Source organism: Pogona vitticeps, chromosome 2 (genome assembly GCF_051106095.1).
Source record: "Pogona vitticeps strain Pit_001003342236 chromosome 2, PviZW2.1, whole genome shotgun sequence".
In the NCBI taxonomy this organism is placed as follows: Eukaryota; Metazoa; Chordata; class Lepidosauria; order Squamata; family Agamidae; genus Pogona; species Pogona vitticeps.
The window spans coordinates 147391400-147535578 of record NC_135784.1 but is presented as its reverse complement, the minus strand read 5'-3'; the positions used below and the strand labels follow the sequence as shown (position 1 = coordinate 147535578).

At 40.5% G+C, this 144179-nt stretch overlaps 1 protein-coding gene across 5 annotated transcripts; it reads left to right on the top strand.

The window, feature by feature from the left end:
- Positions 1-47815: 47815 nt before the first annotated feature.
- Positions 47816-122327, top strand: KCNJ16 (potassium inwardly rectifying channel subfamily J member 16). 5 transcript variants are annotated; one of them, XM_020791313.3, is made up of 3 exons: positions 47816-47926; positions 84014-84126; positions 119685-122327. In XM_020791313.3, exon 3 carries the CDS (start codon positions 119768-119770, stop codon positions 121040-121042), a length of 1275 nt encoding a protein of 424 aa, XP_020646972.2. In that variant the 5' UTR covers positions 47816-47926; positions 84014-84126; positions 119685-119767; the 3' UTR covers positions 121043-122327. The 5 variants fall into 5 exon arrangements, 4 of the variants coding, with proteins under 4 accessions (XP_020646972.2, XP_072846869.1, XP_020646971.2 ...); XM_072990768.2 differs by lacking the exon at positions 84014-84126 and having other exon boundaries at positions 47825-47926; XR_012083891.2 differs by lacking the exons at positions 47816-47926; positions 84014-84126; positions 119685-122327 and adding exons at positions 90412-96481; positions 97741-99918.
- The last annotated feature ends 21852 nt before the right edge of the window (positions 122328-144179 follow it).

Below are 144179 nucleotides of genomic sequence, written 5' to 3'. Positions count from 1 at the left end.
CTTCTGGCCCCCTCAAACATGGAAGCAAAATCATTGTAGCTATCATGGCTATAGCGATTCTTTTGGTTCCTCCAAAACAGGAGGAACTCTAACCTGCCTGTTGATGTTGGGGATGGATGGAGATTCTGTTTTAGTTCTTTAACAATACAAGCTTACCAAAATTTACAAATTTCATGTTTTGGATGGAAAGGCCTTGGCAGTAATATTAGTGACAACTCCAGCTACCATATAAGTGAAAACAAAATAAAACTAAGAAGTAAAAAAAGACAAAATGTGGTGCCACCTTAAAGATTAACCTAAATATTTTTAATATGAGCTTTCATGGACAAGTCCACCTCATCAGACACCAGCAGCTATTTATTCTTACTGTTTTTAAAACTCCCACAACTATAGAAGAAGACACTTGCTATGAAAGTAGGTTAAGAAGTATGGGCACATCCTACAGTATCCAGAATTAGATAATACGTTTGGTAGGTATGACTGCATGATATCTTAAAAAAACAAAAAAACAAAAGCACACTTGAATATCTATTAAAATCACTATATTTCATTTCTTTATGGAGCTTCAGTTGAAGCTTCCTGTGATCTCTGGAGTGCGGTGACATTTTCCGAACTGTGATTATGTAAATTCTGCCATATTGTTATTGACTAGCCATCATTCATTTCCTCGCATCATGTGTCAGACCAGCTCAATAGGCAAGGGACAAAGTGCTAATTAATGGATTCTTTTGATGTTATGCCTCATCTTGTCCCAGTAACCTAGATAAAACTTATTATTGGTATTATGCTTTCACCGCACATAAATTACTGATTCACCATAAGCTCTATATGAGCCAAATATACTGAATGTAATTAAAAATTGGAGGAGTAGAACTAAAACAAATTAAAAGAAAACAAAACATCAGCACAAACTTTTCTGAGCAATGATTTCAAAGTTCTGGGTTAGGTAATCTCTTTGTGAGGATATTAAAAGTTACAAGTATGGCAAGCTCTGAAGCTCTTAAGAAATCTTCACCAGGCAAAATTTGTTAGAAAACATGGGACTCAAGCAGGGGCTGCCTAATCCAGAAGTTTACGGTTATGGATTAGGCAGCAAAAATGGATCACATGGCTATTTTTTGTATCTGCTTTGATAAAAACATCTACAATTTTTTTTCTCTCTCTCAGAAAAGGAAAAAAGGTTTTGCAGATTGTTTTTTGTACATTCACCACAATTTTTGTCTGAGTAAATGACCCTAAGTCAGAATGATCCTTAGTGCAGTGTTGGGCACCTTTGGTGGGGTCAAGAGCTGATTTTCAAAGTCTTGGAACCTGTACTCTGAGGGCATGTAGCCAAAGTAAAAGGGACGTAGCCAGAAGCGAAGCACCTGTTGTTTTTTTCTAACAGATCACAATATTTCAACACTTTAAAGACATCTAAAAATATGTAAAGGTTGCTATATTCTTGGAAAGCCACTGGAAAGAAGGCGGTAATGGAAAATTTCCTGCTTACATTAACATTCACAAAAATGATTGCTCACTGTCTTATTGAAGTTCCTATTTACATTTCATTTGCCATTGAATTTCTGTGGCAAAATATGACAATCATTACTTCAAAACCATTTTATACTTCTGGGAAGCCCTGGGAGCTCCTGGAAGAGATGAGGGGGGAGGCTTGTGGCTGCCTGCAGTCCAGGGGCTCTCCTTTGCCTACCCCTGCCCTAGTAAGGGAACCATATGGTTAATCATACCCAGGACTAGAGACGAGCACGAACCACAAAAATGGTGGTTCGTGGCTACCCACGAACCATAAACCAAGAACCATCCAAACTTTTTTAAAAACATGAACCATGAACCAGCCGCCTAGAGTGGTCTTTTAGGCCAGATGGGCGGGGTATAGATAAATAAATAAATAAATAAATAAATAAATAAATAAATAAATAAATAAATAAATAAATAAATAAATAAATAAATAAATAAATAAATAAATAAATAAATAAATAGTCATTTTTTAAAAACAAATGTTTGTGCCTGTGAGAAAGGGAAACTAACTCCCCAACCCTGCAACCTGCTCCTTTCCACTGCCCCCCATCACCACCTCACTTGGTCCTGCCACTCCCTTCTTCTACTCCATCATTGCAAATGATACAATTGCAATTTGGATGGTCTGGCACTGTAGTGGCCCAATATAGCATTGCATGGCCCTGGATTGCCCATTTGGAACCCCACAGTATCTTCACTGCCCCATCATCTCCCTACTTAGTTCTGTCACTTCCTCCTCCTCCTCTTCTACCACTGCCATCTTGAAAGGCAGCAGCCAAGCTTCCCTTCCAGAAGCTAAGCCTGCTGTCTCTGAGCATGTTCCCACCTATCAGTTGATAGGCAGGGGCACACACAGAGACAGGAAGCCAGCCTGCTGTGTCTCAAGATGGTGGTGGAGGGGAGGAGATGAAGAGGAAGAAGCAACAGGGCCAGGTAGGGAGGTTATGTAGACAGTGTGAATGGGGTGGGGTGAGGCCAGGCTGTGGGGTGGGGTGGGATAACAAAGCTCATTAAATGGTTTAAAAAGTTTGTGGTTCAGGCTGGTTCATGTTGGTTGGTTTTGATGAACCTGAACCCACTTGACCCAAGGAACTAGTGATTTTTAATGAACCCTTGGTTCATTTTTTAGTTTGTGCCCATCTCTACCGAGGACCAGGGTGGTGCCATGTTCCTTTATTGACACCATAAATGAGATCTTAGGCCTTTACCACATCATCCTGCTGGTCATCTTTGTTGGCAATAGTTCTTACCCGTCCAGAAGTCAAGGGCTATTTTTCCAGTGAAGCCTCAGTGTGGCTACAGTGGCAAATAGACTGCTCAGCTATTAGCCAAAGTAGGTTTGGGGGTTGGGGAAGCTGTAGTGTAAAAGCTTAACATTTGCAAACTGTGGCAAAAGTGAAAGCCCATTGTGCCTCATTGTGTATTGTCAACCCACAGTAGTCAGATCATGAGGGCATAGAGGTGAGCCTTTTGGAAAAAGGGTTGTTTGGAATTGTGGTGGTCTTCTGTTGTTACGCTTGGATCAGCTTCTTCTAGGCATAGCTTATGTGTGGTGTGCTTCAGTGCTGGCAGTACCCTCACATCATCACTTATTGTATTTGTTGATTATGAGTGCATAAGATCCTGATTATACCAAGGGGCCTCCAGCACTAGTGGGAACAAGAGCATTTCTCTGTCCAACAGATGAGCAATATCTTCTACACTGTTTTAGTATTTTGATCCATCCCTACGTCTAGTAAATCTTTTCAAAATCAAGCATTTATTAGAATGGGAATAAATAGGATGAAAATGAACTGCTGGGTAGCTCAGTGGCTTAGGTCTCTGGCTGCAGACCCAGAGGATGGAAGTTCAATTCCCCCACTGGGCCTCCTTGACAGGGAGGCTGGACTTGATGGTCCATAGGGTGCCTTCCAGCTTTGTAGTTCCAAGACTATTATTATTATTATTATTATTTCAAATGTAAGACTATCTGTATCAGCTATAATTTGCATTCCTATGTTCAATTTTGATTTGGTACAAAAGCTGCTTTATTTGAAAATATGGCAGTTTTCTCATTATGTATCTCTTGTCCACAAAATGCAATAAAAATGAAATTTCACAAAAAAGAAAAGAAATGTTGACTCAGTAACTGGTGACATGATACAGAAACAAGTCAAGACGCATTACTTATTCATCTGTTAAACATCAGACAGCTTTTATATTGCTCCTTATTTTTTTTTAAAAAAACTTGCTTTCCTTCTGTGATCTAGTTACCACTGAGTAAAACCTAAAATGTCCAAGGAATGAGTAGTTTACTGTCAATAGTGTCAAGTAAATCCTCACTGTGACAGGATGAGAACCAACTTCCTTTAGAGCTCAAAACTGTGGTCTTAGCTGGGCAGCCTAGAAGATGGAGGACTGGACTTGGCCCATTTTAATTCTGTTTTCTTTCCCTAGACATCTCTAGGGATTTTTTTGGGGGGGGCTTAGGTGTTTTTAAAATAACTCTTTATGGGACAGAGCTCACGGTGATGCAGTTCCCTTTCTCCACCCTAATTTTGAAATACTATTTTTAGGCTGTAAAATGGGAAAGTTCAGTGATTTGGGGCTGGAGTGAGAGCAGTGGTAGTGTTTTTGAGGTTCTGTTCAAGAATACTAGTCAAGGTAGGGAAATGTCTGAGGAACGGAATGAGGATCCCGAGTTGGCCACCATTGTAAGGCATTGCCCTGCTGATTTCAGAGATGGTACTGGTAAATATATGGGGGTTGGGGGGAAACAGAACAAGAAGTGGGGGAGAAGAGACTGAAAGGTGATGTATCAGAGGAGGAAGAGAAAGTAAAATGTTGTGTGTTGAGACCTACAACTAATCAAAATATCCAGGTGATTTCACAATTAAGCCCCTTCTCCCTTATTGAAAGCCCCCTATCTATTCCCCCCATCATTTGAATGTCTCTTTTTTACCCTCTGAATTTCAGAAGGAGATGTCAATAATCTGATTTTTTTTTGTGTGTAATGGTCTTACACCTCTTTCTCTTCAAAATCCTAATTGTGGACATGGATAATTAAAGAAAATACTTCTAGAGCAAAATTTTGTTTTGGTTTTTTTTTAAGATGGGGGAAAGTAATTTATCTTATTGTGGTTATGCAGGTGCTGTCTGGGGCAAGATCTATATACTGCCCCATTAGAACAGGCACTACTCTGAGCAGGTTACAGGTTAGACATTCAAATCCTACATTTAAAATACAGTGGTGCCTCGCTTAACGAGCGCACCGCATAACGACGAAATCGCATAGCGATCCGTTTTTTCGGATCGCTAATGCGATCGCTTAATGTTTTTTAAATAGGGCTAAAGTCGCTTTGCGAAGACCGGTAAGCGTTTCGCTTACCAATCTTCACAAAACGAAGCCCGACGATCAGCTGTTCGGCGGCCAAAATGGCCGCCGGAAGCCCGGAAATGGCCCAAAATGGCCGCGCGCAGCGTTTTCGTGCCCTCATTAAGCGAGGCGAGGGCGCGAAAATGGCTGCCGGCCATTACGAAGCTTCGCTGAATGGTGAGTATTTGGCCCATTTGGAACACATTAAACCATGTTTAATGCGTTCCAATGGAAATCCCTGCCCCGTTCAACGATGCTTCAGCATAGCGAAGGTTAATCCGGAACGGATTAACCTCGCTATGCGAGGCACCACTGTAAATGCATTCAACAATATGGCATACACAAGTGAGATTCATGGAAAAAGAAGAAAACACAACATTAAAGGAGTTTCCTAAGCCTCCGAGGAGGAGGAAGAGGGGTGCACGAGCCCTCTTTGCCAACCATGACCCTTTCCGGCTCCTGCTTCACTACTACCACCACCATCAACAGCAGGAGGATGAAGAAGTGGGGAAGGGAGGGAGCCCCTGCGACTGCCTAGCCAGGTGGAGGAGGGCACGACATAATTTTTTTTAAACCCTCACAGAATTCGCCTTGCCAAAGGAGAAAAGCCCTCATCGGTAGCTGCGAAATTAAACAGAATGGGGTGCCCCCCACAGGTGCACGCACACATGCACACACACAAACACACACACACACACGGAGGTCTGGCGACCTTCCTCTGAGGGCCCCCCTCAAAAAAAGGCACACTCAGCAGCAGCAGCTACCCCCCACCACTACAGAGGAGCAAACTTTGCGAGGCGAGCCCAGGCAGCCTCCAGAGCCGAGGTGGCTGAAGCAGGATGGAGACGAGGAGGAGGAAGCACTGCCAGGCGCTGAGGCAGCCGCTGGCCGGGCTGGTTCTGGGGGTGCTGAGAGAGAAAGAGAGCTAGAGAGCCACCTCCCTGGAAGAGGCGGTGGCGGCAGCAGCTGCTGTTGGCGGCTTGGAGACACTCTTCGAGGATGGGCTGGGAGCAAGCTCTGCTGTCAGGCATTGCTCAGCAGCAGCTTGGGCGCTCGGGGAAAAGGGCCAGCAGCGCGCCTCGCTCACCGGCTCTCCCCCAAGCCAGTGCCTCTTTCACCCTCCAGCGCCTCTTGCACCGGCCGGTAGACAAACAAGCTAGCTGGCATGCAGCAGTTCCAGATGAAGGGTGCAAGAGGCGCTGTCTTGGGAGACAGCCAGCAAGCGAGGCAAGGCTTTTTTTGACTCTTGACAGCAGAGGACATGTGGGTGCTTCAGGGGGTAGGCAAGGCGGGGGCCACAAACTATTGTCCGACGGGCCACAAATGGCCCCAGGGCCACATGTTTGAGACCCCTGTACTAATGTTTTCATACTATTTTCAAGCCCTACATATAGAGCATTATATTAATCTATTTCTGAAATTACCAATGCATGAACCACTGTTACTAAGCATTTCTTATCAAAGTAGGGACACAACTGGGCAGTCAACCGGAGTTGATAAAGGTACTGTTGGCCATGGCCAATCCTTGAGCATCCATAGAGATTGCCAGGTCCAAGAATACCACCAAGCTGCACACTGATCCTTCAGGTGTGTGTAACACCATCAAGGCCAGTTAGGTTTATCTCTAACCAGTTTGACAATCTTACCTGCATCTTATCTGCCTTTGTCCAGTTCATTTTCCATTCTAGGCAGTACTCGAGGGCAGCATCACTTGCAGATGAAGCAAAGGAGAGACAGAGCTGTGTATCATCAACATAGTGGTGACAGTGAACCCCAAATTTCTGTATCACTACTCCTAGCAGCTTCATGTAAATGTTAAAAAGCATATGGGGAAAAAACCGCATAGAAGATGTCCCAAGGGGTGGAGATAACATCCCCAAGCTGTATTGGAAATCACTGTCTGATCCACTAGAATAAATAAGGAAACAAGGTCTCACCAGATGCATTCAATTTGGTAGCTGAAATGGGCTGCCAGTCAGTTGCAATTCTCTATACTTGGCTGTAATGTTTGCTTCTGTCTGGAATATATGAGACTATGACCAACTCAGAAGAGTTCTGCCTGATTATGAGAGAGGCTGCATTCATTAGTTTGGTATTACAGCCTCTTTTTACCTCCTAAAATAAATTACAATATTTGACAGACATCTCCCTGACTAAAGTCTAGTTGCATTCCAAGGTAGCTTTCCTCCATCTGCTCTCTAGTTCAGTGGTTCTTAACCTTGGGTTACTCAGGCGTTTTTGGACTGCAACTCCCAGAAGCCTTCACCACTAGCTGTGCTGGCTGGGGTTTCTGGGAGTTGCAGTTCAAAAACACCCGAGTAACCCAAGGTTAAGAACCACTGCTCTAGTTGTCTTCTTAATTGCTTCATCGCTGTCAGCTCATTTGTACAACCATGGTGAGAGTCAGGCTCTGCAATGAAGAGGGCATTTAGGAATTATCGTGTCTATTGCCCAGGTCACCTCTGAATACCAGTGGGTGACCAAGGCTTCAACAGGACAGCCAAACAGATCAGTTGCAAACCCCCCAGGGACATTCTGAAAACCAATTTGATCCATCAGTTTTTGTGGACTGGCCATTCTACAGGGCACCTTCTTCTGAATTTGTTGATGGGTGTACTTAGATCTTGGCCACTGTCATGGACAGACTGTAAGGAACTGTGACCACTGTTAGCTTTGAATTGATTCCGAGTCTCAATGATCCACTGCCTAGAGTGGCTGGAAGAAAGGAAAGGAAGAGGTGAAGTAATCAGGCATTGTAGCTATGATCTTGTGAGGTAGGTAATACATCACTTGGAAGACACCAAAGCCAACCTCAACTCTAATGATTCAGGAACACAGAGCGTTCTAAGAAATAAATTTACAGCACTGTTTTGTTTTTCACTAATTCCTTTTGAAATGAATTGGGAGCTAGCACTGAACATTTACTTTTGAAAATAAATTAGTTACAATTATTGTCTCAAGTCTCCAAAAACAGTTTGGTAGAGTTGTAGCCATGATTAGAAGAGATCTCTGGTATTTCCCCAAAATAATTAAAATTGTTACTTTTAGGGTTTGTTTTTTTTAAAGATCTGATTGGTATAAACTACTGGCATATGGTACAAAAGACACTCTCCTCCTGCCTAACTTTCTTTCTTTCTTTCTTTCTTTCTTTCTTTCTTTCTTTCTTTCTTTCTTTCTTTCTTTCTTTCTTTCTTTCTTTCTTTCTTTCTTTAACTCAACCAAATTGTGTAAATAGTATAGAAAAAGACATATATTTTTTTTGACATATAAAGCCCTAAACGGCTTCGGCTCTGGATAACTGAAGGACCGCCTCCTTCCATATGAGCCTGCCCGGTAGTTAAGATCTAGCCAGAGGCCCTTTTGAAAAAACCGTCCCTTAAGGAGGTAAGAGGGACGGCTTGCAGACAAAGGGCCTTTTCGGCAGCTGCCCCCAGACTATGGAATGCCCTTCCGACTGAAATTCGTCTGGTGCCAACGTTGATAACATTTTGGCGCCAGGTCAAAACCTTCCTGTTCCAGAAGGCTTTTAATTGAAGTAACATCAACTGTGGGTCCTGATGGCAATTTTAATTGTATTTTAATCATTTTTTCTTTTATTGCATTTTAATTGTATTTTGATTGTTGTAAACCGCCCAGAGACCTTTGGGTAGAGTGGGCGGCATATAAGTTAAATAAATAAATAAATGAATAAATGAATGAATGAATGAATGAATGAATGAATGAATGAATGAATAAATAAATAAATAAATAAATTCCACACATATTATTCAAACGTAATCATGGCTGCAACCTTCGTGCATGAACATTTAGGGTTTAGAAGGGGCTGTTTGCATCTTTCTAAGCAGTCAGCCAGTCATACTGTGCAGACGTGGTCCTGCTCCCATCTGGAGGTGAGGAATCTTGCAGCCCCTGATAATTCCTCATTCAGGTGCCTCATCAATTAAGGAAACCCCAAATCAATGAAAATATAGGATTTAATAAGCATCCGCTGCATTGTTAACAACCAATTGGCTACTGGGTTCCATTTTTTCCTTCAGTAATAAAGCTGACTGGGTTATTTTGGATCAGTTACCTGCTTAATCCACCTCACGGAAATTTTTGTGAGGATAAGCCCTACATATAGCGCCTTGGGGTGCTAGGGGCAAGGCTGGGAGACAACTGTAATTTGGAGCATAAGAACATGATCACAGAACCTGATTTCTTCACTATCCATGTGCAACTCTTTCCTCTGCAACTTCTTTTTTAAAGCCTTCAGGAAATCTTTAGTCCTGTGTTCCTGAGAAAATGCAATTTCAATCATGTCTTTTTAATCAGGTCCCTCTGCACCAGGACAAGGGTAGATTGTGATTAAGGCACACAGCTGAAGGTCACTTCCCTTGCCTTGGTCTTCTCTGTTTAGAACCTACACACTGAAACATTTTTTAAATTTCAGTCTCTTTACTGTACCAACCAGTTGATAAAGCAGCTTTTTGGACATGACGCAAAACAGCAGTTCTAAAGCCATAGATCCTCCTAGTAAATCTGTAAGATTAAGCACCTCACACCCACAGGAGTGTGTTCCTTGGCATGCCAGAATGATGGACCCTGAATAAATCTGATTTTATAATCCTGCTTAGCCTACATTGATCTGGATAAACAGAGACCCATCAGCTGAGAGGCTAGCATGACTTAGGAAAAAGGGAGTTAACAGTAAATAAATTTTCACAGCAAGGGTGGAGCAGTAGCAAAGGATATGCACCGAAATGTTAATTACCCACAAATAATCCACATTTGTCCTTTATAGGGACACTGACAATGGAGTCTTCTTGTTATTAGAAAGAATTTTACCCAATGGCATTGAATGTGCACCTTTTCTCTCTTCAGCAGAGAGAGCCACTGAAGATGAAAATCTGTGCCAGAGAAACTGGAGGAAGACAACTGAATTGAACTGACACAGCTGTACCCTGGTGGAGAGGGACCTGATTAAATTCTAGCTGGCTATCCATCAAGAATTACTTATAATGGCAAGAAGATGTAACTTCACTTCTCTGCATTGCATAACAGAACTCACTGACTAAAATCCAGTGGTAAATTGCAACAAGAGTAGGTTGTTGAATCAGTGGAACCTACAGAGGAGTTGACTCACCAAATCCCCACTGGTTCAGAGAGCCTAACTTTGTAATTTATTACTGGATTTCAACCATTCCAATATGGCATTCCATACTTCTGCATAAGTACCTGGCTAAGTTGTACTTTGGCAAAATAACCACCACTACCACCAAATGCTGAAAACAAAACTGAACCAGGGACCAATAGAAGGAGGTATAGCAGCAGCACTATTATAAACTTAGGTATCTATTTGCGAGACGGTTCTTGTGAGACGGCTTTTGTGTCTGCCTGAACATTTCACAGAAAGTAGTCTCGCACACACACATTGAACTGGGATTCTTATTATTTAACACTCTTAACCACTGCACATGAAGGAGATGTGCCATTTTTCATTATACTATGCTGGTGTATTTTGTCGCTTTCATCCCACAGAAGTTTGCAGGTTTGCTTCAGAGAGGATCTAGTTATGTCTATTGCACAGATACATAGCAATGTGTGGTTTACTTGTACCCCACAGGAAGGGAAATGGGGGTGTCAAGCTTCATATCTATGTTTTAATGCTTCAACTCCCATTATTTCCCAGGTCCATATGTCCAATCCATATTTTGTAGTAGATTATTCATTCTACTTTGCCTTTTGGGGGAGAATACAGAAATCATTCTTTGCGTCATATATGTAGAGTTAGGTAGCTGGTCTTGGTGTTCAGCTTGTTCCATGTCTTTAGAACAAATACAGAACATTAAAAAGCCCCAGCCATTTAGGGATTCTTTGTGGCCTACATTTGTTCCCTAAGTCCTCTGAACAGACATATAATGTGCCTAACAGGCAGAGAAGAGAATAGAAAGCTCAGGAAGGAAAGAAGGAAGCAAGCATGGAAGGAAGGAAGCAAGGAAGGGGGAATGTGAGTGTTAGGGCAGCAGACCTTAGATGGAAAACAGAAGTCCTGAAAACAGAGTGGTCCTGTTTTTTTATGTGAAATAGATGATCTCCCCACACTTGGTGCATAGAAAGTGGCCTAGGGGAGCAATAAATGGCACCCCAGACCATGAAGTCAATGTGTAGCATGACCAAGCCCAGCTACGGCTCCTCTGTTTTCTGTTCAAGTTGAATAAAATTATTTTGGCACATGTGGTAGAAAAGCCCTCAGGTACCTAGTTCAATGAGTCAGATAATCTAGCTTCAAAGCCTGAGGTTCGGAGTTCAGTTTCTCACTATGCACCCAGAGTCAGCCTGGGTTGTCTTGGCCAAGCTGCACAGTCCCAGGGTGTCCTGGAAGAAGGGAATCGTGAATCGCTTCTGAGTATTTGCTACCTAGAAAACTCTGAAAAAGGTCACCGTAAGTCAGCAGAGCACAGGTACTTGTACTCTGTTTTACCCTTATCCTGGAAATGAAAATATATATCAATGATAAATCAATGAATTACTGCCTTTTCATGACACTAAAAATTTACTCTCTGAGGCAGCCCCTTTGTTGAAGCAAATGTTGTGGCTCGTTCTAAATCCAGATGTGAGCGGTGAGAGAAAGGAATGTGTAACTAGTATATTCTGGGATTCAGTGCTAGCTAAAATAAAAGGTTGCTAATTTTGGAAAGGGGTGGGCAACTGCTGGCCCTCCAGATATGTTGGGTTGCAACTTCCTCTCGCCCTAGCCAGGAGAACTGGTTGTGGAGGATTATGGGATTTGCAGTCCAATCACACTGGGCGCTGAGGAGGTCAGAGGTTGACCACTCTTGATTTACAAGGATCCAATGAAACCGCATCTGAAATCTCAGGATATAAAGTCAGACAGCAGATGTTCTGTGATTTGGACCAAAAGTAAGAAAACAGTGGCAGACTCAACATTTATAAATAACATTATTACATAACAGTAAAAGTGTTAAACTTAATTCAATTGAACTTAATATACATTTAGTTCTTTCTCTCCCTCAGGATCTTACAGAGGAAATACAGCACATCTGCTCCTACAAGGCCTGGCTTATTGCTCTATTTCTTCTTTATATCACAAGCTCCCTTTTGTTTCTATTTCAGTGGCTTCTTTGACTTGCTTGGTGGTGAAAGTACTGGAAAATGATTCTCCGCCAACAGATTCCACCCACCTTTACTCCCACAAACAGATCTTAGTAGATGAAACACATGTTTCATGCTAATATGTGGAACAACAATGAAAAAGAGGCAGAAGCCAGTGAGTAGAGAAGAACAGAACAGCAAAAGCTGAAAAAGGAGCTGAAATATGGAATATTGTCAAAAGCAATTATTTTGCTGTAGATACTTTGAAAGCATGTTTTTCATAATCTTTTCAGATTTCAGAAATTAATTTTATACATATATGCTGCAAGTGTACATGTGTTATATTTATTGGTCCCAACATATTTTAAAATCCAGTCATACATTATCACTGTGTCTGTATGTGTGTGTACACATCCACTTACACATAAATGCATCCATGACTTCCCAGGGCTATAGAAACTCAGTGCTCATGCAATAAAAATGTGATTATGACACAGAAGGAGACTGCATGAGATTCTCAAGCTTTTTCGGACAGAGCTGTATACTGCAGGAACAGTGTGATATTTCAAGTATTCACTCATTTGCAACACACAGTGTCCCGTACAAACTTTGAACGTAAGAATTAGGAGATACAGGGGTTCCCCCTTACTCCTTTATTAGATTTGGCATGATTCAAAGCTTTGTATGTATTAATGATGGAAAGTCCACCCATTTTCCATTCTCCCATATATGTGTTGTTTAAATCTCATGTTCTTTCTCTCTTGAAGTTTTTAAAATCTATGCACTTTCTAATTCTCCTAAATCGAAATGATATTCTCCTCCCTCTATATTGGTCACATTTAATAGATATAGCTATTTCCAGCATAGGGACGACTGTGTTTCACCTGCCTATAATGTAGCTGTTAAAAATTTATCGGAGGGAAAAAAAGACCATAGTTGGCAAATCTAATGCAATAATATAATGATGTAAATAGGTGAATAGATAGACATCCAAGACCAGATTTTAAAGAGTGAAGCATTCAAAACTCTTGGCCCAAAGGGATGGATTTGTCAGTGTTGATTTTCCGCACATTTGAATTCTTTTGATCTCAAGATCTTTCCATAGCAGATGGGAAGTTATTTGGTGATTTGGTAAGTTCCATGAGACAGACAAACAAATACAAAGTCGGATCAGCTGAGTAGCTGCAAAACAGGTCACTCCTGCTACCCTGGTATTTGCAAAATTTGTAACAATGGGATTAAGTGTCCACCTGAACCATGCATTTTGCTGGGTTCATGGATTACTTTGGCACACAGTTAGGTCTTTTGCTTGTGAATCCTTAATTCAAAACACTAAGAATTGATGTTTGGAATATCGTGCTTGTAATGCTAGCAGGAAAAAGGATGTTGAACTTTACATAGCATAACAACACCAATGGCAGCAGTCAAGATGGTCTATAGGATACTCTCTTCTACTCAGTACTATTCACAAAGTGATGCCACACAATGGGAAATCCCAGAAGCTGATTCCTTTTTCTTCATCAGTTAACCCCTTTCCACCCACACACAAAGCAGCCGCCAGTGCTATTTTTCACCATGTGTGAATGGTATTGAGCAGAAGAGGATGTCTTGTAGACTATTTTAACTGCTGTCTGTTGACTTTCAGGCTGCCCTTTGCTATGTAAAGCTTGGCATCCTTTTTCCTGCTGGCAATTCGGGCACTATGTTGTGCATCAACATTGGGCCACTTCCTGGCTTTTTGAATCTTGGTTACAGAAGCACAATATCCCACATTCATAAACCAGAGGTCTTGTAAAACTGGGCTAATGCTTGGGTTCAAAGAGCTGACATCAGTCCTTCAAAGGTGAATATGGAGTAGAAACAAACAAGCAAGAGCAGCTCTTTCGAAGGGGGCAGGAGTGATGTGCATGCGTAAAAGGAAAATCCACCCAAAGGGGTACAGAAGTAACTAAGGACTCTAGGTTGCCTGCAATTCTGGATCAAAACAAAATTATCTATCTGTGGGCTAAGAGAATTATATTAAAAAAAGCATTGTGTGTACTATATTCAATATAATAAATATAAAAGTAATTGCAACTAAAAAGAACCATGGCGACCTTCCAGAAAACACCTCACAACCCCCTTGGGGGTTGCAACTGTCAAGTTTGGGACCTGTGCTCTATGTGAAGGAAAGAAAATTGCTTTCAGGGCTGACCTTGACACAGCAGAGTTTAGCTGTGGCTTCAATTCTAGGCCCCCAAAAGGGGTTAGCTACCATCTTAAGTCCTGTTTTTCTAAGTAAATATTTTTAAGTATTCAAAGGTAACTAAAATACTGTTTCCTTTAAAGATCTAGAATCCCATGAAACACTGGAAACTGGCACAAAACATACCTAAGCAGTGAGAGAAGAGTCCTTGTAACTAGAAAAGACAAACGTGCTCACACCACAAAAGGAGTGAAGTTACTACTAATTTTATTACAACCATGATGTGACAAAATTGTCTCTTGTTGCAAAAAAAAAAAAACCTACCAAAAAAAGTTATTTCCAAGGTGTGTTGAGATGAATTGAACTGTTTTAGATGGCTTCCTTGGAGATGGGATGGATTCTGGTGGAAATGGTTCTATATAGTGAAAAAAAATTCATTTAAATAGTTTCCTTTGGACGATGACTGAGCTGTGCTTCAGACAACAAAATATCTTAAGCTGATATTGGCTATGTTCCAGGGCTGGGTCCTTGTAGTGAAAATGCACCAGACAGCTAACTTCCATTCCTGGAAACTCACAGATTGAAATTTTGAGCTATGTGGAACCATCTTGAGAAGGATATTGAAGAAAAATCTCTTTTTTTTCCCCCTGTCAGCATTTGGCAATCCAACAGAGGACAGGTTGGGCTCATTGTTTTTTATCTGGATGAACCTACCTGTGCCAGACTCCCTTATTGCAGGATTTTGTTATAAAGGATGATGAAAAACGATTCCTGTCATCTAAAAACGTGTTCTTTTTCCTGTTTGGCTGAAGAAGAAAAATGTATTCCATTAAAATGGAAAGTTCTGTACAAGTACTATGCAGCCTCTCACTTGATCAAGATTTCATTTTTGGAAAAACCTTTCATAGACGAGACATTTTTCCTGACACACAGACATCTTGAGGTGAGAGGAGATTGTGATTAAGAAATTCCAGTCTGTTCCTTCTAAACTTTGAAACTAAACTCAAATTAAAGGTTTCATGCTAAACACTGAAGTAAACTGTAGCAAGTGAGTTTATAGAAGTGAAAGAGAATTGCCACACGGATTCTGCACATTCACCTGAAGTGGCAGATGTGGGGAGACAGGATCAAAAGCCACTCACCCCAGCTCCATTTTACCATGAGTCCTGAAGATGCTTCTAATACAGACCCTTCCTTGTAAGCCCTGCAGCAGGTGTGAAGGAGGGCAGTCACACCTGTAATTTGTCTTTAGATTTCAGAGAAGACTACCTGTGAAAGAGGCTTTGACCTCATCGCGTCATTCTCATGGCCCTTTATTTGAGCTTATAACATGGCAGCTGGGGGTGCTTCAGTTGTATCTCTCTATTTCTCTGTTACATCTTCATCACTCTGCAGCTTCTCTCGCTGGGACTCTTCTTGATTTGAAAAAGTTCTGTTTTAGGAGTTACTTTATGTGGCATCTGACCCTGGGCTTTTAAATGAATGTGGGAAACTGAAGAAAATGGCTGGCCATCACAGGAGCAATTGTATAGTATAAGAGAAAATGTTTAGATATCTTTCTCAGTTATGTCAAAAGTAAGGTTAAGCACAAGATTCTTGAACCCCACACGTATGGGGTTTGTATTAGGTCAAATAATATGACTATGGCAAAGGCTTGAGCTCTCACTTTTTGTTCTGAAGTAAAGCCACAATAGAAAGCAGATTACTTGCAGGTAACATCATGGCTTGGCTTTTCCTTTATGTCTTCCATAAGAAGATGCTCCTGTTAAGAAACATTACTGTTCATTAGTATTTTATCATGGCTGTTCACTTCAGGCAAAAGTTCATAGGGACAACAGAAATGCATCAGGTCTGCATGCCATCTTTATTCTACGAAAACAACTTGTAAATTATTTTGCAGAAGATCAAGAGGGAATTTACTAATAACCATTTCCTAAATGCATTGTTTCTGAAACAGAAGGGAATAAAACGTTTGTGAGGGGATGAAGCTGCCTTGGGTACTAGTTTTAATCAAATCAAGTGACATTCTTCAAGGTGGGAGATAACATAACTCCAAATTAGATTATTAATGTGCATCACTGCTGAAACGTAATGTAGCAAGATGCCACCCTATCAATACTAAAAGCTCTCTGTGCATGCTAGATTTAGAGCCTGTCCACGTGGTTTTCTTGCACCCATATAATTACTGCATCTTTGCATCCACACCACACCGGGTTGAAAATAGTGCCAACACTCAAAGTGGGACAAAAACCATACTTTCCAGGTTTGTTTGTTTTTCACACCATGCTTGGGGGGCGGTGGTGTATTTTTGTTCTGCTCTGCTTCAATTTGTTCCTGCTACTGCCAATCCATGGTGGTCAATACATTTTGTAAGTGTGTGTAATTTGATTATATTTCCATATTCTACTGGTCAGTCTCCACCTCGTCATGCTTGATGGATGCATAAAACAAGAAGGCAAGGGAGGGGAGAGTGAAGTGAGTGGAGGGAAGGCAGAGAGAGAAAGGCAAAAGGAGAGGGCTATCTGTACTAGAAATGAGACACCAGGATATATTTCTGGATAAGTGGATAGGTTGTAGTAAAACAACCCAATGCATCCCAGAAAAATCTAGCAACAAATGTACAGATTCACATCCCCATATGTGGATGCAAATGCTTTGGTTATCTGTTCAAATCTGTGAACAAAAAGAAAGAAAAAGAAAGAAAGAAAGAAAGAAAGAAAGAAAGAAAGAAAGAAAGAAAGAAAGAAAGAAAGAAAGAAAGAAAGAAAGAAAGAAAGAAAGAAAGAAAGAAAGAAAGAAAGAAAGAAAGAAATCCAGACCAACCCAGGGGAACCTTAGGACGACTAGGGAGAACATTACTTTGTGGACATACTCTTAGATACAGATGAGGTAGTAAAATATATGACAGTGTCTATGTTCTTCCAAAATGCTAGAAAAGATGTACAAGGATTTTGGTTTATTGGCTCTCACAAAGCTTCTTGGGACAATAAATAAGGAAACCTAGCTTCTACAGTACACAAGTGTGAGTCCCAAGCACACCCAGCCTTTGCATGTTGGAAAGAGATTTCTGAAAAAAGACTCTTTAGTTGTACTGCAAGCTGAACTCTTGGATAGGAATTAGTGAGAATTTTTTCTCAATTTCCTTTTTATAAGAATTTACCAAAATAATTATAGATATCTTTGTGTTTGGGATGGAAAGAACTTGAGACTTTTTTTTTTTTAAAAAAAATTCTAATCTGGGAAAAATCAAAGCTGACAGATTCATTTGTCGAAGTAAGAACAGTTTGATTTTTGCTTAATTTTGTAAAGTCCGAGTTTTGTCTCTTTCTGTTCAACCTCACTAGCAGTAAATTCCACCTTTTTTTATTTTAATGGAAACTTAAAATTCCATAGAATAGAACAAAGAAAGTTAAAGTGGCATCCGATTGCCATAACTCAGGAGGGCAGAGATAACTAGTGAAGACAAGTGAAGATGAATTATTATATTATTCTGCGATTGGCTTTCTGCCACATGGTTGCTTGCTGTAATTGTTCTCTATCTCACATTCTTATGCATGATTTAAAAATGGTGTGAAGCTTCCCATCATTTCTCTTAGGTAGTAGTAACCTGTGGCTGACAATATCAATAGGGAAAAGATTTCCCAAGTTACAGAGTTTCATGGATAAAGTTTTCTTTGAATGAATGCCCTGCTGTGTCCTCTGTTTTTCCCCCCTCTACATGATTTTTCCAGTGTCACAATACTTCAGACATTTGAAATGGTTGCAGCATTTTTGATATTTTTTCTTTTGATGCCCATTCATGCTTTCATATGTTATTTATGTTTTTCAGACCATTTGCAACAGTGTTTGTGGGGTAGTGTGAGTCAGCCCGGGAAGATGGGCTGTCTAAGGCAGTTTGTGTTTCCTTGCAACACAAACTACCATGGCTAGGACACTGCAACATCTATATTGTGTCTGTGGAGTTTTGCTGTGTATGGTGGAGGGCAATTCTCCATCTTTACACATGGGTCCCTTACTTGTCTGTTGTGAAGGGAAGGGGTGGCGTTGCCAGCATTCTGCTCAATGATTGGTAGGAATCACCAAGGTTACCATGGTAGCTATCCCCCCCCCCCGGTCCTTTCTCTCTCAGGCATTTATGCCATTCCTGCTTCAATTTTTTTTTTAAATGGAGATGCATACAGGATCCTGGATAACAGTACAGTGACATTACAGTACCATAAAATCCTATAAGATCGTCGCAGGCAGGGTGGCTGAGAATTCTGACCTGGAGAGAGGCTCAGAAAACAACCACTAGAAATTGGGCCTTTTCAGCCATAGCCCCACAATCATGGAACTCCCTTCACTGGGCACATTCAAGAAGCTACTAAAAATCTGGCTATTTAAAGAGGCCTTTCCTGAACAAACTACACTCTGATACAGTAGTGTCCAATAATGTAACTTCTATCATACTGCCATGTTCCATGTTTTTATTTTCCTCTATGCTTTTAATTGTATTTATTGTATTATAATGTTATCCTCACTTCACTTTGATTTTTGATTTCCACCCCTATGTATTAATGTCACTATTTGCTATTTTATATTCTGTTTTTTTTTTGTGGTTTGTTATAAATCGCCTAGAGTGGCCTTGACTGCCAGATGGGCAGTACATACATACATACATACATACATACATACATACATACATACATACATACATACATACATACATACATACATACATACATACATACATACATACATACATACATACATACATGAATAGATGAAAATAGATGAATTACATGAAATAGAATGTTGGTTATGGTTCAGGTCTTTAATTTAGATGCACAAGGCCCATTCATATTATAAAAATGTGCCCCAGTGCTTCCTGTCAATTTTCTCTTCTGTCTTTTCATGCAACATGGACCACCTGGAGCTAAGTTTGCAGGCTGGGGCATTGCTGTCAAAAGCCTGTTCTGTCAAACAGAGGTAAAGAGGTAAAGATCACGCATAACAGCAGGTGGAGAGAAAAGAGATAAGATGGCCAGGTGCAAAATGCTGTGTGGATTTACAACCAAAAAGGAGAATGCTGAATTACATACCAATGCAATGAGAATGTTGGATTGCATTTCCTTGCAGGCTTTGTCTCTTGTATAGGAGGACTTCAGGGGGCACCCCCCTCCACACACATAGTACACTGAATTCCTTTTTCTCATGAGGAGGAAAACAGGGAAGTAAAGGTTAGGAGACTGTGCACCTAAGGGAGGGATCTGGCATTTTTTCCTCTGGGCAATCAAAAAGGGTCTTGAAGGCCATATCTCTTTCTAGCTGATGTGATTTTTGCCTTTTTTACCTATATGTCGGGTTTTTTGTTTGTTTGTTTGTTTGTTTCTGCATTCAGTTACAATGTAACAAGAAAAAAATCAAACTGAATGAATACTTCTGTTGATAAAAATGAAAATGTGTATTATTCTGTCACAATGGATGAGATCTGGTAGTAAGTCACAAGCAGAGAAGCCCTACTGAATTAGCGGGGATTTGGTGTATCAGTACCTATGCAGGTTCTTTTGATGGAATGGGCCCACTTTAGTTACACATTAGAATTATAACAGTTTTATTTATTGTGTGGTGTCTGAGAAATTCTTGTTTCACCTATGTGATCGAACTGCTTGTTTTTGTTAGCCACATATTAGTGCAGTTATGGGAAGTCAACCTAGAGTTTGCTAAGGCTGCCTTCTGAACTTGTCTCAATGCTTGGTTGCACAGATGCATAACTGATACATATTCTGTTGCCTTGCTGAGTTTATTTATGCTCAAATCCAATATTATAAAAGTTCAAATCCCCACATCCTTTGAAGTGGCCCAAATCCTTTGCATTCTAGCCTTGCAGAGAAAAGCTTACAAAGTTAATTCTATCATTCATATGGTCAGCAAAAGGCCCAGAAACCAGGGAACCTGGTCACTGGTTGTCCTGACATTATGAACGGGGCATAGCATGCCTCACAGGGGAGCAAGTAAATGGGGTCTTACTCTGAAGCTGGTGCTTGCTTACTTCCTTCAAAGATTTTGCTCTCTATGTTCATTCCAAAGGTTGAAACCTTTGCAAAATATTATATGATGCTCTTAGAGGGGAGCCCTTTCAGATCCAATTTCAAAGCATAATGTCTTGGAATGCAAAGCTCGGTAACCAAGATGGCTGATGGGCTAGCTGAGTGACACTAGGCCAAGCTAGAAAAAGTCCAAACCCATCCTAGCTGAGGAACGTCACGAATTTCTTAAGACTGTCCACATCTTGATCTAACTTTGTTATGGATGGATGGATGGATGGATGGATTGTACTTATAGCCCATCCATCTAGTAGTGAACCACTACTCTTAACAGCTAATCAAAAAAAACACGTAACAAAGATTTCAACCCAAAATAGCATATGAAAATAACAGAACATCAAATCATAAAATAATATATAGCAACTTTGTACCAGCATAATGGCTGTGTTCTTGAGCTGAAGGTGTTTTGGATCTACCATAACTTGACGCCTTCCTTGCTCCATTCTTTGCCCATTTTTATTTATTTATTTATTTATTTGCTCTTCTGCTGGCACATCCCTCTGCCAGCAGGTGGCTAAGATCAAACTGCAGAAAGGTTTTTGTTGTTGTTGTCGTTGTTGTTGTTGTTGGCATAGGGACATTTCTTCCTGCATAAGGAATTTTCAGTGGGTAGGAGAAGCTCCTGCCTCTTCCCAACCTTCCCCATAGCACCATGTCTCAGGCTCAGTTAGGACTGGACTGTTAATAGGGAGCATTCTAACACCACAAGAGTCACAAGCTTCAGATGAGCATGGGTGTTGGGATCTGCAAGATGAGGGGAAGTAGGGGTCTTGCAGATGAAGCCTGTCTCGGGATCTGCAGATGAAACCTCCCTCCCCTCTTGACCAGCAAGGAGAAAGGAGACGAGCGCTCAGGGGTATGTTTCAGGGCGGGATCCGGATGAACAAGGACAGCCTGCCGTCAGGCCTCTGTCCAGATGGAATCTCCCTCCTTTGCCGCGCCCCCTTTTTTATTGTACTCTACTACCTTTGCACTAGTTAATCAATACAGAGGTAACTAATTTCCTTGAATACACAGCAGAATAACCAGAGTGCTGGTAAACAGAGACAGCTAATTTCCTTGAATACAAAGGCATCAGTAAACAGAGTGGTTGGTAAACAGACAGGCTGGTAAACAGACAGTTAATAGTAAACAGACACAGCTAACTTCAAATACACAGCCAATGTAAACATTCCTGAGGTAGACATTTTAACTACATTAGCCAGAGACAATAGACAGCAGGTTAATGATCATCCTTACTGGACGTTAACCTTGCAGTTTTAGCATGATGTCTGCTACTAGCATACAGATATATACATTTATATACATTTATAATATACATTTGCTACTGCCATAGATATATACATTTTAAAGGCATACAATTTCCCCACACATGGGATGCCTGAATGGGCTGACCCACAGCTCCCAGCTGCTGTGAGGCTGCAGCTCCCAGCTGTCCTGCAGCAAGTAGAATGGAGAAGTTCTTTCTGTTAGTTGTGGGAATATTATGGAGTCATTTCTGACAAAGACAATGATCTACGCATAAGGAATAGTACAATCCTATACAATCCTCCACAGTATGTGTATATACATTCAGGGAAGTGCATGCACACACACATACACATTTGCCTTCATCATGCAGAATACTAAGACTTAGACTACACTCATAGAGACAGAACATTACAGCCTAGCTCTTGGTGTTCTGTATAATGAAGAGAAACATGTTTGAATGTGCGCAGGAGCCTAAGTCTACGTATTCCACAAGATGGAGAAATCTGGGGAAAAGCCAGCGAGACATGGATTTACTGCGTGCTGATGTATATTACAGGAGCCACATGCATACTTAGTGAAATGAAAGTCTGTGGGATTTCCCCCCCCCCTTGTAATTGACAAGCAAACAAAACAGTGTATGGTATAAGCTTTTATTTTAAAGATCCTATGGAAAAACGCTGTCTGTTACTGGGTGGCTATGAAGCTGAGGCTCCAATACTTTGGCCATCTCATGAGAAGGGAAGACTTCCTGGAAAAGACCCTGATGTTAGGAAAGTGTGAAGGCAAGAGGAGAAGGGGATGACAGAGGACGAGATGGTTGGACAGTGTCACCGAAACAACCAACATGAATTTGAACCAACTCCGGGAGACAGTGGAAGACAGGAGGACCTGGCATGCTCTGGTCCATGGGGTCACGACGAGTCAGACACGACTAAACGAACAAACAACAACAAACAATGACAACATATATCAGCTGTGACTGTGATGCTTTTTCACAGCCAGGTTTGGAAATAAAGGGAAATAGCTGAACATCCAATCTGAATTCATTCCTGATCATTGAGATATGAGAAGAAGAGGCACTTGAGAAATAATGACCTGCTACTCAAGTGCCTTCAAGCAATTTCTGCACTTAATTCATTGGTGGTTTCCAGAAACCAAAAACGGAGAGAGGGCTCCACAGAGCTGTTTCAACCTACTGTCTTTCCATTTGTCCTAATATCTCCATTCTTCATTTTTGTGTGGTGCACTATTTGCTCATCAGTTTGTGATTTTAAAAAAATGAAAATGTATATGCATTTCTATGGACACCTCTTTTACTATAAGTGCTTTTTTTTACATACGTATTTTTGCAAGGATAACCGCATAAAAGGTTTCCCTGCAACCAATTGTAGAGGGCTTAAGAAAATTACTTAATTGGATTAAAGCTGTTTGAATTTCTCAGCCAGTCCAAAAAGCATACAAACAAACGAACAAACAAAAAAAAGCAAAAAATGTTACAAACTTTGTTCCTGTTTGCTGTTTCCACATTACATGCATTTATGAGTACACTTTCTCTCTCTCAGATATGCATTTCTGCACATATTATTTGACCGGACAATTGCACTACAAAGTTCAGAGAAATATAATTATCAAAAACTTGGAAATTGTGAAGTCAGTAAGTTCACACTGAGAAGTGAAGCCCACCATCTCGCATCATGCTCTGCCTTTAACATCTTTTACAAAAAATGGTATTAGGCAACTTAACAGATGCAGCCTCATTTCTGATTTTGGGGGGAGAGGTTAGGGAAAGATTTCAGCTCTTAATTCTTAAGAACATCACAGTTCCATGTACGTCTGGTTTACCTCAAACACGCCGAACTGAATTCAAGGGGGATTCTAGAGGGGGAAATATTTTATCAACATGAAGGTGTGTTTTGGTGACTATTAACAGATGGAGGATTCTGTGAAAGTATTCAGGTGCTCACTTAAATTCTTTTGGCTGCACTGCAGCACGTAATCATCACTATAGACTTGCATCAGAGTATAAAATACATTGTAAAAATATCAAACAATTTTGAAACAATTGTAAACTGCAGCAGATTCTAAAAACATGGGCTCAAAACATCTCATAAATGTATTTAAATACAGTTTGAGCACTGCACCGAAACCCACAGTCACTGAAACATGAGAGATAAGTCCATCCCAAACATATCGTTTCTGACATCTGTGTAATGGACCTGTACAGTGGACCCTCGACTTACAGACGGCTCCACTTACAGACTTTTCGAGTTACAGACTTCTCTGGCTGCAAAATTTAGGTTCGACTTGCAGCCAGAGAATTGACCTACAGACCGGAAAAAACAAAACAAAAATGGAACAAAAACGGCTGGTTATGGATTAATCGATTTTCAATGCATTGTAGGTTGATGGAGCCTCAACCTACAGACTTTTCGACCTGCAGCCCCCATTCCAATACGGATTAATTCCATAAGTCGAGGGTCCACTGTAGTGGAGGAATAAAGGATAAATGCAGATCAGTGTTCAACACTTCCACAATTCCTAAGGAAGAAGAAACAAGAGAAAACAGTCAAATACTTGTGAGATGTCTACTTATTAAGAGTTAGGAAGAGAGGAAAAGAGCAGTAGGGATGCTAGGAAGGTCAAAGGTAGTGGGTAAAGAAGAGAAGGCACCAGGAAGAGAAGTGGAAGCATATACTTCTGTGTTGAAAGGCAGCTGAGAGCAAGCTACTGGTCTGGGAAGGGGTTGGTGTGCTGCATGAGTAGTGGTAAGGAAGAAGGACAGGAAAACATGTTCAGGTGTTTTGTGGATGATGTCTGGAATGATCATGTGTTTGCAGCAAGGAGAAATGATGTGTGTCTGTGCTTGTGTACAAGGGTGTGTGCATCCCTGGGGGCTTTGTGTGTGACATGTGGTGATGGGGCTCCCAGACTCCATCTCTACCATGCTCTAAGTCTTATGGAAAGGTCTGTGATTAGCCATGTTGTTGTTACATCCTATCAAGTCACCTCCAGCTTATGGCCATCCTATGAATGAGTGATCTCCAAAATCTCCTGTCCTCAATAGCCCTGCTCAGCTTCTGCAAATGCAAGCCCATGGCTTCCCTTGAAGAGTCAATCCATTTCAAATTTGGTCTTCCTCTTTTGCTGCCGCCTTCAACCTTTTCCAGCATTATTGGCTTTTCCAGAGAATCTTGTCTTCTCATGATGTGCTGAAAATATGAGAGCCTCAGTTTCATTATTTTTGTCTCCGGTAAGATGGTGTCATCTGCATATCTCAAATTATTTATGCCCCCCCCCCCAATATTCCCTATATCTTCCTCTGAATTTAGCCTGGCTTTCTGTATGATATGCTCTCTGTATAGATTGAACAGGTAAAGGGATAAAATGCAACTTTGCCTCACAACTAACCATTCTATCTTTCCATATTTCATCCTAACAGTAGCGTCTTGTCCACAGCACATCAGGACTACACATCAGGACTAGACATGGGCACAGATATGGAAAATTGTGGTACATGGTTCATGTTTGGGCACAAAACACAAAGCACCACAAAACAACCAGAAAGCCAAACCACAATGGCAGTAGTGCTGTGGTGGCAGTGTGGCTTTCCAGGAGGGGGAGCTGGGTGACTACATACTGGGGCCCGAGAGACTGAGAGAAGAGCATCCTGGAAGACATTTCAAAGTAGATGGAGTTAGGTGTTATCAACACACTGGTGGTACCAGACCACAACATTCTGGACAGCCTTTTTCAGTTTTTTCATGTATATGTGAAATAGTATGGAGAATCATGGAACCCTGAGACACTTCACAGGCCATAGTGTTGAACATTCATAAAATGATACCACCCAAGGGAAAATCCCAGAAGCTGACTCCTTTTTTTAATAAGTTAACCACTACTCACCAGTTGCGATGCAGAAAGGGCTGTTTTTCAACAGGTTTGAAGTGTAGTGAGCAGAAGAGGGTATCCTGTATATACCATCTTGACTGCTGCCATTGGTGTTGTCAACATTCAGGCTGCCCTTTGCTAGGTAAAGTTTGGCATCCTTTTTCCTGCTGGCAACGTGGGCATGACATTGTGCAGCAACACTGGGCCACTTTTGGGCTTTATGAATGTAATCAGGTTCTCCTAAAGCCGAAGGCAGTCCCTTTGTTTGGGTGGGAATAAGAGTCGGAGGCGTTTTTAAAACTTGAACAGAGTCCTTTTTATTCTTTGACATCTCAACTTCAACTGTTTCAAACGGATCCAACATACTCAGATCTGGCAAAATCTTATAACTACAAACTTTTATATCCAGAGTGAAAATGTTGCTCCCCGTAAATCTCTTGATCTCCTCCGACTCCTCCTCGCCTTCTGTCTGTCTGCTTTATCTCTCATGTCTATCTCTTTCTCGCCCGTTACCACTCAGAATTTTTGCACCTCTTCCCCTTCTTTCATAGCCTCCTCCCACACAATGAGATCCAACTCCTCCCCCTATCTTCAGCCAAACGCACCTCCAACGTTTTCCTCTCCTCTCTCTCTCATCCTTCTCTATTTCCACTAAGATCCCCTCTACACATCCTTGGTTCTCCTCAGTGGTAAATTTCGTTGAGGACAGCACACTTATGATTCCTCCTTCACAATGAATCAGGGCTAGGGGAGCACGATATCCCAGATTCCTAAACTGGTAAATAAACCAGAGGGCTTTTTTTTTTGAAGAACTGAATATAAACTCCCCCCCCTCCATCTTGATCTAACCTGCCTAAATTTACTAAAACAACAATTTCTTGCTTTGTCTTTGTCTTTAGATGAAATCAAGACTGTAATTATGACTAGTTTCCTATTGAGCAGTATAAAACCTTTTCAGACCTTTAATTCCTAAATTGCACTAAGCCGAGATGTATAAAAATGAGGACTTATCCTCATTGTTCAATATCTATATCATGGTGTTTCCCAAGTCTGACAAAGACTACACTCAGTGTGCAAACTTGACTATTTCATTAATGAATGTTGATGCTATAATATTAATTGCTGCACTATCCAATACATTTCAAAAGGAATCACAACCTTGATACATTCAGACCAAGTTGGGTTCATACAGGTTTGGCAGGCTACTGAAATAACTGGATACTAGTAGTGGATTTAATTGCTTTGTATGATCAGAGATCTGAACAGGCTGCTATTATTTCATAAAAACCTTTGATAAAATATATCCACAGTTTATTTTTCCTCTTACCACATTTGGTCTTCCTCTGAATTTCTGAAATGGATTTAAATCCTTTATTCATTTTTCAGATCTAGAGTATTAACTAACTGTATGTTCTCTGCACCATTTCCTCTGGAAGGGGTAGCAGACAAGGCTGCCCTCTTTGTTGTTGTTGTTTAGTCATTAAGTCGTGTCCGATTCTTCGTGACCAGAGCACGCCAGGCCCTCCTGTCTCCCACTGCCTCCTGGAGTTTGGTCAAATTCATTTTGGTAGCTTCCATTCAAAGACAAAATTATTCTTTATGCAGACGATCTTTTGTTGCTTATCTCTGAACCTATGTTTTACATTCCAGAATGAATGAAACTAATTATTATGTTTGGATATGTGATTGGTTATTCAATTAAAAGAAGATCTCAGTAGTTGCCAATAGCAAACTATCTCAGAGTGCTTTTTTCTAATTGGCAATTCCAGTGATTCCTAATTATTATTACCTATCTTGAAACAGATTCCTAAGGAAATTTGACATTAAATCAAACTAATTTGACTTTGGAGATATCCTTGGGCATCTTTAAATTTGTCCCTTAGGGCAAGATAAAGGCACTTAAAAGGGGTATTATACCTCTTTGAGCAATTTCCTTTCATATACCCAGCAGGTACTTCAATAAAATTAATATTTTGTTTTGGAAAATTTATGTTGGGATCTGCACCATCTTGAATTTCTGTGAAGAGAATGTAGTTTCCATTTACTAAAAGTGGATTTTACATCATTTTAAATCTTAGTTTACATCATAAAATATATTTGCTAAGCTGTACTAATTATAACTGCACAACTATTGTAGTTTTGCAACAAAAAAAACCACATCAAGATGGTACCATGAAATCTCTTCGGTTCTTGTAAGGGTAATTCTCTTTTGAGGAAAAACAACAACCCAGAATTGCATAGATGAGAAAACCAAGAATTTATCCACAGTGAAGACTATCATTTGATGACTGGATCCATATCCAGACGCTGGATATTATCATGGATAATTTGAGTTTGCACATGGCTTCCTTCCTTCCTTCCTTCCTTCCTTCCTTCCTTCCTTCCTTCCTTCCTTCCTTCCTTCCTTCCTTCCTTCCTTCCTTCCTTCCTTCCTTCCTTCCTTCCTTTCACTTTAGTACATTTTTTGGTCCTCATCTCAAAATTCTTAGCATTCTGTGATAAATCCTCATTGCAAATACTACTATGTTTTTAAATACCTACCTGTGCTGTACAGTAGAACCTAAAATACATAGCACTATACAATGTGCATTCTCAAAGTCTATAATTTTGTTGCCTATTACATTCTTCATCTTAAAGAAGCTGCTCCAGGCTATCTCAATTTTGATTTTAAAAGCCATTATTTCTTTATTTTAATTTAATGTTGTATTGATATTTTTTTATCTGTTGATTTTATTTAGATTATTTTATTTTATTGTCTGCTTTGTATTGTCTTTATGTTTTGTTTTAAGGTATTTTGTAAACAGCCAAGAGTGCCCTGGGTTGCCAGATGGGTGGTATAGAAAATAAACAAATAAATAAATAGCTATGGTCTTATTCTTCATTTGACTAAATTCCAAGGTACATATATTTGCCAGCAAGCTCCACATTTTGTGTGTTTAAGTGTGTTATCTGGGCTGCTTGCTTCTTCTTTGATTCAAAGTTATTATTATTATTATTATTATTATTATTATTATTATTATTATTATTATTATTATTATTATTATTATTATTATTATTATTATTATTAGTAGTAGTAGTAGTAGTAGTAGTAGTAGTAGTAGTAGTACAGTGGTGCCCCGCATAACGGGCACCCCGTTTAACGACGAATCCGCATAGCGATGGTTTTTTTGCGATCGTTTTTGCGATCACATTGCAATGTTTTAAATGGTAAACAGCTGATCAGTGGTTCCAAAATGGCCGCTGGGTTAAAAAAAATGGCCACCCGCAGTGTTTTCATGCCCATTCCTCACTTACCGGGCAGCGAAAATGGCGGCTGCATGGAGGATTTTCGCAGAACGGTGAGTTTTTTTTGCCCATAGGAACGCATTAAACGTGTTTTAATGCATTCCTATGGGCTTTTTTGTTCCGCATAGCGAAGAATCCATATAGCGATGATATTTCCGGAACGGATTATCGTCGCTATGTGGGGCACCACTGTATTATTATTACAGTGGTGCCTTACTTAACGAGCGCACCGCATAACAATGAATTCGCATAGTGATCCATTTTTTGGGATCGCTAATGTGAAGGCATACCGACGGTCGCAATGGGCAAAACTTGCATTGCGAAGATCGGTAAGCATTTCGCTTACCGATCTTCGCATTGCGACATCGGGGGATCAACTGTTCGGTGGTTCCAAAATGGCCACCGGAAGACCCAAATGGCCGTGTGCAGCATTTTCGCACCCTGCCCTTGCTTACCAAGGGTGCGAAAATGGCTGCCGCTATGGAGGAACATCGCTGAACGGTGAGTTTTTTGCCCATTTGGAACGCATTAAACAATGTTTCCCCGGGTTTCCCCATTCCGTTTAGCGATGTTTCCCCATAGCGAAGGTTAATCCGGAATGGATTAACCTTCGCTATGCGGGGCACCACCACCACCACCACCACTACTACTACTACTACTACTACTACTACTACTACTACTACTACTACTACTACTACTACTAATAATAATAATAATAATAATAATAATAATAATAATAATAATAATAATAATAATTTATTTATTTATTTATTTATTTATTTATTTATTTATTTCATTTCATTTCATTTCATTTATATCCCGCCTATCTAGTCAATTGTGACCACAATAATAATAATTAAAGTCTATCCGTGCTTGCTTAACATTGTGCCTCCTGGGTTCCGCTTATAATAATTTGTTAATACAGCTACAATAGTGTATTTTCTGGGCTGCTTGCTTCTTGTAGATTACTGCTAGTTCAGTTTTCTTCATATTTGCACTACCTCATTGACCTTAATGAGTAATTTTTACTAAATTACCTGCTAGTAGTACCATCATCTGCTTATTTGATGTTGCTTAACATCTCTCCATGGACTATGATACAGTCATCTGAATCACTACTACTTGTCTAAAGATGTTCACAGAGTATAAAGTGATGAGTATCAAGCTTCCATATCTGTTCTGTTTTTTCCTTGAATCTATTCCAAGTTGAATTTTTACACTAAAACTTCTGTTCTTTCCTTCTCCAGTCTTCCTCCCTTGCCTCTCCATTCTCCACCCTGTGCCCAACCATTTGGAAGTGATATGTACCAGCTCATGCTCTTTTATGGGGAGGGAGGAATCCCTTCCATAACTCAAAGGGAAGGAAATTGAAGAAAGGTGTAGGAAACAAAAAAAGCCAGGAAAGATCTGTGAATGATAAACAGCTGTGGAGGTTTCCCATTGAGCAACTTCTTGTCACTTTTAAAATGTAACTATGTGCTTCATCAGACCAAGGCAAATGTAGCTGCTTGAATGCTTCTCTCTCTCTCTCTCTCTCTCTCTCTCTCTCTCTCTCTCTCTCTCTCTCTCTCTCTCTCTCTCTCTCTCTCTCTCTGTGTGTGTGTGTGTGTGTGTGTGATTAGACACATAGCTGAAGTGGCATGTGTGTGATTAGACACATGCCACTTCTACATCTGATGCATCTTTGATCTTCCTAAAAGAGTAATTTTATCTTGCACTGGGTTTTGTTTGTTTGGAATTTAATAGACTTATACAGCCTGTGGAGATGAAATCGTTTTCTGAAGAGTTCTGTGTCAGAAGCTCCCAACTGTAAGCCTTTAATTACTTCATTAATTAGCTTTAAAAATTGACTAGAACAAAACTTCTAGGAGCAAAGTTGCATTGAGGAAGTAGATTTGTATGTAATTCTTTATAAGGGCCCCCCTCCCTTAGAGAAGCTATGGCTTTTCTTATGCTCTGTGTACACAAATGCTGGTAAGCCACAATCCACTGCAGGGGGAACTGTGACCAACTATGTTCAAATCCCCACTGTGGCTGCCAGGAGACGAGCCATCAGCAAACCACATAGCCCCAGAAGAAGGGAAAGGTAAACTGCGTCTGAGTATTGTATGCCTAGAAAAGCTTGGAAACGGTTGCCATAGGTCCGGATTGACTTGATGGCACATAGTTATATTACTGTATAGAACAGGACAGACGTACAAAAACCACTAGCAAGTCGAAGCTAGAGATCAAAGTAGCAGGCTGGGAAGGGAAGGGAAGGGATGGAAAGGAAGTGGGCAGAACGAACAAAAGGAATCAGGAGGCTAACAGAGAAGACTAAACTGACAGCCATATTGGAATATGTGGCAACTGGATGTGGATTTCCTGGAATGGTAGTTATGAAAGAGCTTCCAGAAACATCTTCCCTTGGATTGATACTTTAATTAATCTTCCAGACATCCAGTGATACCTGCTGCTAGTTGGGAGTAACATAATATCCAGCAAGGAAGTTGAAAGATCAGAAGCAGCAGTTCACAAATATTTGTTCACAGGATAAGCAAAACTTTTTCTTCTTTTTTGTGGTGCTGCTGATGGTGGGCATGGTGCATAATAAAAAAAAGTCAATGGTTATTGTGGGTTTTTTCGGATGTTTGGCCATGTTCTGGAGGTTTTTCTTCCTACTGTTTTGCCAGTCTGTGTGGCTGGCATCTTCAGAGGACAGGAGCTAGAATTCTGTCTGTGTTCTGGTGTAGTGTGTGGGATTGTTGAGTATTTGTAGCTGTGGGACCAGGTTTTTTTCAGGAGATTGGGTGTTTTCTGTGATTGGGTTTTTTTGTTGTTATGATTGTTTTAGACTTTCTAAAAAATCTAAAAATCAACCCAGTCTAAAAATCAACAAAGCCTGACTCCCAGCACTGAGAAATACAGCTTGTAAAAAGGTCAATAAATTCTTCCCAGCCACAAGGACTGGTGATCACTGCACACAAAAGACTAGCTAACGACACCCATCAATCACAGTGACAGATCATCTCCCCCCCATCACAACAAAACATCCATAACAATAAACACACACCCTGATCATGCAAAACACCCCATCTCCTGGAAAAACCTGATACAAATACTCAACTATCCCACACATCATACCAGAACACAGACAGAGTTCTAACTCCTGTCCTCTGAAGATGCCGGCCACAGAGACTGGCGAAACATTAGGAAGAAAAACCTCTGGAACTCGGCCAAACAGCCCAAAAATCCCGCAACAACCTGGCCATGAAAGCCTTCAAGAACACCAAGTCAATTTTTCTAATCACATGCACCATGCAAGGATGTCTGAGTTCCTTTGTTTGCGGTGGTATCAGCTGTCAATGTTATGGTTTAATCACTGAATTGTAGAGTTAGAGGGAGTCTTGCAGGCCCATTGGATCTAATTCTTTTTTCAGTGCAGGATGGCCAAAGGTAAAGAATCCTCCACAGATGGCTGTGAAATGTGTTCCTGAAAATGGCTGGCATTTACTGCCTCCAGTCTTGTTGCTAAGACAGACTGTAACATTTGTTCAACGGTTGTTTTGGAACAACTAAACTGAGCCCTAGTTAATACAAATGACATGAACAAAGGCATTTTGCCTGAAGCAGATGTGATATCAACAAGCAGGAATTTCCATAGGTTAAATGCATATGAGATCACTGAAGTTCACCAGAACCCAGATATGGTCAAGAGATTGTTTATTGTTTAACGGGTAATACAGGAACTTCTGTCTTATGCCTTGTGCTGTCATTAATCATGAATAATTAGCACATGAAAGAGTTCTTGTTAATTTTGTTCATTTAAACATTACGTTCTAGAGTTTGTAATACAATACATTTCCATTTAAAGACAAACATTGCTGCTGGATGATCACACTGATCCATGAGTAAAACAAAGAAACAAAGTGTTGCCCACAGTTGGTAATATTGCTTTTGTTGTTGATATGAGCTTTCAAACCACATCCAACTTACGACAACCCTAATAGGGTTTGGGGCATACATGCGACACTCAAGGAGAGGTTTACCATTGCCAGATACGGGAGAAATGAAATGATTGGACGTAAAATTCTAGAATTTTCCAATATATCAGCAGCTATATCGGATGTGTAAGTTTCATTAACATGACTATTTTACAAAGCGTTAATAAAATTGGCAAATACTATGGCTTAGTCCTTACTGATACATAAATCTGAACTTTTCAAGAATGAATTCCTAGTTACTCCATCAAAAAAAATATTTATTGAATTAAGAGGAAAACCTCCCACAATTTGACCCTAATTTTTAATAGGAACAACTGAGATGCCACAGATGCAGATACTTTTAATTTCTCCACCACTTGTCATCAAGTATTCACCAGAAGTATCATTTTTCTCAAATAAAATGTGTATGGAAAGTAGTGTATGATCAGTGAAGAGTTTTTTCCCCCCACAGTTTTTTCTTTAAAGAAGGAGGCAATCCTATATCCAGTTGTGCAGAAGTGCAAAGGGCAGGATTGTGCTGCGAGGATACATATCCTATACGTTTTAGGGAGTCAGCCTATTTCAACCTAATTCAATTTATTTCTAGCTGTGGAGTCAGCTTTGCCATGTGGCTGCCTGTGGACGACACCCACCAGATGTGCTGGTGATACACCTGGCCGGCAACGAGTTGGCACGGTACCCAGGGTGGTCTCTGGTAATCTATGTGATCTGTGACTTCACTGGGGGAAGGGCACTTATCCGGAAATGTGTATTATATGGTCGACGGTCGTCCCTCACCTGTTTGGAGGTGGGGACGAGACCGTTTTGGCCCGTAAACACTGCCCAGCGGAGTGTTAACAGGGAAATCTGTAGAGCAGTTTGTGGTGGCCCAGGATCAGTGATCGGCCACCACAGGATCCAGCTTGATAGGCCAGAATTTTTTTAGGCCGGATGGCATTCATCTGTCTGGACGAGGTTTGGATGTCTTCCTAGAAGACATCAAGGAGGGCCTGCTGTTGGAGCTGGAGCAGTTTGATGGGGAGCATGGGACATAGTGCGGCTAGTCCCAATGCTGTGGTGGGTAGTGCAGACTGGACAGGTATTGGAACTGGGATTTTGATGGTAATGGCAGGAAACTGTAGCTCATCTGAACTCCCAGCACTGCAGATCAGATGATTACAGTGTTTGGAGGGAAAGATGCGCTGGGGATGCACCTGGAGCCACAGTCGGCACAGAGAGAGGGGCAGGGGATCCAGGGCAAAATGGGGGCTGGTAGTTATCCCACGGTAGTTAAGAAGGGGATAACTGAGGCCTGGGTTCAGCCTATTGGTTGTTCAGTGGTCACTCTGGAACCCAAGATGGAAACATGAATCCGGACTACAGCAGGAACCACTACCACCCCTTTGCCAAAGGATTGACAATATTCATGAGAATTGAATGGAGTTTAATAAAGTGTGGCCCGTGTTTAACCCATACACTTGGTCTTGCATGGTTATTCCGGGGTAAGGGGCAAAGTGTGTATGGAAAGTAGTGTATGATCAGTGGAGAGTTTTTTTTCACAGTGTTTTCTTTAAAGAAGGAGGTAATCCTATATCCAGTTGTGCAGCTGTGAGTACTCAATAGGACCTTTAAGGAGAAGTGTAAAGGGCAGGATTGTGCTGCATGGATACATGTCCTATACGTACATTTTAGGGAGTCAGCCTATTTCAACCTAATTCAGCTTATTTCTAAGCAGACACATGTACAATTTTACTGCAATCCATACCTGGATGTAAGCTTCATGGAACACCAAGGGCCTTGTTTTCAAGTGAATATGCAGAGAATCACACTGATTATTAGCTATTGATATAACCAACATAAAAGCACGAGAGTTAAAGAGAATGTTAGGGCATATCATTACCTTTATTTATTTTTTTAGAATGAAGGTACTCCCCCCCCCCCCCCTTTAACAGCATAGATGGGATGTAAAGAACAGTTAGCTTCAGGGGAAAAAATGAAAAGGAGAGCAAAGACAAAACCAAACCAAACCCTCTGGAGCAAAGCAAGAGCACTGGGGAAGAAAACTCCAGAATCAGCTGTGCATGAGTTGGAAACAAAGAAAATCTCTTTTCCAAAGATATTATATTGTACACCAGATACCATAATCTTTAATTTTATGCAAACCCCACCCCACCGCAGTTTAAGGATACTATGTAAAATAATTAGCTAACTCAAAACACATTCGTTTTACTTTTACACTTGAGGAGAACGAGCTTGTCTTCATTTTAATCAAAAGAACGCTCCGGCAGAGGGGGTCGGGAAAGCTAATCACAGCTACCAGTGGTGGTTTGCCCGGAATTATAGGAAAGTGCCAAAGTTACAAGACTAATATACTTCCAAACATGTTCCTTTTTATTAGACTTAGCATAAGGGCTTGTACAATTCCAATGATCTTTAATGGAGATTAGCTTAAATTGAAAATGTGTTTTTTATTTTAGGGACTGAAACACAACAGGCATGGCAGTGCTGGGGATTAGTAAAGCATGGCTTGGGTGTTATGAGGCCAAAAGGTGAGCAATTTATGCATTCTGGGACGGGTAATCACCCTCACTGAAAGACAAGGCCTGCTGTGTCCATATGGCAGCTATGGAACAGAAACTGAAACTCATTTGCAGTGTGGGTGTTATTTACTGTGTATCACTAACGCGAGGCTGACATAACTGGCCAGAGGAAACAGGGCTTTTGTAGTACGCAGGCTTAATGAAATGGATAATCTGCCTTGATTGTGTAATTTAATTTTCCCAACTCAGTCAGACGGTGCAGTCTTAAGTGGCCACTCTGGACAAATTAAAAATGCATTTTCTAATAATATTCTTGTGTGCTCTTAGGGAAGACCGTTGGAAACTTTGTTCTTCTGGGTATCCCAAAGAAGTGAGCAATGCAAGGAGAACAATAACAATGTTCTGCCAAGTCAGTTCTGATTTATGTCAGCCCTTTCCCCGACTTTCTGCAACTCAGAAGTGGTTTGCCATTCCCTTGTTTGAGGGCCACCCTGGAGTTGTGCAACTTGCCCAAGGCGATGGAGGCTGGCTCTTCTCCTAGGACGCGCAGTGGGGAATCAAATTCCCAATGTCTGACTCCACAGCCAAAAACCTAACTCAAAAAAGCTATCCAGCCAGCTAAACGATTACATGCTGTCAAGTCAATTCTGAGTTATGGTGGCCCTTTCCAGGGTTTTCCAAGTCTAGCTTCCTCATTAGTGTTTACTTTCCTCTGAGGCTTCTCGGCGGATGTGCAGCTTCCTGAAGGCTACATAAACTGGCTCTTCTCCTGGGACGTACAACGGGAATTACACTCCCAACCATAGTTAACTCACTCACCAATACATCTTAGCTTGCGGACAGCCAATTGGACAGAGGAGGCCATGGACTCATAATATAGTGTATGCACGCGACTTTATATGTTAGCTTCATCAGATTATATGGTGCATAGCTAATATTATAATATTAGTACTGCAACTCTCATATTCGATTATTGTTTTTCATATCTTAGTTTCTTGATTCCTTACAGTCAGATTACATACTATAGAATATGGATATTTTCTGCTTTTCCTTACCATATTTTCCCTTCAGGCCTCCCAATTCTTCACAGAAACACAAAGAAAAGCCCATGTTATCTCTTGAAATCCCATTAAAACTCAAAAATAAGCTAATTTTCAAAATGTGGATTGAGGGAGGCCGTAGTTACACCAGGGAAATGTTCCTCTGTTCTAATGATACTTTCCATACCTCTGCTGCACTGAATCAAGTTCACATGGTGTATATATAAAATTAATGATAACTTGATACGTCAGGTAGGGGTTTCTGTTCGGTAAAATTTCCTCTGTTGCACTGGTGCCTCTGGAAGAACTGCATTGCACTCAGTGGGCCTGACACCCCCATCCGGACCTATGTCACTTGCCAGACAGTAAGTGGAGTGATGCAACATTTACCAATGCCCTGACATACCTAGCTATTAATGTAAGTTTGCCTACATATTGATATACCGGCCATGAAATAATTTAAAAAATATTAAAACATGGCAGCCATGCAGCAGTAATATTGACTGCCTTCCCTGGTGACTTGGCTTTGGAAAAGAATCAAAAGGGTTGGGCACATAAGTCATACTGCTAAAGAATATATCAAAATGCCAACAGAATAAAATAATGGCTGTGCGCTACTTGACCCAAAATGTCTACAATGATTTAATAATGATATAACTAGGGAACATTTTGTTGGCGTGGATCCAATTCCAAAGGCAGATGTGGCATTTGCCTCTCCAGAAGCTTGGAGTCAGATTTGGATAATGAAACTTCCAAGAGCACTCTGTTAGGGGAAACAAACCTTGGAGCCCAAGATAATAAGTTACACAGAGTCTCTTATCTGGTAGCTTCAAATCCTCCCCTTTATAAGCAGGGCAAAGACACAGATGTATAAGGAAAAACACGGAGAGAGTTCTGATAAGACTTGTAGCATAATATATTAGACTTGATATATTAGCATTGGTCAGATATATATACATGGCATTATATACATAGGCTTGTGCATAATTTCTCAGAGCAACATAACATTCACAGAAGTAAAATAATGACCAGCAGACTCACAACTGAGTGGCAAAGTGCTGTTCTCACTCTCTTGCTTAAATAGTGAGAGCAGCCTATCACTGCGGACATAGCAGCTAAACGTGGTTAACAAGCTTGTTCCAGCTGCATGCCATCAGTCATCCATTGACTTGACGTTTACAAGCATGACTTTGTATTCTCACTACAATATTAAATTTAATCCCTTGTTCACTTAAAGGAACAAATCTTGACATTTGCCTCATGTGATCAAGCCCTCAGTCTAGCTCCTACCAGAGATAGGATTTTTTAGAGCTGTTGGTGATGCAGTATTGGACACTACTAGCCAATGTCAGAGGGCATTCTGGTTTCACACCACCACCCTTGGGAATTCCTCCCCTAATTCTGATGTAATGTGGTTCACCAATAGTCTTGGCAAAAAGAAATTCTGGGGAGGAAAAATGTAAAAGATTAGCGACTGATGTGACTGAAATTAATATATCAGCTAAATGAAAGGATAACTGTATTTGCCTACCTAAACATTACTTTGCATCGTTTTATACACACACACACACACACACACACACACACACACAGAGAGAGAGAGAGAGAGAGAGAGAGAGAGAGAGAGAGAGAGAGAGAGAGAGAGAGAGAGAGAGAGAGAGAGAGAGAGAGATGAGTGCACATATCCATAACAATATCTCCCTTCGGTACATGCAAGTGTTTGGGAGGAGTCCAATTCATCTCAGATAGATTCAGAAAAGATCTGCTTTAGGTCAGAGAAGATGCCCATGTTTCCAAGGTGGACACTTCAGTTCATCATTTGAGTTTGCCCAAACCAGATGCACAGCCCTCATAACGATCCCTCCCTAGCAGATTTATAGACAGCTACGAGCAAGGGGCCTCCGTGAAGGTGTAGCTGATTCCTGGTGGCACAACATGTTTCCTGACCCCAGATTTTTCCCATGTCTGGGATTTCAGCTTTGTGCATAGGTAATATCTCTTCACAGAACTTGAATCTTGCATAGCAGCATTGATTCATCCACAATGGCAGATCATAGTTAACATCCAGTCTTGTATGCGACAGTGGCATATTCTATGCCATGACGACAGCAGTAAATTCTATAAGTTCTACAAACTCTTTACTTGTGAACTCACTGGATTTTAGGATTGGACTCCAGGTAATCTCTGCTAAAATTAGATCAAGGTGATATTTTGTTACTGTGGGTTTCTAGGGTAGAAAGGACAGGTAACATAACTTCATTGTTAAAAGACATCATAAATATCTGAGTGAACAATGAGGAACCTTGCCTAGAATTCTTAAAATATCTTCCATTAGTATTCATTCTTGTTTGCTTATTAGATGTCAGTCTTACGTTTCTGTGTTCAAGACCAAGCATACAAATGTTTCTCCAAGGGTAATATATTATTTAGTTTAAAATGCCTCACTTCATCCAGATCAGAAGGATCTGTTGTACCATTAGACAGACTTCATGACCTAATCACAGTAGAGTGTTCAGACTAACATAATACTTCATTAAAAGTACATGGATGCTTATATCAGATACTTACATATGGATGCTACGTTCCAATTAGATGCAATACTTTCAGATCTTTTCCCCATGCTCAGAGGTATTGCTACAGGAGAGCCACAACATACACATATTTAAAATTGTTTTAATTGCTTGCTTAATTTGAATGCCATAGTTTTTAAAGAATCAGAGATGGAGATAGAAGGGACACCATCCTGTGAAATTTCCATGAGGATAACCTGTGGATATGGATAAGATCCTTAGAGGATTTAGACTAGTGCTTCCTAACCTTGGGTCCCCAGATGTTCTTGGATGACAACTCCCAGAAATCCTGGCCAGCACAGCTGGTGGTGAAAGCATCTGGGAGTTCTAGTTCAAGAACATGTGGGGACCCAAGATTAAGAGACGCTGATTTAGACCCCATCACTTCCTCTTTGAATCCATTGCTTTCCTAGCTATGAAAACTACCAGCTTAGGTTTAACATGTGGCCCTCAAATGTTGCTCCTATATCTATAGGGAACAGCATAATCTCTACTTCCATTGCAAAGGCAATGACTAGAGGGCTACAAAACAAAACAAAACTTTGTTCTGCTGGTGCTGGATCATTATTGTCCACTTTCATGTATGGCAACTTTGAGCATAACACCAAAACATATTGTAGCTTCCAGTGGTCTTGAGTGATGCAGATTGCTTATATTGATTTCAGTCCTATTTCTGACAGACTTCCAGAAAAGAAACCTGCTAGATGACCTATTGTGGAATATGGTGGTGCTGCTGGATAAACTTCAGAAGCCTCTGTGCTGCAAGGTCAGAAGACCAGCAGTCGTAAGATCGAATCCACGCGCCGCTTGTCCCAGCTCCTGCCAACCTAGCAGTTCGAAAGCATGTAAAAATGCGAGTACATCTGTTCATCTACTCTAGTTCTCTTCTGAAACAAGTTTATGAAGCAGATGGACCAGGTGCCGGTGAAAATTTGTAAATGGCATCTAGTAATGAAGCGGGTAAAACAAATTAGGGACTGTTTAGGCTGACCCTTTGGTACAATGTATGTGGTTCTCACAGCCTCAGTCTTCCTCAGAAGATGATGTACCCCAGTTGAGGCCTCAAGGTCATCTGCTGAGCACTCCAGCTGAAGCATGTTCCCCTCTGAGGATGGCTAAGGACATGGCATACAAAGCTGTAGAAAACAAGATAAACCCACTCAACCTGCCCCCTCTTAGTTCACTTCATTTATAATGGTCCACTCCAACACTCAGCATTAATTCTAGGCACTCATGTTATAAATACAACCAGAAGCAAAGGTATATAAAAAAGTTACATAAGTTTAGTGAATGGAGCACTGAGAGCTAACATGCTTTTGAGGGCAGAGAAATCAATGATGGCCTAGACTCTGTCACCATTGCCAAAGTGTGGGGCTTGGTGGGACTGAACTTCTTGGGAAACATGATAAAGCCTTTCCAGTTCCACTTTCTCTTCTTGTTTTTGCTTCAGGTATTGCAGTACATTCCCCTTCCGAGGGATGTGAGGATAGTAAGCTTCAGATTGGTGACAAGTTTTTTAAATGTAACACCTATTTTTGCCCTGACTATTCAATTCTGCTGTACATTCAGCATCCAGCTATAAAATCTGATTTTCAAGTCTGATTTATGGCAACCTTTTCCAGAATTTTCTATGCATAGAGTACTTAGAAATGGTTTACTCGTCCCTTCTTCTTGGGGGGTACTATGCAACTATGCAGAGTGCTCAAGACTATACAGGCAGGTTCTTCTCCCAGGACACTTTGTGGAGAATTGAACGCCAAACGTTTGGTTCCACAGCCAGATACCCAATTGAGCTATCCAGCTAGCGACATGTTATCACTAAACTCCCCAGAAAGATTCCTTAGCTAGATAATTCTTTTTGTCTATGTGCCATAGCTCTCTGACAGCTTCTATGCAATCCCTTGGCTGTCCATATCCTCATGCAGTTCGAAGTGACATTGGAGATCATCTGCCTATGGGTTGGCCACTTCATCAGGTGGGGGGGGGCAACCTTGCCACAAACCTACTATTGGCCATCAGAGGCGGGAAGTTGCATTTTAAAAAAACCCTCTGATTTCTATTAAAACAAGGTACTTGGGGAATCTGATACTGTGTTATAGGGAGAATCCTGCTTCTAGGAACATGAATATGCTTATTCTACCACAAAACTGTAGCATCTTTTATGGAAGCACTGAGTATATTTCACTGATCGGTACCTCACCCCCATCTAGGCCAACCGCTTGGCCTACGAAGGTTCTGCAATGCAGGATGCATGTACAGTATTTTGTTTATATTTAGCACTTTATTTAACTAAAAATCTAGCTTTTATCCAAACACTGGGACCCAAAATAGCTTATGACACACATGGGTATGACTATGAACATATTAGCCAAAATTCTGTTGCTCAGTATAGTAAAGTGCACTAGAGTTGATCCATTGAATCAATGGAGATTTGATGATTAACCACCCTCCATAGGTTCCATTGATTCAAATAGGCCTAGTTTAGTTGCAAATTACTTTAGCATAGTAAGTTGCATTTAGGGTAGGCCTATTTGAATCAATGAAACTTATGGAGGAGTTGACTCACCAAATACCCATTGATTCAATGGGCCAACTCTAGTGTAATTTACTACACAAGCAACAGAATTTTGGCCGCTATCAAGTAAACATAATATTTGTATGCAAGTATCATATTAAGACCACATGTGAAGGGAAGAGTGTTAAAACAATTAAAAGTCAACTGTAAAAAAGAAAAAATAAGGATGTACAACATTTCTCTTTTAAAAGCCTGTTTCTCAGCAGCCTGCCTAAAGAGAATGCTGTTTGCCTGCTTGCTGAGGAGCAACAGCGAGAAGGGAAGCCCTGGCCTCTACTGGAACAGGGCTCTACAGCCTGGAAACAGCCACGCAAAAGGCCATCTCTCATGTCTTTACCAGTTGTGCTTATGAGGATGGGAAGCTTGAAATAAAATCTCCAAAGATCTTAAAGCTGAGGGAGGCTTCTACGGAGAAAGGCTGTCCTATTTCTAACAGATGGTCATCCTGCTGGTACTATAATACCAACAATGAAGAAAAACAAACATACCGTCTTTTGAGGTACTCTGTTCAACCGCTAAAGTCACTGTTCAAATGTTTCCCCCTAAAACTTAGCCAAAATCTGTTTCTTCACTGTTTTTGGTTCTATTATCATTCTCTGAGGAAAGAGACGATGCTCTTCCATTTTTTTTTTTCATGATGAGTTTTCACATGTTTGAACATCAATCTCATGCCTGCCTTTCACTTGGTTTCACGACAACTCATCTGGGAGAACATTTGTGAAAAGAGCAGAGGAGGATCTGGTCAAGTACAGTATCTCCAAGGGCATAACGCGTAATCGTAAATCCTCTTCCTAGTCTAATAATAATAAACCTAATACAGTGTTGCCTCACAAGACGAATGTAATTTGTTCCGCAAGAAGCGCTGTCTTGCAAAAAAAAAATTGCAATGAATTCCTATGGGAAACTCGCAAGATGAATGAATTTTTTTCATCTTGCAAGGCATCGGTCTCGGCAAAAAAAAAGAGTCTTGCGAAGCACGGCCATAGAAGAAGCCGTCTTGTGAAGCACCATAGCGATCGCAAAAACCAATCGTCTTGCGGGTTTTTCATCCTACGAGGCGTTCATCTTGCGAGGCACCACTGTATATGTAATTTAGCGTGTATCTGAACAGGTCATATGATCATAATAAACGGGTTGATTGACTGATTGATGGATGGAATGAATGAATGAATCTAATAATATGGCAGCTTTGTGTCTTTCTTCCTGAATGGAAATGGAGATCAGGTTGTTTTAAGGAAACATGTTCCTGGAAGCACCATAAAGATGAGGAAAAAGTTCCAACCAATTCACCATCGTGAAGGAAAAGAAAGAAGAGAGCAAGGAAAAAGATTGTAGAAAATCAGACTGACAGCTAATCACCCAAATAATCTGTTTTCCAAAGTGTGTTGTGCACATGCTGTGAATCTCCAGCTTGCAAAATAATTGTTCATCTGTGCAATGATATTTTTTTGCCCCAATTTTCCCTTTTCCAATATGATCTTATTTTCTTTTTATATCATGCGTGCGTCGTCATTAGCGCTGCCTTTGTAGTGGTGCAGCCTCGTCTTTCCTACAGGCGTGATGTTGCCAGGGAAAGGCACTCGGCACTGCATGGTAATTAAAGGCCTTGTAGATCAGGCATATTTTAATTATGACTTGTTTTAATGTTGAAAGTATTGACTCAGGCTGCCCACATGAGACACAGCCACACATTCCAGGAGGGCCGGCAATGACGGCCAAAGCATTCCTTAAGCGCCCCAAATATTAAACAGACATCCACTAGTTTTTCAGTCTTGTCTGTTCCAAACATGCATAAATCAAGCTATATAATAAGGTTTGGGTGAATGGTTGGGTTGAGCGGAAAAGAATAACCTTCCACATGTTGGAAAACTGAACCAAAGCATTAAAACTAAGTGACAGAAAACAGGGGCTGCAGCAAGGGGGGGGGGGTAGAATAAAAACTATTGTTTTATCCTTTGCACCAAACATGAGTACACCACTTCTTTCTTAAGAGGACTGGCTTTCCACTAGCATGGCCTCCAGCTTTTAGCTCTGCTCCCTGCAGGGATTTGAGCATTCTCAAATTTCAACCTGCACAAAGGCAAAAGCCCTGGTTCAGCTGAGTTTTCACTCAGTAAAAAGGGTGTTAAATAATACAGACATGCCATAGACAAAACATGATGTGTAGACAGGATGGAAAGTCTCTGCACGAAAATTACCTGATAGAGAAGAAATATGTATCAAAGAAGAACATAAAAAAAAAAAGAAATGGAAAAAAAATAAGAAAAGTTCCAGGAATGGAAAATTCTTGGCCTGTGCTTCCTGCTCTCTTGCTATTGTTGTTATGCTGACCAAGGTAGGAGGAACTAAGCTGCAGCTGCCAAAAGAAATATCATGTTTCTCATTCTTCAGCTTTGGTGGGGGAAGAGGAGAACAGATATATAGACCTTTTCCCATTTCTTTCTCTTTGTTCTCACCTATTGGTATCTCATATAAATGCCAGTCAGAGCCTACAGCAGGTGCCACGTTCTACCAGGAGCATCCCATTGTTCATCCAGTACCACACGCTCTCTGCCTGTGAGCCTTCACTTGTGTGAGAGTGGTTGGGTGTGTCTTTGTATGGGCTACATATCCCTGATCTAGACTTGGGGAATTTATGGAAAAGGGCAGGAGCTAGGCGTGCTGGAGTAAGGGCAGGTGAAATGTCCCTGTTCCATGCTATCTTATGCTTCCCTTGCAGATGAAGCCCCATGGACTAAGGGTCAAATTCTGCATGACAGATAAACTATTATGACAGAAAAAATCATCCCATTGTTAGAGGCAGTCTTTTGCATCTTAGAAATCAGCTTTAAAAAGGAAAGATATGCTTACGGCCTGAAGATCAATTGCAAAACAAAGTAGACTAACTTGCCAATTATAGCAGGCAGGAAAAACCCCTGTTGAGACAGTTCATATATAATCGCCACTTAAGGAATTCCCTCTTCTAGTGGCAAGATATTCATAACCTATAGTCTGGACCTACTATAATATACCATTATTTCAGCAGTATTGTGGGAATGTTTCACAGCAGACGTCTTGCTAGCAGCAACATGAGGATGCATACAGGCACAGGACACCTGGAGGAAAGTGAACTAATCCACAAAAGCAGTGACAGGTCATAGACTGAAGTATGGGGATTGGGATCAGAAAAATACAGAGGGAAAGATGTTCCTTCATAGGGTATGAAGGCTTCAAGGACATGGATGATCCATACTGCAGGAAATTAATATTCTATTTCTTCAAGCAGGCAATTTTCTTCTTCTTCTTCTTCTGCTTCTGCTTCTGCTTCTGCTTCTGCTTCTTCATTTAAATGGTGGTTTTATGTTGTGGCTTTGGAAATGCCATATTGACTTTACTTTTCCATCTCCTTTTGCCATCCACTTTTGCCCTTCTTATTGGCTCTTATTTGCCTCCCTCCTGCCTGTACCACCTTCTATTAGCTTACCAACATGTGTCCACACAGCATTGACAACACACACAACAAAGTACTTGTCACCGTGGACCTTGCCCCTGTGAACCTTTCTTGCTGCTTAAAGTGTTTAGGAGGTGTAGCCCATATTACAATGTGTATGTGTCTGAATATGAGATATGAGTCTCTTCTCCTCTCACTACGGACACAGTGACTTATCCAACACAATAGACTCAGAGATCCATTTTTTAAAAGCGACTCTATGGTTATAATCTAGTAGTGCCTAATCACAAGTAGGTCAACTTTTTTCCTTGAGTAAGATCCATGCATTTGAAAAAATAAAGATCATGCTACAATAAATCTGTTATTCTTAAATGTGCCACAAGAGTCTGGGCTAAAATTCAGTTGCTAAAACAGAGCCATGAATGAGCCTGATTTGTTAACACTGAGTGCAAGTCTCATTGATTCAGTGATTCTCACTGGATTTTATTTACCAACAAATAATAAGAAAAAAGTGGTTGCTAGATCAAATCAACTTGCAATTAACTTGGAACTCTCCCTAGAAGCAAAAATGACTAAATGTAGGCTATTGTACTTTGGGTACATCAGGAGAAGACAAGAATCATTGTGAAAGACAATAAGGCTGGGAAAAGTTGAAGGCAGCAGGAAAATAGGAAGACTGAATAAAAGATGAATTAACCCAATAAAAGAAACTATGGCCTTGAGCTTATAAAAGCTGAGCAGGGCTGTGGATAGTAGGACTGTTTAGAGATCACTAATTCATAGGGTCACTAAAAACTGGAAGCAACTTGATGGGACAACAACAACAACATTGATTCAGTCGCTCAACTCTAACTGGAACTAGCAGTTGCATTTAGCCTCCTCATTTTTTATTTTGCCACAACAGACTAACGCAGATATTCCTTTTGGGAAGTCCTTAGGATGCAGTAAATATTTCCAAGTAATCTCATCCTTTACAAAAAGAAGAAAATAAATTCACACATTGAGATAATTTGCAGGGGAAAGATCACTGGGAAATTTTTCTCTCCTGCATGAGAGTGAAAAAGGCCAGTAATTTTTGTCAGTAGCAGCAACATTAGCTTGTATTTTTCATTAAATACATTGTGTTTTGTATCAAGTGCTATTTTTAAATAAGCAAAAACAGTTCTCTTTCTCTGTGTGCATATATATGTATGTATGTACAGTATATATTTTGCATATATGTATGCAAAGATTTTTTTTTCAATATATATATTGCAAAGAAGTCCCAAACCTTAAAAAGGTACAAAACCTTTCCTAATCTTTCCCAATTTTTTGACCGTTTTTCTGCCACTGAAGAACACTTCAGGTTTTTCTTCAAAACTCATACATATGTATTGGATAGCTTCTTTCTTAGGACCTTGTGTGATAGTGGTCTCTCAGAATAAGATAACAACATGAGACATCCTCCAGTGAGTGAATAATACGCTGGAATATCACATGACTAGTCAAGAGGAAGACCTAACTCATTGTTGTTTCTGCTCTCCCCACCCAATTGTGTGACACAGAGATTGGTTGGTTGGTTGGTTGGTTGGTTGGTTGGTTGGTTGGTTGGTTGGTTGGTTGGTTGGTTGGTTGGTTGGTTGGTTGGTTGGTTGGTTGGTTGGTTGGTTGGTTGGTTGGTTGGTTGGTTGGTTGGTTGGTTGGTTGGTTGGTTGGGTAGGTGGGTGAGTGAGTGAGTGAGTGAGTGAGTGAGAGAGAGAGAGAGAGAGAGATTTGGAGCAGAGAAAAGAAACCATGAAGCATACCCTGCTCCACTATGAATCACCACTTTTTTGGCTTTTTTCCTCAAAGAGACCAGAGTTTATTCATACAGAGTGTGCATGAGAATATGTTTAAAGCAAGAAGAAAGTTAGTACTCCTGCTCTTCACTATTCTCTAATGAAAAACCTGAACTACATGATATATTAAATAGGTTGGTATGCCAGGATTTTTGCAGACACAACACCATCTGTGGGAGTGGCCATGGTGATCTGATCAGGTTCCACTCATGTATCTGGTTGTGTGTAGGCAGATTTCTGTGGCATCTTCCACAGCTGGAGATCTGCCGGGTGTAAATATTGAATAGCATACTAGCCATATAATTCAACAAATCCTCATTTTCTTTTAAATTGAAAGTAAATATTTGGGGACCCCATGGAGATCTGGGTTGCTGCACTTAGAAAGTGGCAGTTTAAGGGGAACTTTCTCCCCCTAAATTGCCCCCACCCCACCTTAAGGCTTAAGAGAGCTTCCACTAGCACCAATGTAGCTTCTCCATTTTTTCTTAAGCTGGGGAAAAGTTTAGCTCTCCCCTTTCCACACACAAGGAATCCAGGTCAGCCCCCTACATGCTTATTCAGAAATAAACGAAAAAGTGACACACACCTGCTACACAATTAATATAAAGTATAGCAGCTAGCCTTCAGACAATTTATTCAAAATGTCATGATGCTCTAGCTCATCTATGTGGCTTGATACCTGTCATGTATACTCTGTAACAAGCATTTCAAAATGGCCAAATGTCAAGAATGAAGTTGTGTGTGTGAAGGGGCATTGTGTGCTCCTCTTGCCCCCTATAACTAGCACTGATTTATTTAATATTTCACTCCCTCCAAGGTAGAATTCCCCTTCTTGACAAAAGCCTCGCACCTCCCTCTTACTTGCTCTGGAAATTTCCACCCAAACAGGAGAACAGAGATTAAAAAAATGTGTGTGCATTAAAAACATTTCATTTTATTTTAGCAATATTTTAACACATATTAACAAGGAGGTTTGATTGCAAGTATTTGTGTTCTGAATGAGAGTATTACTTTTTGACTTAGGAAATCTTCATTTCTAGTGTTGTTGAAATCTGAGCCAGGATGTGCTCCAGTGACTTTTCTGAGTGTTTCAGCACACCTTTGATAGGGCGGGCGAGTGAACTTAATGCCTGTCACCTGATTCTCAAGATGCCAGCAGCTACCTAAGCAGATTCCTATCGTTAGATTGCAGCTCAAAATTAAGGTAAATGTTTAACCAAGATCTTTGGAAACTGTGGCTTTGAGTCTGACTTAGTCTTCACCCAGCCTTTGTTTTTTGTATTATGGTTTCATATCTGCAAGGATGGAGGTGGCATAGGAACAACAGTAAGTAGCTTTCTATTCAGTATTGTTATAGGTTTTCTTTTAATCACAGGTTAACCCTGGTGTTTTCTTGGCTGATTTTCTATATCGGTGAATATTAAGACATCAACAACTATCTTAAGGGACAGAAGACAAATGTCTTAGAGAAAATAAAAAGGAGGGTGTAGGATAGTGGCTAGCACTAAAGTTTGTGAGGAGGAAAGTAACAGGTTTCCTTGGCTATGAGGTGGTTTGCACCCTTGACTAAGATAACCAGCATTCCTGAAACAACTTATTTTGCCATAAGAAGGATTCTTGTCAACACACTGGTTTTCCTCTTTCAGGGGTTAAAATTCCACCATGTTATAGGGAAAATACAAATAAAAGCACATTTCAGTGAAAGAGTGGGTAGGGATTGCCTTTCAAAATATAGGATTGATTCTGGCAGAATGTTCCCCCCTTATAAATGGATATCCTTGGTGTAATTTATCTAAGAACTGTTAGATTATGAAATCCACATGAGTTTTGAGAGATTCATAATCAAGTGAGCAGGAAATCTAATATAATGAAAGGAAGGCAATCACAGTGAATTTGATGTGATGGTAAAGCAAAGGCTCCATGTGAAAGAGATCCTAATGGCAGCATAACACTTTCCATATGTGTTCCTCTGTAGGTATTTTTCCGTAGAGAAAAAAAAATGTTCCATTGCCATCAAGTTGTAAGGGGTTTCTTTTCTCTCTCTCTTTCTTTCCTGTTTCATATGTGTTGCTGGACGTCAGGCAATAAATGGGCCCCAGGCAAAGCTCAAGGGAGAAATTTCACCACAAGGAAAGCTTGTCTGGAGGAATACAGGGACAGCTACTTGAGGGGAAATGGTTCTAAAAAGTAGATTCATGAAATGAAGATGGAGCTTAGTGAGGATCCAGAGAGCAGAAACAGACCTGTGCTGTTGTTGAAGGGTGAGAGTCTGTGAAATACACTGATACAGCGTGCTGGTTGGTTGGAACTGTCTGTGGGTACTAGAAAGAAATCTTTGCATTTGCTCAATTAAGTGTTCCTCATCCCATGCCCAGTGGTGAGATGCTAGGCCTTGGCTTCCCCCTCATGTCATGTTTTCATTTGGAGAGTTTGAGAAAAATAGTAGGCAGGGAACGGTACTCTTCATGGCTGGGATCGCTCTCAACTTCTAGAGCTTGTAGCTATGTTGCTTTGCTCTATTCCCTCACATGGCAAAGACGGGGGGGGTGTGGAAGGGGGGAGAGAAAACATTCTTCTCGTAATGCTCTGAAATCTGTTTCTGGCAATCAGCTGCCTAATCCATGTCTGGAGCAAGGGCTTGCCCATATACAAAGTACTTTTGTGGTAATAATAGCATCTGAGGGCTGGGCAAAAACAGGCAGCACTCATATATCTTCACTTTCTGAGCTTCCTGTCTTCACAGAATTATTTCCACATTCATGTTCTTGTCACAGACGGACTCCTGCATGTGTATCACACTGCATTCATAAAGATTCTGGGATATATTCTAAGACAACCATTCTCAAGCTCATTTTGGCCACAGCTATAAGCACAATATGAAAGAAATACAAGCCAAAGCAGAACTGTATAAGTTGCATAATGAACCTTATAAGGTGGTGTATGAAGAATTGCTTCCCATCTGATACCCTCTTAAAATGTGCCAGGCACCCCCAGGGGCCCATATGACCCTCTTTCAGAATGGCTGCTGTAGGGTGTAGGCTTGGTTTATGAGGGCTGAACCTATTGGACCTCACCATCATCTTGTGTGAGCACACACAACATACTGTATGTACACTTGCATGTATACACACATGCTCCTGGAACTACATATTGCAAAAGAAGCTTAATAAGGAACCTCCAAGGAATCCCAGTGTTTTCCAGAACATTGTTTTGTACAGCATAGTTCCTTGGCCAAGATATGTAAATGGATTCGTTCCTCAGCTGAGAAATGTATTTTATTCTTAAGCTGCTCCAAATGACAAATTAACCAAACAGAACATCAAACTGCTGGCTTTTCAGAATAACAAAAACGACCCCAAAACACACCTTCCCCTCAGCACTTTTGAAGCAATGGCTGCAACATTTTTTTTTTTTTTAGTTTGAAACACCACACTTCCTTTGGTTACATTGAAGGCTCTTGATGGTTCTTCACTCCCCATCAAGGTTTGTTCCTTCCACGGTCATTATCGCTTGTGAGTGGGGGGGGGGGGAGGGGGTTCTTTGCAGGTTGTTACTTCACCTTCACTGCGGCTGAGGGGGGGTGGAATCAAGCAGAACTTAGAGCAGTAACAAACACGATTTGGAGGGAAAACAGGAGCAGAAGTGTGTTTGTCCAAATACATTCTTTCTACAGGAGAGAATGACTCAGAATCTGAATGCTACTGATAAGAGCTTGCTTGCTGTGATAACCTAGGCAATGGTTTTAACTGAGGGTGGATTTGGATAAGCCTGCTATTTGATGCACAATAGAATTTTAATAAAACCTACAGGAGGACCATTCTGCAAAGATCTTTCAGAATTCAAGCAGATGTTACAGAAAGGCTCTCTTTTTCTCTGCAGAAGTTTGAATAGGTGATTAATGTAGCTCAAACATCAATCTGTGTCCTTGATCAGAAGCAGAATGTGAGTGAGGCAAAGGTGGTGCAATTTTCCTGTTACTCATTCTTGTTTTCAATAGGCTTCTGAGCCCCAGTTATTTCTTCATTGGTGGTATATTTTCTGCACCTTCACAGCCCAACATCACTTCATAGAATAATGGAGTTGGAAAGGGCTTACAAGGCCATTGAGTCCAACCCCCACTTCAGTGCAGGAATCCAAATTGAAATATATCAATTTTCTCTTGAGTGCCTCCAGTGTTGTGTTGACTTGATCACCACCTCCCGAGGTAATTGATTCCACTGTCATACTACTCTAACAGTTGGGAGGGTTTTTCCCCCCTGATAGCAAGTTTTTCCCAGTTAGGAATTTTTCCTTGACAGCCAGCTGAAATCGGGCTTCTGGCAACTCAGGCCCATTATTACATATCCTATATTTTGGGATGAACAAGAGCAGATCCTGTCCCTTCTATGTATGGATCTTTCAATTATTTGAAAAGTACTATAATATCTCCCTTGAGACTTCTTTTCTCAAGGCTAAACATGCCCAGTTCTTTCAGTCTTTCCTCACAAGGCTTGGTTTTCAGCCCCCTGAACATCTTTGTTGCCCTCCTCTGAACTTATTCTGGTTTAGCTGCATTCTTCTTAATTTGCAGTGTCCAGATTTGGGCACACTACTCAAGATAAGTTATACTCAGTGCCAAAAAGAGGGGATCTTGTATGTATGTATGTATGTATGTATGTATGTATGTATGTATGTATGTATGTATGTATGTATGTATGTATGTATGTATGTATGTACGTACGTATGTATGTACGTACGTACGTACGTACCTATGTACGTATGCACGCACGGATGCACACACAGACGCACGTATTTGATATGATTTCATTTAATTTGTATACCGCCCATCTAGCCATCTGTGTCATTCACAGCATGATCAAACAATAAAGCAATACTACAAATATAAAGTAAAATCCACATATAAGCACCAAAATAAAACAATAATTAAACAATTACAAAATAACAATTACACATTCAGTGTTAAATATTTAAAAGGTGGTAGAATTGACTCAGTGGCTGAAATCTTCAACAGGTTACCACTGATGGAAATGCTTACACTTCAGTGATTCGGAGACTATGCAGCCTAAAATAGCATTTAATATTTTGCAGCCACATCACACTGATGGCTCATTTTCAGCTTGTGATCTACCACTATTCCAAGATCCTTCTCCCATGTAGTGTTGCTGAGTCAAAAAATCAACCCTCATAACTGTGCCTTTAGTTTCTTTCTTTCTTTTTTTTGCCCCTGGGGTGTAGAGCTTTGCACTTACCGCTGATAATTTTTTTTCCTGTTTTGAGCCTAATGCTCAGACCTATCATTATCTCTGAATTTTGTTTCTGTCTTCGAGGGTGTTAGCTATACCACTCAATTTTGTACCAGTGTCAAAGCTCTACCGGTCTACTCATAAGTAGATCCCACTGAGTCAAATGGTGCTTTCTCCCAGGGAAGTGGATGTAGGATCACAGCTTAAGGGTGCAATTTTGTACATGTGCCCAGAGCTAAGACCCACTGAGTTCCTTCCATCTGCCTGGTTAATCAGTATAGAGTTGCAGCTTGCATAAGTTAATGTTTTCTGTCTTCTTAAACTCTTCTGTCTCCCCTTTTTAGATCAGTCATCTGATTCAGACGTGCAGCAGAATGAGATAGTAATTAAGTAGAGTTAGAATCTTGAAGTGGTACAGTGAGTTGATTAATTTCAGACTGTGGGTGGGGAAAACCGCATTTTTAACAACACTGATGCATTTAAAAAGGGAGAGAGAACAATACTGTAACTGGAAAACTAATGCAAAAGGAAGTGGGCTTGGGTAGATCTTTTCTCCTTCCTGTGCTTTGTTTGTATTTGGAGTTTTTTGTGGGGTGTTTTTTTTTTTTTTTGCTTTCTTAAAAAAAAAAAAAACCTTGCAGGGCATTTGGAACATGCATCAGTAGTCTGTGGACTGAGTGCAAGGGTTCTATACACATATCCCCACTTTGGGGTGAGGCACCCCACCCCCCCTTTAATCACAAGCTGCCCCTTGGTAGACAGGTGTAGAACAAAGGTGTCATCTTCCCATCCACATCATGGAATAATCCCAATTTGCTCTGCCAGCTCAGCAGTTTAGTTTTTCATACTGCAAAATATGTGGACCAGACCAGAGCCAGACTGCAGACGATTTGGGTAGATGTTAGGCAGAGATGGTAGTCAGGCATTTAGAAATATTCACAGGGAAAGAGGAATTAACTATATCAGCTCCATCCCCTTCTGTTGCTCTTCTCATTGCCCTCCATTTCTGAAATGAACAATCTCTTCCATCCATGGAGGCTTTCTGCACCAACACAGAATCCTTGTGTAAGGATGCTTTTGAACACCTGAATATGGCTTGTTTCACTTTTGTGATCTCTACAGGGTCTATCACACTTCTGATGTTAATATGTCTGTGAAAAGCAGCAGCAACAAGATAAGCATAATCATTGCCACACTGGAGTTGACTCAATTTCCATTTAATCCAGAACAGTCTCTCTATCAGGAGCTACTTCAGTGCTTGTTGTATATTGCAGTGGTTCTTAACCTTTGTTACTCAGATGTTTTTGAACTGCAACTCCCAGAAACCCCAGCCAGCACAGTTGGTGGTGAAGGCTTCTGGGAGTTGCAGTCCAAAACCCCTGACTAACCCGAGGTTAAGAACCAGTGGTATATTGCATCATTGTATATTGTCTCTGTAAACTAGGATATAGGGTAACAGGTGATTTAGTGACTTGGAACTACTGTAATAACATTTTGGTAAAGAAGCTAAAATAAATCTTGCCCACAGTTGATTTCAGTGTATTCCACACCATGAACCACTTGAGTAACATAAACTGAATGTTACGCCCCTTGCGCTAATGATGTCTTCCTTTTTGATCATGTGCAAAGGGATGATTCTGCCACTACGCAAAATTCCACAGGCAAGCAATCACAGCACGTGAGATCAGCTCGCATCTAACCCTTCCCTTTTTTAGTGTCACAAACAGTTGATGTTGGAGAGCGTAGCATAGAATCAAGTTGTTACAGTCTGTCAAGTTGTTTTCAACTTATGCGGCCCTAAGAGGTCTTTGAGATATGTGAGATGTTCAAGCGGTGGTTTAGCACTGTAACCTGTCCACCCCCATGAGTTTGTGTGGTTTAATAGATGCGCTGTAGGCAGCGCAATCAAAGCCTAGGAAATGGGATTTCACATTAGCCTGTTTGCTGGAAGTATATTCAAAATGCTCATGATTCAATGAACAGTTGCTCTGAAACATGACAGATGGCTCACGAAATGATCTGCCTAGTAAGGCTATATAAGGTCAAATCTCAAATGTCCTTTCTCGCAATTAGTAACAGTGACATAAATAATTGAATCAGGGGGAAACAAAAGAAAAATAATTAAAAAGCAAAACAAAACACACACACACACATCCCTCAGATATAAGAGTGAGACACATGGCAATGTTTTATACATTTTTACATGGCATCAAAACATAGAGACAGTGATCAGTTGGTTAGTGAATTGCAAACTGTGTGAGTCAATGTCGTTTTTCACAGCAGGTGATATTTGATATTCAGATATTTCCCATTGAAGCATTGCACTGTAAAAGGATGTAAGAACTCCTGCAATTGAATAACAATAACAGAAACAACATGATTGTTAATTATACTAAGGAGACTGGCATTTTACAGCTGGTAATGGATTGCTGCCTTGTTGTGGCGAAGGGGCTTGAGTAACTCAGAAGCTATGGGCTATGCCATGCAGGGACACCCAAGACGGACAGGACATAGTGGAGAGTTCCGACTAAACGCGATCCACCTGGAGTTGGAAATGGCAATGCCACTCCAGTATCTTTGCCAAGAACGCCCCATGATCAGAAACAAAAGGCTAAAAGATATGACGCTGGAAGATGGGCCCCTCAGGTCGGAAGGCGTCCAACATGCTACTGAGGAAGAGCAGAGGACAACTACAAGTAGCTCCAGAGCTAATGAAGTGGTTGGGCCCAAGCTGAAAGGACGCTCAGCTGTGGACGTGCCTGGAAGTGAAAGGAAAGTCCAATGCTGCAAAGAAAAATACTGCATAGGAACCTGGAATGTGAGATCTATGAACGTTGGGAAGCTGGATGTGGTCAAACAGGAGATGGCAAGAATAAACATCGACATCCTGGGCATCAGCGAACTAAAATGGACAGGAATGGGCGAATTCAGCTCAGATGATTATCATATCTACTATTGTGGGCAAGAATCCCGTAGAAGGAATGGAGTAGCCTTCATAGTCAACAAAAGAGTGGGAAAAGCTGTAATGGGATACAATCTCAAAAATGATAGAATGATGTCAATATGAATCCAAGGCAGACCTTTCAACATCACAATAATCCAAGTTTATGCACCAACTACCATTGCTGAGGAGACTGAAATTGAACAATTTTATGAAGATTTACAACACCTTCTAGAACTGACACCAAAGAAAGATGTTCTTCTCATTCTAGGGGACTGGAATGCTAAAGTAGGGAGCCAAGAGATAAAAGGTATAACAGGGAAGTTTGGCCTTGGAGTTCAGAATGAAGCAGGGCAAAGGCATAGAGTTTTGTCAAAAGAACAAGCTGGTCATCACAAACACTCTTTTCCAACAACACAAGAGGCGACTCTATACATGGAAATCACCAGATGGGCAATATCGAAATCAGATTGATTATATTCTCTGCAGCCAAAGATGGAGAAGCTCTATACAGTCAGCAGAAACAAGACCTGGAGCTGATTGTGGCTCTGATCATCAGCTTCTCATAGCAAAATTCAAGCTTAAACTGAAGAGAGTAGGAAAAACCACTAGGCTCCTCAGGTATAATATAAACCAAATCCCTTATGAATACACAGTGGAAGTAAAGAACAGATTTAAGGAACGCGATTTGGTGGACAGAGTGCCTGAAGAACTTTGGATAGAGGCTCCTAACATTGTACAGGAGGCAGCAACAAAAACCATCCCAAAGAAAAGGAAATGCAAGAAAGCAAAGTGGCTGTCCAACGAGGCTTTACAAATAGCAGAGAAGAGAAGGGAAACAAAATGCAAGGGAGATAGGGAAAGTTACAGAAAATTGAATGCAGACTTCCAAAGAATAGCAAGGAGAGACAAGAGGGCCTTCTTAAATGAACAATGTAAAGAAATAGAGGAAAATAACAGAAAAGGAAAAACCAGAGATCTGTTCAGGAAAATTGGAGATATTAGAGGAACATTTTGTGCAAAGATGAACATGATAAAGGACAAAAATGGGAGGAACCTAACAGAAGCAGAAGACATCAAGAAGAGGTGGCAAGAATACACAGAGGAATTATATCAGAAAGAGTTGGACATCCTGGACAACCCAGACAATGTAGTTGCTGACCTTGAGCCAGACATCCTGGAGAGTGAAGTCTAGTGGGCCTTAGAAAGCCTGGCTAACAATAAGGCCAGTGGAGGTGATGACATTCCAGTTGAACTATTTAAATCTTAAAAGATGATGCTGTTAAGGTGCTACACTCAATATGCCAGCAAGTTTGAAAAATGCAACAGTGGCCAGAGGATTGTAAAAGATCAGTCTACATCCCAATCCCCAAGAAAGGCAGTGCCAAAGAATGCTCCAACTACCGTACAATTGCACTCATTTCACACACTAGCAAGGTTATGCTCAAAATCCTACAAGGTAGGCTTCAGCAGTATGTGGACCGAGAACTCCGAGAAGTACAAGCTGGATTCCAAAGGGGCAGAGGAACTTGAGACCAAATTGCTAACATGCGCTGGATTATGGAGAAAGACAGAGAGTTCCAGAAAAATATCTACTTCTGCTTCATTGACTATGCAAAAGCCTTTGACTGTGTGGACCACAGCAAACTATGGCAAGTCCTTAAAGAAATGGGAGTGCCTGACCACCTTGTCTATCTCCCGAGAAACCTATATGTAGGACAGGAAGCAACAGTTAGAACTGGATATGGAACAACTGATTGGTTCAAAATTGGGAAAGGAGTATGACAAGGCTATATATTGTCCCCCGGCTTATTTAACTTATATGCAGAATACATCATGCGGAAGGCTGGACTGGAGGAATCTCAAACTGGAATTAAGATTGCCGGAAGAAATATCAACAATCTCAGATATGCAGATGATACCACTCCGCTGGCAGAAAGTGAGGAGGAATTAAAGAACCTTGTAATGAGGGTGAAAGAGGAGAGTGCAAAAAAATGGCCTGAAACTCAACATCAAAAAAACTAAGATCATGGCCACTGGTCCCATCACCTCCTGGCAAATAGAAGGGGAAGATATGGAGGCAGTGACAGATTTTACTTTCTTGGGCTCCATGATCACTCCAGATGGAGACAGCAGCCACAAAATTAAAAGACGCCTGCTTCTTGGGAGGAAAGCGATGACAAACCTTGACAGCATCTTAAAAAGCAGAGACATCACCTTGCCAACAAAAGTCCGAATAGTCAAAGCTATGGTTTTTCCTGTTGTGATGTATGGATGTGAGAGCTGGACCATAAAGAAAGCAGACCGCTGAAGAATTGATGCCTTTGAATTGTGGTGCTGGAGGAGGCTCTTGAGAGTCCCCTGGACTGCAAGGAGAACAAACCTATCAATTCTAAAGGAAATCAACCCTGAGTGCTCACTGGAAGGACAGATCCTGAATCTGAGGCTCCAGTACTTTGGCCATCTCATGAGAATAGAAGACTCCTTGGAAAAGACCTTGATGTTAGGAAAGTGTGACGGCAAGAGGAGAAGGGGACGACTGAGGATGAGATGGCTGGACAGTGTCTGCGAAGCAACCAACATGAAATTGACAGACCTCCGGGAAGCAGTGGAAGATAGGAGGGCCTGGCGTGCTCTGGTCCATGGGGTCACGAAGAGTCGGACATGACTAAACGACTAAACAACAACAACAACAATGACTTTTAAGATCCCTGTTTGATATTCAGTTCATTTCTAGGAGGTTTTGTAAACAGCAACGGTAGGTGAAGTACCCCAGGTAATAGATGACAGCAAGAACAACACATTAATGAGTTAACTCATCTTTGAAGCTTTTAAGGTGGATCTGGTAAGGAAGGAAATGTAGCTAGGATACACCACAGGTACAGTAGAATTATTGTAGTGTTTATATTTAGTAGAGCCCTAAGAAGCCTTGATTAATATTGAGTCCATTGAGATAGGTGTCTAGCACGTGAATATATTTTACCTCAACTCTCTCTCTCGATTCTTGCCTTTAGTTTCTTTTTTTCAGAATGGCAACTTTCAGATTTTGTTAGTCTTTAACAAGAGCAGTTAGTCTTTAAGGTGCCACAATGTTCATATTTTTGTTTTTCTTTTGGTTTGCCTGATATGCTTCCACAGATTAATTTGGCTACCTCTTTTAAAACTACATAAATAATTGTGCTTGTGAAATGCTCTTTTTATTTGTAAGGCCATGGAGTCAAAACTTCCTAAATTTTCTGCAGAATGTAAATTCACATCCATCTGATTTTTACTAGAGTCATTTTTAAAAACATCATACTTTGATCAAGATGTATCTGCCCATCTCTTCCTAGTAGGACTGTGGAGGATCAGAGAAACATGCTTTTTGGATTCCATCTGGCATCATTTCTCTGATCCTGATGTGGAAGCCAGTCCATTATTCAGAATACTGGTTTTTGATGTATATTGTCTTTTCTTAGTTTGGACAAGACTTTGCAATATGGCTTCTTTTTCCAGTGATGAGTGGATCCAAGCATATGCTCCAGTGAACATTAAGGAACAAAATGCTTTCAGTTTTATTTTTCAACTGTTTAGCTTTAAATGTATGCCAAAGGAACATTTCCGGACAAAATCTTCTCCTTGACACAACCACAACCATCTTTTCTCCCAAAGGAAAACATTTCCCATTCTCTCTTCATCTCACAAAAAAGGGCTCCATAAGAAAAATTATGAGCAGCATTGTTTATTCCTTGATAGCAGCAGAAAACCCTAATTGCCAGTGAAATTTTGGCTGCCAGCAAAAGAAAAAAAAATGTTACGCAATCTCCCCAGCCAAAAACATTTTTTTTAAATGAAATATTCTGCATGTAATTTCCCCTGTCTCCTAATATATTGTTCTTTACTCATTTTATTTTGCAATAATGATAGTTCAGTGGCTGTCACCATTTGGAGGTCTTTTTTGCTAAGCAAATTAGATTATGAAACTGTCAGTGAAATGAAATTAGTGTGGCTGCGGATTCTAAATTTACCCATAGACATGCCATGTTGAGGTTCACAATGCTGACTCTCCACGGAGGTTCTAGAGATTAATCCTGTGCAGTGCCTGGAATGACATGAAAGAGGCTTGAAATAAATGTAGACCATTGAACTATAGTGATTGCTGGGTTGTTTCTTTGCCTTGTTTATTTGTCTGTTAGAACGCTTGTATTTTATGCATGATTATTTATGATCTCACATAACCATAACCTTTATGGAAACCATTCGTGTTAGAATGAGATTTTCATTGTTTAATTTTTTTTTTCATTCTGCCCTGCTTCTCCAGATCATCAATTTGGAGGCAGAGTTTTCCAAGTCTAGCCAACTGCTTAAGGAAGGACATACAGTGCCTAATCAAACACAGATCTATTGAAGCTCTGTGAGATCCATGTACATTGCTGTCTGTGCTGTGGCCAGTGAAAAGGAAATTTTTGTGTGTGTGAAAGGTTTTATTTGCTGTGAATCACATCGTCTCTTGTCTTGGCCCTTTTAGTTAAGGAACCTAGGATGGGAAAATCCTGTCCTTTATCATTAGAATTTTATGTACCCTAGGCAAGAACACAATAATCAGAGCTCCATTCCTATGGCTGGGTCAGCTGATCAGAATATTTTGATCAGACATTTAAGGGAGCAATCCTAAACTCATGGGGATGCCAACTGTGGGGCTCCCTCTCCACATACAAAAATCAATAGATGGAGGAGGATCCCCATTCCTGGCAGCATCCTCATGACAGTGGTGGTGAGCTCATCGCTGCTGCTCGCTTCCACAGTGGTAGAGCCTAAAAATAGGTGCATCATGGGTGGTCAGGGAGATGCTTTGGATCTGCCAACTCCAACCCCTCCTTGTTCAGACATTTTCCTGGAACAAGCATTGTTTACCCTCTCCTTGAAAACAGAGAGATAAAAAAAGTTCAAAAACAGAAAGACTGCTTTTGCAAAAGCAAAGGGGGAAGTAGTGCCCTCTTACCTCAAGCTCTGTGGGCTGAGAAAGGGGTGTTTTCTCTACTAAGGGCTCTTAGACTTGCAGTCTGGTGCCATTCATAAATCTACTGTACTTACAACAAGTCTGTTCAGAGAGTAATGGGAAATCTATACGTGAATCCCCACATAGCCATCTAATCGCAGAATCATAGAATTATGATGGTCAGAGGAACACCAAAGATCTTCAAGTCCGGTTCCCGGTAAAAAGAGAAAGGTAAAGGTAAAGATTCCCCTTGACAATTTTTGTCCAGTCGTGTTTGACTCTAGGGGGCGGTGCTCATCCCCGTTTCCAAGCCATAGAGCCAGCGTTTTGTCCAAAGACAATCTCCCGTGGTCACATGGCCAGTGCGACTTAGACACAGAATGCTGTTATCTTCCCACCGAGGTGGTCCCTATTTATCTACTTGCATTTGCATGCTTTCGAACCGCTAGGTTGGCGGGAGCTGGGACAAGCGACGGGCGCTCACTCCATCGCGTGGATTCGATCTTACGACTGCTTGGTCTTCTGACCCTGCAGCACAGGCTTCTGCAGTTTAGCACACAGCACCACCACGTCCCTTGAGAAATCCTTGGCTAAAGCATTATGAACAAAGGACCATCTATCTTCTGCTTAAATACATCCAAAGAAGCCAGGCCCAGCACCCTCTAGGGTAGCCCATGTCATTGTTGAACAGCTGTTACGGTCAATGTTCTTCCTAATGTTTAGGTAATATCGCCTTTTGCATAATCTGAATCGATTACTTAGGGTCCCACCCTCTGGAGCTGTAGAAGATAAACTTAGTCAGTCTTCCACATGGCACCTCTTCAAATATTTTAAGACAGCTGTCATTTTGCCTCTCTTTCTCCTCTTCTCCAGAGTAAATATACTGTACCTAGATTTCTCAACTGTTCTTTCATAGGCTTCATTTTCATTGCTTTTTGCATCCTGGTCATCCTTCTCTGGAAAAATCCCAGTTTGTCTCTATCCTTCTTAAATACTGGTGTCTAACATGCCCAGTGAGGTCTGACCAAAGCAGAATAGTTTAACAGGATTCTTACTGTATAGTTTAACCCTTTCCTACCATACTATCCTTTCTCTTTTCTTGTTGCTTTTGTCATTTTTAAAACTTGCTGAAGAATTACTATGATCTGTTGTAGAATCTCCTCTTTGGTGATTTACAGTTTTTATATTACAAATCTACATTGCATTGTGGCACAAACAAAAGCAACGTCCAAAGTAACAGTCAGGATTTAGTTTAAAGTTAATAAAACATATTGATGGAAGCTCATCCTTCATTTGGGAAAATGAGCATCTCCATCATATTTACCATTTAGGGAGGAAAGAGACGAAGTGAGTGATTAAGATTGAGCAGTAGCACATTGATGGACATGACTAATTAGTCCTATAGAGCCTGGGAAGATATGGGAACAGTGGGAGAAGATTCACTGATCGTAGCTTTGTTGAGCTGTTGAGAAGCTACATCCTTTCTTTCTCACTTCTGCCTTCCTTTGTGCACCCTTGGCTCTGTTTGTTTTGAATTCTTTACCCCCTTGTTTGCCAAGCATTTTGGTTTTGAGTAAGAACTTTCCAAAAGAAATGCTCAATATTAAAATCTTTCAATATTGTGTTCAGTGCATCTTTGAATTGTTTCTTTTGCCAACCATGCAATCAAGCACCTGCAACAGGTTCTTCATAGAATATATGTTTAGGCAGATGATTGTCTAATGTTCTATGACATGGCCAGCCCACTGAAGTTGTCATTGTTTCAAGGCTGTAAAAATGCTTGCCATCTGTGTTTGTTCCAAGACTTCAGGGTCAAGGACTTTATCTTGCCATTTGATGTTGAGAATTCTTCAAAGAAGGTGAAAATGATAGAGCTTTCTTGCATAGTGTTGATAGACAGTCCATGTCTTTGCTCCATAGAGTAGGGAGGATAGAACAACAGCCTTGTACATTTTCAGCTTAGCAGAAAGACTGATTCCAAACAGAGAATCTCTTCCAAAGACTTTAGAGATTTGTGAGGTCACTTAACTATCAATGAGAATACAGCAGGAGACAGTGCTGCCAAGATATTTAAACCTATTGATGGCACTGAGGAGGTATTCATACAGTATAGCTTCAGAACTGGTTCCTCATAAGGTACACCTGAATCAGGTTGATACATCACCACTGTCTTATCAGGCCTAAATTGTGGCAAGTGGAGGAGAACAGATCAAGACTTCTCTGCATATCCATAAGCATGGTTGCAGTAAGAGGGCAATCATCAGTAAATGGATGTTCATGCACTGTGCAAAATGAGATTTTAGTTACAACCTGCAGACACTGCAGATGAAACAGTTTACCATCAGTGCAATATTGAAGGTCAACACCAGTGTTTCCTTCCCTGTAAGCATTCCAGAGCACTGCAGAAAACATTAGAATGAAAAGACTTGGAGTAAGAATAAAGCCTTGTTTTACACTATTTTTAATGGGAAAGGGATCCTGGAGCATACCATTGTCAAGGACACACACTTGCATACTGTCATGGACTTCTCAAATAATATGTGTTAATTTCTCAGGACATACAATTTTTTCATATGATTTCCCATAGACCTTCTCTGCATACTGGATCAAAAGTAGTAGTCAAATCTGTGAATGGTATGTAGTGGTTGACATGCTGCTCTTGACATTTTGATTGGAGTGGTTGAACAGCAAAGATCACGTCAACGATCCTTTGTTCTTTCTGGAGGCCACATTGAATTTCTCGTGCGAAGCCTCTCTCCAACTGTCCTACGAGGCAATTCAGAAGGTTTCTTATCAGAATTTTCCCAGCAATATTTAGACGTGAGATGCCTCAGTGGCTGCCACAGAGTTGATGGTTGCCTTTACTTTTATAAAAGTGCATAACTGTTTGAAGTTGTGAGAGATTTTGCCGTGTGTCCACAATTCATGAAATAGGTGTGTCATTTTTTGAACGAGTTTTACAAAGAACTTTTTCACTATATCTCTTCTGGTATTGCGACTGCCCCCACAGCTTTTCCACTAGACAATTAGTTTAACTGCCTCATATGTTTCTTCCAGAGATTAGGGAAATCCAGAAAACTAGTGATTAGCACTTGTGGCTGTCTGCTAATTGCCTCCTCACTAAATTTAGGTGGTCTGTTCATCACATTTTGAAAATGCCCAGCCCATATTTGCAAAATCTGTGACTTCTCAGTGATGAGTACTGAGCAGTGAGAGCTAAGGAGAGGCAGCATTCCCATAAATTGGTGACCAGAGATGGATTTGACTGTTTCAAATAATTTCTTAGTTTTTCTGTGATTAGCAAAGTCCTACATCTCATCAGCCTTCCTTCTGAGCCATGTGTTTTGCTGCTTTGGACTGCAACTTGTGATGATTTTTCTGAAAGCAGCCTTATGGGCAGTTAATTTGTTGATATCTTTTATGTAGTTGATGTCTTTGTTCAAGACATTTTGCAATTTTCTCATCATTCTCATCCAACCAATCCTGATAGACATGTTTCTTAGACTGAAGAACTTTCATGGATATGGGAGATATAGTGTTGTGGAATTTTCTATTGTGTGTCAGTGCTTCTGCTTCTCAGTGGAATTTGCTTATATATTTGCATGCAAGCTCTTTTTCAAGCATCAAGCTGGATCCCTTGTGACTGAGCTTGGAGACATTTAGCTTCTTTGATGCTTGTTTTCCTTGTGGACTTCGTGGCAGTTTCATCTGAATGTTCATTTTAGAGATGAGTAGCATTTTAGAGATGAGTAGATAAGTCCATCCAACATTCTGCTCTGCACGGTGCTTTAGTGATGTGCCCATCTATGCCTATGTCTAATAATGACATTGTCTAATAGATTGCCAGCATTGAGACTGTGGATGCAACCAGGTTGTTTTGTTCTGGTTTGTGACTGGCAGATGATATTTGCTGCAAATTCCCAAGAGAAACAGACCATTGCTATTACAGTTTCTAATGCCATGCTTTCCAATGACTCTATTGCACATCTGATGATCTGGACCATCTCAGGCATTAAAATAGGCAAGGATGACCAGCTTGACTGATCTTGGCACAAAAACAACATTGGAGCAAAGATCATTGTATAATTTGTCTTTCACATCATCACTATTGATCATGATTGGAGTGTAAGCCCTGATAAATAGCTTATTCTTTCCAGAAAATGGGAGTCTAAGACATTCAGCAGTTGTTGATGCCTTTTGAGAAACCAACTCTAGTATATTGGAGTAGACAATGTTTAGAGTAACACAAAGAGAATGAGCCAAAATTCAAAATGACAAACTCTTTTCCCACAGAGCTCTGTTCTACATTAATTGGTGTCCCTAGGAGCTGGGAAAGAGAATTTAAAAATGAAGTCATACTTGCAAATTTCACATGTGCCTTCTAGATATTTCACATGGTCTTTTTGGAATAGGAGGGGGGGGAAGTATTTGCAGTAGGGTGATTGTTAAGAAACAGCTCTGGAGCGCTAAGAATTTCAGTAAGAATATAGAGGCACATTTACAGTGTGTACAAAGTCCTTTTGGACAAAATTAAAAGAAAGGCTTATCTGCTTTCCACAAGATATCAGTTTATGAAACAAAGAGCATGTGCCACAGATGGAAAACAAATAAGCTCTTGCTTGAGCCCACAGGCAATCCAACAATGAACTATCCAACTCATTGTTGGTGGAAAATTCCTTTTTTATCCCAAATATTGCAAATGGGGCAACCAATTATATCACCCCTAAAACATCTTTGAGTAGAGTTTGTGAAGCAGATTTCACATACAGCACATAACAAGGCAATGGCACACGGGAAACAGAAAAGTCAAACACAGATTAATCCAATCTAACTGCTTTGTGTAATTTAATGTCATTGACTACATGTATTTACCTTTCCATAAAAATGACAATTTAATAAGGCTCATTCTTCTTGTCATTGCTGCTTATCTCTTGTGTTTAATTCCAATGTGTATGCAATCCCTGGTGTCAATCAGCTCTACAGCTAAGCATAATCTAGAGGAGCAACCAATAACACATTGATCATAATGACTAACATTGATAGTATGTGGATTTTATGTAAAGACCAGATGAACTAGAAGATTATAAATGGGCTGAAAGGTTGTGTCCAGCCTCTCCTGGATGGAGTTGCTCTTCCATTGAAAATTTAGGTGTGAGGGCTGTGTGAATTCACTCATTTTTCAAAAGTTAAGTAACACCACTCCATAGCTACTCATCTCTGCAAAAATCAGGGCAGGTCCATATCCTGCCCTGTCATTAGTGTTTGAAGTGCTTTTCATTGCCTGAGGCATCTCAAAGTTATGTAGATTTTTTTAAAAAGGATTGTACGATGTGCTGCCTTTGAAGACTTTTGAAAGGCTGGCACATGGGAAATGGAGCAAGCTAGAGGGCAGAATGGAGAGCAATTGATTTACATGCATAGATGTGCTGTGTACATTTAGAGTAAGGAGGACCAAAGTTTCTCAACTTCTCTAGGTTTTTATATCTATAGGATTAGTGTGCAGAGCTTTTTATTTCTTCCTGAATTCTGGTGGATATCACATAATTTCTAAAATTAGTTTTCAAATGTTATAGCTTTCAATGCTTTCCACTTATTTGCCCCTCCTCCCACCTCGACACACTACTGAAGTTATGTATGTATTGAGAAAACCGTAGGAAAGCAATCTTGTACTGATCCAATGCATAATCACATCAGGCTTCTTTTGCGGCAACATTTCATCCACACCCATGTACACTCCTCTGGCACAGATGTGTGTTTAAAATTAAGATTGCCAAGAATGAAGGGGTATTTTGAGATTCAGGGTTGTTTCGTGGTTTTTCAGCATTTGATCAGCTTTTCCATTCAAAAGGTTGCCTAGTTTTCAGAGTTCTAAAGAGAACGCCACATTACGCTTGATGTTCCTGTGTTCTGTTTATCTTTATTAATAACTTTCTATTGTGGTGCTGAATGGATAGCGCCTGTTCGAAAAAAACAACTGTTGGGACTCTCAATTTCTATTTTGTCTTGTTTTTAAAACCCCATTAGTTTCAGGAGTTACCTCAGCATACAGCTTATTTATCTATTGAAGTAAAGCACCTTCCCCCAAAAAACCCCTGTGTAGCCCATTATCTGTTTGTTATGCCAAGGTGCTTTTAGAGGCCACCCTCTTGCCCAACCTAGGGCAATATTTTAGTAGAGAACATGGCTTCAGCTTTCTGAGAGATAAAAAACTCTGAGCTCCTATTTCTGTGGTAAAACATGTTTTTAAAATTTAAAATGTTAGTGACAGTTGTTTGGTCCAGGTGCAATGTTACCGTGGATACCTCATTCCCTTGGGGTCCTTTGATTATAAAGACCAATACGTTTAGAAAAACACACATGGTAAGAGTTTTCTTGGGCCTGTACTATTTCAAGAGCAGATGAGGGAATGATAAGTTTAAATATTTCCTCACAGCAAAAGCTCCCTGACATGCTGGATTTCTCCAGGCAAGGTGTGCAGTTGTTCATTTTACACAGGAAGTATTATTTGTGTAAGATAGTGACAGTTTAGTGAGCTGGAGCAGCTGGCTGTGGAGACAGCAGTTCCATGTGACTCCCGTGAGAAGAGCCAGACTTTGTGGTCCTGAGCAAACTGCACGGTCTCAAAGTGCTCTCCAAAAGAAGGGATGGTAAACAACTTTTGAGTATTTCATACCTAGAAAACCATGGAAGATATTGCCGTAAATTGGAATTGGCTTGAGCTCATGCAGTGGTTATTACCTGAACTGCTAGAGAATTTTGCCTGATCTACTTTCTTTCTTTTTTCTTTTTTGCTTTGTTAAACAGCTTTAATGCTCACTTCTTAGACTAATAAGTGAATTGGAACCAAGTTGTCCTTCAGATTACACACTTCTCTGGATTTTGCTAAACAGTTCTTTTAAAAAAAACACCCATGCATATTTTAGGGGATTTTGCTTATACAAAACGTGTGTAGTTTTGGTGCAGAAAAAAGAATGGAATGGGCACACCAGTAAGAAACTAATATAAGGTAGAAACAAATTAATCCATTCCATGACCATTGTTTTATATACCCTTAGGTATGTAAAAGTGGTTTTAGAGCTGTCTTTTAGATTTGTTAATGTGTTTTTAATGAATGTTGACTTCTACCATTGATTTTTTAAAATACTTTTAATCTTTCATTATTATTTTTTGGAAAAGGTTATTATCTTTTGTGTGGTGGTCTTAGGGGTATTCCCGGGCCCTAATTAATAAAGGATGATAAAAAAATTAATTCTGTAATCTACAGTCTGCATTGCTACTACAACTATGAGCATATGTTTTTTTCCAGTGGTGGCTGGTGCCCATTGTGTTTGGTGGGGCAAAGGGCAGAGGACATGAAAGCAACCAATGGGTCAGGCATTCACAGGAACCCATATGGAGCCTTGACTCTCTACTTCTAATATGGATTTAGAAGAGACAGCTGTGTTAGTCTGTGCTAGCATATCAGGCAAAAGCAAAATAATAAAAATTAAAGAAGACAGAAATGTTGTGGTACCTTAAAGTGTCATATTTTATTGTGAGCTTTTTGAATAAGTCCAGTTCCTCAATCATAAGAGACTGAGCCTTCCTCTTATGTCCAAGGAAGTGAACTTGTCCACAAAACTCACATTAAAATATAATAGTCTTTAAGGTGTCTCATGTTTTCCTCTCTTTTGTTTTGTTTTGTTTTGTTTCTTTGGATTCGGCCAGATATACCTGTACAGACTAACATGACTACCTCTACCAAAATATACCAGTTAGTCTTTAAGGTGCCACAACTCTGATGTGGAGGTGACCAGCAGTGAGTTGGTGCTGTTGGCTGCTGCCCCTTGCCCTATTGGGCCAGACACTACTACTTCTTTCAAAATTAATCAGTGTTATAACCTCATTGATTGCTATGGGGTAGTAAAGCATGTGGCTACATAATATATAACTGCAAATGCTAATTTTAAAAAGAGGTCATCATGGATAAAGCAGAACAATGACTATGTCAGTAAGATAAACTCAAATTGGCATGTGACTTAAAAATAGTTTATGTATAATGGAAATACAAATAATCTAAAACATTTGAGGCTAATATGTACAGAAGACTGAAAGAATGGCCACATATTTATATTGATTCTCCTTTTCTTTTGAAATGCTATTGAACAGAAATAGGTTGCTAGGAAGCTGAATGGAAACTACTTCCATGTCACTGAACATGCTGAATGCTCCATCCAGTCCCTTCATGCCATTTTAATATTCCATTTGTTGATACTGTTCGCCTAAGACCTTAGCCTTATACTTTTGTAGTTTCATCCACCCTCTCTTTGAACTGAACTAATAATAGTGGTATATTCATGTAGTTATTATTTTTTTTCATAATCTTCCAAGTGTTAATCTTTGTTCTAGCCATAAGGCTGCCAAAATGGCTTGTGCAACATGGAGATCAACACCTATGTCATCTTAACCTAATGCCTGGCAGATTAGATGTTATGGTGAATGTCAACAACACACTCTATGATGGTCACAGTATACACACAGAATGGGCTTCTCAAACATTGAGATGTAGATACTTTGACCTGGACCCTGTGTTTGCTGCTGTTAAACCATGGCTATATTTAAGTGGCCTTATGGAAATGTGGTTCAAATTGTCATTAAGCTACGAAAATTGGGACCTCTAAGTCTAACCTGTCTCTCACTTTTGTGAGAAGAAATTAGGATGGTGAGAATCTTAAATGCTACCTGTAGTTCATTGTGGGAAATGGGGTAGAAATGTGGCAAAAATATTATTTATCCTGTAACCTGACATGGCAACCGCAAGTAGGCCACTCAACAATAAGTTGCTGGTGTACCAACATATTAAGTCATTGTGTCTCAGCTGAGCTTCCTGTTCTCTACCGTACTGCTTCTGACCCACAGTTTCTCGCTCCCTGCTGTACCTTGCATTTTGTTCCTCTCTCCTTTCTTTTTTGGTGCTCATTTCCTCCTTTGTGAGCTATCGGTCTTCCAAAATTTTCCACCCTTCTTCTGAGAAGCAAAAGGGGGGAGGGAAGAGTTTCATGATATGGTAACTCTCCAGAGGACAGAATTTTTCACCCCAATAAATTATTAGACATGTACTCAGTATTAGTTTACAACACAGGTTCATTCTATACACACCCACCCAAAGGATTTCAGGATGGTTTTAGATATTGTGTATGTTTAATTATATATTAATACCTTAATTTACTGGGATTGATTGATTGATTGAAAATATTTTTATCCCACCTCTCTCCTTAAGAAGGACACAAGGCAGCTTTCATCAATAATAGACAATATTTAAAAGCTAAATACTGAACAGTAAGTATACAAATATTGAAAAAGAATTAAACAAATATTAGATTAAAATGGTAAATAAAATCTATACTTAAACAACAACTAAAAACAATTTTGCAATTTCATCTGCAAATATTTATCTAAAAATTTGCATAGGCCTCCTAATCAGCAGATTTTGTCCTAGGAAGGTATGTGTCCACATAGCACACAAAACCCCTTCTCTTTCATCCTCATCTGCCATTATCACCATGCCATTATCACCCACTTAACAGCAGATATTCAAATACAGTGGTGCCTCGCTTAACGATTGCTTCGTACAACGAAAAATTCACTTAACGATGGCTTTTTCAGAGCAATCTTGTGCTTCACTTAACGATTTTCCCTCTGGGTGATTTTTGCTTAACGATTTTGGGACCATGCTTCACTTAATGATGCAAGTTTTAGGTCGCCTTGTTTCGCTTAACGTTTTTTTTTTACAGCCCTGTTTTTGCTATTTTTAAAATATTCTAAAATGTTAAAAAAATGTTTAAAATGCTTGGAATCGTTAGTGCACCTAATAAAACATTCGTTAACTTAATTTGGCTTTGTTCTGAGTCTTTTTGAATTTTTTGTGAATTTTTCCCCCCATTGAAATAGGCTTCAATGCATTTCAATGGGTTTCGCTTAACGTTTTTTCCTATGGGGATTTTCGCTTAAGGATGGTAATCCGTTCCTGGAACGGATTATCCGGTTTTCAGTGCATCTCTATGGGAAATGGTGTTTCGCTTAACGATGTTTTCACATAGCGATGTTTTTTTGGAACCAATTAAAATCGTTAAGCGAGACACCACTGTACAGTGGACCCTCTACTTAAGGAATTAATCCATATTGGAATGGTGGCTGCAAGTCAAAAAGTCTGTAAGTCGAATCTCCATTGACCTACAATGCACTGAAAACCGATTAATCCCATAACCAGTGGTTTTTATTCTATTTTTATTCCATTTTGGTTTTTTTCTGGTCTGTAAGTCGATTCTCTGGCTGCAAGTCGAATCTAAATTTTGCAGCCAGAGAAGTCTGTAACTCGAAAAGTCTGTAAGTCGAGCCGTCTGTAAGTCGAGGGTCCACTGTACCTTCTTTTTGTAAAAAAAAATCTAGCAAATGTAATAGCACTCAACTGATAAGACTCAGCGTTTGAGTTTATGTTTTATCAGTTTAGTGCTGTATCAGTTTAAAAATACAGTTTACAAATTGCATTGCTTTTGCTGCTGGTTCAAGCAGGAAGCAGAAAAAAGGGTACAGTTCAGTGTCCTTCTGCGGGTATTCAAATTCCTTCTTTCTTTTTTTAAACTTTAGCAAGTGACGTAATGTTGAACTGAGAAGACGTAGTAAGCAAGTGACCTAGTGCTGTACCCATTTAGTGCTATATCATTTTACAGTTCACAAACTGCATTCTGGTTGTAATTCTTAGTGTAACTCCCTCATTGGCTGCAGTCCTTACCTGTCCTATATGATGCCCTTTTGTGTATCATCAATGTTGACATCTGGATGTGCCCAACAGCCCTAAAAGACTAGTATAGGCCACCACACAAGGCAAAAGCTAGACAAAATAATTCAAGTGGAAGCACCATAGAAAAACTGAAGTCCCAACAACTGAACGAAATATACTGTGAACTCATGCCAAAAGACCGGAGTGGTCACCATAAGTGTTAACATCACATAGTAAATAGAATAAATATAGAAAGGGACAATGAGAAACATGGCATGAACAGTGGATTAACTATCTGTCTAGTCGCTCCCCAAATCAATTAATTCAGACCTGTGTCAGACTGGGTGCCTGAATTGCACTGTTTTCTGAATCACCAAACAGGGGTCTGAACCTATAGTTGCAGCCAGTGCATGCTCCTGTTCAGTCTTTTTGAGGTGAAGGCTGGCTCCAGATTGCTCACACCTCATAGTCACCTTCCACTTTTTAATGAACAAAGAAACTTCCCTCCCTCCGCCCCTGTTTTTCAACTTTCTTAGCAACCTTCTTCCCTCCCTGTTGCTACCCCTTGGCACAGATCACTTTGCTTCAAAAGTTGCTAAGTCTTGCCACTTAATGTGCCTCTTGTTGCATTCCTTGAGAATCTCATCTTTATAGGAGATTATATGGACAATGTGTTCCATTTGCTGGGTTTATGGCGAAGTTTATGAAAAGCTATGCAAACAGTTGATTCTGGTTTCACAAGAAGGACGGAGGAACAAAGACGAAAGCTACAAGCAGAGATTTTGTACTATGATGAGTAAATAGTTGAGATGTGTGGTATCATTCCCAGACAATTGTTTTTTGAAAAAGGCTAAGCCTCTGCATTCTTTCATATCAAGCTGCTTTTAAAAATAGTTAAAATGGAGATGGAGAAGGAATATCCAGAAACAAAAAAGTGCGCCTGGAAAAAATTACAGTAAAATTTAGCCCCCATCATTGCCCAAATCATGTTTTGGGGTCTTTTGCCTTATTGGGCAAATCTGAATTATTAATAATATTTACCTAACAAATTGATTTCATCCATTAGGTTTGTGTATGGGTAAAATAGCGGTTCCTTGAATTGGGGAGCAAAGTTTATTGTACCCTTTTTAGACAATATATATGTATACCACTTTTAAGATGGTGTTTGCCATATCATTTTTATTACTGTTTGTATTATAAGTGTAACTTTAAGATAGTTGCCCAGAGTAGACCGTTGGTCAAAATGGGCGGGGTAGAAGTCCAGTAAAATAAATAAATACTCAATTTAATTCAACTTTGCTTTATTTTATGAATTTTACTGTTGTTTTGCTTTATATTTCCCCATTTGTTAACACACTAATGGGGAAAGCGTGTGTGTGTGCACGCACACACACACAAATATATATATAAATCAAGCAAACAAGCAAGTTATGGTCATTGATAAATAACATAAATAACAACTTCTTCACAAGTACTGTGCCTACATTATGTAGTTGACTAATGCTGTGAACTTACACCAATGTATCTTGGGAGCTAGCTTCACCAAAACATATAGAGGATTGTATATCAACACTGGTGTGTAACCACTGCATTCAGTGGGGCTCTGCATACAGAAACATGACCACAATATTATAAAATTTAAGTACAAATCTAGCAGCAGAATATAAAGCATGTAACTGAAAGTTTCACAGCTCTTAAAAGTTCCCTGAGAACTTTTGTTACAACATAAGCATATAAATCCTACAAAACCTGAGACAATAAGATGTAGTTAAAGTTCACTCTTCAATAAACTTGTTTATCTTTAAGGCCTCTGTGCCATTTTTGCTGTTGCAGGGCCACACTGGAGATTGTCACATGGTTTCTGTTGTACAAAAGAGAAAATTAGGTTGACTTACTGAAGGCTATTATTAATCAAGGAGTTGAACCAAGGTGTAAGTAAGGTCAACTTGCTAAGTACATTGGTATTCTTCAACTCCCACTACTTAGAAGAAGAATTTGTACATGAATTCTTTCTGAGTATTTTCGGACATGTGGTTTTGCTGCATGATTTAGGAAAAATACAGAATTGTACCTTAATGTCAAATGCAAGAAAAAAGGGGGCCTGTGTCTGTCTTATCAGAGAAGTTTAGACTTGCTGCATCAGGTAATTCTTTGTTACGAAACATTTTTCTTCTTTCTCTAAGTGTTTGCTGCTTCAAACGGGTTGAATCTCCAATTACTTGGTTTTGTGTTGGTGTTAAATACTTTGCTAATGAAAGATTATTTTGTCTGTAATTGTACTCCCTACATCACCTTTTTATTTCCTGAAGAGACTTACCCAGAGACTTTACTGAGGGAGGTTGATAAGCTTAGAAGACAAATTGCTGTGAAACTGCCCAACCACCACATCACAGAGTGTGGAAGGACAAGATTTCTGATTTCATTTTCCTGAAAGTATGTTTAGAATAAATTGGTTTGAAAGACCTAAAGGATATTTTGTACCCAGTGTTGTTAAAATAAGATCAAGGTGAGGTCAAGAGACAAGGGACACAATGGTATGTGTTTGTGTGTGTGTGTGTATGTGAGAGACAGCACACACAGAGAGAAGCTGATTGGGTTGCCAGAAGGATCTCACTTAATTGCTGTTCCTGAGGGGCAGCAAGCTACTTTATTAGGGTCCAAGGCAGACCTTTTGGTACCCACTGCTCTGTCATCTGACACCCTATCATATAGTTCTGTATTCTACAGTAGTGATCCCTAACCTTATGCCTCCAGATGTTCTTGGACTACAACTCTCAGAAGCCCTCACCACCACCTCTGCTGGCCAGGATTTCTGGGAGTTGAAGTCCAAGAACATCTGGAGGCCCAAGGTTGGGGACCACTGTTCTACAGCATGTGCCACCTGAGACAGCGTTCTCACTCTGCCAGTTGTAAAACTGGCCTTATATTTACTTCCTTAAAATATCTACTCAATGTTAACAGCTTCCCTGTATAATACACCAAAACCTATGTCTACCTCTGTACCTAAGTAGTAAAAAAGTGGTGGTGTAAAAAAAAGGAGTTATTTTCACTGGTTATCTGCAATAGTGAGCCAGTGTTCAGACTCTTCCCAGACATTCAACATTTACGTCTTCCCTCCTCCCCACCTACTTTTCAGTTTCTCTCTTATGATATATGGCTTATACGATAATATCCTTATTTGAGAAGTGATCTGCTGGGTAATTTCTTATGAAAAAATCCAAAGCATACATAGATAAAGAGGAAGTGTGGCATTCTTCATTTGTAAATTCTTGGGGGATAATTATCCCCTTAAAGGCTAACAGGTCTAATGGAGCTTAAATCCAACCCATATAATACACAGGAACACATGATAAATGTATATATCCCCATAACTTGTCCCATGGTGCATTCTGACTTCAGATAATCAGCGCCATGATCCTGCAACTATACTGTGCTAGTTTTTGGAGAGCATATCTTCATTTTGAATATCTGATGATTCCTTCCATGGCTAGAAGACTTCGTGCATTAAATCATGTTGTGATTGATGTGGCAGCTGTAAAAATATCAGTAATAATGGGTAAATTATTCCACTTTTTTAAACATCTGTACAACACTACAGCCTCATCTTGTGGCTTTCATTTTCAATGAATTTCAAGTTTATCTTTCTGCTGTTTCATGAATTTGCCCAGGGATCAGTCATAAAACCAGTGACCTGATGGGTTACCCTTTGTCCATGATAAGTTATTTCACAGACTAATTTGCTTATAAGAACAAACTTCTATCTATTTCTTCTAGGCTTGCTTTATTTTAATATCACTGGATACTTTTTTCAACATTCTGTAAAAGGATACTAGGCAACTGTTCTCTGTTCAGTTCCCCCCTCTTTCCAGACAGCTCATAAATCAATGTTCTTTTCAGTGCAGCAGTTAGGCTGTCTTCCTTTTTATTTATGGGTGTCCGGGGCAGTGGTGGCTGTTATGTATTTGCCAAAAGCAATAATCCAAAACAGGATCAGACCCTGTGAGCAACCTGTGGAATGTGGTTCTACCAGTGTTGCTACAGCTCAAAAGTATTTTCAATACTAGGAAAAATGGCCTTGGCATTGTCGTTACCTGTTATTTTATCATGTCTCTCTCTTTGCTTGGCCAATATTGCTTATGCAGTGGTGGGCATTCTTAACGGGGGTTCAATTAAATGGTGGAATATTTTATCAGAAATTATTGGCTGTTTTCAGGAAAGCCAACACACAGTTGGGATGTTTACAAATGGTGGTGGTTGTTTCCTTTGAAAGCCTTATGCCCTCACCTCCACAAAAGAGTTGTAGGGGCTTGGGAGACTCTGGAGGAGATGGTGGAAGGTGGCACGGGATCACACAGGGTAAAGGGGGTCTTGGCAAACCTTGTCTGGTCCTTCTGTTCCCAAACCATGAAATGCGACTTTTGAAAAGTAATTCATTGAAATTGCATTTCCAAAGCCTGAAAAGTAACTGTGATTGTGACTATCATTGCTAAAGTTATTATTTAATTTCTGATTTTTCAAATGTAATGTAAATGTCCATGGTTTAGCCATATTTCTCCGAGTAAAACCGACAAAGACTATTGAGGCAACTTAGATGCTAATAAATTTTACTGGGCATAAGCGTTTAGGAACTACAGGGCATATCACAAGATCCTTTGTAGTAACTAAAGCAGTTACTTTTTAATTCAATTTTATTTTTAAAATATATGAAAGCTACAAGCTGATGATCTGTGGTACAAAATAGCTCCTTCCATCTACCACATTATCACCTCAACACTCAAGAGAAAAGACACAGCATGAGGCAGAATTTGAACTGGGTGACTTTCTGTTGCAGAGTTTTGAAAATTTTGTTTACCTTTCCTCAGCACAAGTGAAGGTACTGACAGAATAAAATAGCTATAGTTCCTAGATAGTCCACCCCTTTTCTCATTAACTGACAACAACTTACACTGAGACATTAGTAAAAGAAAGAATAAAAAATATTCTTTTTACCTATAATTGTGAATATATTGACAACAAACTAACACAACTGCTTTTAATAACTCTATTTCAGTATACTTGAACAGATTTTTTTTCTGTCAGTCACCATCAACGGATATTAACAGACTCTCCGAGAAAATTCTCAGCAGAGATGTGGACTTTCTTAGAATTCAAAACACAGAACTATTAGTTAATGCTGGACAGACTGACAGCCAGTCCCACTTAGAAAGGTGCTTCCAAGTCAAACAAGCTAGAAAGCAGCATGTGAGGTTGTAATAAATTCTAACATCTTCTTCTTCCACCATCCAGTGAAGCTAAAAAGTTACAGCCACACTAAATAAGTTATTTTATTTTCTGATCTAAAAAAAAAAACCCACCCATAATGGATCCAACCCAACATAATACTTCTCAAGTCTCTGTGTTATACCAGTTCTTACACAAAGGAGGCTTTCAATAGATGAAGAATCATTGTGGACATTCCTGCGAGGTGCAGGATATTCATCAGAGCAACTGAGTCAGTTTTGATAAAGCTACTACATACAGCACAGAGATTTATTATAGATCTGAAACATTTTTGTACCATAATTCAATATGTTCTGCAGAAAAGATAACTTAGCACATGTTTTAGATACTCACAGAGAACAAATTCCACAAAAGGGAATGGAAGGTTTGCCAGACTACTCTTTTTAAGAATTATAACTCTCCACTGAAATATGAGGTGAAGGCTCTTTAGACTCTTCAATTTCTGAATATTTTTACTGGGGCTAGTTAGAATTTCAAGATCTCCGTTTTGCTGCAATGGTTTGTTTCAACCTAATAAAATACAGATTGGTCTAACTAGCCTTAATTTCTTGCCTTATAGTCATCTCTGGCAATAAGGCAGATGCAGCATCGTACTATGGTTTAACTATATGTGCTCCTCACAGCTTGGAGGTAATGCTTAAAGTTATTACTATTCATTATCACAACTTTTCTCCTAGTAAGCACAATATATGCCAGTCCTTTTTGCTAGCAACAGAACAAATTGCCGAAGCATTATTTTTTTCAATGCAACGGGCAACCCTATAGATGTGTCCTTGTGACTGTGAGGTTTTGACCACGTAAGGAGGTCCTTCCATGGTTGAATTTCTAAAAGCACTGAGGTTATCACTTCTTTAGCAACATTCTGATTCTGTCAGTGTTAGTTAACTGGCTGCTCTAAAAGACTGGCAAAAAACAAACTGAGGTGTAAAATAAAATTCAATAAATGGCTGTAATGCATGCAGAGGTGGGGGGGAAGAAATTTTCCATGAGTTTGCCCCATTCAGCAACCTCCCCCAATACATTATGGTCACAAAAGAAATGCTATTTATGTGAATACTTGGCTGTTAAGAATTGCTAGACAAGGTGGACATTCCACACCTTACCCCAGGCAGTGAATTCAGGTCACATGAAATAAAAATAAATTATTAGTTTAACTTGCTATTATTCATTTCTTATTGATACTAATACAAATGGGGAGGGAATCTTATGCCTTGTGTCCTAATAATTTTCCTGGTTTTACTGCTCTGCCTGTGTCTTAACATGGATAGGTGCAAAAAAGCCTCTAGCTATGTAACTTGAGGTAGAAAAATGTCTTGGGCCAGCCCAGATGGTAATAGTTCTGATTCCCCCTCAGCTTTGTGCTTACTATCTTTATAAAGAAAAAGACAATCTTTAAAAAAACCCTGAACAGATGCTTTCAAGATGGATAATTAGAAACAAAGTTTTTAATTGGATTGCATATGTGAGAAAAAGTCCCAGTCATTTTTCTTGCCTTTTGGATCTAAATATTTATTTTATATTTCTTTATGTATTTTTGAAGTATTTTCAAGGTGCATTATCAGAATTTATTTATTTATTTATTTATTTATTTATTTATTTATTTATTTATTTATTTATTTATTTATTTATTTATTTATTTATTTATTTATTTATTTAATTTATATGCCGCCCACACTACCCAAAGGTCTCTGGGCAGCTTACAGCATTTAAAATACAATAAAGACATGTAGCAATTAAAATACAATTTAAAAATATATAAAATTGCCATCGGACCCACAGCTAATATTATTTCAGTTAAAAGCCTTCTGGAACAGGAAGGTTTTGACCTGGCGCCGAAATGTCATCAGTGTCGGCGCCAGACGAATCTCAGTTGGGAGGGCATTCCATAGTCTGGGGGCAGCTGCCGAAAAGGCCCTTTGTCTACAAGCCATCCCTCTTACCTCCCTGAGGGACGGCTCTTTCAAAAGGGCCCCCTGGCTAGATCTTAACTGCCGGGTAGGCTCATATGGAAGGAACCAGAGAGTATTTATCTGTATTTTTCCAACATATCGGTTAGGCAACATAGTACGTCTGCAACTAAACCAATGGTAACAGTAACAACTTTCTATTACATATACCCAATCCCATAGCAATGAGTAGCGTAGTCTTTATTCATATCAGCATTTCATAATTTAAAATTATAGGTACAGTAAAGGTAAAGGTTCCCCTTGACAATTTTTGTCCAGTTGTGTTCGACTCTAGGGGGCGGTGTTCATCCCCATTTCCAAGCCATAGAGACAGCGTTTTGTCCGCAGACAATCTTCCATGGTCACATGGCTAGTGCTACTTAGACACCGAACGCTGTTACCTTCCCACCGAGGTGGTCTACTTGCATTTGCATGCTTTTGAACCGCTAGGTTGGTGGGAGCTGGGACAAGCGATGGGAGCTCACTCCGTTGTGTGGATTCGATCTTACGACTGCTGGTCTTTTGACCCTGCAGCACAGGCTTCTGCGGTTTAGCCCACAGCGCCACCACGTCCCATTTTAATTTTAATTTAAAATTATGGCTGTATACAAAATATGGGTAAAATTTAAAAACAGATTAAAATATAAATATACTATTTATTTATTTAATTTGTTTAAAATATTTTTACCCTGCCTTTCTCCTTGAAAAAAACCAAGGCGGCTTACAACTATGAAAGGCAATAAAGTAGAAAATAATGAGGATACAAGGGTGGTAACATCATTAAAATACAATATTTACAACTACAAACAATAAATAAAGAGGCATCTTACATAATAACAGGCAATATTAAGGCAAAGATGAATAAGTACACAAACATTTTATAAAATGTCACTCTGAGAAATGGAAAACACAAAAAAGGAACCACAAGTAGTACTAAAAATCTAAAATTCACACACAGGTAGCTGGTTACTGACAGAAGGCTTGCCTGAAGAGAAAGGCCTTTGCCTGCCTGTGGAAGGACAGCAAAGATGAGGCCAGCCTGGCCTCCTGTGGGAGGGAATCTCAAAGTCTGGGTGCAGCATTAGAGAAGGCCCTCTCCTGTCTCCCCACCAAATGCACCTGTGAAGGTGGCAGGACTGAGAGAAAAGCCTCTCCTGACGATCTTAACACCCAAGCTGGGTGAAACGGATCTAGATACTCTGCCTCATCCAGGAACCTCTGGAGCTGAGAGGCCACAACCTGATCTAGAACCTTCCCCAAGAATGGGATATTAGATACTGGTCAGTAGTTATTCAGGATTGTGGGGTCCAAAAGGGGCTTTTTAAACAATGGTTTTACTATTGCCTCCTTTAAGCATGATGAGATCCTACCATGTGGCAAGGAGGCATTCATCACTTCTCCTACCCAATCACTTAGTCCTTTTTACTATACTATTTTTGACCAGAAGTGAGTGTTATCTCGGTCATTTACTAGATCTTCATTTGTACATATTGTGGAGCATAAATTTCAGGCACGTAAGTGCTGCATTGATTGAATTTCTCCACAGTCACAAAACATTTGCCCTGTATTCAAGTAGCCCCATTTTGCTTGATTATTCTTCCTACTTCATGTCAAAGTCCATTAGGTGACTTCCAGATGGTCCAGTTTCGAGTCCTGTCCTAGTGGGAGACATTCTTTAGCTTTCATCCATTCAGCAAGGTGTGTTGTTTTGTTCTCTGTAGGTTTAGTCTAGTCTCTTCTGGTTTAATATTCAGAGCTTGAATTGTGTGCGGAAAAGTCTTTTTCGATTTTAGCCATTGTCAAGGGCAGCAATGGCGAACCTGTGGCACACGTGCTACAGCTGGCATGCAGAGCCCTCTCTGCAGGCACACAAACGATAAGTTGCCGGATTGCTTCCCCCCCACACACACACAACCAAACCTGAGGAGGCGGCTGCAGCCGCAGTGCTGGCACTTCAACAGATGGCAGGCCAGGATCTGGAGCAGCTGGTGCTGGCGGCGGATCCGGAGTGGGGACTCGAGGCACCTCTGTGCCCGGGATTCCCCCTTCCACCGCCACTTCCACTTCCGCTTCCTCTGCTTCTGCCACCGCTGCCCACCACCCGCTGGTTTTGTTTTCCCCTTTCAGTTGGGCCACTCACTTTACTTTATTTAGACTTATACCCCGCCCCTCTAGACAAAGTCTACTCGGGGTGTCTCACACCCAAGAAGGTTCACCACCACTGGTCTACGGGGTTGGTGTCTATGAACTGGGTGAGTTTGGCATTGTTACTTTATTTTGCTCATTATTTGGTAGCATCTCTTGACGTACTTCTGGAGGGGCAATACCAGCGAAATAATAAACTTTTTAAAATGGTTTCAGGCAGCCAGTAATAATCCTGCATGATTCATTAAGAGCTACCCTTACTGCAGTGAGTTACTTTTTAAAAGCAGTACTGTATTACTAAGTCTCCTGCTCCTTTTTCTGCCTTCTGCAAGGAGCAGATCAGAAGAGCCTGCTTCTGCTGTTAAAAATACTAATATTCTTTGCTCCAACTGAAATCAGCAGAGGTCCGGTGAGTTAACTCTGAAACAAAAGACATTTTGGTGGAAAACAGCTACTAGCTATGTAAAGCAAGCACAATACCTACTTTAATCACCTCCACCCCACCCCAAGTTACCAGTGAAATTTGGCCATGTGATTTTCCACTGGATTTTGGAAGGTCAGCTGGAGGGAGGGCAAAACCAGCTCCTGGACCAAACCACTATGGTTGCTGATGGCAAATCACAATTCATCATTAAGGCCAAACCAGATAGTTGCAGAACAAGGAATGAAGTTAATTGGGTCCATTTATATCTTACTTCACAAACCAACAGTCAAGTTGCCAGATACACGTCTGAACTTATAACAAATCTCACTGAGAACACAGAAGAGTTTTGTTAGAATCAATAATAATTTTTTTCTTTTTCTTTTTTGTTGTTCTTGAATGGGAGGCGGAGGCTAGTGAAGGCTTCATAAACAGTTCAGGGTGTGCTTATGGAGGAATGTCCTCAGAGTCGTGTTATGTGGATAAGAACAAAGAGATCTGAATTTCTGATGTGAAAAACACGGTCAAGTTCCGTGTCCATCATTGGCTCCCGAGGATCAGTTACGTCACAGCCTTTGATTGCACTTGTTGACTCTTGTCCTGTGGCACTTCAGGTTGTCCTGCAAAGAGGGATAGAGAGGTCTGTGTTCTTCAAGGAATGCTTGCTAACAATGAGTTACCAGATAACTTCATCTGCAGAGTATTTGTTGGGAGTGAAGATTCCTCTTTTTGGCTTTCCTCAGGATGCTTTGTGACGTCACTGACCCCAGCTTGTTTTCCACTTCTTATAACATTACTGGCACCCTTCCAAATAGCCTGCTGTTATCTCGGCTTCCTGCCCTGTGTAAGCTACAATAAACACAACAGTTGCCCTCTGCCATAAAGAGATACAGGACTACTTCTCTTCTCTGCTTATTCCATCCATGGGGATCGGACACTAGATATCCTTGGCAGTATAGCTGCACATTCTATTTGGACAGGTCCTATTTGCAAAACGGAACTGTCCTCGTTCAGGCCACTTCTAAGTGGAGTACTGTATGCAGTCCAGATCTCAGTGGAATGCCCAGGTTCACTTCTGAAAAGAAGCAATTATACACATTGATTCAGGTCCCAAACACAATTGAATCGAATGGGGGAACAAATTGTCTTTCAGTCTTTCTCTTCTTTCTTCTTGATTTTTTTTTTTGGGGGGGGGAAGCACCTTCAGAGATGACTACTACACAAACCTGTCATGTTCAGATGCAGGTTTATTCCCCTTTTTAGGGCATATCGTGGTGCTAAATTTAAGGAACATCAGTATAAAAATAAGTGATTTGAATTATTTATTTACTTAATTGATTTCTATGCAGCCCATCTGGCTACCAAAGCCACTTTGGGTGGTTCACAGTGAAAAATAGGACAATGGTCAACATCTATAAACTAAACTAAAATAATGTAAAATATATAGGAATAGACATGCACTGAGCATTATAAATCAATAATAAGCTTTATGAACTGAAAAATGACACACAAAAACAACATTTTATTATTATAATGCATTGACTTAAGTATATTTAGAAATCAATTCACATCCAGGGCACAAATTGAATCAGATGGGGCACAAATCACTCTAGACTGGGACACATTTAGAAGCCCCCAACTGGCTTACATATCAAAACTAGGATCTGGATGCCACCCTATTTAACAGATTACACATTTTTTAAAGAAAAGTCTTAGAATATATCAGTAGTGTCCTATCCACCTTCATTGCAAACCAACCAAACAAGCCTCATGTCTACCCAGGACCATAATAAACCATTCAGTTTAATTTTAAGTTGTTTGTAAGATCATGGTATTTAAACCCAAAATTATTTATTCATTCTTTCTAGATTTCTCCCATTACTACCACCATAGAAAACAGATAAAACATCAAGTCGCATCTTCTCATTATGATTTGTTTTTATTCAGGTGGCAATTGCTTCCACCAGCAGATCTCAGGGCAGTCACTTACAAAGTGGCTCTCTTCTACCTTAGAAGTCTCAGAATATTACCCTGTGAGGCTGGTCATCTGAAAATGAAAGAAGGTTAATTTGGTTGGTGGAAATCTCAGGATTTACATGTTGGATTTATAGTAGCCAGCCAGATATCTAAACCACTGAGCTATAGCACTAGATAGCTCAGTGGTTTAGGTATCTGGTTGCAGGGGCAGAGTTCAATTTCCCCACTCTGTCTCCAGAGAAAAGAACCAGCCTGTGTGACCTTGGGCAAGCTGCAGCTGATCTGTGATGGGATGAACATGACAGGTAGCCAGCATGCTCATGGCAAGCCATCGGGGCCCTTTAAGATGCCTGAGAGAGCTCAGCCAGGGGTAATGGCTAAGATACAAGGAAAAAGGGAAGGAAGACAGCTGGGAAAGGCACAGCCGCTTATTGAGGAATAGGTGCCCGAAGCAGCCAAGAGCCAGATAAAAGGAAGTGAAGACAGGGCTTTAAGAGGCTGCTGGATGATAGAAGAAGAGGAAGGAGAAGTGGCATGGGTCAATGGGCCAGAAGAACTGTTGCTGCCAGAGGTTGCTGAGAGAGCGGCGTGACCTCCCTCTGCCTGAGGGACAACTGCCAAATGACAGCGGTGCCTTCCCCGGCCATCATCTTGGACAAACAAGGATCAGGGGGAAGGGACTGGCTGGTATACAAGAGTCTCCATCAAGGGCAGTACAAACCTTCTTTGAGCTAGGCAAAGTCTTGATCATGCGGACCAGAACTAGAAGGACGCTCCATGAGGATCACTGAGAACCCCACTGAGAGAGAGAGAGGCCCAAGGACTGGTCAATGGCTCTCAACCTGCACCTCTCTAGGGTGCAGGGATTTTGCAAGGCTGAACTGCAACTCTGAATAAAGTGCCCACGTGTTTGAACCCTGAAGTGGAGCCCATCGAGTTTTTACCAGGGAACCCAGCCATGGCCAGCTCTGTAGCGCTGGAGGCTGACTGCACCCACACTGACCCTCCGTTTCAAAACCCTCCATTTCAAGTCCATTCACCACAAGTGAACAATGTGGTAACCTCAATATGAGATTACCAGTAGATTTTTTTTGGAAAGAAAATGAGGCATAATGTCTGTCATTTAACAGGCTGAAGATTTTTTTTTTCCTCATACAGTGGAGCATTAAACTTTAATGCTTCAAGGTATTCCTCTAGCATAAATTCCTCTCATCCGTTAAAACTGTTAATCTATAATAAACTGTAGCGACTGTAAACTGTTAGAATGTAATACATTAACTTCCCAAAGGTCAATTGTATCTATAAAAAAGGCCAAGAAAGTTTTGTTTCCCAAAACATTCTTCAGGAGTTGCTTAATGGCAATAAAACCACTTCAAGGCCAGTTTAAGCTGTCTTTTCTTGTGCCTGTTGTGATTTCTAATGTTTTATTTAGATATCTCAGTTAACGACTTTGTGATAAGATCTGTTCACTTGTTTCATCATGTTTGCCTTAACAGGAGTTTTTTTTTAGAAAAACCTCTTTAACTGGCATAACAACACAGTAAGGCAAACCTCTTTCTGACCAGAATTAATGGAGCATGGAGCAGCTGATTCGGCCACAAATGTAGAGACTCCTCTTATTTGCTAAGTACAAAACACCACAAGGCTCAGTGAGAACATGACTGGTTTCTGGAAATTGGCCAACATTATTATTTGTTACATTCATATGTTGTCTTTTCTGCAGGAACCTGAAGGGTCTACATATCTAGTCTTCTACTCTTCACAGTGAGGCTAGGGAAGTCCTATCAGTGTCTGCCAAAACGTGAGTCTGATGACTTCAGTGGGACTTATTTCCAGGTCAGTAGATTTTGCCTTGAAAGATGAACAGTGATTTAGTAACCTTTGTATGGCTTAGCAGGAATTTGAAGTTGGGCCTTCCTACGTCAGGAACCAAATATTATACTGGACTGGGGGCTAAGAATGATGGATGGATGGATGAAGAGGGACATTGTGACTGCTGTAAGAAAAGCCTAACAAAACACAGTGTCCAGATGGTTATCAGCTAAGGTTGTTCTGTCATTGAAGTGATTAAATCTTAGTCCTGTAATCTCAGTGAAGTTCTGTTCAGTTGTCTTACTCTAACACTGGAGATGCAACTCTTATCCTAACTATGGACCAAACTATATGTTGCAGGTAGCCTGTCATTAGCGGATGTAATTCCTTACGTGCTGAGAAAAAAAATGTCTAATTGTCAGAGAAGGAGCTTCTCACATCTCCTGCAGTTTGCCAGTTAACTTGTTCTGTTTCATGACCAGTCATTGGGAGTTAAGCACATACTTTGTTTGCTAGCATAAGTACTCAATCACAAAAAAATCTCTGGAATGCAAATGGATTTCAGCTTCTAATAAGGGCCTATTTCTAATGTATAGTTAGTGATATAACAGTAGATTTGGAACTTCAGGTACTTTTTATAACTGCCCCCATAGCCATCCTGGCCCATAAGGAGACTCCAAAAATGAAGGAAACTGGATTGATACATATCTACAACTGCAAAGGTGGTCTTTTATAAAACTAATAGCTCTCAATTTTCAAATGAGAAACAAACCACCCTCAGATACTTTGCATTACAACAGGGTTAGCACCCAATGGTGTACTGTTCCAATGAAAATCCACTTTTTTTCCAGTTATTGTGAGAATTGCAGCTATACTCAGAGCACAGGGAGAAGCCTGGGTGGACAGGTTAAGGCTATCACAGTCCTTGCTAATCAGAAAGTGCTAATGCTTTAATCCTGTGAGCCCTGGCTCTGTTATATTACCTCATACAGTTCTCTTTGTCTCTTTGTGCCTCCATTGCATCTGGTCCATTAAAAATATATTATGTCCATCATTGTGGTGATCTTTGCTGATTTCTCTTTTGCAACCTAAGAGAAGTGGAAGTTTCCTGAGCCAGCAAAAAGTTTCTTGGATCGTATGTTAGTTCCTTTACACCACAGTCCTATGCATGTCTTCATGTAAGTAAGATGCACTGAGAATGTATAGGGCCAACAGAATGACAAAGTTTCTGCCAAGCCGATGGGGCTTTGGCGGTGCAACTGAGCTTTGCTCCCCCACAGATAGTGTGAGAGCTTCAGGGTCTCAGGAGACTTGTGCAAAGAGCGGGAGAGTGCACCTGGCTATATAAGGGGCGTTCTCCTCGCTAAGTGTCCTCTTCTTTTTCTGGCACCCACCCACCCGCCCTATACTACTGTGAGTTTTTCTGGTCACCTTTTAAGGGCCAGGTAGGGACGTGGTGGCGCTAAGGGACGTGGTGGCGCTGCGGGCTAAACTGCAGAAGCCTGTGCTGCAGAGTCAGAAGACCAGCAGTCATAAGATCGAATCCACGTGACGGAGTGAGCGCCCGTCGTTTGTCCCAGCTCCCGCCAACCTAGCAGTTCGAAAGCATGCAAATGCGAGTAGATTAATAGGGACCACCTCGGTGGGAAGGTAACAGCGTTCGGTGTCTCAGTTGCACTGGCCATGTGACCACGGAAGATTGTCTTTGGACAAAACGATGGCTCTATGGCTTGGAAACGGGGATGAGCACCGGCCCCTAGAGTCGAACACGACTGGACAAAAATTGTCAAGGGGAACCTTTACCTTTACCTAGGAATTTTTGACCTTCATCCTGATTGGCATGTGGATGAGGGTGATTTTTTGCCTATCCCACACTGATAAGGGTTGTTGGCATTTTATGGTGGAAATCTGGTCGCACTGGCAGGTAGTGAGGAAAAAACAGGTATTTCTCAGAGAGCCCCACTTTACGTTCACATAAGCTAACAGTGCATCAGACCTCCCAGTGCTGTGGATCGTGCGTTTACAGCACCTGAGCAGGAAGGATGCACCGGGCCACTTCCAGACCAACAGCCATCAAGTACAGATGGCTTGAGGTCTGGGGATGTTTATTAGCAACCAGCTAGGTCCCTGTTGTCGTTAAGACCATGAGAACCTGGGGCTGGGGACTCACCCGTGGGATTACAGATTTATCTGTTTCTACACTACAGCAGCCCCCCCCCTTTGCCAATTGATCGGCAAAACTTTCTGAATGATTATCAATAAAGTGTGGCCCGTGTTTTAATCCATAATACTTGTCTTGCGTCTTTATTCTGGGTTTGGGGGGCTGCACCAAACTATTTTGTTTTAATCTTGCTTTGTAAACATTTAGACCAAGTTTTGCAAGTTCAGGTTTACGTATACCTAAACTTATCCTTTAGGCAGGACATAAGAATGACTCCCTAGTATGTTTAATATACAATTTTCAGGAAAATGTATTATTTTGGAATGGAATGTGAGCTAGTTATGATTGAACTTTGTCATGTATTTAAGAAATGTTCCCCACAAAAGTCTAGCATCTCACCTTTAGCTTCACATGGTCCTGGCTATAGACATAACACCGCTGACATCACTCACTGTGGAAAATATTACGAACACATGCAGCACATGAAACAAGAATAAAAGAGAACAGAACCTGAACTTTAAACATGGAACCTTGAAAACATTTGGCACACAGATTTGCAAACAAAGAATGAAAACAGCCTCAGATTTTTTAGCGACTTTCAATTGTACCCTGTTTGAGGAGACAAATTTTTATGGCACTGCAGACTGTGAAATGATTGTACAGAATAAAGTCCTCAACCCTTGATGTGGGTTTAATGCATAAGGTATATGATATACAAAGATTTGCTGCTTTCAGAACTCGAGATGATACGTATAGTCATCTTCACTAATTAGAACTTGGAAGAAACCAGTTGTATCAGTTACCTTTTACGTAAGGAGTACTATGCCTTGTAGTAGCAACATTACAGTAAAAGTAATATAATAAGTAGTTACAGTTACTTTTTAGGTATTGCAACTTTTCTAGTTACTTTCAAGAGCATTTAAGATATTTAAAGACACTCTGACTGAGTTTCTTTTTCCTGTTTTATTCCACTCTATTAATTAAAAGTAACAAAAGCAATATTCTTTGACTTTTGTACTTTGCAAATATTTGCAAGCAGGATCAGAACTGGCTATTAGAGGGATCTAGAGACTCATTTCCCTGCATTTTTTTGGCCTGCTGATAATGACAATACAATGTGTTAACAACACATGGATCATAAATTAATTGCATGATAACAGCAACAATATAGATAAGGAAAACCCAGTTGCTGAGAAATAATGCAACTGGCTCTCTTTTTTTAAAACATTCCATTAATGGCCATTAATGGTCCTAATATCTATAAATTTATCCTGTGTCTTTAAACCTGCACAAGCTGGCAAACATCACTACACATAGTGGCAGTGAATTCCACAGTTTAACTATGCTTTGTGTGCAGAAGAAATTCCTTTTGTCCGCCTTGAATTTCTTGACTCCTACTTTCAGTTTCAACAGATGATGACTGTATCATAATGCAGTGTCATCAGCACATTGATAAGAGCTAAAAAGCACCAGACCCACCCTATACAGATCCCTTAGGGACCCAAAGGGTCACATTCTTCCACTGAGAGTTGACCATGATTCCTAATATCTTCTTACCTTAAAAAAACAAAACAAAATGAAAACCAGTATCCAGTCCAAAAGAAGACTTCTATCTTATTGCTAAGTTTGTTCCAAAGCAGGAACGTAGATCTTTGCTTATTTCATTTTCACAGGTGGGATTGCAAGAGATTTTGTGCATCGTTCACATGTCAAGACATTTTACTGAAAAATTAACCAAAGTATTTGTGCAAAGCTTTGTATTTTGTGCAACGAAACTGGTATTTAGTACAAAATATAAAATATAAAATGCAAAATAGAAAGCTCTCTCTCCCTCCCTCCCTCCCTCCCTCCCTCCCTCCCTCTCTGGCCTTTTTGACTATGTGCAACAAAAAAATCTCACAGCAATCGGCAATATTTTCATCTAGGGTGCTTCAATGTGTTAGTAATGAAAAAAAACATTGTGTTTATTTATAATAATAATAATAATAATAATAATAATAATAATAATAATAATAATAATAATAATAATAATAATAATAATAATAATAATAATAATAATAATAATAATAATAATAATAATAATAATAATAAACCTTTATTGGCATACAGCAGAAGGAGCCGCATAATAAATACAGTAAAATACGCATACAAGGTTCATGTGCAGAAAAAAACAGCGTTAAGCCCCTCATTTTAGAGAGGGCATGTTGCGACGTCTCTGAATAATGGCGTGAACATATCGAGCAGTTGATACAGTAACTTCCTTGTTAGTACCATTTAAAAGATATTGGGTTTTCTTTAGGTCATCCCATCGCGTGTAGGAGGGGGGAAGGACCGACTGGTGGAGCAGGCGGATGTCCATGTACAGAATGCAATGAAATAGCATATGATGCAAAGATTCAGTTTTTCCCTGGCCAGAATCCTTGATAAGGGACTTTGTTATAAAACGGCCTTTCAGAATTCCATGTCAACAATGTCTCCTGGACAAATATTTATTGTTATTCTAATAAATTTCATTTTGCTGAATTCTCTTACCAAAAAATGAGGCATTTTCTGTTATTCTTCTATAGTTTCATTTATGATTTTCATAGTAAAATTCTACCTCAAATGTAATCCTCTGAACCAAAGTAAAGATCTAATGATTTCCATTGACTAGAAATCCAGTCTGCCAATGCTTCTGTGGTTGATTTGAATGTGGGCCAGCAGTTCTCCCTGAGGACTTCAGAAGACCTAATTCCCTAACATTTCTTTAAATACTAACTAAAATGCTTTAAAATAGCAATTCACATCCTACTGAACGAGTCAGAATGGGTCATTTGAAGACTATTTTCCCCAGGGACTATTTTAGCTTTGAAAGAAACAGAAGACAACCACTTGGCGGTTACATGGGGTCCACAGGGTATGCTTTGTCCTCTTCTGCCCTGTATGAGCCTTTTATTTTAGGAATTCTTATGTCCCATCAAGTCAATTTCAATTTATGGCAACCCTCTCTCCCCATTTTTCTAGGTATCATGTACTGCAGAGGTGGTTTACTAGTCCCTCCTCCTTGTGGTGCTGTGGGATATGTAGCCTGATCAGCCCTCATAGGTGGCATAGCACGTAACTGTTCTCAGCCACACACACATATACTTCAAGTGATCTCACCTTGCCCGTCTCCCAGGAGTCACAGTAGGGATTCAAGACCTGGCCCCTGACTCTGCAGCCAGTGCACCAACCCACTGAACTATATAAAGGAAAAATAGATGCAGACAGATAGGCCTGTCTATATGTCTGTTTTATAAGCAAGATTCAAGTAGCTGCTCATGCGTTTAAATAGGCACATGCTTTTATACTAAAATGATTGTAGTCTTATAAAAATATGAATGGGGCTTGTTATTTATGTATAGCTCACTGGTTTAGGTAGAGTTTGGGAGCGTGATTCGCCACTGTGCCTCCTGAGAGAAGAGCCAGTCTGTGTAGCTTTGGGCAAGCTGCACAGTCCCAGGTTACCTCCCCACAAGAAGGGAATCTTAAACTACTTCTTAGTATTTGTTAACTAGATAATCCTGGAAAGTGTCACCAGAAGTCAGAATTGACTTGATGGCACACAATTATTATTATATGTATAGATGTACAGTTAAATATACAAATAGCACTGTGTGCCAGCTATGCAGAACAAAACGTTATTTAAACTTCACATACGACTGGCTGACACAGGAAACACTAGAACACATGGCTCTGCATATAGCTCTTGTATATAATAATTTAAGACATGTAGATTATACTATCTTCCTGGCAGAAAGAAGCAACGACTTGAAAAGACTTTTAGTGAATGTGAAAGAATAGTGTCAATGCAGGACGGCAGTTGAACATCAAGAAGACAAAAATCATGACTACAGAAGTTTAATTTTGACCATGAAAAAGCTGAAATAGTTAATACAATACAATACAATGCAATATCATATAATATACAGTGGTGCCTCGCTTGACGATGTTAATTCATTACTGCGAAATCACTGTAGAGCGAAAACGTTGTCAAACGAAATTTAAAAAGCCTATTTAAATGCATTGAAAACCATTCAATGCGTTCCAATGGGCTGAATACCTGCTTGTCCAATGAAGATCCTCCATACGGCGGCCATTCCTTGTAAAGCAAGGAATCCATCGGGGGGGGGGGATTTTGAGCAGCCAGTGGCCATTTTGAAAACCCGAAGATCAGCTGTTTTGATCATCATAATGCAAAGATTCGGTTCCTGAAGCAGGGAACCGATCATCGCAAAGCGAAAAAAAAACCATTAAAACACCGTTTTGCGATCACAAAAACATCGTCGTGAAGCAGATTTGTCGTTATACGGGGTAATCATTAAGCGGGGCACAACTGTAATATTATATTATATTATATTATATTATATTATATTATATTATATTATATTATATTATATTATATTATATTATATTATATTATATTATATTATATTATATTATATTATATTATAGTTGTATACCTTTGTTAAATCATCAGTGCAGCCAAGAAATTAGAAGAAAACGGAGACTCAGAAGGGCAGCAATAAATTTATTAAATTTATTTATTAAATAAAGGCACTAGAAAAGATAATCAAGCGTATCTCTGGAGACCAAGATCAAGATAATTCACATTCTTGTAATTCTGATCTCCATGCATAAGTGTGAAAGATGGAGAGTAACAAATGTTGATAAGGGAAAAAATGATTCATTTGAAATACAGTGGCGGGGGAGAATTTTGTGGATAAGCTGGACTGACAGAAAAATGAACAAGAACTCCCTAGATCAAATCAAGACTAAACTATCTCTGGAAGCAAAAATGATGACACCGAGTCTGTCCCACTTGGGGCACATCATGAGAAGATGCTCTGGAGCACAATGCTGGGAAAAGTTGAAGGCAGTAGAAAAAGAAGAACAAATAGGAGATAGAATAACTCCCTAAAGGAACCAGAGCCTTGATTTTATACGAGATGCACTGGGCTATTGAGGACAGGACATTTTGGAGATCGCTCATCGATAGGATGGCTGTAAGTCAGAGGCAACTTGATAGCACATAACAACAACAACAACAACAACAACAACAGCAGCAGCAGCAACAACAACAACAAACAACAACATATTTGTACCAGGAAGAACACAATTGAGCTAAAAGTTGTTGCAACAGTTCAGTTTCTTTTTAGATTCTAAAATGCTTTCTCTAAAGACTGCATGCTAAACACACACTGTTCTAGGAAAAATATCGAAGATGTGTTAAGGAATACTAGAATCATACATGAAAAGTCAGATAAGGACAAGTGGTTTCATCACTAGGTCAGGACAAGTTGAAGTTTTCTTCTTTATGGGAGCTTGTCCTTTAATTTTTCACTTGTTTCCTGAGCAAAAAAAGCTTAGAAGAATGCACCTTGCATGCACAATGTTAAGAGAGCCAAAGTAGAACAGTGTGCTCATTGTGTCAATGCTGGGTGAGGACAGTGACACCAGGGCATTCAGGAAGACATGTCAGAAGAACAAAAAGGGTAGGATGGAAGGAGGCAAATCATTAGAATACAGATGAGGTGAGTTCTTGGACACCTTCATGTTGAGATGTTCCAGCATACTGGATGAATGAAATGACCCAGATGCTGACTGTGCAAGGGAAAAATCAGTGAACGGGGAGATATAATTTCCTCCTCCCCCGATACCAGTTCAATAACAATAACTTAGGTAACATATAGTTTTAGTACCATATAGGAACTCCATGACCTTACGTTTTTAGGTGCTCATGTTAAATCACTGTAGAAATTTCAAATTCAGAGAATCTTTAAAATAAATAATTGTTATTGTTGCTGTGGGTGATCTTGGTTGGCACTTCTCCCACTGAACATAATGAGGATTTGAATTCCTAACTCCATCCAGATGCCCTAACCCACTTGTACTAGCTCTCTCTCCCTCTCTCCCACCCCCCACATATATATGCACAGACACACAGACAGATCAATGTATATAATATTAATCACCATCACCATCTTAGAACCTATTGATAACTGAGTCCAGCTCCATCAGGGAGGCACAGTGAGGAGTCAAACTCCCAAACTCTGGCTCCACAGCCAGAGACCTAAACCACTGAGCTATCCAGCAGTTCTATAGTAACACACATGTACTGTAAGAGCAGTGTAAAATGGAGGATCACAGAACACCGACGACAAGAATATATGCGAAATTATTCATTCTCATAGATTTTGGTGGCCTTAAGCAGCTACTTCAACAAGAAAGTTTAAAGATTTCTGCCCTCCAGGGTAGAATGAGAGAAAGAGCATTACATTTCCTTATCAAGGTATCTATAATTTGTGCAAAATGTTTCTAAGTTGCATTAAAACATTGCATTGTTTGGCCAAATTACTTCAAAAGAAAAAAAAAACTTGTTCTCTCTTCTCTTTGATAGAACCACAGAATACCTCAGCCTTTTTGATGAAGGCTGAGGAGAAAACACTTGTGGCCATTCACCCTTCCATGGTGCCTTTCTCCCTGTGAAGAGGTCACACATTATTAAAAAATAAGCAAACACCTGACTAAAAACACAATGAATTATTGAACTGAAAGCAATTAAAGATGTAATAATATTAAAACAATTAGAGAAAACAGTTAAAAACACTTTAAAATATATTAAAATACACATTACATAATAATTATTTGCAGCACCTAAAATCAAACCTCTTCACTGCCCTGTGAGTTCTTAAAAGCCTGTTTGAAAAGGAGGTTCTTTGCTTGTCACTGGAAGGACCAATCTTGCTTTCGGCTGGAGGGCATTCCACTGCCTGGCAGCAGTCCCAGAGAAGATCCTCTCTCTTATCTTCCCACAGGAGGGCAGTGGGATAGAGAGAGACGTTCCTTTATTGAAGACCTTAGGAGCTAAGAGGCCTCTTAGGGCCCAGATCACCTCGATCCAAGCTGTATAGAGCTTTATAGGCCATGACCAGCACTGGGCCCAGAAATGGACCGGCAGTCAGTGAAGCTGCTGCAACAGACAACATATGCTCCCTGAAACTGTTTCTGTCTCCAGCCTATCTGAAGCCTTTTCAACCAGTTTACAAACACTTCTCAAAAGAAGCCCCCTTCAGAACGCATTACAGTAACCCAAGTGAGATGTAACTAAGGCACACATCAACATAGCCAAACCAGACATCTCTAGGAATGGGCACAGCTGGTGCACCAGCTTTAGCTGTGCAATCAATCAATCAATCAATCAATCAATCAATCAATCAATCAATCAATCAATCAATCAATCAATCAATCAATCAATCAATCTATCTATCTATCTATCTATCTATCTATCTATCTATCTATTTATTTATTTATTTAACTTATATGCTGCCCACACTACCAAAGGTCCCTGGGCGGCTTACAACAATTTAAATACAAATGCACTCCTGGCAAATGCTCTCTTGGCCACCACTGAGCAACCATAGTCCCATCCAGTCCAGGCTGAATCCCTATTCCCTGATCTGCGTTTCAGTTGACCAGGAGTATTTTTGTCTTGTCTGAATTAAGTTTCTAACTGTTTGCCCTCACTCAGTCTAGTGCCTATAACACATTGGTTTCGAGCAGAAACAGTTTCATTGGATTTAGGCAGAAAGGAGAGAGAGAGAGAGCGCGGGGTTTCATCCACATACAGGTGGCACTCGGTTCTAGAACTCTGGAGAGCCTCTCCCAGTGATTTCACGTAGATGTTACATAGAATGGGGGGGAGCAGAATCCTGAGGGACACCATAGGCTAGCAACCAGTGTTGAATCGAAGACCTTCACTGGATTACTACCAGTGCATTATATGTGAAGCTCCCTTTGAAGACAGTTGACAACACACACACACATGGATCCTGTTTCTGGCTGCAGTCCTGTATTTCCCCAGTTTATCCAAACTGGATTTTTGTGATGAAACAAGATATACAAGAAGTGTTCACCTTGGTTGTTGTGGGTTTTTCGGGCTTTTTCGCCGTGTTCTGAAGGTTGTTCTTCCTAACGTTTCGCCAGTCTCTGTGGCCGGCATCTTCAGAGGACAGCACTCTGTGCTCTGGTGTAGTTTGTTTTAGAGTGGAGTATTTATGGCTGTGAGATAGGCTTTTGTCCTATTCAGGGGATGGGTGATTAGTGTGTCTTGTTGTGGGTGTATTGTTGTGATAAGGAGGAGAGATTATCTGTCACTGTGATTGATGGGTATCATTAGCTGGTCTTAGGGTTAGGGTTAGGGACCACAAAATGAAGCATCCACACCAGAATCAAAGAACATGAGAGACATTGTAGACTAAAACAACCAGAAAAATCTGCAGTAGCTGAACATGCCCTAAAGCAAGCTGGACATGAAATTCTATTTCAAAATGTTGAAATATTGGGCAACACCAGCAATCATTACATCAGACTGCACAGGGAAGCCATTGAAATCCACAAGCACCAGCAGAACTTCAACAAAAAAGAGGAAAGTTTGAAACTCAACAAAACTTGACCTCCAGCTCTGAAAAATACAGCATGCAAAAGGTCAATGACCTCTACCCAGCCACAAGGACCGGGGATCACTACACACAAAAGACAGTATGCACCTTGTTTTTGAACTGTGCCTGCTGGAGGTTCCTGGGCATGGAATTTCCCCAAAACATGTGGTGCTGTGTGCCTTGCTTTAGTAACCAAACCAACAACACCAATAACCTAAAAAACCAATAACCCCCAAAAAACACCCCAAACCAACAACAATGAAATAAAAAACCAAACATGGCAGGAAGAAGCTGTTGCATCTTAGAGGAATGATTGATTCCTAGTCATAGTTGCTGTGATGCGGAACCCATGGAACAAATCCCAAGAGATGGTCCATAGCATGTCACTTGCAGGTCTTATTCAGTGTTTAGCAGGACATTGGCATGCACCCCAACATCCAGAGTGGGAAAATATCCTGTAGTGATATCCCATAACAGTTTTTTAAAAAATAAATGTTTTGAAAATGGAACATGTAGCTTGGCTGTAGCTTCAGTGCCTGCTGCACAAACAACAGTTTGAACGATGCAAGCTAAAGCTTTATTGTGTGCCACTGGCAACTAAGGCAGGGAGAAACACACATTCTGCTCTTTCCCACTTGCAATAAGGTCACTATGACACACCCCATTGATGAAGGTTTGCATCTTGCTTCCAGGGGTCTTGGCTGATTAAGCATCAACAGGGTACTAAGCAGAGAGCTTTCAGGGATCTTTTTCCTCACTGTGCTTGCAACATGCTCCCTGGACAACTCAGGGAAGAGGAAAAGTTGCTGGCATTCTTGCAAGGGGAGAGATCTGTTCACATGGACTTTTGCGCCCTTGTTGTTTTTTTTTTTTTTTTGGCAGTGATCTAGTGCCATTCCATCTCTTACAATTTAATAAAAAAAAAACTTTTACATGGAGTCTAGGACACTTTTAATCAGATGCAGTAGAAAGGCTAAAACTCTCTACTGGGAGAGTCACATGTACAAGCCAAGCCTGACACAAAACACATGCAGATTATTTTAATTGTCTGCCTCCTAAGAGGCTGGCATGCTGTGTATTTTTAGAGTTCCACGTTTATTTATTTATTTCATACACTTGTATGTCACGTCCTCTCTAAAACCAACTCTTCAAGTATGGCCCCAAAATACACAACAAACCCATTCCATGTTTCTCCCCCTACAAAAAAAGAATCATACAAAATCTTTTAAAAGTAATGCCTAAATTACCAGCAAAAGTTAAAACAGACGCAACTGAAACATAGAACGAAGTTTAGACAAAAGACCCAATTTTCAAGAAAAAAAATAATTAGGAAGAGTCAGCAAAGCCACAACAATTTAGGGTCAACCTGACCTTTTAAATGCAGACTTTCCCCCCTTCTCTCATTCTCACTCTCATTCTCTCTCTCATTCTCTCCCCCCCCACCCCGTTTTGTTTTATCTTTTGGAATTACTGACACTTAATGCGGAAGCACAAGTCTGAATGGCTGCCAGGGCTATTGTGATTTGCTAGTTTGTCCTAAATGCTCAGCGAGGTGTGTGAGCCAAGGTTGCTTAGCACCCCATAGAACCAAGACATCAAGGCTGAAAGGCTAGCTGAGCTGTAGCTTTCTGGAGTGGGCAGTGGACATAAATAAGAAAATGTAGAAGAATGCCAATTTCACTTCGGTCATGGTTGTGGGTCTTAGGTAGCGAGCAACCTTGGTACTGGTGGTGCAGCTGCCCCGTGGACCGTCAAATGGGTGAGTGGACTGGGGATCCCCAAAATCAAAGGCACCGTGGGTTGTGTTGAAAAGGGGGTCTTTGTAAATTGAAATGTACATTGAATTTGATATCCCTTTGCTGATTTTATCATGGCATAATGCAGTCCCTAGAGGCTGATGGAAAATAAAATTAGGATTTTTAAAAAATGAAATGAATCCACTTGTTGCAGAATCCTGAGTTTCAAGAATACCCTTCAAGTGCAAAGGAAGATGAATTCATTTTGCATGCGATAAAGATCAGATGCCCCAAATGCCAACAACTACAGGATTTCCCTACAGAGTAGCGGCAGCTGAATTTGGCTTAGGAAGCATATGTTGCTCCTGAAGGATTCAATGGCTGGTACTTGGGCTGAAAGTGAAATGTCAAGGGAGAGACATTACGGTATTTCCTGACCACAGGGACTACGGAAGAGAAAGTGCTGCTGCTAAGATCTTGAACTCTATGGAAATACAAAACATGGGTGTCATGTTGGGCTAGGGATCTGAGGAAGGCAAGAGGAGTGTTGTGAGAATGATGCTGGGGAAAGATAGTTGGGAAGAAGACCAACTGGAAGAATTGTTTTATCAAGGGCCTCAAGCTTAAAAAAACAACAACAGCCATCTGGTCTTCTGAGAGTGGAGATCAAACCTAGTTCCTTGAGCTTCTCCCTGCTGCTCCCCTTGGCTACTCTTCTTACTTTGGTTTATACAGTCATTGTGGTTTACTCCTGTATCATCTTTGCCTTGTGAAACATTTGCTAATCCGTAAACCAACCATCTGGGTCTTATCCTATCCTCTTGGTCTCCCAATTCTCAGCAGCTTCACCAGTCTCTCTTCTCCCTCTCAGCATAGCTGCCCGACCTGCCTCCCTTCAATGCCTTCTGACCCCAGGCTGTTGTTTGTCCTTTATTTCACTCTCTTGATCTAGAGACCTCTGCTTCCTTCTCTTCTCTGGAAGGGGACTCTTTACAGTTACACAACATTTCATTTCCTGATCTGATGACCTTTTTAGCTCCCAGGCTGAGAATATATGTCTATTGGCTAACTTTTGCAAAACTGGTTCTATTAAATAGCTTGCATAGTTAAGTGTCCTTCGACAGTGTTTATCCCAAGGATATTTTATACCATTTTGCTACTTCCCAAAACAGGAGTTAAACATACGTGGATGCCCTTAATGATTGTTTAATTGCCATTTGGGCAAATTTGTTTTTTTCTGCCCTTCCCATCTCCTCCTCCACCCCGCTGAGGGTGCCTGCAGATGCTCTTGTACCTTCTTCTACTGGATACCACAATCTGTGGCTCAGGTCCCTAGCTACACAATACTGGTGGTGAAAAACAGACATGGAAAGGGAAGTTTCTGGTGCAAACATGGAAGAACTTGTCGATGCTGGAATGCCTAAAGGATAAAAATGAGGACTACTGTCATTTTAGTAAGAAGAAATTAATTCCAGCTTTAGGATTTGTTCTCTTAGACATCTCAGATACATTGTATAAGATTTCCCACTGCTCTAACCCATTCCAAATATCACAATTGTATTGCATATTAATTTTTTTTAAAAGAATAAAAGGGAGATAAAGATTCCACACCTTACCCAATTCTAAAGAAATGTTTTCCTGGGATTAAAACCTAAAATGAATGAATAATGATGAGGTATATCTAAACATACATATGTCTAAAATAGCCCTTATTTTAATGATAGTCAACTGCCCAGTTTTGCTTCTACCTTATCTTCAGCAGCCCACTAGTTATTAACTAAACTCAAGAAGAGGGAGACTTAAGAGTTCTAAAAAAATTCAAGTAAAAATTTGGGGAAAATGGGCAATTAATGAATAACTTCCAGTTATTTTGAGGAGTACTTTTCCTTTTTCATTCTCCCAAGTCAACCATCTCTGAATTCCCTCGTTCTCCTTGCAATTTCTTAGAATTTTATCAACCTCCCCATATATTTAAATGCAGTATTGTTCACATTTTGTTCGAATGATTTTGCTCTTCTGAGGCTGTTTCTCCTGCCTTTTTGAGCGCCTTGTGGCTTGGCTTATTTGATTGTTTTGTTTTTGTGAAATAGTAGCTCAGATTCCTGATACATATGTGGTGGGACCTTGTTGGCTTTCATTATTTTATTTGGAGCACACAAATCTTTGGATGATATAAATTCATCTGTGTAGAGCAATGGTTCCCAACCTTGGATAGTTCAGGTGTTCTTGGACAGCAACTCCCAGAAACACCAGCCAGCACAGGTAGTGGTGAAGGCTTCTAGGAATTGCAGTTCAAGAGCACCTGGGTTACCCAACGTTGGGGACCACTGGTGTAGAAGACTATTATTAGGAATGTGCACCTGGGATAGGCCAAAACTAAAAATTCTCATTTCTCAAAATCTGCCAATATTTGTTTTGCATGCCTTCCGTGTGTCATCTGATCACCTCTTTCCTTCCTTTGTTCACAAGTATTTTGTGCAGGAGAAAGATTGCCCCTTAAAAGAAAAACCATCCATCATGGCAAAATTCTGTGATTTTTTTTATATATACATACAGTCTAGTTATGGGGAAATCATGTAACTCATTTCAGCTTCTACAGGTCAAGGTTAATGATACGACCTCTGGACTCAGAAGGAGGAAGGGATAAGGAGTATACAATCAAATAGTTTTCTCAATCCCCTCCCCCCATGCCTTAAAAATATTTTATTACCTATTCGGGTTTTTTAACTTTCATTTTGGAAATTTACAGTTTCCACCATATGATGAGAAACCAAAAGACATGCATACATTAACAGACAAAATCCTTTGCTTCTGTGGTCCTGTTCTAGTGCAAGCAACAGGATTTTGGCTAATAATTTCACTGACTACAAGTTAAATGCATCTGTTGAAAAAGGATGCAATTCACAATATATATGCTCAATAAAACATTTTATTTCAGTTTATATATATATATAAAGAGTTCATGTTATCTCAGTATATCAGGATTAAAATGTCAGTAATAGAAAGAGAGAGTGTCAACTGCAAACTGACCAACCAGATTAAACATGGCCAGTGCTGGAATGCTGATCAAGTGATAGTGGTCCTGATTCATCTGGCAACTGCAGAAGTGGGCTATGGAGATCCTTTAAAAGCATCTGAGGCTGTGCTCTTTTGCTCGCATTGGACCCACCTGTGCTACTTGGTGACCAATGTTTCAAAGCTGTATCAGAATTCCCGATCTGGTTGCCTTATGAATCCCTCATTTCCTAGTGGAGAGGTCTGGCCTACTAAGTATTAACTACTCCTTCAAAAATAAAACAACACTACAAAAACTTTACTACTTTAACAAAAATGAACATTTAGAAACATTTGGCAGAATCTCAAATTTTGACTGCAATATTTTAAAATGCAAAATTTGTTCACCTCTCTAAATATATTCCGCTGTCCCTCTCCTTGAACAGGACTAAAACTCAAACTCCCAGAACATCGTAATAGTAACTAGTATCAGCTGCTAAATAAGGCCAGACATGGTTAATACTTCGATGGGAGAACAGAAATATCTGGGATATCTGTGTAGGAACCGAAAAGACAGAAGAGCTGATGACCCTGGGCTAGAGTGACAAGTGAGGTCACTCACTGGCTGGAATCCTGTTGTTCTAAGTCACTTAGCGTAAAGCTGGTGACGTTTATTTCTGAAAAACTGATGACAATATTTTGGAAATAAAACATTTCTGATTTCGCCCCTGAATATCTGAGGCTCCTGTGGAATCACTTTCATTTTTTAGAAAATTGTTGAAGCAGGGCATGACATGGGTAGGGAGGCTTCAGTTACCACTGTGAGTAAAGTCATCCTGGAATTGGTGATTTTCACTGATTAAAGATTTCCCACCACCACTGTCCCATAGGTACAATAGCGTCCTCATGACAAAAGGGACTGGAGTATTGGAAACATTTTATTTCTGAAAAAGAGCTAAGAGATATGATGCCATTAGCCTTACAAAGCATCACCTACAGCAGTGGTCCCCAACCTTGGGCCTCCAGATGTTCTTGGACGTCAACTCCCAGAAATCCTGGCCAGCAGAGGTGGTGGTGAAGGCTTCTGGGAGTTGTAGTCCAAGAACATCTGGAGGCCCAAGGTTGGGGGCCACCGACCTATAGCACCCAGATTTCTGCCAGTATAAAACAGTGTATTATGTTTATAATGATGATGACGATGATTTTGATTTATATCCCGCCTATCTGGACGAATAGACCACTCTAGGCGGCTTACAATATAAAATAGAACAATATAATACAACAAATACATAAATAGTGCGAACAACAACTACAATAAAGTAAAAATAGAAAAAATAAGGATCTGTTCCCAAGATATGTGTTCAAGGGGAAGCTCTGAACAAGAGCACACACCCTTTGAAAGACATTTTCTTACAGGCTCTCTTTGTGTTCTCTATTCCAAATAGCCATTCTAGATAAATAATCTATATTGTATGCATTATCTAACTTGTACCATAATACAAAACTTGGTACAGCAGATTAGGGCTTTTGGTTAAACAATCCTGTTATAAAACAAATGCTCCTTAGCCACTATTTCCATCTGCCACTGATAAAGGAAGCATTGTTGTTTAAAGAGACACAAGCCACCCTGTTAATTAAAAATACTGATGGGCTTGGGCTGCGTTTTCAGAAAGCAGCCTAACCTGATCCTGCCATTGTTGGTGATCTGCCACTTGCCTATTATTGAGTATACTTCTAGATTACATCATGTCTTATTTAAAGACACAACTATTCTTTGCCAGTAAGGGCTGGAAGTGTGAACTTGAGTTTTCTGTATTCCAGAAGCAGATTTGTAACCCATGATATACCTTGGGATAAGAAAGCTCAAATTGTCTAAGCTTGTAAATGGATCAAAGTATAAATAGATTAAAATGTGAATTTATTGATGGAAATCTATAAATTTATGCATTAGAAATCTAAAGGAATAGCACAGAGTAAATCAATGTTGAACAAGGCAATGCTATAAATGGGGACAGCCCATTCAAAAAATATTTAACTTTGAAACTGGACTTTGCATCAGCACCACATTTAGCATAGTTGTAAAAGACAATCTGCTCTTGCTCATTGTCATATTTGGATGGGTTTGGGCAACAAGTCTTTGTGTTAGGTATTTTTGCAAGCTCACGGATTGCCACGGGGCCGCGGATTCGGGGTTGAGGACCCCTGGGCTAGCCAGCAGGAGCTCAATGAAATGAAACACTGTGAGGAGTGAGGCATACATATTTGGAACGAGGCATACATATTTAGAGAGAAAGGTCACAAAAACAGACTGAAAAGACAGCTTTTCTTTTAAAAGTTTTTAAAAACCAGGTTTGCTTTAAATTAATTGAGAGACATTCCTCCAGAAATGGAAATATTTTGCCATTTTGTTTTCAGTAAACATTATCTCAGGATTTCTGACACCAAACAGCCTCCTCACATAAGTTTTTGAAGAGAAAATCAGCTCAAGCAAAGCAGGCATGGCAACATTAGTTTACCTGAGAGATTAATGGGCGTGTACAGTTTTTTTCTGTGTTGTATGTGTTGAGCTTACTCACACTTTTGCTTCACCATTATTTCGGCACAGAGGGACTACGGCAACATCCCAGCTTTTTTTTTTACTTCTGCCCTTCCCCAGCCACCATATTACAGGTCATGAGGATGCAGAAACAAAAAATCTTGGACATTTTAAAAACAATTGAATATTTATGGTGAAGATTTCACATGAAAAAGTAGGAAATTCAAACAGTGAGACATAAGTGATAGTAGTACTCACTACTAGTATCCACATGGACTCTTCATTAGGCTAAGAGTTGGTGAGGTCTACGGTTGGCATGTTGGGTGGATGTAAGTCACATAGACGAGAGAAAACTATATTTGGGGGAAGGGGCGAGAAGTTCTTCTGTCTCCAAGTACTGCATAAGTGATTATCAATAAGAAATAATATATATCTCCCTAACAGAAGACTGGTAGTATCTGTGCAGTTGATGGAGAAAATTGAGACTTGAAGTCAACTGGGTTAGTTTTCCTCTCCTCCCAAATAAGACTTTGCTCCCATGGCAATTGTTTTCTAGTTTTTTCCTACTCTGTTCCAAGGAAAAATGGATGTTAGCAACTGTGAAACTTTTTTTAAGGATTTGGGGAATTTGTGGAGTACAGCCCCAGTAGTCTGAAGGAATTCTCCTAGCTAGACATCTGGGAACCTTCATCAAGAAATCTGTGTCCTGACAGGTGTTTCCAATTTCTTAAGCTAATGGATTAGACTCAGGCAGCCATTTTCCTCTCTGTGAGAATTGCAAGGGATTATGGGTCATGTTTGGTTGTTTTAGATGCTTTCTGTGTACAGAAAGACACTACCACACCTGTAGTCACTTGCAAGGGAAGCTACCATGTTTTCCCGAAAACAAGACAGGGTCTTATATTAATTTTTGCTCCAAAAAACACATTAGGCCTTATTTTCAGGAGATGCTTAATTTTTTTGATGCATAACCATCTACTTTTATTCAAATACAGTCATGTCATCTTCTTCTGGTGGCTGCACAATGGTGGAGGGCAGGGTTTTACTTAACTGGGGCTTATTTTGGGGGTAGGGCTTATATTATGAGCATCCTGAAAAATCATACAAGGGCTTTTTTTCAGGTTAGGTCTTATTTTCAGGGAAACAGGGTAGAGTCTTCTAACAATAGGCTACGTACATGGATCGAAGAAGAAAAAAATGGAGTGGAGAGAAAGAAAACATTTTTGGAAAAACCCAACAATATTCCCTGAGCTCCTTGGAAGAAACAACACAGACTCTAATTAGGGTAACTTCCAATACAGAAAGACTTGATGATCTATTATATCCAATTAAAACTGAGGAGATCCCTAAATATTTAATGGATGCATATTTTAGATAACACCAGTACTTCTCAAATGAAACTGGGCTACAATTCTAGGCCTGCTTATTGGGGATTCAGGTCCCTTTGTATGTTTTGGGAGGGAGGTAAATTGTGGCCCCTGAAAGCCTCCAGGATTCAGTGTTTAAATAGGTCACAATGCTTCTTGCATGACATATCATTCCCAAATACCATTTTCCCCCTCCAAAAATGGATGTGGACATCTAGACACTTTTGGCGTCTTTGGTTGGTTTGCTGGCAGTTTTGGCTGCATGTACAGCCCTGGAAGAGTCCTGAGGCCAGAAAATTCCCATGTTGGGCCCACGAAAGTTGCTGCTCATCCTTGCTGGATTTTATTCAGTGGAACCTACTTTTGTGTGAATGCTCTTATGTTTGTTGCACTGCTAATCAGCATTGTGCTCTTCAGACAGTCTTAGTAACTCCACTTGCATCTTCCATCTGAATGAGGAGGTCAAATCGGGTAACTAAACCCTTACAACTTTGGAAGGCATGCACCTCTCCTCCTCCAAAGGAACTAGCTCCAGACAAATACTTCTGTCCTTCTGTCAACTCGCAGGGACCAAGTACTTCCCTTTCTTTTTTATTGCAAGATCTGCTTTCAGTTAGATGAATTAAATGTCATTGTAAGCTGTTCCAGTGTGGATGACAGAACCGTTGCATGACATTCAAGTCTGCATAACAGCCTCCTGCTCTGTGCTATTTATGTCTGCCTTTCAAATGTTTAATAAACACTTTTATATTGACATACTAAGCCATCTCGCTTTATTGAGACAGTGATCCAAGTAGTATTTTCCTCCCACCAAACATGAATTCTTGCTCGTTCCAGGCAAATTTAGATTTACGAATTTAAACTACTGTATTTCACTTTGATCTCTTTTAAAAGCAGAGAATAAAGCAAACTTTCAAAAACAGAGGGGAAACTTCATTTTCTGATCCCTTCCTCCCAAGATCTTCCACCTGCTATTGAGGCTGCCATTGTTATGGATTCAAAACAGTGGTCTTTTTGCCCTGCATACACAGATATATAGAGAGGAGAACAATGAAGATGATCTATATTCAAAAAAGGGAAAGCATATGAATTAAGGCGTATAATCTGAAGGACGTGGTGTAAAGCATGTTTTATGCTATTTTATCTACATAATTTGTGTATCCTTGGCTAAGAAGCCAATAGAGCAACGATATCATCTATAGGATTATGATTGAATCACCCCTAATAAAAGGAAGTTAGAGAAATGTATGGTGGTTAGGGATAATTGTTAGAACCCTGCTGTTACTTTGTGTAGGAGCTTTGGAAAATGGCAGAGCTATTCTACCTACAGGAAGCAGATTCTGCATTATCTGTGGGGCTTGGATTCCTAAGACATACTGAAATGTTGTGTTGTGATGGGCTGCCAAGTCAAAACTTACTGATGGCAACTGTAATCAACACAAGTGAAATATTAGAAGGAACAGTTTGACCCACACACATTTTGAGTTTTCATGGTCGAGCAGGGATTCAAAATCAAGCCTCCTCCTGAGTGGTAGTCCATCATTCTCTCTACTAAACCACACTGGGCAGTGACTATGATTGCCGGAGAGAAAAAGACTTTTGGGTTAAGAAATCATCTGCTCATTGAGGTTTCCCCTCAGCAGTGAAAAATGGAAAATAGTTCTGGAAAGGGGCTGTAACTCACAGATGTAACATCAATGTTTAAACACATGATATATTGCGGGCAATTCCATACACTCTGTCATATTGTTTCTGCTGCTGCTGTGTGCCATCAAGTCACCCCCTGACATGGCAACCCTATGAATAAGCAATCTCCAAAACCTCTTGTTCTCAACAGCCCTGCTCAGCTCTTGCAAGTTCAAGTCTGTTCCTTCCTTTAAGGAGTCAATCCTTCTTGCACTCAGTCTTCCTCCTTTCCTGCCGCCTTCTACCTTTCCTGCCATGACTGTCTTTTCCAGAGAATGCTGTCTTCTCATGATGTGCCCAAAGTAGGATAGCCTCCATTTCAACATATATTTTTTTAGCCATGTCAGATAAGACACCAAAAACCTGGGAAAGGAAAAAGATTTCCTTCCCTATGTGAAAGTGACACTAAACTGGGGACTTCAGTTCAGAAAAAGGACAGCAAGTTGTGGGCATGTCAGAAGTCTTTCAGTTTTTGGAATGGCGTGCAGACAATGAGTAGAGAGACACTCTTCTCTTTCCTGCACGGTGCCAGGATTTGAGGTCATCCAGTGAAATTCACAGGCCACTGGATCAAAGCTGAGTGTTGGCGCCAGTGGCATCTGAAGGAAGGGTTATTGCAAAAAAGAAAAAAGGGGTGTTGAAATGTTTTTTACAACCATGTGGTTGTGGTTGTCCACATACTTAGAGCCACCATGTTTTAAAGTGGTGACAGTGCTATTAATGGCAGATTGTTTCCATCCGTGGTCTCCACAGCATTAATGGCAGATCGTCTAAGTTATTGTGACTTTATTCGTGGGCAACAGTGGCACTAATTTCTTCAGAGATGGGCATCTATGCTCAAGGCGAGGACTGGCATGAACCGGAATGCAATGCATCTTATATAGCAAGGCAGCTAATTTGTGCAGCAGGTAGAAGTAACCACCTCGAAGTAAGCTGTAAGAAATAAACAGTTAGTCTTAAACTCTTTTTCCCTCTAATAGATGAGAACTAAGCTCCATTACAACTGTAACCTAACTGAAGGCAATTCAGTCCAGTTCAGTCCTCATGTGGTACAACTTCTAAAAGATTATTTTCAGGGGGCTGTGTTCTCACTGAGTAATTGAGGAAGAATATCTTGTGGTTCTAATACTGGCGTCTGCTGTTCCTTCATTCAGCGTTACAAATGCTGAGCTATCGGCAGGACTATAGAAGGAGAGTCTGTTTTGAAACATAAGCCAGCAGCTTTTAATGTTCAGACTTTTTTTTTTAAAGGGGCTAAAGAGCTAATCATTTTAGTCTTTTTTTGGGAAAACATAACTACTTCTTCAGAACTGTAGTTTTGACAGACTTTCCTGGAGGCCCTATGTTGTAGCTAATTCGTTTTTTAAAAGTACATTTTCAAGTTCTAGTGGAAACAGTTGACTTTGAGGGAGGAAATCTAAGATCAATTATGAAGACAAACTTGGTCGATGAGAAAGTTTGGGTAAAGCAACAAGTTAAAAAGAGGGGTTGTGGACATGGAAGACAAAGGGTAATCCTCTTCCAAAGATGATTGGTGGATGATGCTTATTCACTCAAGTGTTTGTCTCTCAAGCATTCCTTCAAGGGTATTCCTAAATCTTTTAATATTTAATATGTTGAGGCACTGCATTTAGGGGAAAAAGCTCAGCCACTGCAACATTTCTCACTCTTGCACAAGTTAGCAGCAATTAAGCAATAAAAAAATGAAATTTTAAAAATTGCCCAAGCACATGGTTCAGAAAACCGTGCAGTTTGTATGAAAAACAAAGTATTTAAGCAAAATACAATTTCTTGTGCACATTTCTGCAAATCTTTCACAAAAGGCACCGTATTTTTCGCTCCATAGGACGCACCTTTCCATAAGACGCACCAATTTTTTAGGAGAAGAAAACAGGAAAATATAATCTGTTTTCTTCGCTCCATAAGATGCACAGACTTTCCACCCCCCTGTTTTGTGGGGAAAAAGTGCGTCTTATGGTGCGAAAAATACGGTACCTTATTTTTCTGTGTATAAGACACTACTTTTTCCTAAAATCATTATGCTAATTTCTCTCTCTCCTGGCCCCCTGCTTTTTAGTCATCAACCAACATATTTTCTCAGGAGAGATTTCTGTGATAGTGTGAGTTAGGTCCTGAAAAAACACCACCACCACAGGTCTATCCATGGTGGTTCTCTTGTGAGCCCTTCTGATGTTACAGTATGTACTGAATGTGCAGCCTGCTTGCAGTGATAATAATGAGTGAACTCAGTAGTATAACACCGCGGCTATGGAGAGATCTCCACTACAGAACACACACTAGGGCTTCTGGATTCTCAGGATGTTTTCTGGCCTATTATTTTGATTTCACCCAAGACAAGGAGAGGGAGCTGGCTAGTTTCTTGTACAATTTATTAGCCCATTGTATTTATTCAGAACTGTGCACTTCAGCTCCCAGTAAGCTCAAGGTGGTATAGAGCAATGTGTGTGTGGTTCTGTGCCGTGATGTCAGAACTGACTTATAGTAACCTTAATAGGGCTTTCAAGGTAAGTGAGATATTCCAGGAATGGTTTTACCAATTCTACCCCCCCAGCGAGTTTCCATGGCTGAGCGGGAGAGTTCCCCAGAGCCCTAGTCCATCACTCTATCTAATATACCTTACTGGAAATCAGTGAAATATAGTGATAGCCTAATTAAAAATAAAGAACCATAAGCATATAGAATCCGTTTAATCCATAATGCACGAAGCACCATATCTTCCAGACCCATGATCCCAGATGCCTGTTTGAAAAGAGGTATTTTACCTCTTCAAAGGGTGAAGTTGGAAACCTGTTATTTTAAGGTTGCTGTTATATCAATAAAAGACTGGGCTCTTTTATCTCTCTCTTAAAACACAGTTTGAATGGATTGGGTAAAAAATTCCAGGCATCTGAATTCACTGGGTCTATCCTGAGAAACAGGAGCCCCTTTATAACATAAGTACTATAGGTACTGATCTCCATGGGAAAGGAGAAGCCCGTATGCAAGCAAAGAGGGGTCAGTGCAGAAAATGCAAAAAAATGCCTTTAACCCTTTGGACTGCAGCCTTTGGTTTCAGAGAGCAAGTGAGAAAATCACATTCACATATAGCCAAGCAAAGAGAACCCTTCTTTTAGAATTTGGCTGGCTGAAACAAATCCTTTTTTCTTCAAAAGGAACAACAATAGAGTAAATTGTGGAGGAAGTGATTCCAAAACATTTCACAGCCCAAACTTTTTCCAGCACTTTGCACTTCTCCATCTCGGAACAGAGGGCCTTCCAAGGTTACACAACTTCACCGGGAAAGCATAAAATAATAATAATAATAATAAACTCATTGCAAACCTTCACTGGTGGGTAATGGGAAAGTGTGATGTGACTACTAAACCAGGGCTTGAGTGGAATTCATTGCATGCTTTGGAGTTTATGGAGGGAAAGCCCTTATTTCTCATGTTTTCTTTCCTTTTTTAAAAAAAATCAGGTTCTCAGAAATGAATTATTGTGGAAAATGGGGCTTTAGTGTTGTTTTCATCATATTTTATGACCAAACTCTTGACTAATTTATTTTTGCTATTTTCCATGGTGACTGGGCTGTAATGTCACAGTATGCCCTGAAATAATCCTGTAAGAGCCAACATGGTTTTCATCATAGAACTGAGTTCGGGTGTCACATCCTATTGCAATTACAATGCCTTCCAGTGTACAGTGGTGCCTCGACTTACGGCTATAATCCGTTCCAGAAGATGGACGTAACTCGAAATGGTCATAAGTCGAAGCACCGTTTCCTACTGAAATTCATTGGAATGCGATTAATCCATTCCAGAAGAAAAAAAATACTTCCAAAAATAAAAGAAAAAGAAAACACTGCAAGCCCCATAGGAATGCACTGCAGCTGCAAAAAACAACAACAACAAAAAATGAAAAAAAATATACAATAGAGGAAGCCCCGAAGGTGCTGGGGCTTAAAAACAAAACAAAACCAAACAGTAAACAATAGGGCAAGCCCCGAAGTCTCTGGGGCTTAAAAAAAAACCCCTCCAAACCCAAAAATAAACAATGGAGCAAGCCCCATCGGAAGGCAGTGGGACTGCAGAAAAATCACCAAAAAACAAAACAACACAGCACAGAAACATAACCCCCCCGGCCCAAACCCACTCTGCAAAACCCACCCAGAACAGTTTTTAAAAAGCAGAAAGCAGCACCTTCCTTCACCAGGCAGTCCCAAGCCTCCTATGACACACTCACTCTAACTGCAGGGGTGAAAGAGCTACAAAGAAGATGCCTCTCCGCCTACCAACAGTTAGCAAATTTGAATTCCCCGCCTTTCCCCCCTGCCTTTTTCTGGTCGCAATTCGAAGCTCCAGCTGCAAGTCGATGCAAAATTTTGCGGCCAGAGCTGATTATAAGTCGGGATGTTCATTAGTCGAGGCTCCACTGTATCTGAATCAAAGTCAGAGTGGTAATGGATGGTGAGCCAGGTTTTCTATAGAATAAGAGATTTCATTTAACGCCCCAAATACTGTTACTTGGTGTAGTAAATTGCACTAGAGTAGACCTATTGAATCAGTACGTATTTGGCAAGTCAACCCCTTCGTAAGTTCCATTGATTCAAACAAAGCTACTCTAACTGTAACTTACTTTACCATAGTAAATAACCCCTGCTCCTGCTGCCTCCTTCTCTTCCTTCTCCTCTGCTGCCATCTTTAGCTGGTAGGCATCCACATTTGCAGAGACAGCTGGTCTGGCTCTTGAAAAGGAAACCAAACCACTCTCCCTGAAAATGGTGGCAGTGGAGAAGGAAGAAGAGGAGGTGGCAGCAGGACCAGGTAGGAAGGCAACAGTGGCGGGGGGACGGGACGGTGGCATTCGGTTCTCCTTCCCTGAGGCATGAACCAGAGAAATGAACCAATTCGCAGTTCATTTTTCCAGAATTTCAGTCTTGTGGGTAGCCACGAACCATGAACCGCCCCGATTCAGCATTTGTCTGGCTTGTGCCCATCTCTATCCTGGACCCATCCAACGCAGAGAAGGGCTATATGGTAAGTCTGATAATGAATCTTCAAAGGTTGACAGTACAGAAATCCATCATTCTTCGTTAAAAACAAAGCAGTTGGGAAGTGCTCTCCTTGTTCCAAAGCAGAATTTTCCTCACACAAGATGCACTCAGCACATGCAACTTGCCTTTGAGTGGGAAAATTCAGTTTTTTAATGGTTGAAAAAACTACTCCTAGAAACTTTATACTGGCTGGTGGGCTGGTGTTGCACATCACAATTTCCTTACTGTTTCTAGGAAGTCTCATTATATATTCTTGAGCACCTTGTATTTATTTATTAAACACACACACACACAAACATGCACACACCACCTCTCCAGTCTTAAGGAAGAACAGCAAAACTATTCTTCTCACCTTGTAAAAGTTTAAGGTTTTTTGTGGTACTCTCAACAAGAGGGTGAGAATGACTTTTGTATGTATGCAAATTAAGCAACATTACACAAATAATGCAAATTAAGTTTTTAAAAGGTTTTAAATGTGTTTTTAAACACCATTACACATTTACCATATTTTTCTGTGTATAAGAACCCCCCAATGTATAATATGACCCCCAGTTTTGACCTTTGCAGCAGTCAGAGGTGGAGGCGGAGGCGAAGGAGCAGCTGCGCTTGGCCGCCCCTCGCGGTTGCCCATTGATTGCAGCTGCAGCCACCCGATCGGCTCCTCCAGCGCCACTGCTGGAGCTCACCCCAAGCTCACGTCGCCGCCTTGTCCCTTGCCTGAAGGGAGCCCACAAGTGGTGCTGGAGGAGGTGATTGGGCGGCCGCAGCTGCAGTAAATGGGCAGCCGCAAGGGGCGGCTGAGTGCAGCTGCTGCTGCCACCACCACCTGATCACCTCCTCCATCGCCACTCATGGGGATCACCTCAAGCTCACAACACTGCCTTGTCCCCTGCCCGAAGGAAGCCCGCGAGTGGCACTGGAGGCAGCAGCAGCAGGAGGTGGAGCCGAAGAGGTAGCCATGCTCAGCCGCCCCTTGTGGCTGCCATTGAGGCAGGGGACAAGGCAGGCGGTGGCATGAGTTTGAGATGAGCCCCGTGAGTGGTGCTGGAGGAGGCAATCTGGCAGTTGCGGCTGCAGTCAATGGGCAGCTGCGAGGGGTGGCCGAGTGTGGCTGCCCTTCACCTCTGTCTCCGGCTGCTGCTTCAGCGTACTTTCATGTATTAGATGGCACTCAATTTTTGCAGTAACTATTTTAGAAAAAGTATCAACGTATACACGGAAAACATGGTAATTAATTTTTAATTTTACATTGTGTTTTTAATTGTGACTATTGTGTTGTTTTAACTGACTGTGGTCCCCTATGGGGAGAAAGGCAACAATTAAATTAAATTAAATTAAAAGATGAGACATGAAATGAAACAACACAAAATAACTAGGCAACTGTGTGCAGAATTACTGGAAACCCTATCTATTAAAGCAGGGCAAACACAGAGTGGGTTATAATTGTCCAACATAGATAGAATCAGTGCACAAATAACTTTGTCGGAGTCTGTCCTCTATCGATATGAATGCAACTGGCAAATCAAGTGAAACATACGAAAGATCCCTGTGATTATTCTCTCCATCTGCTTAGAACCTAGCATTATGGTCTCTAGCTCTCAGTGCCCAAGTGACTGGGGATCATATGAGACAAAGACATATTAACTGAAGCAAGTTGTTAAATGGTGAAGGCAAATGAGTGGCGTAAGTACGAGCCAGGTTATGCCATAAATCCGTCCAGCAAGTGTGTCATTTCAACTAGAGAACAGAGTAGTCATAATGAGTGTCAAGGTCATCTTGCCAAGAGATCAAGCAAGCATGAAATCAAGAAGCCAAAGAGAAAAACAGAAGTGTAAACTACGTTGTTCACAAGGAGGCATAGCAGGCAGAAGTTTCAAGATGCCACACAGAAATGTCAGGGGGCTATCCCAATATTTCTTCAGTCTTCAACTGAGCCTCTTAGAGCTTAGTGGGCCTATGCCTCCACCTGCACATAGCTGCAGACTTCCCACTCTCAGGCCTCACCAAGAGTGCCCTCCTTTTTAGGATACCTCTAGTCGAGAAGAGGCCTCCACTCTGTTTTGACAGTGGTCAGGAAACTCTTGGAAGTGAGGGCCGAGTAAATGATGCTTGCACTTGCTGTTGTTTAATCTGCTTCATCTGGCTTTCTTCTGGCTTTCTTGTTCTGGTCAAAATTTGTGGTCACACAACTATGGGCAGATGCTCTGATTCTCGAGATATGGTACAATCCAATTTATAAGAAAGGGTATGTGCATCATGGTTGTGGGAGAAAGGAACTTAGGTAATGGTGAAGATGACGTTGGAGAATAACGGTCAGGGACTACCAGATCTGACATTGATTAAATATGTGGGCCCTGATGGTCAGTACATCCTGGACTGGGTGAACTGTCCCAGATAATTCTATATTTCCAAAGGCCCTTTGATGGGGACAATATCCTTACTGCAGGTAATGTAATTCTTTTCTGAGGGATTGATCTTGTAAGACTAGAAGGCAAAATGCCTGAGAGCTCCTAGTTGAAGTAAGACGGCCTCAACCACAAGTGATGTCCAAGGATCTGAATATTGCAAGATTAGTGTGAATGTAAACAGGTTTTGAGACATCAGAAATTATTCTAGGCTGCTATCCTTTAGAAGAAAAGTTGATGTCATAAGAGCAGCAATGTTTATGAACATCTGGCTGACATATAATGAAAGCCAGGAACCAACAGATATTCTTCCAGTTTCTGGAGACTTACCAAGATGTAGCTGCTTCTACTTTGGAGGGTCCATCTCAATACTTATTGGAGATATGCAAAGGCCCAAGTAAAGGAGGCATAAAAGGAAAAAGGTTTAAGATGCTAGGTTGGAATGTCAGCATTCCATGTAATGTCAGACAATGGTCCTAGAAATTTCTTCTGCCTTCTGCTGAATCTTTTGTAGCTGAGCCTATGCTGCACCCAGGAACTCAACTACAAACTTTCCAAAATCAGGTTTTCACAGGATTGGCCCTCCTTTTAAGTGCATACCTACTCAAGAGGAGGTTTCTACTTCCAAGGCTTGTCTTGCAACCAGGCACAGAGCTGAATTATCTCCTTTCTTCCTCATGGCTTTGTTGTGTATTGTTTTCTCAAACTGGGAAAAGACCCTGTACCTTTTCAGACAAGTTCTGGTCTCTTTACATCTGTAAAATAGGATTCTACCACTCTCTCTAAGGATCCAGCAGCTGCCTGCTCCTCTGTGCCATTTGGCCTGGGTCGACGGAAATTCCTCCAGGAAAGGCATGATAGCCCAGAACCTTAGAATTTGGGGCAACATGTTCCTCCCCTTAATTTTGGGGTGGAACTATACATTTACAGAGAACCAATCATTAGAAGAAAATAATGCCTCAAGTAGTGAAAGATGGATGATCACAGAAACAGGGATTTTTCGTTGCACATAATTTGCAAATTTGCTTGCTTTAATTTGTGGTCTTCAGGTCTAAAATGAAGTCACATGTCTGGAACTATAATGTGATTAAGATGTAATGATTAGTTATCTGTAATGTGGTTTGGCTCATAGATATTGGCTTAGGGTGGAACTATACAGCAGGGAAAATACACTTGGATCCACTATGAACAGCACTTTCTCCACATGGGTCCCGGATAGTTTCCTTTGGTCAATCTGCAGTAGTCATCTAGATCACAGGTCCCCAACCCCTGGTCCGTGGCCCAGTGCCAGTCTGTGGCCTGAGCCAGACCAGACTGTGGAAACAGAACTCCCCCTACCCCTGCATGCACTCCCCCTGCACAGCCCATTTGTGCCTGTGCGTGCGCACCTGCGCCCATGTAACCACTCACCCACCCCTTTGTGCATGTGCATGAGTGCACCCTGAGCACTGTGCTGTCCTTTGCACATGCGCTTGAGCGTCCCTCGCTCCTTTGCTCATGTACATGAGCGTGCCCACATGAGAGCATGCATGCTCCTTCATGCATGCACATAAACCCAGTGGGGTGCCCTGCCTTCCCCAGCCAGTCCGCAGGGCTAAAAAGGTTGGGGACCACTGATCTAGATGACTACACAAAGTTTTTATTTTTCCTTTAACCACTGACACACTTGATCTGATAAGATGCTCATTGGCAATTTTCTAAGTGGCTTAGCACAATTTTTTTTCTCAACACTTTTCCCACTCTATTTAAAGACAACAGGCACTTGCCCCATGAGCACCCCTTTGTATCAAATAAGAGATTCACACAATGCAGAAAGTGGAGAACAGCAATGCCCGTGTGCACCAAAATTGAAACCATCCCTGCCAACTGAACTAAAAACAAAATATGGTTTGCCACTTAAAAGAGACGATTACACCCCAGGTATACCTGCACTTAGCTTTGCATTGTGTAGTCACCAGTTTTTAATTCAACTTCATCCATGCCAGATTGACACAAAGTGCACAGTAAATAAATTAATGTAGATGCTCACTTAGGGCTTGGGGAGATTCTCCCTGGATCAAAGAAAATATTAGGCAAGGTGTGTCTTTGTCTGCCACAACAATTTTTAAATGGCTGATACTAAATACATTGCATCTGTAGCCCATGTGACAACTGTGATTCAAGATTTCACATGTACAGCTTCCCTTGCATGCAATCATCTGATTGCATTCATTTCTGTGTGCAATCTGTTGTAAATTGCTACAAAAGCACCATCCAATAGTAATTCTTCCTAGCCGTACTGGGCAATTCCAGCTTCCTAGATTCCATCAAAACCACCTTCCCCTTCTCACTGCTTCCCAAGCATAGGGCAAACAGAAACAAGACTTCAGTCCTTCTAATGTCCAGGTTCTTGGAATTTCAGAGATAAAAGAAAGCATGTGCTCCCTCCCTCATTTACCTCTGCAGTGCAGTGCATCTAATGACTTTGTTTGCAGAAAACTGTTGGCATGACTGAGAATTCAGCAGCACTGAAAGAAGGTTCATGGGACACATATGGGTCATGGGTCATAAGCTGCCCACTTCTTTTTATACCATTTGTTTTGGGTGTTAGGTGGATAGTGGGGTCAATTCTTTATGATGCCCCAACACCTCTGATAGTTATAGAGATCCCTTCACATCTTTCCTTTAAATTAATTATTTACATACCATAAAAACAATTCCAACTTCTGGTGAACCTTTACAGGGCTTTCTATGCAGAGAGCACTCAAAAGCAGTTTCCCATTCCCTTCTTCTGGCGGTGCCCTGGGACTGTGCAGCTTGCCCAAGGGTACCCAGACTGGCCCTTCTCCCAGGACTCACAGTGGAGAACCCTCAGTCTCTGTGGTCAGGTATCCAAATCACTGAGCTATCCAGCCAGCTCTTTCTTTTAAGGTAAAGGTAAAGGTTCCCCTTGGCATTTAGTCCAGTCGTGTCCGATTCAAGGGCGTGGTGCTCATTCTGGAGCCATCGTTTGTCTGTCGACAGTTTCCGTGGTCACGTGGCCAGCGCGACTAGACACGGAACGCCGTTACCTTCCCACCGAGGGGGTACCTATTTATCTACTCACATTTTTACATGCTTTCGAACTGCTAGGTTGGCAGGAGCTGGGACAAGCGATGGGAGCTCACTCCGTCGCGTGGATTCGATCTTATGACTGCTAGTCTTCCAGCACCACCATGTCTTTCTTTTAAAGCCAAGTGTAAATACCTGTTCTGAGATGTTGTTTCCATTTAATTATCTGCTAAGGGTTAATCCTGGAATTCAGCTCTCCTAAGACAATTCCTTCTTCGAGCAGTGACTCACACCTGCATGACATTTGTTTGTAGCTCTTACATGACCTCTTGTATAAGCTAATCAACAAAACTCAAAAATAACAAGTACCCTCTCCCCCATGCTTTTACAGGAGAGACCACTAGCCTTTGGCAGTAGTTCCTTTCCATACCTGTTGTTGTGGTGCTCCTTGAAACATTACTTCAGTTCCCAATTGCTCTTTGTTTTTCAAAGGCAGCTTATGAAAATGTGGGTTCATGAGAGACCAATGGATGAAAACAGCAAGGGGTGTTTTTAAAGCCACAGTTACAGCAAGTCATATGAATATTTCCAATAACTGTGTTCCAAGAAGTATTTTTGGAAGAATGAATGTTGTGTTTTTTAATGAAGGCCACATTCTGAGGATACGACACCATATGTCACATTCATTCTTGTCCCAAAAAAGAAAAGGAAAGTATGCTAGGCTTTCAAGTGTTTTGGAAAAGTGTCTCTGCACGGCTGACATTATTCTTGGTGTGCCTGAGGGATTTTGGTCTTCGAGCATATCACAAATGGGATGTACTACATTTCATAGACTCAGTCTCTCACAATGTGCCACAGGACTGGTGGGAGGAAGAGACAAATGTGTAACCTGAAACTTTTATGTTTAAAATATGTGTAAAGTGTGTGTGTGTGTGTGTGTGTGTGTGTGTGTGTGTGTGTGTGTGTGTGTGTGTGTGTGTGAGAAAGAGAGAGAGGGGGAGAGAGGGAGAGAGAGGGGGAGAGGGAGAGGGAGAGAGGGGGGCGAGAGAGGTGTTTCAGTGCAAAAATGGCATACAGCTAATATATATGGACTTCTAAATGCCTCCCTGCTAGATGAGGATAATAATCAACAATAGAGATGGGCACAAACCACAGTTCAGCCTGGTTCAGTGCTGCACCTATACAGGTGGTCTATGGGCATCGCACTCTTCCCTACCCCATCCACTGAGTGATCACCCATTTACCACCAGCAATGTGTGCTTCCCTCCTCTGCCTCCTCCAGAGGGTACCCCCTCAAATGAGGAGTTGGGGCACGGAACCCATAGCGTTGCCCATGAGTGGGTGATTGCGCTGAAGAGGCGAGGAAGGGAAGCCCATGGAATGCCTGCATGGGCAGAGCACCAAACTAGACTGAACTGTTCATGCCAATCTCTAATCAACAGCCCTCTCTGCAAACAGAGATCTAAAATTTAAGGAAAATGGGGCTCACATAAGCCTTTCAAAATTCTCTTCTCAGTTCAGCAGAGAGAAATTGCAGGCACTGTTTCATCTAATATGGATGTGAGAAATTCCCCCAACAGTCTTCCTTTTGGGGGTTTGTCATTCAGAGTGGCGTTAACAAAGGTTCCCCATTTCTACTACCATTTTGGTGTATTCACAAGTGCCATTGGCAACCACAACTTTCCTGGCAGCCCAGACACCATTTTGCATCCCCAATAATGCCCCAGAGTGTTTCCTCCAGGTCATCATAGAAAAAAAAAAAAAGGCAGCAGATGCACAAAAGACGGAAGAAAGATTTAGAGGATTTTTCACAGTGGCTGCTTTTCTAGGGTCAGGGCAGCGAGAGAGAGAGAGAGGGAAAACTGTATTCTGAAAAATTTTGCTCAGCTCTTGCTCTAGCTCAGGACTTCTTTGGTCTGTCGTCTTAGTTTTATGTGTAGAGGAGTTTAAAGGAATCACTTGGTAATGGACTGTCTTCTCTGAAATCTGAAGTCCATTTTACCAGCACATTCTGTTGCATGTGAAGATCAGGTCACTCTTTGCCCAAACTGTGTGTTACAAAGAGTTTATGTGTCATCAGCACACCTTCCTGATGGCAGATGTTATGGAAACTCTGTTTGGTTTAGGCAGATCATATGAACATTGGTTCAAGAGATTGCAGACCCAAGCAGGCTTTGCTCAGCATCTTCCCTGAAGTCAGAATACCCTGTACACCACACCTGAGAAGACACATCATTTAGCTGTATTAGAAAGCCAAGGCAAGTGGTTAGTGATGGATTTCCAACAAGGTTTAACAACACAGCTGAGTCAGGGCTTTGGTATGTTATTGGAGGGCTTCAGTGTTGTTGCTTTGTTCCTTCACATATTGTGTGCTCTCACATGTCCTAGTCCAGGATGCTAGTCATTCTTCAAATATCAGTCATTAAGAGGAATATCCTGGGTTGTTGTTGTTTTTCTTAAAAAAATCCTGTTCTTCAGTCTGCTTGTTTTGCTTTCCTTCCGAACGTCTCACTTTCAGCACTTGTAAATTATAAACAGTCTTGGGTCCAGCATACATGAATTCTGTTTCTTCTTTTTGTTGGAAAGAAAGGAAACTATTAATACCTTGAAACTGGAGGCCAAAAAACACATCCGGTTGTCCCCTGGGCAACAACAGCGTCCTGTCAGCTGATCCATTCCAGAAACACCACTGGGTTGCTTCTGATGCAAACAAAGAAGAAGCTGCAGCCTTTCATGAAGTGCCTTTCGTAAGCCGAGGCTTCTGTAGCAAGTGCTTCCATTCCCTTGTCAGTTAGACTTAGGCTGAAGGCCTGAGGGCCAGAAGAGTGACAGGAAATGATCCTCTAAGGTTCCCAAGAACACTCAAACCAACACAGAGAGATCCGATCTTAGTTTCCGCTTATTGGTCTCTGACCACCACAGTCAAGGAACAGATTCCTACAGCTAAGCCAAGGTAGAAGAGAAAGTTAGATCCATATATAGCAGACGCTTCAAAAGCCCAATTTTAGCAATAGGTTAACTAGGACCCACTGAGAGTATTACTAAATATAAATAACATGCAAGCTTTATTTTCTCCAGAACTTACAATCAAACTGGATGGTCAAAAATCAGAGGTTAGGGAGAAAAGGGAAGGTTTTTTTTAAAAAAAAAGATAAAAGATGACCAGATTTTTATCATCATCAGGTTTTAAAACAATCCAAGCTCAAGATGGAGATTATGGAAACAAATTATGGAATCAATTTCTGCTTTGTATTCTGGGTATTCTGGGATGGAGAAGCAATGCCTGAACCCTATTCTTGAAACATCTGGCTGTTATCCAAACGGTTTCTAGCCTTTAGGAAAAAGTGTCCTTTCATAGACAGGTAAAGAGAACAGGTAAAGGGGAAAATGAGCATCTGTATATTTAGAAAGTTGTAGACTGGTTTTGGGAAGTAAATTGGGTGAAAAGCCAATTGAAGTCCAGTTGCTCAGTGCTGCCTAGTGGGTGGAGGGAACTCTCAGCATGTGGGGTGGGTGTTTTTTTTAAAAAAACCAGACCAATACAACTACTTTTGCTTTTTATATGTCTTATAGAATGTTCAGTGACATTGTGCACATTTTTTTACTCCTCGTACCAGAGATCTTTCTTAGCCATGTCAAGTATAAGGCTATCGGCAATCAGTGTATAACCAGTATGATTTTGTGTCTGCCTCTTCAAGATAAAACCAGGAAGCTTGAAATGACTACACTAAAACACTGAATGGAAGACGATTGATCCAGAAAAGCTCACATTAAAATATAGCACTTAGTTTTTGTCTTCTTTATTTTCTTTGGTTTTGGGCTTGATAGGCCAGCAGAGATTAACTCTCCTAAAACTACAGTTAAAACTGATTCTTAGCTTGAAAATAGTCTGCTATATACAGGAGTTAGCAAGATGGTGGTGATGGCGGGGGGGGGGGGGGGGACATTGCCTTGCTCTTCCTTCCATTTAATTGAACACTGATATTAATGGGGGTCATTACAATCTATTATTGGGGGGTACCGTTGCCTTGCTCTCTCTCTCTCTCTCTCTCTCTCTCTCCCAATCTAATGCTGATATAAATGGAGATCATTAAAATCTATTATGGGGCAGAAATCCGAAATATCAAGTGTTTTCTTTTTTGCTTTCTTTTATAGGTTACCAATGAAAAGAGGGAGCCAGTGACTGGTGTCTTTGAACGTGTCTCCTATACTGATTACACTGTGTAGATTCAAGAACCATGGCTGAACTTGGTGACAGCCATAAGCTTATAAGCATGGAGGCAAATAAACTCAGACATTCACAGAGTTATGAAGACACAACCTCAGTGGGGCTTAAAAGAATGCAAAAGCGGTTTCTCCAGAAAGATGGGAGCTGCAACGTTTACTTCAAGCACATATTTGGAGAGTGGGAGAGCTACGTGACTGACATTTTCACCACACTGGTGGACATCCAATGGCGCCATATGTTTGTGATCTTCTCGTTGTCCTACATCCTTTCCTGGTTGTTCTTTGGCTTGGTTTTTTGGTTGATTGCCCTCCACCATGGCGATTTATCCCCCGACAAAGAGATAACTCCTTGTGTCGATAAAGTCCATAGTTTCACTGGGGCATTTTTGTTTTCTCTTGAAACTCAAACCACCATTGGCTATGGATCGCGTTGTGTCACAGAAGAGTGTTCTGCAGCAATCCTGACGGTGGTCCTGCAATCAGTCTTGGGTTGCATCATTGATACATTCATCATTGGAGCTGCCTTGGCTAAAATGGCAACTGCCCGAAAGCGAGCCCAGACCATCCGCTTCAGCTATTATGCTACAGTAGGCTTACGAGATGGCAAACTCTGCCTGATGTGGCGTATAGGCGACTTCCGGCCTAACCATATGGTAGAAGGCACAGTGAGAGCTCAACTCTTACGGTACGTAGAAGACAGAATGGGGAGGATGGCAATGGAATACAAGGACTTAAAACTGGTAAATGACCAGATCATCCTTGCTACCCCAGTGACCATTGTACATGAAATTAACCATGATAGCCCGTTGTATTATCTGGACAGGAAAGCTCTGGCAAAAGACAACTTTGAGATCCTGGTTACGTTTGTTTACACTGGAGATTCAACAGGAACGTCACACCAGTCAAGAAGTTCATATGTGCCCCGAGAAATCCTTTGGGGCCATAGATTCAATGACGTTCTTCAAATGAAGAAGAAGTATTACAAAGTCAATTGCCTCCAATTTGAAGAAACCACCGAGGTATATGCTCCTTTTTGTAGTGCCAAGCATTTAGACAGGAAAGAACAAGAATATACAACTTTTGAGAAGGCATCAGATGGAGAACCCGGAACATCATCCTCACTAGCACGGTTCAGAGGCCGTTCATTTAGCGCAGAAGCTTTAATCATCCATTCTGAAACAACTGAAGAGTCAGCCAAAGTTTCCAGTCAAGTCAGTACTAAGGAGCTGCCTTATGAGAGAGCTCTAGTGGCTTTAAGCCGAATCTCAATGGAATCCCAGATTTAGCAATTAATTATAAAGCTGGCTGTTAAACTTTTTGCAGTTCTCAAATGCACAAGTTTCAGTTAAATACTTGGGGACCTGGTTCTCAGATAATTAATCGAAAAGGCCATTTACTGACACGTTATTAAGACATCATTCTAATGGATGGGTATGTTTAATTGATAACATTAATGTGACTCATCTCCTTTAAAATTAGCAATTTTGTAAATATAAAATTCTGCATACCAACAATACTTCAGAGAACATTCAGTAGTGCTTAATTCCAACTCTGGATGAATCTGTCAGTAGAAATTTCATAGAATCATAGAATAATGGAGATGAAAGGGGCTTCTCAGACCATCGAGTCCAACCCTCTGCTCAATGCAGGAATACAAATCGAAGTATATCTGACAGATGGCTGTCCAATTTTCCCTTGAAAGTGTTGGAGTGCTCACCACCTTCCAAGGTGATTGGTTCCATTCTCATGACTACCTTTTCAAGACTGACTCTCCACTGAATCCACCAAGGGAGACTAAACTCATTGTTAACTTTCAGTCCTATGCAAGCTTATAATCTAGGGACAGGGATTTGGAATTCTTTGGTGAGGTGGTGCAATGCATTGAATTCAAGTACTGCATGATGTGTCACAGAATTAGTCTATGTAGCCCAGTGCTGTCAACACCAGTTGGCAGCACCTGTCCAGGATTTCAGGCAGGATTTTTTTTGTCTCCTAGCCTACCTACATACAATAGGGATTGAACTTTGAACCTATTGCACAGGAAGTAGATATTTTCTACTCATTCATACCCTTCCAATAGCAGGTAGACTAAACTCGTATTCTTGAATTTGTTTCATTTTTGTTTTTGTTTTTTGTTTCCCATGCTTGCAAAAATGTTATACGTCTCTAGGGGAGGTCCACATTTTCTTTTTAACCAGAATTTATTTTTTCTTTAAAAATTAGTATTTTCCTTTGCATTTTCAAATAAAATACTTTTGAAATTCTTTATAAATTGTGGCAAAAAAAATTTGCACAGAGCTTAGAAAGGTAGCTCACTTTGCCAAAGTCACCATACATGGTACCATATTTGCTTGCACTTTAATTGTGTTAATGAATAATTTAATTGTTTCTCAGTTGATTTGAGAATATAAGAACAATTATACTAAATGGTTTGTGAATTCCCATCTGGTCACTGATCATTCTGTGTATACGGTATTATGTTGTTTTTTTAACTCCATATCATTTGGAAGACAAAATTGTCACTTAAATGTGATACTAAAAACTAAATATATATACATATATATAATCTTCCTTCCCACTGTTTTGAGTCTTCTGTTATTTTGCTTTTTATGCTTAGGTTCTAAAATAGAGAGGCAATTTTGTCTCCTCCCTTTCTCACCCTTTGGACTCTGCCTCAAAATGAACTTTGAACCAAACTATACACGTTGCTAATCAAGAGATCTCACTTTCTGCTCAGACCATTCTCACACTTGTGTATGTGTGCAGGTGGGAGCAATACAGTAGAGACCACTGATACTATGGAATGGCAAAGTGTCCTCGATGTTACAGAGAAAGATTTAATCTCTGCTTATCAGTTTTAGAGGCAGCAGTGCCTCTTGATGTAACAGATAGTTTTAGTGCCCAAAATAAAACTTTCCTGTCTCAAGAGCCGTGCGGCGTAGTGGTTAAACTGCTGTACTGCAACCAAAACTGCTGCATGACCTGGGGTTCAATCAAGGTTGGCTCATCCTTCTGTCCTTCCAAGGTTAATAAAATGAGTATCCAACTCCCGTGGGGCGGGCAGGCGGGCGGGCGGGGGGGGGGGAATGTGTAGCCTGCATAATTAACTTGTAAACCACCCAGAGAGTGCTTGAAGTGCTATGGGGCGGTATATAAGCAGCACGCTTTGTTTCTTTTCTTTTCTTTTTTAAAAGCCTTGAAACCAGCCTTACATGTAGGGTCGCAAACCCCTGAAAGCAGGCAGCTTTTGAATGCCTGAAACTCACTACAGTACTAAGGTTTGTGAGCATTCAACATGAATACTCAAAGAGCCCAGTTGCTTTTTAAAACAAACATGGAGCATTCTTGCACAGCCTTTAGAATATATGAGAAAATATGAGCACTTTGATTTACAACCTACACTATTTCAGGTTTGTGAATACAATCCTTTTGTGTATTCCCTGCTGATCCTTACATCATACCACTCACACTAAAACACAAGTTTCAGTAAAACTCTTTAAGATGTTACTGTACAATGAAATTCCCGGCTTCCTTCGGGTTTTAAGAAAGCCAACACCTTTCAAAAAAAGGCTGAAGGTAAGTACAGTTCAGCCTGATTTTAGCCCCACTTCCCCCCAAAATAGCCCCCAAAATAAAGCTTTCATTTCTCAAACAGCTTAGGTACTATAGTGATGTTTGAACGTTAAGCAGTGTGTATAACTCTTAAAAATATATAGTGCGATAATTAATTATGTGCTTTCAAGTTGATTCCATTACCATTAATTGCCCGCTTTTATGTGAAAACAAAGTCTGAAAACAACATGATGCAAGTAAACAAACAGAATAAAATCCTTTTGATAGATACCTGGGCCACAAGAGGCCACCTATGGTAAAATATTTTGGGTCATCACACCGCCACCATGTGGCTATAAAAAAAATACAGGATACAACAGTCAAGGAAGCGTCCAGTACTGTTGATTCATGCTTCTCCATCAGACGTTCAGTGAAGCGCTTCTGATAATCAATTACCAGTAAAAAGAGTGGCTTTCTTTTCACTCTTGAGGAATGTTACTTTTCTGTACTACAGATCTCAGAATAATCCAGATGGCATGGCTTCTTCCAATGTCTAAGCATTTTCAATTTTTTTTTGTAAGTTATTCTTCAGTTTGGGCAGAAATAACTTGAGGCACAGGAAACCAAGAAATCAAATGTATAAGTGGATGGGAAACAGGCTTACTGACTTTCTAGTTTGTTGATTGTAGTTGCCTCAAAACCGTGAAACACCTTGAAGCTCCTTGAGACTCCTTGCTTCCAGACAAGACAATAATTTTTTTCCTTGAGTTTTTGTGCATGTTGCAAATAACATATCTGTACAAAACTAGTGTCTTTTCCCTTTGTGAAGCTGGCTGAAATGACTGATCAAAAAGATGCAAAAAGTCCAACCGAGGCTCCTAATTTTTTAAAAAGTCCATTCTGCAAAGCGGTAGCTTTTATAATTTTGAACAGTTATTCCGTAAAACTCCCATCAGGGGGAACAGAAAACAGGCTGTAGCGTCTAGATCTCAAGGAAGGGATTGATATTTCCTTTTGAGCAACCAAAGCTGACTCATTCACCCACCAAGAACAAAGCTGAAAGTACTTCACTACTCTCTTCTAAGTAACTTTGCTAGTCCTAAGTTTTTCCCCTTGGTCCAAAGAGGACTTGGGTATGAAGGAAGAATGGGCTCAGGTGTTCAGAAGGGATTCTTGAGGGGCCCTGATTGATTTTCACCATCTAGGCTACCAGGCTCTTCAGGCATGTACAGCTGCAGGAAAAGATCTGGAGACATTATCTTTGAATGGGATTTAAGAATTGTTCATATTTCTTAAGGAATGGGTAGCACATACGTCTGTCTCTAAGTTGTCATTCAGTTTCACCTAACATGAAATTCACCTAAGGTGAATTTGAAAGCCAGGAACACTTTGAATAGGCTCAGGAGCTTTTCACTTGACATAGCAACCAGAAGAACCAACGGGCACAATTTGCGAAGCAATCAATTGATTGACTGAGTAATTAATTGACTGACAGATAAATAGATAGATGGACAAAATAGCACTTCGTTCTCTCTGGTCTCTAGAACATGCTATTGGTAGGATAAGGGTTCTACCATTTGTTTGCTAGGTTATAACAAACTGCACTAAAACAGCAGATTGGTTGGATCCAGTTGTCGTTGTGTGCAACTGGGCTATTAAAACTGGATTTCCTCATCCGTCTTCCTGTCAGCACCTCCTCCGGCCTGTTCACATTGTGATCCAGATATCAGGATACTTTGATGAAAGGGGTCATCTGAGATGCTGTAGGGCCGAGGAGATCCCCAAAGCTCAGACAGAGTGGAGACCTTCCTTCCAGAGAAGGCAGAGCCTGGATTCAGCTTCGGATGCATTTTGTCTTGTATAACAGGCGAATGATGTTAATACTAGGTCTACATCATGGCAACCGTTACTGACCTCTGACATTAAACGAGTTGCAACTGTGCAGTGTTATTAAATCTGGAAGGCAGAAATTGATTTTAAAAACTAGCTTAAACCAGTTCCTTGCAGTTGTCCACTGTCAACACCTAGCACATTAAACTCAGCTAAACAGATGACGCTATGAATATCAGGTCTTGAAGTCTGACAGTATATACTGTTCTTAAGGGGGGGAAGAGAGAGGAGGGGAAGCTTGGAAGTTGGGTGGTGTTGTTTGGCAAGGCTAAGAATATACACAAGTTAATTCTGGTTGCACTCTGCATGGAACATCCCAAAGATAGCAGGAGTCTATTTGTGGTATAACACAGTTACACCAAGGGAATATCCATTATCAGAAACCAAATGCTGCCAGTCAGCTTACATTTGCCCATTGTGACAAAAAGAAAGAGGTTTTAAGATGTCTAAGCAATTCTTTTAGCAAAGCCACACAATAATTTTTACAAGGTTTTCCCCTCACCTCCTACTCAATAACATGCCTACTTTGACCCATAGGCAATATTGGTGTTGACCATGCTTTCCCAAATGTCCACGGTAGTGTCATTTTTCGTATCTTAACACAGAGCTAAAGGTATGTAAACTTTGCAAACTCATTGAACTGTGAGGAGCAAGGAATATGGTATGACCACCTGCTTACTTATGTTTAGTAGATGTCTAGAAGAGAAGGGCTACTTCAAAATCCAGACTAGACTACTAGGAGACATGTAGATAGCTCAGTGGTTTAGGTATAGTTGGGAGCTCAGTTCCTCCTTGTGCTTCCTTGATAGGGGCTGGACTCAATGAGCTATAGGGTCCCTTCCAATTCTGCAGTTCTAGGATCATAGAATCATAGAATCACGGAGTTGGAAGAGACCACAGGGGCCATGGAGTCCAACCCCCTGCCATGCAGGAACTCCATCAAATCCCCCCCCCAACAGATGGCCATCCAGCCTCTGCTTAAAAACCTCCAAAGAAGGAGACTCCACCACACTGTGAGGCAGGATATTCCACTGCCGACCAGCTCAGACTGTCAGGAAGTTCTTCCTGAGATACAGGTGGAATCTCTTTTCCTGTAGTTTGAAACCATTGCTCCTTGTCCTAGAGTCTGGAGATGTGGAAAACAAACCTGTCCCTTCCTCGACATGACATCCCTTCAAATGTTTAAACATGGCTATCATGTCCCCTCTTAACCTTCTTTTTGTAAGGCTGAACATTCCCAGCTCCCTAAGCCACTCCTCACAGGACATGGCTTCCAGACCTTTGACCATTTTGGTCGCCCTCCTCTGGACACGTTCCAGGTTGTCAACATCCTTCTTGAACTGAGGTGCCCAGAACTGGACACAATACTCCAGGTGAGGTCTGACCAAAGCAGAATAGAGTGGTACTATCACTTCCCTTGATCTAGGCACTATACTCCTATTGTTGCAACCAAGAATTGATGAGAATGATGATTAAAGTAAGGTGGCCTCTAAAACATATTCAGAAATATTAGCATGTTTAGAATGTCACAGCTACACTACCTTTAGGTGTTCATAGTCCTAAGGACTGTGTCCTATGCAAGAATTCAGCCATCAACTGAGACCTCTTTTTAACTGGTGGTGGCATGGAGCAGAGCCCATCCAGTGGTGCTACTTCGTGGTGGTGCTTAGTTTATGGTGAGGGTTCATATGGTTCCTATGCTACAGCTCTTTACCTGATCTCTAAAATCACTGCATTTTGTGGCTGGTTTTTTAAAAGTTGTACAGATGTTTTCATAATGGCCTTCCCATTCAGCCATTGTTGTTTATAACCTGTCTTACATTTTATTGTTAGTTATTATTGTTCCATGTTTTATTGTTTTCATGATTTTGCACCCAGAGTCCTCACATTGGAAGCTTTCGGGGCAGAAAAGCAGCTTAGAAATATTAATATAAATTATTATATTGCAGCAAATGCTTAATTGGGGGAAAGGGCAGTTCTATTGCAAAAAAAATTTAAAATATTGCCCCCATCATCTGTTAGATCCTGATTTGGATAAGTGACTCCCCCAGGAGTCCTACAAGGATTTATAGACCTCCTGGGCAAAGAGAAGAGATTCTATGATTCATCATATCTGTCATTATCCCAGTACAGGGTTAATACCAGAATGAAACCAAATAATCAGCAACAAGCTGTTTGTAAAACTCCTCTGGGTATCTCATTATAAGTGCCTTAATTGTTGCAATAATTTGCTGCAATAATTCCAGGCCATTCCAACTTGTTATTTCTATACTACTCTTTATTTACATCATTTCTAGGTTCCATGCTTAAAAGTAGCAAAGACAATCCTACAGTTATGAGGAAAACTGTAGGCACATATGCTTAAATCCAAGAGTATTACGAACATGTAACTTTTGAGAAGTCACAGGTACATTGCTTTCTCTTGCAAAAAATCATCCTTACAGCTATGAACAAAACTGCAGGCACAAAAGCATTATTTAGCTCTAAGCATGTTATTAACATAGAGAAAAATATATATCTCACCAAGCTTTTAGCCAAAGTCTAAAAGGAGGAAACGTCATATTCAGACGCGTCATCTCTTTGATGCATGCAGTCCGTATGCAAGGCAGAAGTCCCCTTCTCCATCTCACTCCATGAGAACAAAGCATGTCTCATTTTCCACTCCTTTTGAGATGTCCACCCAGTGAGCATCCTGATGTCTGCTTATAGTGTGGCCCATGTATACACAAAACGTGAAGTCCGTCTCAGAGATGTACCACGTGGGACCAATTTGAGATACTTTACAGTGTGGAGATAAGGGGATAGAGCAGACATGCTTTAAATGCTTCTGACAGCTAAACTCTGTATATAAAGCAGTTAGCATTGGCCAGAGTCATTTGTCTGGTCGATTTAAATAGCACCAGTCCTACTTTTAGGCAGAGTGAAGTGACCACCACAAGCACCAGGTGGTAATGTAGCATTGGCTGAGCCCTTCCCATCTTGGCTATTTCTCTTGACAGGTCTAACCCTGTCCTACTCAGCTTGCAATATCTGTTTGTTGCCAGATTAGGCTGTCTGGTTCACGAAGTTGCCCTCTACTACTACATCATTGGGAATAAGAAAGGCCCTTGACCTATTTGAGCAAGAGAAGCGGCCAGCAGAGGCCATGCATTCCAGCAGGCATGTGTCACATGCGATGGGATACAGTATTCGTGTGAGGCAACACTAAGGCTGCTGCTGCTGCTATTGTCCTGCATTGTTTGTCTGTGTGAGGCCCAAGCAAGTAAATGCCAGCAGGCATAGTGGTCAGGTAATGATGGTGATGCATTAGAAGGAAGAACCATACATGCTATAAAACCTGCCCTTTACCTAAGCTATCCTCTTGCCCTTTGCCTCAGGAAGGAAAATGTCTGAATTTAGATCTTCAGTAGAGAGAAGACTCTGTGAATGTTAGAAGAAAGAGTAAATATGAATGGAAACTCCACAGGAAACATCTTTGTGGCCTGTCAGGGAATGATGGGGACACTAGGGCGAAGAGAAGAACTAGCAGAATACTAGACAGAGCACTTCAAAAGGAGAGATAATGGCATTTTTAAAAGACAGTGGGAAATATGTGAATATCAGGAAAATGCATGCAAGAATTGTGCTGACTTTTAGAAAACAGAAATCAAACCATGCAGATAGGGGAATAGAATGAACAGTGAAATCTGATGAACTGCACAGAAGTGCATTCAACTGATTCAACTACCATTGTAGGACCTGTGCTCACATCACATTGAGATTTCAGTTAGCAATTATCTGGATAACAACCTAGAATACTGGCCTTTGGTCTGACTCAGCATTCTGCTTCCTACATTCTTCTGGCCCATCCACTGTCTATTCCTAGTGATTCGACCAAAATAACACTGATGTGAGGCTTGATATTCTTTCTCTTTAAAAAAAAACACACACAAGACTCGTCAGCCTTGGAAGACAACCCATCTGGGAGAAGGGAAACTTCGATTTCAAACCCCCACTGCCTTGTGGCTATATCCATGGATGGAAAAAGCTTCAGGAGTTAACCATGAGTCAAAACCGGAGCTGGAGTCCCGGAGGCAGTTCGTGTCATTCTGGCAACTCCTGCGACGTCTCTGGAACCAGTATATTGGCTCTTGCCTTTCCATTGGACTATTTCAGTGATGTGGAGAGGGGGGATTTGCTGCTAGGGTAACAGCTTATCCTCCATATTATTTTACCCAGGCTTTGTGCCCTGGAGAGAACACTCCAGCTTCACATACAGCGTCGAAACACTAGATGCTATTCAAAGTCCTCCATACAGAGCACATTACCATAGTCTCTCGAGACTGAAGGATGCCTATGAGTATGTGGTTTGTAAGTAAGGCTTGTAGTTGGCTTCTCTGAACCTCTGTAAAACAGCACAAAGAAAAATACATGCTAAATTATTGAGACTATGAAGTGTAAGGAGAGAATTTAGCTGAAGGAAGCTTCAGATCCTCTGAAGAATTTTTATTTGTTTTGATATCTGGACAATTTTTTATTCCTGTGCAGCTTTCTGTTTGAGAGAATGGTTTTGTTTGCTTGGAATGTTAGCTAGGAGATTTGTAAATATGTGTCATTAAATACAGCTATAGTTTCTGTAGAATTTGTTGTTGTTTAGTCATTGTGTCTGACTCTTCGTGACCCCATGGACCAGAGCATTCCAGGCTTTCCTGTCTTCCACTGCCTCCCGGGGTTGGGTCAAATTCATGTTGGTTGCTTCGAAGACACTGTCCAGCCATCTCGTCCTCTGTCGTCCCCTTCTCCTCTTGCCTTCACACTTTCCCAACATCAGGGTCTTTTCCAGGGAGTCATCTCTTCTCATGAGATGGCCAAAGTATTGGAGCCTCAGCTTCAGGATCTGTCCTTCCAGTGAGCACTCCGGGTTGATTTCCTTCAAAATGGATAGGTTTGTTCTCAAGAGTCTCCTCCAGCACCACAGTTCAATTGCTACTGGAAAAATCGTAGCTTTGACTATATGGACCTTTGTCAGCAAGGTGAGATCTCTGCTTTTTAAGATGCTGTCTAGGTTTGTCATCGCTTAAAAGCAGATGTCTTTCAATTTCATGGCTGCTGTCACTTCTGTAGAATATATTATACTAAATAGCAAAGCAAAGCGTACTGCTTATAATATAATCTAGGAACCACTTAACTCTCACATGCTAGGAAACTTCTAAACTATAGTTGCTATGTTACAGTATTCATGAGATTTTTAATTTTGATCTGTTTGGAGGCTGTGAGTCTCTTGCACACCCCATATTTGCCTCTGAGTAAAAAAAGAATAACAAAAGCCACATCTAACTCTTACAAGCAGATAGTGCTTTCTGCCATTGCTGCTGAAATGCAGAGCTACTGTGCAATGTTCAAAATGTTTTGGCTCACCATATGGAAAGGACCATGGAGTCTGCATATTATACAGTCACATCACATATTGTAAAATTAGCTATAACTACACAGATGTCTGTGACAATGGAACAATGACAAGTGTGAGGTTTTCATCAAAATGCACAGAAAAGGGTACCAGGTGCAATCATGGCTCCCTGCAGCAATTGTACCAACCCACAGTGGGGAGAGAAAAAAAACTGTAAGGGGAAGCTTTCACATGCTAGGGACAACAATAACAACAACAACAAGTGTTTTTCTGAGTATACTGGGATTATAGGAGAGATGTTCAAAGACTATTTCAGAGAACATGAAGAGAAACGCTTAAGAGACAAAAGCTATTGTTGTGCCAAAGACGAACAGGTAATCTTCCTTCCCAGCAGCAGTGCAGAAGTGAAAATGACAGCTCCTGTTGCACCCGGGGTTCCTCATAGTTTATTCTGCTCCATAAGCTATTTGCTGTGTGACGGAAGGGCTTTGTTTCCACTGGCTTCTGGGAACTGTAACCCTCCACGTACGGCTTCATCTTAGGCACCGAGTTCCTCCTCCATTTGAATTCTGCCCAAATGTACTGAAGTAAAAACTTGCAAACACAGGGTTATTTGTTCCCAGCAGAGAACAGATTTTGGGTGTTATGAGGTGGTGGTGGTGGGGAAATCATACTGGAGATGTACACGGGGAGGGGGGGAAGAGAGAGAATTTCTTTCTTTGTGAGTTCTTTAATGAGTGGCTCGTTTGTTGTGTTTTCTGAGTATTTGTCCTTTTGGTTAATACAAAAGGAAAAGTTTCTTTGGGGTTAATTGATTTTGAGCTTCCCATTTGTGTTACTCAAAAAAAAAAACTTTAAAACTCTGGTATATTGCAAAAAAGCAAAGAGGCAGGGCAAGACAGAATCAGTCTACTTCAAAAATGGGCAACAGCACACAAGAAAGAAAAATCATCAGACCTACAGTATGTAGACACTAGTTTATGGAGAAAAAAACTCTCTGGCAGTGACCACGCTCTGATATTCATCACCACCAGAGATCCCACAAAGACATTTCTTCAAGGTGCTTTTCCTACCACCACCACCAGTCATATACACTGAGCAAAAATACCTTACTTACTCACCAACCAATTCAAAAAGCAATTAAAAAAAAAAAAAAAAAAACACCAAAGATTACGGAATGGAAAACAACAGTATTAAATCAGTGCTACATACCCAGCACCACAGAGATCCTCTGGGCCTGGGCAGCCATAACTGAGGAAAAAGGCTCTTCAGCCAGAGATCTGAAACCAATGCACAGTAAATTACTCAAATAGCTATTCAAGAAAAGCAGGGAAGCAGGTAAAGTACTCTGGCACACACAGAAAGGAATATCATCATCATCCTCAAAACTTAAAGAAAGAAAGAAAGAAAGAAAGAAAGAAAGAAAGAAAGAAAGAAAGAAAGAAAGAAAGAAAGAAAGAAAGAAAAGCCCTCTCTCCCAGACACCAGGAAAAGCAAGCAAGTAGAAGCGAAAAATACAATCAAACCACTCAAAACTAAAATTAGTAGAATATTGGGAAATTTCTTTCCTCCCTACCACTTGGTACTTTCTCTTTATTTCTCTCGGTTGAGAAATAAGGCCAGCCAGGTAGCGGCAAAAATAATCCAAAGAAACAGAAAAATATCCCACCAAAAATGAAAAGGAAAAAAGGATAGATGGATAAGTTCTTCATTAGTGCGTTCCAGCCGGGCCTTTTTTACAAATTCAAAAGTCTTGCCTTTCTTCCCAGATGTTCTTCTCATTGGCTACTGATAGCAGCCCTCATGATGGTATTAGAGGAAAATATTCCTGAGCAACTTTCACACTTTCTCAAGTGTGAAAGACAGGTTAAAGAAAAGAGCATGAAACTTCTGTGGAGCCTTCTTTCATTGATATGAATCATTCATGTTTTCAAGACTTTCTTTTGGGAATCAATGAAAGAACATGAGGAAAAGAAAACAGATTTTATGTTTTTCCTCTTTTTCTATTTCTATTTCATGTTTTTCCTCTTTTTTCTTACTTACTTAATTTAAAATATTTTTATCCTGCCTTTCTCCTTAATAGGCAGCTTATGCCAGCTTAAAGGAGAGGAGAGGGGGATGTTACTGTTGCTCCAGCAAGTTTTTAAAATGATTAACTTAGTTTCCTTTTGTGCACACTACCAACCATATAATTTCATTAAAATATTCTCCTCATTGACTTTAAAATAAATCTGGATCAATAAGCAATCTAGATCAATAAGCAGGATGTTGGGTCCTTCCGGGCAGTTGGAACATAGGGTGTTTTGTGTTCAGCCAGACATACTGTTCATCAAACAATGTTAGCAAACGATTTTTTGCTGAGAATAGATGCCATTTTTTATTTTTACTGGCTCTTCTCCTATGGCATTAAGAGGAACCAGATAAGCAGAAATTATGCAGGTGAAACTTTCTATATGCCAAGAATCTTTGTGCCAGATTCTTCTTAGCAGTGTAGCAGTATAGGTGCTAGACAAAATGGTAGCCACTCTGCCTTCAGCAAGTCATATATGAAGCCCCAGCCCATCCTTGACCTTGAAGTTAAAACACCCTGTTCTATCAACAGCTGCTGCACAAGTCTGAAGATGAGCAACACAGAGGAAGAAAATAATGGCAGAACATTAATAGAAAACAGTTTACACTTTGAAAAAAAACACAGTAGGTGCACACCTCCTATACTCTAGGTCTTAAATATCATGCACTATGCACTTTACATTCTCTCCTAATACTGTATCAAGAACATAAATATCTGGGTAGAAAGCTATCAGACGAGTAACAGGAGCAAAGCAAGCCTTCGCCTTTCCATAAGGGTTAACTTTTCAACTATATCTAACTTTTCTTTCTTAGGCAAGCAATGCAACAGAAAAAGCATCTCCCCCCCCCCAATTTTTTCATGTAAACCCTCATGTATTGGTCATTAAGGCAACGTTTGTCTTCAGACAGATGGGCTTGCTAAGCATTTAACAACAGTTTGCCTCTGAATCTGCAGCCCTGAAGCTGCTCATGGGCTTGTAAACCTTGGGAATAAAAATAGGCAAACACACCACCACGCACACGAGATCACATTTTCGTCTTCTCTTTCCTCCCTGAAATTCAGAGGTAACAAATGAAGCCTGAGAGTAATCTTGCCAGGCAGGTTAGGCTACAAGACAGCAACTTGCCCAAGGACTCATCAATGTGCTGAGCAAGGGTATCTACCTCCATCCCTGCATATAACCTGAACACTTTATCTAAGATACTCTGAACCACTGAAGTTAGAAGCCGAGTTTTTCTATTACCTAACTACCCAAAGGGGGCGCCATAAGTTTACATCAGAGTCTGTGGGTAACCAAGTGCAAAAACACCAGTAAGGAAGTAACACCAATAAGCAAGGCTGCCTCTTGAGCAGTGAGGGTGGAGAACAAACACCACCTGTTCTGTTTGAATGCGTCCTCCTGCCCCAATGCAAATGAGCAGGGCGAGCCATTTCAGAGGCAGCGAACAGATAAAATGATGGTAAAACTCTATAGCCAAAACCCGTTCTGTAGATTTTTTATCATTTTTGGTTTGTTTTTACAGGCACTTCTTGCTGTTAATGTGCAGAGTTCTGATTGAAGAAAAAACACATACACGCTCTTCTTCTACAAAAAGACATGTGTATTAAAAATATATATATATACAGATATACTGAAGAGACCTTCAGGTAGTGTGGGTGGCATATAAGTTAAATAAATAAATAAATAAATAAATAAATATACAAAGCACCAGACCTTTGGTGTGGCAGCAAAAATAGAGGCAAAGTACATAGAGGATAGTAGCATAGAGAAAAGAAGGAGAAGATACATTTACATTCACATTCTTCACTTATATACTCTTGAGCTAGAGCTTCTGTCCAATCACATCATGTGTTGCATCATCTCCTTTACATGGGTGTTGCATCATCCACAGATGTTGCATCTTCTTCTTCTTAGTCACTGTGACTCAGCACTTGCACAGGTGATCATCATGGGAGTTCATTAATATTACAGTCTGGACCTTTCAGGCCTATAAAATTCTCAATACTCTGACACACCAACCTTTTCTGAACAGCTCACAATTTTAAGAATGGTGAAATGTTTAGGATTGGATCGGGCACTACATTACTTTCAGTCTATTACTGGAGCCTGATTATTTCAGCTGACCTGAACAGAGGCAGAATTGGGCTGGGTAGAAATGGGGAAAAATTAAATGCATGTTAAAACACAAAAGGAATAACTAGTCTGTCTCCAGTACTTTTTAATGGCTGCATTTATTCTAGAAATAAAAGGCAATATGGGCTTTGAAAAATTATGAATGGATTTCCTTTTAAAGCCCAGCATATGAAGGCATAATAGCTTTGTAACATCCTTATCTTACAAATGTTATTATAAAATGACTAAAATCTGTTTTTTTAAAAAGTTACTCAATCTGATTTTTATTGGCTTATACTGCAAAAGGCACAGAAAGCCTGGATGTATATGCTGCAAATACTATTTCAGATGATCGATGTAACATCTTCCCACGGAAGAGGCTCTAAAGTAAGCCATAGTCCTATGCTATATTATTTGACCTCCATCACTATCATCATAATAGTCCAATTCATTCTTTTTCTTCATATGTAGTGCCCTGATACTAGACTATTCTCCCCAAAGAGGATTGACCAGCACTAATATTACAATCTTTTCAGCACTAGATTAAAGCCATCCTATTTGCTCAGAAAGCATTTTTTTTATGCCTTAGTCTGCTTTATTCCACATAAGTAGCTGTTCTATTTGGCTATTGCCATTTTTTAAAACCCCTTCGCAGATTGTTGCCTTGTCATGGCGAAGGGGCTTGAGTAATTCAGAGAAGCTATGGGCTATGCCATGCAGGGACACCCAAGAAGGACAGGTCATAGCGGAGAGTTTGGACTAAACGCAATCCACCTGGAGTAGGAAATGGCAATGCCACTCCAGTATCTTTGCCAAGAAAATTCCATGGACAGAAACAAAAGGCTAAAAGATATGACGCTGGAAGATGAGCCACTTAGGTCAGAAGGCATCCAACATGCTACTGAGGAAGAGCCAAGGACAAATACAACTAGCTCCAGAGCTAATTAAGTGGTTGGGCCAAAGCTGAAAGGATGCTCAGCCGTGGACACACCTGGAAGTGAAAGGAAAGTCTGATGCTGCAAAGAAAAATACTGCATAGGAACCTGGAATGTAAGATCTATGAACCTTGGTAAGCTGGATGTGGTCAAACAGGAAATGGCAGGAATAAACATTGACATCCTGGGCGTCAGTGAACTAAAGTGGACAGGAATGGGCAAATTCAATTCAAAAGATTATCATATCTACTATTGTGGGCAAGAATACCGTAGAAGGAATGGAGTAGCCCTCATAGTCAACAAAAGAGTAGGAAAAGCTGTACTGGGATACAATCTCAAAAAATGATAGAATGATTTCAATACGAATCCAAGGCAGACCTTTCAACATCACAATAATCCAAGTTTATGCACTAACCACCAATGCTGAAGAGGCTGAAATTGACCAGTGAACACCTTCTAGAATTGACACCAAAGAAAGATATTCTTGTCATTATAGGGGACTGGAATGCTAAAGTAGGGAGTCAAGAGATAAAAGGAACAAGAGGTAAGTTTGGTCTTGGAGTTCAAAACGGAGCAGGACAAAGGCTAATAGAGTTTTGTCAAGAGAACAAGCTGGTCATCACAAACACTCTTTTCCAACAACACAAGAGGCGACTCTACACATGGACATCACCAGATGGGCAATACCAAAATCAGATTGATTATGTTCTCTGCAGCCAAATATACAGTCAGCAAAAATAAGATCTGGAGCTGATTGTGGCTCTGATTATCAGCTTCTTATAGCAAAACTCAAGATTAAACTGAAGAAAGTAGGAAAAACGACTGGGCTTGTCGCGTGTCATCTAAACCAAATCCCTTATGAATACACGGTGGAAGTGAAGAACAGATTTAGGGAACTAGATTAGGTGGATAGAGTGCCTGAAGAACTATGGATGGAGGCTCATAACATTGTACAGGAGGCAGCAGCAAAAACCATCCCAAAGAAAAGGAAATTGAAGAAAGCAAAGTGGTTGTCCAATTAGGCCATACAAATAGCAGAGAATAGAATGGAAATAAAATGCAAGGGAGATAGGGAAAGTTACGGAAAATGGAACGCCAACTTCCAAAGAATAGCAAGGAGAGACAAGATGGCCTTCTTAAATGAACAGTGCAAAGATATAGAGGAAAATAACAGAAAAGGAAAAATCAGAGATCTATTCAAGAAAATTGGAGATATTAAAGGAACATTTTGTGCAAAGATGGACATGATAAAGGACAAAAATGGTAGGGACCTGACAGAAGCAGAAGACATCAAGAAGAGGTGGCAAGAATACACAGAGCAATTAAACCAGGAAGATATGGATGTCCCGGACAACTCAGATAGTGTGATTGCTAACCTTGAGCCAGACATCTCAGAGAGTGAAGTCAAATGGGTCTTAGAAAGCATAGCTAACAAGGCCAGTGGAAAGGATGGCATTCCAGTTGAACTATTAAAAATATTAAAAGATGACACTGTTAAGGTGCTACACTCAATATGCCAGCAAGTTTGGGAAACTCAGCAATAGCCAGAGGATTGTAAAAGATCAGTCTACATCCCAATCCCAAAGAAGGGCAGTGCGAAAGAATGCTCCAACTACTGTACAATTGTATTCATTTCACACACTAGCAAGATTATGCTCAAAATCAGCAGTATGTGGACTGAGAACTCCCAGAAGTACAAGCTGAATTTTGAAGAGGCAGAGGAACTAGAGACCAAATTGCTAACCTGCACTGGATTATGGAGAAAGCTAGAGAGTTCCAGAAAAACATCTACTTTTGCTTCATTGACTACGCAAAAGCCTTTGACTGTGTGGACCACAACAAACTATGGCAAGTTCTTAAAGAAATGGGAGTGCCTGATCACCTTATCTATCTCCTGAGAAATGTATATGTGGGACAGGAAGCAACAGTTAGACCTGGATATGGAACAACTGATTGGTTCAAAATTGGGAAAAGAGTATGACAAGGCTGTATATTGTCTCCCTGCTTATTTAACTTATATGCAGAATACATCATGCAAAAGGCAGGACTGGATGAATCCCAAGCTGGAATTAAGATTGCTGGAAGAAATAACAACAACTGAGATATGCAGATGATACCACTCTGATGGCAGAAAGTTGGGAGGAATTAAAGAACCTCGTAATGAGGGTGAAAGAGGAAAGCACAAACAATAAAAAAACTAAGGTCATGCCCACTGGTCCCATCACCTCCTGGTAAATAGAAGGGGAAAATATGGAGGCAGTGACGGATTTGACCTTCCTGGGTTCCATGATCACTGCAGATGGTGACAGCAGCCACAAAATTAAAAGATGCCTGCTTCTTGGGAGGAAAGCGATGACAAACCTAGACAGCATTTTAAAAAGCAGAGACATCACCTTGCCAACAAAGGTCCACATAGTCAAAGCTATGGTTTTTCCAGTAGTGATGTATGGAAGTGAGAACTGGATCATAAAGAAGGCTGACTGTGGAGGAATTGATGCTTTTGAATTGTGGTGCTGGAGGAGACTCTTAAGACTCTCTTGGACTACAAGGAGAACAAGCCTATCCATTTTGAAAGAAATCAACCCTGAGTGCTCACTGGAAGCAGATCCTGAAGCTGAGGCTCCAATACTTTGGTCATCTGATGAAAAGACTCCCTGGAAAAGACCCTGATGTTGGGAAAGTGTGTGGGCAAGAGGAGAAGGGGACGTCAGAGGATGAGATGGTTGGACAGTGTCATAGAAGCTACCAACATTATGTCAGACTGCACAAGGAAGCCACTGAAATCCACAAGCACCAGCAGAACTTCGACAAAAAAGAGGAAAGTTTGAAACTCAACAAAACTTGGCTTCCAGCTCTGAAAAATATAGCGTGCAAAACGTCAGCGACTTCTACCCAGCCACAAGGACCGGGGATCACTACACACAAAAGACCAGCTAATGACACCCATCAATCACAGTGACAGATAATCTCTTCTCCTTATCACAACAATACACCCTCAACAAGACACACTAATCACTCATCTCCTGAATAGGACAAAAGCCTATCTCACAGCCATAAATACTTCACTCCCAAGCAAACTACACCAGAGCACAGAGTGCTGTCCTCTGAAGATGCCAGCCACAGAGACTGGCGAAACATTAGGAAGAACAACCTTCAGAACACGGCCAAAGAGCCTGAAAAACCCACAACAACCATTACCAACATGAATTTGACCCAACTACGGGAGGCAGTGGAAGACAGGAGGGCCTGGCGTGCTCTGGTCCATGGGGTCACGAAGAGTCGGACATGACTTAATGACTAAAGAACAACAAGAACATTTTAAAATTACATTATACAATCAGGTACACATCCAGGAATACAACTGGCACCTCATTAATTAGCAGCAACTTGCCATCAAGACTAAATTAGTCAGAAGAATGTGACCTTTATAGTTATGTTTGTGTGGATAGTTTTATTGTGGAATAATTTTATTTTAGAGTTAATCTTTTAGAGCAGAGAAAACTATTTAAAACAAAGAAAAAACTGTGGTATTTCTTTTATGAATATCCATTCACCAGGTCCAGCCTACTACACACTTTATATGTATTTATGTTCCACTGAAATATGTGGAACTGAATTCCAGTTACTGAGGGCAGTTTGTCCAAAATAAAATATTTCTATATCCCACTAGTTTAAATAAGAAAGAATTGAGGATATATGCATTTATTCTTTTCAAACCATTGGTACTGAAGCAGTTCATAAACAAAACCTGGATGTGCCTCACTTCATCTGATCACATCTCTCTGCTCCAACTAGCAGGACCTTTAGATAAAAATGTTATTTTTATGAATTTATTTTAAGGAAAGATATGAAACATGTTGTCTTTTCCCATGGCAACTTTCAAATGGACTTTACAAAGGAAAGCAATTATAAGACCAACATGCTCTTTGTGTCTTTCTGCATGTTGCAGACGGAGAATATTGCTTATTGTTACCACAGTGCAACATTTTGCTTTTCTTCATCAGAATGGATGACCATCTTTTGATTATATAGGACAAGCAGAGAGACAGTTAGACACACCATTAAGATGGGGGGGAAATCTGTTTCCTCTCTTCTAAAAACCAACCTCACTCCCTTCTGCATCAACCTGCCCCAGATACTCTAGAATATGCTGGCATGGGTATTCTATATACATAGAAAAGAGCATCTGGCTATACATACAGATGAAAATGGGTATAACAGACCAGCCTGTTTAGCTCAGTATTACGTTAATTGACTGGCAGCATCTCTCTTCGGCAGAAGACAAATTTCCACCCCAACACCAGCTACCTAATGTTTCAAAAGAACGAAAAAAGCTGAAGAGGCAGGACTGAACCTGGGATAATTTTTTTCACACAAAACATGAGCTACATTCCCTCATCCTCAAAGGAGGGTTTTTTTCTTCCAGCTGGAGCTGATTATGTGACACAGATAAGGGAGATCTCTCATATGGAAAGTTGGACTTGCTCTAAGTTTCCATTCTGGTTAACAGGCAAGAAACAGAAGGAGTTTAACCCTTCTCTGACTTGTGGCCAAGGATCCTATTTTGAATTAAACCAAAAGCCAAAACAATTTTAGAAAAAAAAGTTCACAACATAACAAAAATAGAAATATGAGATCACCATGAGCCACCGGAGCACAGAAGCCAGAAGCTGACATTACAGATCTAAAACCCTATTCATGTTGCAGATAGGTGCTTGAGGTAGTCTTGTCCGAGTGTGTGAAATCAGATTTCAGTGAAATCTCATCTTTAAGTCCTAAAGAGCAGCCACCAAACTAAATAAGCTAATTTTCGGATATCCGGATACGATGTTGCTGTGGCACTCATATGCTCACCGTAATTATGTATTTCCTACTTCCAGTTGCTGGCTAAGGTCCTGTTTCTAGCTACAGTCAGCTATTGCCACACAAGCTGTTCTTTAACTGAAATACTTCAAAAAGCTTGATCTGCAGTATTTACTTAACTGCACTGAAATCCACTGGACACAACTGGATTATAAACTCTATCTTGATTACCGTCGTGCCCCACTGGACGCTTACCCCGTTTAATGGCGAATCCGCTTAACTTTGAAGTTTTTGCGATCACGAAACGATGTTTAGATTGGGTTTTTTCGCTTCATGTTGATCGGTTCCCTGTTTCAGGAACCGATTTTTCGCTTTACGACTATCAGCAAACAGCTGATGGCCGGGTTTCAAAATGGCTGGTGGCTTTCAAAATGGCCCCCCACTGTTTTCTAGGACGGATTCCTCGCTATACAGGCACCGAAAATGGCTGCCGTATGGAGGATTTTCGCTGGACAAGCAGGTATTCAGCCCATTGGAACACATTAAACCAGTTTTCCATGCGTTTCAATGGGTTTTTAAAATTTCGCTTGACGATGTTTTCGCTCTACAGCGATTTCGCTGGAACAAATTAACATTGTCAAGTGAGGCACCACTGGTGTTTGTGTTTGCTGTGCCGAATTGCTCCAAGTTTTCTGGCGGATTTTTGTGCATTTTTATGCATTAAAACAGTGAGTTTACACCAGTGTAAGTGTAATTGCATAAATCATACTAGGCAATTGCTTCTAAATTGCTGCCTGAATTCCTAGTCACACATCAAACTGTGCACACAACTAGTAATCTGTGTGACAATTTGTTAAGTAGCAGCATATTTGTCACTATAATTTATACAATTACACTTATGCTGCTCTAAATCCATAACAAAGTCCTGGCTATTTATTATATTTGAACTTTATCGACATTTGAATGGATTTTGTAACTTTAATGGACTAGTAAAATTTAAGATTAAGATTACTTTGTGGAGCCAAAGGTTGAGATTTTGATTCTCCACTGTGCCTCATAGACAGGGGCACAGTTGATGACCCATAGGATCTTTTCCAATTCTGCAGTTCTAAGACTATTATTATGATTATCATTATCTTCTTTTTGAATCAGTCAACATATTTAGAGTCTAACATTCTTATGTGTGAGAAGAGATGTCATTTCAGTCCAGTGTGCATGTAGCAACTGGTGGAATCTGCAATTATAATCTCCCAGCTCCATGATAATGTGATTCTCATTTATGATCTTTCCCACTTAACAAGCCATCATTTCCTGTATTTTCCACCACAAAATAGGAGGCCTAAAACAAACAATTCCATTTGCCACCACCAGGAACCTTGCAGAATAACAGAATACTGGTGGTCACGAAATACCAACTTTATCCTAAATGTAGCAAACACAAGCTTTTTCCCATTCCTTCAAAGCCTTTGGCAGAAAACTACATAATTGCTTTCTTTATCAGATGTTTTAGGCCAGCCAGTGGGAAGGGAAGGATATTTTGTAGTACATGTTCACTTTAAAAATTACAATTGCACTACTGAAATCTAGTAACACCCTGCAAATCAAATCAAATGTAAATCAACAACATGAAAATTGGTTACCACATGGACACCTGGTGAACTTTGGAACATGATGTCCACTTTGGCTGTGTCATGTTACTAATGTTCAGAACATGTATTGCACAGAAAACACACACACACACACAGAGAGAGAGAGAGAGAGAGAGTGTCTCATACCTGGGATTGCAAATAATGGTGTAGGATACAAAAGAAATCACTCAGAATGTAAAAAAGAACCACAATGCTGTTAACAGTGGAAATGTCTTTTCGTGAAAGTGTGTGTTCAGCTCAAATGACTAGATAGGCGGGGTATAAATACAATAAATAAATAAATAAATAAATATTCTTTATTGAGTTCACTACACACACACACACACACACACACCAGCGCTCACACAACCTTCCTTTCACAGTGCACCACAAGGTACTCATGTTCTCTATCAATTCTCCTTCCTCCTAAAGTTCACTGTATATTTTCGTGGCTCCATCTACTTAGCATTCACATTTTAGAGCTTGGGCAATCTAACTTATGGTTAATTCAAAATGAAAACAGAAGTTTCCTGTCTAGTCCTCAAAGCGGTGAGACAGACAAGTGTGCAAGTCCATGGGTGGATGAAGCGAGTTCATTTCTATAGCACTAAGCCATTAGTACTGTATTCATACTGTATAGAGTATAAATGCATCTCTTTCTTTCTTAATACTGTATATCTGCCTTGAAACACTAACAGATGAATTGCAAGATGTGTCTTAATACAGTAGCTGCAAGAGGAAAGCCTAAACACTCTCATAAACCTCTGAATCCAGACAGCAGTGCAGGTTTCTCCAAGGCATGTTGTCATCCCCATACCTTTTGGTAGGCCTGAGATGTGAGAAACAGCTTCAGTCAATGGGAAGGAGAGCCAAAGCCTATATTATGGACGTTATTCAAGAAAGGGGCAATTCAGATTCGCACCTGTACTCTTATGGAACAGGAGTCATCTAGATGGCCCAAAGGGTTCTCATCTCCTTTTTAAAAAGTGTGCTGCTTATATACTGTTAGGGTTATATATACTGTTATATATTGTTGTTACCTGCTCAGAGTAGTCGGTACGACTAGATGGGCGGGCTATAAATGTAACAAATAAATAAATAAACACTGCCCCATAGTGCTTCAAGCACTCTCTGGGCGATTTACAAGTTAATTATTGCCCCCCCCCCCCACGAGCTGTGTACTCATTTTACCGACCTCGGAAGGATAGAAGGCTGAGCCAACCTTGAGCCCGCTACCTGGGATTGAACCCTGGTGATAAGTTTTAGCTGCAGTACAGCTGTTTAACCATAGCATCACGAGGCTCTTTAACATCCATGTGCACCTACCAGTATAGCATGCCATCTCCTACTTACCTGTCTTACTAGTAGTAATTTTGGACACAGGCTTTCCCATTCCCCATTTGCCCTGCATTCCAACTTACTGTAAATGACAACCACAGTGCATGTGAACTTAAATACCCATCTCAGAGAAAGTGCCTTGTTTGTTTATGCTGGTGGGATATTGAATAATCGTGTTTGGCAGATCCAAGACTCCCAAAACTTGAGAACCTCTGTGCTCTACTATCAGAGACTCTACTTCATGGTTCAGCCTGCCAGAGGAAGTAGGATTGCAGCTTTTTAAAACTTGCTAATATAAATGCTATATAAATGATCCTACCCAATCATTGCACACATAAGAGGGCAGCTATCTCAACCATCATCCTTGTATGATACTGCTGTATAATATACTGTATTCTGGAGTTCAGTACCTTTCCAATACTTCAGCATCTTATTCTCTTGTCCACTGCCACACTTCTAATTTTCTACCTATGTTGTGTTGTGCTATACCAGCATTGTCAACTTCCCATGACTGAGAACACAGTCACTTAATACGGGCTCCCTTACCAGGTGCCAAAGGGAAGGAAAGCAATCATGTTATGAACTTAAAAGTCCTCTTCAACTCCCCTTTCAAAAGATAACGAGCAGAACTATCAAATACTTGAGATGAAATCCTCTGAAACAAGTCAGGCATGTATTCTAAACTTTAGACTACAAAAACTTTAGAA

Bases quoted from the DNA above. Each gene is read 5' to 3' on its own strand.
- KCNJ16 (XM_020791313.3), top strand. From the start codon at position 119,768: ATGGCTGAACTTGGTGACAGCCATAAGCTTATAAGCATGGAGGCAAAT.